We start from the raw sequence: 125,592 nt of genomic DNA, 5'->3' as shown, positions 1-125,592 counted from the left end.
TTCAGTACAGCTCTAGCGGTGAGCGCTAGCAAGCAACCCGCTGGAGCGTGTACAATGGGAGAAACAAAGCAAACAAATCAAATAGGAGCATATATATCGGGAGGGGGGGTTGTTTATTGTGTTATATGTCCACTGTTACGCTGAGCGCTCCGGGTCCCCTGCTGGCCTCGGAGCGCTCACAGCGTATGCCCCCAGGCAGCACTCCAGCGTCTCGGCGTGTGCGTCCTCGCTCTCTAGGGCGCGCGCGTGCGCCGGGACTCTTAGATTCAAAGGACCAGTGCACCGGTGATTGGTGCCTGGTCCAAAGGGGTTATTAAGGGTTAAGGTTGTGAGAGGCAGTGCTGACTTAAAGGGACTCTGTCACCACTTTCTAACCCCCCCTTTTAAAAGTATTGTTCTCTCCATGGCGCCCTTGTGATTACAAAGGTGTTGTTATAACATAAATTCGCCGTCTCGTTTTGATAAAAATACCTTTTATCTAACCTGTCAATCTTGTGGATAAGGTGCCCAGGGCGTTTCTGAAGGTCTGAAGCTGCCGCCCGCCGCCGTTGGTGCCCAGCTCCTCCCCTGATCCTTTCAGCGCCGCCTGAAAGTAAAGAAATCCGCCTCCGGCTCTCGCTCAGTGCCCCCTCCTCCTTTTCAAAGATCTCGCGCGTGCGCACAGGCCTGTGCCTGATGCGCCCGTGCGGACATTTAGAATCAGCCTCATTGAGCGAAGTGCGCATGCGCGCACTTCGCTCAACCTCCTCATAAGACGAGCACTGCAGCCATCCACTCAGAGCCTGCCAAGCGCTGTATGGAGCCGCAGGCTCTGAGTGGCTGGCTGCAGTGCTCGTCTTATGAAGAGGTTGAGCGAAGTGCGCGCATGCGCACTTCGCTCAATGAGGCTGATTCTAAATGTCCGCACGGGCGCATCAGGCACAGGCCTGTGCGCACGCGCGGGATCTTTGAAAAGGAGGATGGGGCACTGAGCGAGAGCCGGAGGCGGATTTCTTTACATTCAGGCGGCGCTGAAAGGATCAGGGGAGGAGCTGGGCACCAACGGCGGCGGGCGGCAGCTTCAGACCTTCAGAAACGCCCTGGGCACCTTATCCACAAGATTGACAGGTTAGATAAAAGGTATTTTTATCAAAACGAGACGGCGAATTAATGTTATAACAACACCTTTGTAATCACAAGGGCGCCATGGAGAGAACAATACTTTTAAAAGGGGGGGTTAGAAAGTGGTGACAGAGTCCCTTTAATTAGGCTGCACCTGTGCACTTCCCATTTATACCTTCTCCTCCCACAGCTTTCTGCCGGATCTTTGTGCCTCGTGCCTCAGAGAAAGCGTTCCTTACTATGTTAGTTTGCCTTACCTGTTGCCGTACCCGTTGCTACCGTCCACTCGCCTTTGAACCTTTTCCGCCTGCCCTGACCGCTGCTACGTCCGACTTCGCTCTTGCCTTCTCCCTGTGTACCACGCCATATCACCAGCCAGAGAGGTCGAGTTGTTACTAGGGGACACGACCTGGTAGTTACCGCCGCAGCAAATCCATCCCGCTTTGCGGCGGGCTCTGGTGAAGACCAGTAACTGCTTAGAATCGGTCCTCTAGTACAACCCGCGCCATCGCCTCTCTGGTCCAGAGGATCCACTACCTGTCCTGCGGGTACGTGACATCCACAAAGGGACCCGCCACAGCCACCTCCCAGCTACCTTTTGAAATTAGACCAAATAAAAATAAAGGTAGACCGGTAAAACGGTACTCCTTCTATATAAGGCGTTTATGAGGAAATAACGGGCACACACAGCTATAGGAGAAATACAATGACAAAATTAAGGATGGCAACAGGAAAGGAAAACAGTGATCCATAGTGGGGCAAAGGGTTAAAACAAAATACAATAAAAGACCCAGGGTGAACATAAAAGAAGTCATGAACGAGAGGGGGAGGAGCAAGAGGGGGCTTTGAAAACTGAACAGAGCCAGGCCAAACTAGGTGGTCTATGTACCAGGTACTCTATACGAAACAACCAAAATTAAGTTGTTCATTGAGCCCTTGAGGGCTAGTGGTATTCAGTTTAAAAATCCACCAGCATTCCCTCTGTAGAATGCGTTTGTCCCAGTCACCCCCCACCCCCACCCCATTGTGGCCTCCTGACCATGTTTAATTCCCTTATATTTAATCACCGAGGCTCATCCGTCATGGATAGTCTGTACATGTCTCGCAACCGGGGAGTCCCTGTAGTTGCGTATGTCACTCAGATGTTCCCCCATACATTTGCGGAATTCCATACGAGTCTTCCCCACATATCGCATGCCGCACTCACAGGTCAACAGATAAATCATGCCCATGGTGCGGCATTTGATAAAATCGCGTCTGTGATGGATGTACCCTGTAGAGTAATCAACAAACGATTTTCCCAGAGCTAAGAAGTCGCAAAACCTGCAGTTGCCACATCTAAAACAACCCCTAATGGGGTTTTCAAGCCACGTCCGTGGTCTCTCAGGTGGAATGAAGTGGCTATGCACTAAGTTATCCCTCAAATTAGCCCCCCTCCTATATGTCACCGAGGGTTGCGGGCTGAGCACCTACGCTAAGTCAGGATCCATTTGTAAGATCTCCCAATGGCGTCCTATAATATCTATCAAAAGTCCCTATCACCCTCGTCATTTTTTGTGTGTCTACACTAGGGAGGCTTACAGAATGAAGTAATGAGGTGCGTGTCTGTCCCTGTGCCTTCTGATAGGAAGTACGTAATATTTTATCGGGATATCCGCGTGTGTGAAATCTTCCCCTGAGATCCCTCGCCTGATGTCTAAATTCACCGTATTCCAAACAGTTATGTCTAAGTCTCAGGTACTGTCCTGTTGGGATCCCACGTTTCAGTGGGGTTGGGTGGCAGCTATCCCATCTGAGCAGGGCGTTGGTCGCAGTGGGTTTGCGGTAAATTGTGGTCTTGAGGCCACCTCTCTCATCTCTGGGAATCAAAATGTCCAGAAATGGGAGATGGTTCTTCATAATGACCGAGGTAAATCTCAGGTTTATTGGATTACTGTTCAGTTCCCTGACGAAATCCCAAAACTCCAACCCTGTCCCGCTCCATATGACAAAGATGTCGTCAATGTAATGGGACCAGAGTTCCGCGTGTACAATACACATCTGGGATATCTCTCCAAAAATCAAAGTCTCTTCCCACCAGCCCACGAGCAAGTTAGCATAGGAGGGCGCACAAGAGCTGCCAATAGCGGTGTCCCTGAGCTGGTGGTAGAATTGTCCATCAAAGAGAAAATAGTTTCTGCAGAGCACAAACCTGAGCAGGTCCAAGACAAAGATGTTATGTGCGAAAAACTGCTGGCCCCTGGCCCTCAAAAAATGGGCAGAAGCGTCTATGCCCTTATCATGTGGAATGGAGGAATATAGTGCCTCCACATCTATCGAGGCCAGGAACCAGCCAGGTTCAACTGTAATGTCCTTCAACTTCGTGAGTAAATCTCCAGTGTCTCTGACGTAGGAAGGCAAGCTCTGTACAAATGATCGCAGGATTCGGTCAATATATATCCCGCTATTCTGAGATAACCTACCAACCCCCGACACAATAGGGTGTCCCCTCACTGGAGAGGTGCCCTTATGGACTTTTCAGAGGCAGTATAATGTGGCAGTCACCGGGTGAGAGGGGTAAAGGAAATCAAATTCCTCATCATTGATCAGCCAGTCACTTTTGGCCTTCATAAGGATTTCACGTAATTCCCTCTGGAAACCACCCATGAGATCTCTGGGTAGGATCTCGTATCCTGAACTATCATTTAGGATTGCCAAACACATCTCTTTATAGACAACATTCCCTCCCTTATCCGATGGTTTAGCAGTGATGGTTTTATTCTGTTCTTAATTGCTTTTCGTTCTTCCCCACCACAGTTAAACCTTGGGGGGATGGAACTAAGAGTTATCAGATCCTGAGTAGTCTGTTTCAGAAATACATCAATACAAGATAGATCTCCTTCGGGGGGCATTTTTTGACTTTTGTTTTTAAGGTCCGTAAAAGGTCCCTCCCCCTCAAGATTCCCTGATGTCTTGTCAAGGATATACAGTAACTGCACGTCACTCAGATCTCCACTGGAATGCCGAGGTCGCGGCTTTCCCTCTTCTCTACGAGTTTAAAATGTTTATGCCATCTCAATTTACGGGCAAACAAGTGGAGATCCTTGGTCCAGCGAAAGAGATCAAACCTGGTCGTAGGTACAAAAGATAGACTGCGTCTCGATAGGTTATTTTCTGCCGGTGTCAGTGTACGGGAAGACAGATTGATGACAAGCTTGTCATCCTCCGTGACTGTGTCGTCGGTGGTTGCGTGTTCCGACTTTGCAACGGGTAGGGTGTTCCCTGTTCTAAAAAAGGAGAGGGTTGGTGTGAGTAGGTTGGTTGATTTTGATTATACCTGCCTCCTAGGTCTATATCCCCCTCACCCTTTGCCCCTTGTCTTAAATTGCTGTTCTTTTTCGCTATCAGATACCTCTGTCTCAGTTGAGGAGAGATCTGTTTTTTGAGTGGTGTCTGGGTTTCTGAGGAATAGGTAAGCCTTATTCTCTTTAAAGTATTGGGAGTCTCTCCTGAACTACTTGTGTTTACGTTCTTTGAGATGGTATTGATACCGCTCTATAGTGTTTTGTAATTGTTTTTCACTATTGTTAAATTCAGGTTCCTGACTAAACGTCTTAGTAATCTCAATCTGTTCTGAAAGTTGTCCTTCTGCTCGTTCAAGAATAGCTCTTTCCTCCTCTAATGGCAAATGCATAAAGCGGGTGAGCTATTAGTCGCATCCCTTTCCCACTTTTTTAGAAGATCAGGGCGGTTAGCTGGGGTAAGGGAGATTCGTAGGCCTCGTGGTACTATACCTTGTTTGATGTAATACTCCAAACCCTGTACCTCCCACCAAGAGCTAATGTGTTCTTTATATACTCTGGTTAATTCAGTTAAGGCACCATTAAATGTGGGGGTATACTTCGTCTGGACAAACGTATGTTCCGAGAAGTCTTGGCCTCAGTGAGCCATGTCTCTTTATCTAAGCCAGTAGTTAAAAAACCTGCCATGTACTCTATAGAAACAATGAGAAAAAGGAAAAGAGGTTGCCTATCCGGGAGAGATGTATCTTGATACTTCTCCCAGAGTACTGCACAAATTGGGACAATCAATTTTTTTTATACCCTTCTCCAAATCTGTTTCCACACACAATCCTCTCCCTGAACTCTACAGGCAGTTCTTTACTCCTAATGGCTTGGTATTTTTTCTCATATGCATTAAGGTCATGGCTACGGATACTAGAACTTGACATGACGGTGACAAAATAGTTGAACTATCCACATCCTGCTGACTTACTGAAAGGCCTAGATTGTGACCATAGCCATGAACGTAGGTAGGCCTATAAGGGGCAAAAGAAGCCATGCAGGGTAGTTTAGGATTTTATTGAATACAGGCGATTTATAAGACTAAATTACAGAAAGCTTTTGAAATTTCATGGTGGGGGTTAGGAATGTACCTGGTAAAGCACGACGATTGCCAGCGACCCATTTTACGGATGATATGACTGGGCACATTGTTTTTGGAAGCCGCAGAGGCGGCCCCGATGCAAAATGAGTGCTCTGATATGGGTTTGGGGTCGAAACCTAAGCCGGTTGCTAAGATGCAGATGTGGGATATGAACTGAGCTGTCGTGAGGGGCTTGGTTTTGAAAGGCAGTAACAGGCTGTCAGGGGAGGAGTTACCCAAGGTTATTATCAACTTATTAAAAACTTGAACAGGGCACCACTTGTTGAAAGTTTGAAAATATTTAACTTGAACGGGAGTCCTGGTTTGTGATGTTTTGGTTGACTGCAGATATAAGATGTAATGGTCGTGATTCCATACTAGTTGGCTCCTAGTTAAACCTTTGGATTTGGGAGAGAAATCGGTGAATTCCCCTGGTCGTAGAAACCCATAGAAAGCTAGATACATGGCAGCCTGAATAACCGTGCTGGGTTGTAGCACAAAAGGATTACCGTCTAGGGAGTTGGAGAGCTTCCTGAACAGTTCCCCTGAAACTGGTTGTCTGCTTGGAGTGGTGTTTCTGCTACTTTTTTTGAATGCCCCTGAGAGTTGCCTTGATTGCGGGGGAAGTGAAGATTGCCCTACTATCTGGATCTTTCAACGTTGAGTAGTATTGCACCCCTGCCAAGTATAATCTAATTGAATTGTGAGCAAGTTTTAGGTGTTTATCACAATAGGCCAGGAAAGCCATTAAATAAGTGGTCTTATCTGTGTCGTTCCTTGGATGGAGAAGGGAAAATTGTTTGAAGATGTTCCAGCCGGTCTTGTAGTTTCTGGCTGTGTTGGCAGATAGCGACCTTTGCACAAAGGATTTGGCTGTTGATATGAAGTGTGCTAATCCATGCGCAGGGTATTGAAGTCTGGAGTGGATAATCCCATTTGTTCCGCTTCTGGTATGATCTGTAAAAAATTATGCAAATTAAAGCGTGATAGTGCATAAGAAGCTAAGTTCTGAATGCCTTGGATATGTCTGCATGACACTTGGAAGTTATAATGTAAGGAAAGCCAAACTAATTTACGAATGAACGGCATGATATAAGATGACTTTGACCTGCCCTTGGTAATGATGTCCACTACTGCCTGGTTACCTGTGATGAATGTCACAGGAGAATTGGCCCATTGCCTACCCCAGACTTGAGCGGCAGCTACAATTGGATAGATCTCTAATAGCGGGGAGGATCTGAGGTACTCATTGAGTGAAGAGATTTCTGGTGGCCAATGACCTGCGAACCACTGGTTTTTATATATTGCTGCGAAACCTCTGGAGGCGGCTGCGTCTGAGAAAACCGTAGGAGAAGAAGGACTCCATTGGGGAATAAATAAGGAGATCCCGTTCCAGTTGGTCAGGAAGGTATTCCACGTGGCCAAGTTGGCCATTGCTTGAGAATCCAGGAATACAGGGGAGTCCTGCTCTGTAGTTGCCGGAAGTAGATCCAATAATCTGGACATGAAGGCCTTGGCTTGGGGCATGATTCTAGTTGCAAGGTTTAGCATGCTTAGCAGGGATTGTAACTCCTGTTTCATGAGAATTCTGGAACCCACAAATTTGGATTTAATCTCGATTTTGATCAGCTTCTCTTCTGGCAGACTTGCTTCCATTTTTTCTGTGTCTAGGACTATATCTAGAGAGATTATTACCGTTGAGGGCCTGTCTTTTTTGGTTGGGGCCAACGGAATGTTAAGACTTGCGAATACTTGGAGGAGACTATTGAGTTTACAGGGTTTAATGCTGGGTTGTTCTATCAACAGAAAATCATCTAAATAATAAATGACCATTGGGCATTCGCAGTGGTTTACCAGGATCCAGTGCAGGGCCTGTGCAAACTGGTCAAATAGCCAAGTACTGCTCTTGGAACCGAATGTTAGGCGGTTTGCGAAGTAGTGTTCTGGTTCTGGCCAAGCTGCCAGTTCGGTTGATGTACTGCTCCAAATTAATTAATGTACGTGCACGGAGAGATCAAATCTGAGACAACTCGCAGCACGGAGTTAAAACAGTATCTCTGGTTTATTTTTTGAAAACAGCATAGGTTTTACGACATGAAGAAGTGGGAGGGGGGGTGAAAGATAGAGTATATCTTTTCTATTGGCTACGAACTCTATACTTTTCTGTAACCTTGACGGCTCAGAGGAAATTCCTCCCCCCTCCCCCCTTGCTCGTGGGTGAAACCGTTACTTCTTCTTTCTTTGTAACTGCTTGCTTGAGCTGAACGGAAACCACAAAGAAACACATGATAAAACACAAAGTAAGATTCTAGTTTATAGGTGTTGGCTGAATGCCTGGCCGCCATCTTAGCTAAACATAGTCCTCAACAAGCAAGTATCCATTTTGTATCAATAGTCCATAACAGTCCCCCCTTGGAAACTTGATTGTAGACTTTCCCTTCGCCTAGCGAATCCCCTGGGCATACCATTCGTATCCTCTTCACCCGCAGTGGCGACAACCTACCCCTTATAGGTAGGCTCCCGGTTTCTCGGACTTGTGGTAATACCCTGGGATTCATCTCACCCTATCTCAGCCAGGCATCATTGTGAGGAGGGGGAGCTGTGTTGAACGATGTTTCCTTCTGTCCTTCCTCATCGTAGAGGAGCATAACACTGTGTAAAGTAATTAACACTGAAGAGGACAGTATACTACTACAGAGGGATCTGGATAGATTGGAGGCTTGGGCAGATAAGTGGCAGATGAGGTTTAACACTGACAAATGTAAAGTTATGCACATGGGAAGGAATAATGCAAGTCACCCGTACATACTAAATGGTAAAACACTCGGTAACACTGACATGGAAAAGGATCTAGGAATTTTAATAAACAGCAAACTAAGCTGCAAAAAACAGTGTCAGGCAGCTGCTACCAAGGCTAATAAGATAATGGGTTGCATCAAAAGGGGCATAGATGCCCGTGATGAGAACATATTCCTACTACTTTACAAATCACTGGTCAGACCACACATGGAGTACTGTGTACAGTTCTGGGCTCCTGTGAACAAGGCAGACATAGCAGAGCTGGAGAGGGTCCAGAGGAGGGCAACTAAAGTAATAACTGGAATGGGGCAACTACAGTACCCGGAAAGATTATCAAAATTAGGGTTATTCACGTTAGAAAAAAAGACGACTGAGGGGAGATCTAATTACTATGTATAAATATATCAGGGGGCAGTACAGAGATCTATCCCATCATCTATTTATCCCCAGGACTGTGACTGTGACGAGGGGACATCCTCTGCGTTTGGAGGAAAGAACTCTCTGCCTGAGGAGGTGGTGATGGTGAGTACAATAAAGGAATTCAAGAGGGGCCTGGATGTATTTCTGGAGTGTAATAATTTTACAGGCTATAGCTGCTAGAGAGGGGTCGTTGATCCAGGAAGTTATTCTGATTGCCTGATTGGAGTCGGGAAGGATTTTTTTATTCCCCTAAAGTGAGGAAAATTGGCTTCTACCTCACAGGGTTTTTTTTGTCTTCCTCTGGATCAACTTGCAGGATGACAGGCCGAACTGGATGGACAAATGTCTTTTTTCGGCCTTATGTACTATGTTACTATGTTACTATAATAGGTCGTTCATCAGTTTTCTTCATTCTTTTTGAAAAGGGGGTCACACAAATAAGAACGAGCTTAATCACTACATATATCACCAATATTATTAGGGCTACCTGCAATATTACTTGGACAATTCCCATGAGCCATCCCCCAATACCTTTGAACCAGTTATTGGGGTTAAGGGAAGAGAAGGTATCAGACCACCATGTATCTTTATCAGCTTTATGTGCATCCAGCCATTTATCTCTTAAATCCGCCATCTTCTCTATATCCACCTTAACTTGCAAATTACCCTGCGGGTCTATGTAATGGCAACAAGAGGGTCCCACAATCTGGCACATACCTCCATCTTTAGCTGTAACATAATCTAGAACTAATGTGTGTTGGTTGATGACGATGATTAACTGGTTTTGCACAATGTTTGAGGTATTCATAAGTCTCATCACCTCCCATATTTGGTCATCCAGGTAGTCTGTTGCTACTACCAGATGATCCCACATCTGCATTATCATGGGATATATGAAGATGGAACTAACAATTTTGTTGGTAATGCTCATCTCTACTACATGTGGCTTGCCATTTGGTCTGGGTGTGTTATCTTTGGCCCTACGATACAAGGTGTGTTTAGGTACTGCATTTATGTCAATTTCAGAGTGTGGTACTATAAAGGTAGCAGGAGTAAGCCTGGCGATGGTGCACAGTCCTGTGACATTCTCGGATAACCATTTGTATGCTTTGTGTCCACAAACTAAGTATATGTCGTCTGGAACTGCTACTGCTGTGCCATTGAATAATTGTGTAATAAGTTTGGCTAATTGTGTCCCTTTCGCCAACTCATATCCTTTTGACTGACTTTCGGTGTCGTTAGCTAATATACCTGTCCGGAGATCCTGTACAGTACGGTTGTTACAGGGCAGATCCTTTCCGTTCTCAGCATCTACACCAATACACTGCACGTGGCTGTCTGTTTTTGAATCATTGCAACCTGAGTGTATGTGTGGACTAAATGTCATACCTTTGGTTTGTACTTGGAGACAATAACAGTGTGTCCAGCTAGGAAAACATGTGACATTAGCCCAGTGTCCCTCTTGCCAGGGGGTAGAGCTATGATCTACCGAGGGTCCTGATCTGTTTATCATGAGCCATGGGGCATCTGCCCACCCTGCAACAGGTAAGGCTACTTCCCTGTCCTTGTTTGTACTGGATTTAACTTGGTGTATACTAGTGAGAAAGATGGTAGAATTAGACAGGTCAATCAGTTCAGAAAGGTCCAGGGGTATTGCAAAATAAGGCATACTGGTTGAACTCACGGGACTGTGGGTACAGATCCAACAATCTCTCAGAGTTTCAGTCTCCTTCAACCCCTGGACTAAAATTTGATGGTGCCGTATCAGTGAATTGTCCCATTCATCACCCAGTGGCGTGAATACTGCAGATATGCCCACTGTCAAAGTCATGATCAGTATGTGAATCCTCATGGCTTATGGTTCCTGGGACGGTGGGACAGCCTTCACTCTTTTACAATGTGAAGCGTGGATCCAGGTGGGTCTCCCTTCGAGTTTCACAGAGGTTGGGGTGGTCAGCAACACCTGGTAGGGTCCCTCGTATCATGGTTCGAGGGTGCTTCTGACGTGTTTCTTGACCACCACCCACTCTCCAGGTTTGAGAGTGTGGCTTCCCTCCAGGGAGTTAGGATCTGGAATGGAAGAGAAAACTTGTGCATGTATATTAGACAATTGCTTGCTCAAGGCTATCACATATTTTGCAACAGATTCATAATGCATTTGTAACTGTTGTGGGAAATACTGTCCCATTCTTGGCCCTGTTCCAAATAAGATCTCATATGGGGTTAGTTTGTGTGGGGGCCTTGGTGTATGCCTAACTGAAAAGAGGGTTATAGGCAAACACTGAACCCAATTAAGCCCTGTCTCCCTGGTCATCTTCAGCATTTTAGATTTTAACACCCCGTTCAATCTTTCGACTTTGCCGCTGCTTTGGGGCCTGTATGGGGTATGATACGCCAGGTGTGACCCTACCATCTTCCAGACCTCTTGGGTTAGACTAGCAGTGAATGCTGGGCCCTGATCACTCTCAATGACCTCAGGTACTCCGAACCTACAGACAAGCTCCTGCATCAGTTTTTTTGCAGTAGTGGTTGCTGTCTGGTTTCGGACGGGGTAGGCTTCTGGCCACCCAGAGAACAAGTCTATCACTACTAGCACATATTGAAACCCTTGGCACATTGGCATCTGGATATGATCGATTTGTATCCTCTGAAAGGGATATAAGGCTTTCGGGAGACATTTTCTGGGAGTGGGCTCGGTTCTGCCGGGGTTACACTCTGCACAGATGAGACACGCTTGGGTATGTCTCACCAGGACAGGGGTTATCCCTGGGGCCACCCGTATTTTGTCAATTAGTTCTTTCATGATGGTTTTGGATTGGTGGGTGGGCCCATGGGCCACTGAGGCTATTAGGGGATAAAGAGCTCTGGGTAGGCAGATTCTCTTTCCTTGTGTCCAGAGTCCAGATTCTTCTTCGAGGGCTGATTCTTTCAGCCAGATTTCCTTTTCCCTGGGAGTGGCCTGTTTCTGCATTTGTTTCAGTAGGTCCCATGTGATTTCTTCTTGTTCCAGGTCTTCCTGTGTTATCATAATCTGGTCTGACTGGACTCTTTCCTCTTTCACTGCTGCTTCCTTGGCCGCTTGGTCAGCTAGGGCGTTTCCTCTGGCCTCAGGGGTGTCAGCTTGAGTATGGGCCTTTACTTTGATCACTGCCACTTGGTTGGGCAGGAGTACTGCTGCCATTAGGGCTGCTACTGCTGCAGCATTCTTAATCGGGGTTCCTGCAGCTGTGATGTAATCCCGGGCCTTCCATATTAGTCCAAAGTCATGAACCACTCCAAAGGCATATCTAGAATCTGTGTAGATATTGGCGGTAGAGTCTTTTGCCATGAGGCAGGCTTCAGTGAGGGCAATGAGTTCAGCTTCTTGTGCTGACTGGTCTGGGCGCAATTGTCTTGCACACAGCACTTCATGTTCACTTGTGACTGCCATGCCTGTATAGAACTTCCCCTTGTCATCGGCGTACCTTGAGCCGTCCACAAAGAGAATCCAATGAGGGTTTGTCAGAGGAGTGTCTTGGACTGATGGTGGTGTCCCTACTTCAGCTTCCATCATTGTGATGCAATCATGTTCTTGTTCCTTGTAAAGAGAGTCGGTTGAGGCCCATAGTTCTTCTTCCTGAAGATCCTCTTCAGCATGTAGATCAATAAAATCTTCAGAATCTCCATTATACTCCCCCCTTGGAAGAGGAAGGAGTGCAGCAGGATTGAGGATGTGGCACCTCTGAATGGTGACATTATCTGGCAGAAGCAAACTACACTGAAGCCAGAGGTGGCGCTGTGCAGTGAGGTGTTTAGGTTGAGTCTGCTGGAGGATGGCAGAAATGTCATGGGGAGCCAGAATAGTGAGGGGATGACCCAGCACAACGTCAGATGTGACGTTTAGAAGAGAGCTGGCAGCATGGATAGCTCTGACACAGGAAGGGGCAGGGGCAGCTCTGGCTACCGGGTCAAGACGCTTAGAATAGTAACCCAAGGGTCGATTGCGGCCACCATGAGTTTGAGTGAGGACTCCAGTGGCGTGACCTTGGCGTTCCATGACATACAGCCGGAAAGGAAGGTTGTAGTTGGGGATGCCAAGAGCAGGGGCAGATGCAATGGCGGCCTTCAATGACTGAAAAGCTTCTCCGGCCTCCATTGTCATCTGGAAAGGAGTAGCAGCATTACGAGGTATACAGTCATATAAGGGCTGCATGAGGACAGAAGCATCAGATATCCAAGGCCTGCAGTAGGAGATGAGTCCCAGAAAGGTTTGCAGCTGATGAGGAGTGTCCGGGAGTTGGATGTCAGAGATAGCCTTCTTCCTCGCCTCAGTTAGGTGCTTGTGACCTTGAGAGATGCAATGACCTAGGAAGACAACTTTGGGGAGACACAGTTGTAGTTTGGCTTGTGAGACTCGACATCCAGCAGAGGCTAAAAACTGGAGAAGTGAGACAGATTTTGTCATGCAGATTTGGGGAGAGACCGCACAGAGGAGAAGGTCATGCACATACTGGAGGAGTTCCACATCCGGGTGATCTGCTTGCCAGGGTTGCAGAACAGAGGACATAGCCTTGCTGAAGCAGGAAGGGCTGTTTTGAGCCCCTTGAGGCATAACAGTCCAGGTGTACTGTTTGCCTGCATGTGTGAAAGCAAAAAGAAACTGACATTTCTCATGTAAGGGAACAGAAAAGAATGCATTGGCCAGATCAATGACAGTGAAAGTAGTGGCAGTGGGTGGAATGCCAGCAAGGAGTGTGTGCGGATTGGGGACAATAGGTGTCTCAAGAACAGTAGCCTCATTGACAGCTCGGAGGTCCTGCACCATGCGGTACGTTGGAGGCTGTCCTTTCTCCCTTTTCTTCCGTACTGGGTAAAGGGGTGAGTTACAGGGAGAAGTAGTGATTGTGACAAACTGCCATTTGCCACTGGGCATTGTAGAGGACTTATGGCTAGCCTCCTGCCCTTCCATACTGAACTTTCAGCTCCAGAGACTAAGTCCCGTTTGAAGATCGTTTTTCTGCATGAAATTGACCGACCGCACAGCCCAAATCTATGGAAGTGTTTTGGGCAGGAAATTGTGCTTGCGGTCGGTCATAAAGGACTTCCACTAAACTTTTGATCTGCTGGAGGGATTTGTGTGATTTTTGGAAGTGTTTATGTTTGATGTATGCAGAGTTTAAATATGTAATTTTTATGGAGATGGAATGTATGGTTTTAAAGTTACAGTGTATGTTTAAAAACTGTATTTTTACTGTCTGTGATAGTTATGTTAATCCATAATTATATCCCAGACAGAAGGGAGGATTTTGTGTATTTGGGTGGGGATTCCTCTCCTATTGTTCCCACATGTGTATTGGTGGTCTCCCTTTGTCCTAGGAGATAATTGAATTGCACTTCAGGTGTCTCTAGGGCAGAGAGGAGGGGACCATGATGCATTGTGGGGACCTGCATAAATACGGGCGGGTAGCCCTCAATAAAGAGTTCATGCTCAGTCTTGTTTTTCTAACCCTTCAAAACGCAGCCTCGTCTCGTTATTGGAGGGAATTGCTGCGTCACGCTGGGGATTGCTATGCTCTGCATATTCCCTGGAGGAGAGATCTTTCCCACACGGTCCTGAATGCTGGAGGTTCGTTCAGGGTGGAAGGAAGACGGCGCGGCTCCAGTTAAGCTACGGCGGTTGTGGAGCTTGCGGTTGTTGTGGTGTCCAGTGCGGTGCTTGTGGTCCTCGGCGCAAGCTAGGAAGTGTCCATTAACGGAAGCGGATCCGTTACAGTGATCTTGATTGCCCCATTCTGCAGGAGGGCCTGCACCTGGAGGGTAATAGCATCCTGTTGTGAGATAGAAAGCGGATATTGCGTTTTGTATGGCAGAACCTTGGGATCCTTCAGGGTCACAGTGACCGGTGGGACATTGAGGCGTCCGATATCATGGGGTCCTTTGGTCCAGAGAGTATCGGGGATGAGGTGCAAAATGGTTTGCAGCGAATCCCCTTGTTCATATGAGTCAGCGTCCTGAAGTGTCGTTAATGCCATAAGGAGGCAAGTATCTTCCGGGTGTAGGGCTGTACCGAGGGTGACTGTTCCATCCTCTTTGAACTGTATGTTAGCCTGGATTTTCTGAAGAAAATCAGAGCCTAACAGATTGAAGGGGCATGTTTGGCTGACAACAAACTGCGACATGACTCCTGCAGGGAGGTGGAGTTGGGGGGTTTTAGTCCGGGAGAATCTAGGAGAAGTGACTGTGAGTGGCTTGCTCATGGAGTTATGTTGCACAACCCCCTCTAGTCCAGAACAAGGTAATTGAATGTCAGTGAGCCAAGAATGAGGTACGGCAGTCTCACATAATACACTGCGGGCTGCACCAGTGTCCACAAGAAATGAAAGTTCCTTCCCTGCAACCTCGAGAGTCACTCGAGGGGTGGGACCGGTAGGAGGGGTAGAGACTGTCATATATGGAATGTCCCCTCCCTGCACTGGTTTGACAGCATCCAATTGCGATGAAGGGGGCTGAGTGCCCCCCTGTCGCCGTTGATTGGTTGGCCACAGATGTTTGCTACGGCAGTGTCGTTTTATGTGTCCGGGCTTGCCGCACCCATAACAGACATAAGGGGGTGGGTGTTCTCCACCATCTTCTCCTGACATTACGGCTATCACAGCAGCACGGGTTTTCTTTGTGTTACTCTCTAGACCCTTTGCAATCTGCTCCAACATATCTAGTGTCAAGGATTTCCACTCGGGGCGACAGGTCACAAGGGCTTTGTTTATCTCTGGTCGTAGACCATCGACAAACGAGCGGGCCAAGAGTCTGAGATGAACAGGCTCATTCTGACTAAAACCCATGTCTTTGTAATTTTGTTTAATCCTCTGAGCAAATTTCTCGACAGTTTCAACTTTTTCCTGTGTCATATCCTGTAATGTCGTGGATTGGTCTGCTAATCTTGCTTTCGCCCATTTCTGCAGTTGTTCTATAAAGAATTCTCCAGACTCATGATCCCGGGGGTCAAAGTTAGCACCTTTAAGTTCAGGGATGTGGATTTGATCCATTATCAGTGTGGAGTATTCACCTGTCTTGTTTTCCACTATACTTTGCAGGTCTGACCATGTGCACCCATAGGTTTGATGCACTTGGGACAGTTTCCTGAAAAAGGGCATGGGATGGGTCTCAGGGTCAGGCAGTAAATTCACTATGGTGAATAACTGTTGTGGGGTGAAAGACACATATTTTGGTGGTCCCTGTGGCCGGTTAAGTGCTAGGGCTTCTTTCAGTGTCTCAAGGTTTCCCTGCTCAATTTTCTGTAAGTTCTTTTGTAACTCTGTAATCTGACCCTGCAGTATTTGATCTTGTGAACGTCGTGATGGGCGCACGACCATGGGCACAGTCCACTGTGGTACCAGGGATAAAGTTGGCGGATCACCGTAGTCTGTCGGGGTACCCCGCGAAGGAGTCTGCATATTACCCGGTGCATTTTGTATGCCCATTGTGGATTCTGCAGCACCGTCTGCATCCCCCTGTTCTGCTTCATCAGGTTGCCCTCCTACCATTATAGGAGTAAGGGTGGCAGGTGAGTGTGGTAGCATGAATGTACCGTCCGGGTTAACCATGGGATACAAGGTAGTAGGAAGGGGCAAGGGTGACATAGGAGTGACGGGGGGGTCCGGACCGAATGATATTAAAGGTCCGTTCATGGGCGTTGCCTGGGGACAAGATGGCGCTGTAGCTAACACGGGAAGTGATGGGACGTGCTGGGGAGTAGTTACCAAGGTGTGGTTTTGTGGGTGGGGAACCCCACAGGGAAGGCACGTATCACGGGAGGAGGGATTCTGTTGACCACATGTTTTGCAGGTCCACCCACCTGCTTTCTTCCCGGCGCCATTATAAGGTGGTGGCAAGTCATGTATCAATGCAACACCAGGCTTACAGAAATATCTCTGTCTTTTCTCATCAAAATTTAGTTCCCCCCCGGTCTGTTCAAATTCTTTACTACAGTCCAACCACACACGGACCATGTCTGTCAATTTATCATCTTCTAACTTCCCCCTCTTCTCGTTTAACAACACTTGCCAGGTGGCACTACAAAGGATGCCTCCTTTACAGACACTATAACTCTTCTCCAACTTAGTTAATCCTTTTATGAAACGTTTGCCTCTCCTGTCCGCCACGTACTGTTCGGGTAAACAGTAGCCCTTCGGGACACTTTCCTCATTTCCCATTATCTCTCATACCTACTGAAGCCGCCTAAAGACCTCTGTATAGAGTAATCACTGGACGTGAAGACCTTTGAGTCCCGGTCAGCACACTCTGGGCTACCGCGAACCGCTCTCCCCCCTTCTGTGATCGTCCCCTTTATGGAGATTCGAGTCAGACACCGGGCTGAACTCCGATACAGGCACACAGGAGAACTCCGTGTCTCAGTCAGTGATACTTGTCAACAGGGTCTTCACAACTTATAGGCACAACACAGTACATCAAGACTTTAAAAAACATATGGGGTTCTTACTTTCATGCCCTCGAGGACGTCCCAGACTGCTTCCGCACCCCTCCCTCAGACGAACACCAAGAGGCTACACCAGGGGACACTTTATGGGCAAGATGACTCAATTTTCTTACCTCATATCACGGGTTGCGATCCCGGTGTCCGTTAGTGCGCCTCTCCTCGTCTGGTCTCTGGGGGTATGGGAACAGAGGGTCCAATCCTCGAGCCCCACGATTGGCGCCAAAATTGTTCTGGTTCTGGCCAAGCTGCCAGTTCGGTTGATGTACGTGCACGGAGAGATCAAATCTGAGACAACTCGCAGCACGGAGTTAAAACAGTATCTCTGGTTTATTTTCTGAAAACAGCATAGGTTTTACGACATGAAGAAGTGGGAGGGGGGGTGAAAGATAGAGTATATCTTTTCTATTGGCTACGAACTCTATACTTTTCTGTAACCTTGACGGCTCAGAGGAAATTCCTCCCCCCTCCCCCCTTGCTCGTGGGTGAAACCGTTACTTCTTCTTTCTTTGTAACTGCTTGCTTGAGCTGAACGGAAACCACAAAGAAACACATGATAAAACACAAAGTAAGATTCTAGTTTATAGGTGTTGGCTGAATGCCTGGCCGCCATCTTAGCTAAACATAGTCCTCAACAAGCAAGTATCCATTTTGTATCAATAGTCCATAACAGTAGTAGAGACACTCCCATTTTATTCCATAAAATTGCCAAAGTTGTGGGTTGATAGGCAGCAGCTTGAAAGCATCTGCAATGTCTGCTTTGGACAGCCATGCCCCTTTACCTGTCAAAAAGATAAGTGATATGGCCTTGTTAAGTGATGTGTATTTCATGGAGAATTCTTCAGAGGGGACTAAAGAGTTGAGGCTAGGAATATCTGAACCATGAGGCGCTGAGAGATCGTAGATCATACGTTTTTTTTTTTGAGAATTTTTTAGTAACAATGCCAATAGGGTTGATTCTGCAATAATCGAAAGGAACCGTGGAGTAAGGACCAATAAGGAAACCCTTCTTCACTTCTGCCTGAATTAGGGAATCTACTGATTTGGCATCGTTGACTGCTGACATGAGGTTGGGACCTTACCAGGAGGACTGAGGGAGGGCAACGAGACCCTTATGAAAACCCTCCGTGAAACCATCTATCAAGAATTGTACCTGGTGAGGGTTATGGTGGTCACGGAGGAGTATCACCAGCAGGTCCATGTTAACTCCGCCTAGTCATTTATTTCTGGACATTCTGTGAGGGCAAACCGAAAGGGGGTGAGCGCTGAAGCAGGCGGAACAGACGTGAAGTGCTCTGCATTGGTTGTAATTACATGTTGCCAGATTATAGTTATTGCATACCTGGCTGTTACCTAAGAAAAATATGGGACGACCCAATTTATCTGTGCCAGTGCTTTGCCTTTGTTGAAACCCAGAGGGGCCTGCCAATGGTCTAGTTTGGGCCACTGAAAGACTAGAATTCGGACACCATTCGGAGAAATGGAGGATCGACTGACATGAAGTGCACGCTGGAGCTTTTAGCCTGGCAAAATGACGGCAGAAGAGTTCCATTTCCAGAAATTACAATTTGGTGACCCGCTGAAACTGTGTCGAGAGCTGCCGCGGCTTTTGCCGAAAATGAGCGGTGGTAGTCATTGAAGGCATGCCCTCCGTACTTATGCCCCAAGTCAGTGACCCTGTACAGGTATAGATCCAGTTCCTCCCGTCTCTCTGGGTGGGCTGAACAGATTATATCCCTGAACAGGTTAAAAGCCAGAACAAACTCTGGGATTGACAATTTTTTGTTCAGTTGGGCATCCCTGGATCTGAGAACTATGAAAACGTTTTCACAAGTGATTGTTCTATTGTCTACTATATCATGGGTGGCTATTAGAATGGCGGCTAGGTTTTCATCTTTCCCTTCTAAGATATCTCTTTTGATGCTATCTGTCACAAAATTGGACGGGGCTACTTCAGGCATGTTAAGGACCCTACCTGGGGGCGTTGACTGGGACATGAAAGCCACTGGGAGAGGAGGTGTGGGTATGCTGGGTGCCAAACCTCTGGATTCCACCACCAGCCTGTTCTGAATATCCAAGATTGACGAAGATAAGTTATTATTTGTGGCATGCAAATGTGTCAAAGACAACTGTATTGTTGACATTGACACTTGCTCCCTTGATGAGGAAGATCATTCGGATATTAAGAGTCTATATAACTCCGCCTTCCGAGCAGAAGCTGGGTAATGGATCCCTCTTTTATTCAGCTCGGCAGTTATTTTGGGAACCGTCCAGCTCCTTAGTGACGTATTGCTAGCATGCTCGGATGCCAGGGTTTCTGGAATGGATGAGGCTTCGTCGATATCTGACAGATGTGACATACCTGGTTTGTATCGTGGAGGCAATACCGTGACCGAAGCTTAAATTTGATAAGTATTGAAGTTTAGTAGGTGGCCTGACTGAATATACAGGGAGTGCAGAATTATTAGGCAAGTTGTATTTTTGAGGATTAATTTTATTATTGAACAACAACCATGTTCTCAATGAACCCAAAAAACTCATTAATATCAAAGCTGAATATTTTTGGAAGTAGTTTTTAGTTTGTTTTTAGTTTTAGCTATTTTAGGGGGAAATCTGTGTGTGCAGGTGACTATTACTGTGCATAATTATTAGGCAACTTAACAAAAAACAAATATATACCCATTTAAATTTTTTATTTTTACCAGTGAAACCAATATAACATCTCAACATTCACAAATATACATTTCTGACATTCAAAAACAAAACAAAAACAAATCAGTGACCAATATAGCCACCTTTCTTTACAAGGACACTCAAAAGCCTGCCATCCATGGATTCTGTCAGTGTTTTGATCTGTTCACCATCAACATTGCGTGCAGCAGCAACCACAGCCTCCCAGACACTGTTCAGAGAGGTGTACTGTTTTCCCTCCTTGTAAATCTCACATTTGATGATGGACCACAGGTTCTCAATGGGGTTCAGATCAGGTGAACAAGGAGGCCATGTCATTAGATTTTCTTCTTTTATACCCTTTCTTGCCAGCCACGCTGTGGAATACTTGGACGCGTGTGATGGAGCATTGTCCTGCATGAAAATCATGTTTTTCTTGAAGGATGCAGACTTCTTCCTGTACCACTGCTTGAAGGTGTCTTCCAGAAACTGGCAGTAGGACTGGGAGTTGAGCTTGACTCCATCCTCAACCCGAAAAGGCCCCACAAGCTCATCTTTGATGATACCAGCCCAAACCAGTACTCCACCTCCACCTTGCTGGCGTCTGAGTCGGACTGGAGCTCTCTGCCCTTTACCAATCCAGCCACGGGCCCATCCATCTGGCCCATCAAGACTCACTCTCATTTCATCAGTCCATAAAAGTCTTGAGATATTTCTTGGCCCAGTCTTGACGTTTCAGCTTGTGTGTCTTGTTCAGTGGTGGTCGTCTTTCAGCCTTTCTTACCTTGGCCATGTCTCTGAGTATTGCACACCTTGTGCTTTTGGGCACTCCAGTGATGTTGCAGCTCTGAAATATGGCCAAACTGGTGGCAAGTTGCATCTTGGCAGCTGCACGCTTGACTTTTCTCAGTACATGGACAGTTATTTTGCTCCTTGGTTTTTCCACACGCTTCTTACGACCCTGTTGACTATTTTGAATGAAACGCTTGATTGTTCGATGATCACGCTTCAGAAGCTTTGCAATTTGAAGAGTGCTGCATCCCTCTGCAAGATATCTCACTATTTTTGACTTTTCTGAGCCTGTCAAGTCCTTCTTTTGACCCATTTTGCCAAAGGAAAGGAAGTTGCCTAATAATTATGCACACCTAATATATTGTGTTGATGTCATTAGACCACACCCCTTCTCATTACAGAGATGCACATCACCTAATATGCTTAATTGGTAGTAGGCTTTCGAGCCTATACAGCTTGGAGTAAGACAACATGCATAAAGAGGATGATGTGGTCAAAATACTCATTTGCCTAATAATTCTGCACGCAGTGTACAGTTGATGGCGGAAGTGACCGATAAGCGAGACATGTGACCGTAGAGACAACTTGGGTGAAAACCATTAAGATGAGGAGACGGCCTGATTAATTAGACAGGCGGTAGACAAGAGAAGAGGAAACAGGGCCTGAATAACGTAAGCAGGCTTGAGACATGGATAGGACAATAAACGTAGCCTGAATAACGAAAACAGGCTGTGACATTGAAAGAAAGCATGACCTGAATAACGTAAATAGGCGGAAAACATAAATAATACGAAAACCAGGCCTGAATAAAGTAGCCAGGCCGTAGACCAGAGATGAGGAAAACATGGACTGAATGACGTGGACAGGCGTGAGAGATAGATATTGCAAGACATGACCTTAGTAACGTAACAGGGTATAGACATTGATAGAAAACGCGGCCTGAAAAACGTAAACAGGAGGTAGACAAAAGACACGGAAAACATGGCCTGAATAACGTAAACAGGCGTGAGACATAGATATGATGAAACCTAGCCTGAATAGCCGTAAACAGGCTATAAACATTGAAAGAAATTGCAGCCTGAATAATGTAAACAGGTGGTAGACATTGGTAAACAGGAAATGAATAGAATAACGTGAACCGGCAGCGTATATTTACGAGAGAAGTGTGGCGTGATTGAAAGCAACAGATAGCGTAGATCGGCTAGATAATATAAAGGGCGCCTTGTATGATGAAAAAGGGGGCCTACACGACGTGAGCAAGCGTGGAAATTTCTGTTGACTTGGCCTAGGTAGGTGTTATGCGTGACCAGTAGTAAACCATTGGTAAAGAGACAATGTCTAAAAACGAATCGAATATATGAAAATTTTTTTTTTTATTTTGGTGTTCCGTCCAGCCATGAAAAATAGGGCCAAAAATGAAGCTGAGAGCGGCGTCTCACCAGCCCCCGGAGTGCTGTTAGCGCCGCAGCAGCCAAACCCCCCCCCCCCCCCCCCCTTGGTTGCAAGCAGTGCGACTTGATGGCACAAGGGGAGATGAATCCCCCAGCGCTGATGGGATGACCGCTCCGGTAGCGGTGTTGAAGTGAGTGTGTGCTCAATACTCCCCTGATGAGTTCTTATACTAAACATGCGTGTAGGGATTAGCTACACTAGGGCACAATAGGGCCAAGTAGCAAAAGGGCAAGGTTCCGGACGGGGTCGTTCTTATTAGAACAGGTGCTCCATGAATAGGATGCTAGGGCCGGGATAGCACCCATATACTAGGGCTGTCTAGGTACCTCTAACCCACTAATACCCCTGCCCAGACTGTATTGGTCTTTTTTCACAGTAAAACTATATCTACTGGACATCTACGAAAACCGGAGTACTCCGGCTAAACGGTAGGACTACCGGTTATTCAAGGTGCCGTCGTGCACTGATTTATTTTCTATCCCTTGTGTTATCATGCACCTATTTTTTGTATCAAATCTGAACATCTAGGGACCTTATTCTATCTAAGTAATTAAAAGTTAAGTTTTAACAAAGAATCACCATCCCAACTCTGTCTATGTAATTTAAAATATTGGTGATTAAAGTCATCAATCAACATATAGCTCCCCCTTAGCTGTAACTAATTTACATGATAATTAAAAGAAACTCTTTGGACACCGTAGGACCCATTTGATTTAGACTAATGAAAATCCAAACAGTAATGATGCTATAGTAGAACCTGAGATGAGCAGCCTATGCGTAAAGTCTCCTAATATGTCTGTTTTGTTGCAATTATTTTACCACTGAGGTCACAATAAATTGTGCTGGAAGTGATTTATCTGTGGCTTCTTGAAATGTAGATACAATAAAATAAACTAAATGGCTCCAAGTTTTCAGTTTTTGCAAGAGTTCTTTGATTCATAGAGCTGAAGATGAGTTGTACCCTACTGTCAGTGCATTATTTTGTAATATGGGGTCTAAGAGTGTTTTCTCATATAGTTACATAGAAAAAAGTCAGATGTCCAAGTTCTGCAAGGGATAGAGGGAAGGGGAGTGGGAATCGAAATTCTGCACATTTACATAAGCATTAATATTATTTTGTTCTGAGAATTAATCTAAAGGCATATTTACACATGTCGACCGACCAGGCAATTATCGTGGTGGGACTGTTCCATCCTGATAACTGCCTACTTGATTACATGCAGCAATATCCTCCACTGTTTGGGGACGAGTGATGGCTACTGCTATCGCTTATCCTTGTACAGATTCGTCGTTTATGGGAAGCAGATCACTGTTTACAGCGTACTATCATTTTTCATGATAAAAAAGTATTTTGTGTGTTCATCAGGTGATCTGCAGCACTTTTACACGGGCCAATTATCGGGCATGAGCATTCGTTCTAACATTCATTGTCATGCCCAAAAAGATCTCTAGGTCCTCCACAGGTAATTATAGACTATGGAAGATGTCCATAAAATACAAGCTGACTTGAACACTTTGAGTGATTGGGCATCAACTTGGCAAATGAGGGTCAATGTGGATAAATGTAAAGTTCTACATCTTGGTAGTATTAATCTCCATGCTTCATGTGTCCTAAGGGAGGTAACACTGGGAAAGTCACTTATAGAGAAGGATTTGGGTGTCCTTGTAGACGGTAGATTAAATAACAGCATACACTTTGTACCGCTCATCTAACAACCTACTAAGAGGTCATAAACACTTATTTAAGCCACATTCTTATCAGTAAGATAAGAACTGACTTATAAAGAGTGTTTATAAGGTCAGAGAACAGAGATAAGGAGCTCATTAGCTCCCTCCCTGATGGAGAAGAGAGAAAATTCAGATTCTGCTAGTAGAGCATCTCAGCTCCCCACAGAGAAAAGGACTCCATATTTTTAATAAAGACTAATTCAAAAAATGATTTTTAGCTCAAAATGAGTACAATGCACTAATACAATTGCCCCCAAAGGTGTACATAGCCTTTAAGAATAAGACCCCTTATTAGAGTGTGATATTGGTGGTGGAGCAGTTTATTTTTCACCTCTGATACTGAACACCTGTAATGACCGACGTCACGCAAAGGGAGGGAAATGGGAAGGCCCTGTCCAAGGGAGAGGTAAAGGTGGTGACCCCTGACTCACCTTGCGGCTGGCACCTGGCTGCCCTGACGTCCTTAGACGGGTTCCTCACCCGTACGCTGATCACGTGCCTAAACCATGGCTTTCCCTAAGATGAGCCCTATGTAGTGAACGGGGCGGTGGGATCACTAGTCCGCACCACTGACACTAAGAGGAAAACACCAAGGAGAGGACAGACAATACAGACAAACATATAATACCAGGTGGGCGACAACAGCAGACCACAAAGGCCCAACAGGGATCCGGAGGGTAATGTTCTGGAACAACAACCAGGGAACACAGCTACACAGCTCCAGTGGGTCAGTATAGATGTCCAGGCAGGAAGCTCTATATCTGGCAACCAGAGAAGTGGGAGAGGGGAATATAAGGAGGTTGGGAGTGCTGGACAAGAAACAGCTGAGGAGAAGGAGCTACGGATCCCTGATTGAGCCAAAAAGGGTTGCAAGGCAAACCCAGAAAGCTACCATAAAGAAACAGCCCTATCTTTCTACATAGAGCGCGCAGCCACCCACTGCGACTTCCTGACCCTGGGTATAACGGAGTCAGGCGTGGCTCTTGACACCCTCGTGACAGTACCCCCCTCTCTACGAGGGGCCTCCGGACACTCAGGACTAGGTCTCTCAGGATGAGAGGCATGAAAAGCCCGAACTAACCTGTCAGCGTTTACCTCAGACGCTGGAACCCACATTCTTTCCTCGGGACCGTAACCCCTCCAATGCACCAGATATTGAAGAGAGCGGCGGACCCGACGAGAATCAACAATTTTGGATATTTGAAACTCTAGATTACCATCCACAACAACAGGAGGGGGTGGCAGCGGTGACGGTTCTAGAGGTGGAACATATTTCTTGAGTAACGACTTATGGAAGACGTTATGGATTTTAAAAGTCTGAGGTAGCTCCAGGCGAAAAGCCACGGGGTTAATGATGGCTACAATTTTGGAAGGGCCAATGAACCTAGGACCCATTTTCCAAGAGGGAACCTTTAATTTAATATTCCTAGTAGACAACCACACATAGTCATTCACTCCTAGGTCCGGACCTGGCGACCGTCTCTTATCAGCCATGCATTTATATTTACCTCCCATATTTTTCAAGTTAGCTTGCACCTTCTGCCATATCGATGAAAGAGATGACAAAAACCATTCCTCTTCGGGAACCCCAGAAGACCCCCCCCTCTTTGAAAGTACAGAATTGGGGATGAAAACCATATGCACCAAGAAATGGTGACTTACCAGTAGATTCCTGACAGCGATTATTTATGGCAAACTCGGCTAACGGTAAATATGATGACCACACCTTTAGGTTTTCAGACACAAAACATCTTAGATATGTCTCAAGGTTTTGGTTGGTACGCTCAGTCTGTCCATTCGACTGAGGATGGAAAGCTGAGGAAAAGGACAAGTATACCCCTAAACGGGAACAAAAAGCTTTCCAAAATTTAGAAATAAACTGGGTTCCCCGATCCGAAACAACATCGGAAGGGACCCCGTGAAGCTTCACGATTTCACTGATGAATACCTGAGCAAGAGTCTTAGCATTAGGTAGTGCGGGTAACGCAATGAAGTGTACCATTTTGCTAAACCTGTCCACTACTACCAAAATAACTGTTTTACCCGCAGACAAAGGTAAGTCAGTGATGAAATCCATTGACAGATGTGTCCATGGCCTATTGGGAATGACAAGTGGCAAAAAGACCCTGCAGGACGTGTATGAGAGACTTTCGCGCGCGCACAAGTAGAACAAGAAGACACAAAATCCATTACATCCTGACGCAACCTTGGCCACCAAAAACGACGAGACAATAGCTCCAAGGTTGCTTTACTACCCGGGTGCCCAGCAAGTGCCGAATTATGATGTTCCTTTAATAATTCGAGACGCAGGTTCAACGGTACAAACAATTTCTCTGAGGGGCAAGAGACCGGGGCGTCCCCTTGGGCCTCTAACACCTTCCCCTCCAGAACAGAGTGTACCGCAGAGACAACCACTCCTCTTTGTAGAATGGGTACCGGATCACTCACATTACCCCCTCCAGGGAAACAACGAGATAATGCATCTGCCTTGGTATTTTTTGCCCCAGGACGATAGGTAATAAAATTAAACCTGGTAAAAAATAGCGACCACCTAGCTTGTCTAGGGGTGAGACGCTTAGCTGATTCGAGGTACAGAAGATTTTTGTGGTCCGTAATCACAGTGACGGGGTGGACTGCCCCCTCTAAAAAGTGACGCCATTCTTCAAACGCTAGTTTAATAGCTAATAGTTCCCTATTGCCAATATCATAGTTCATTTCTGCTGCAGATAGTTTTTTTAGAAAAGAAAGCACAAGGACGCCATTTGCCAGGAGGCGGACCCTGAGACAGCACAGCCCCCACTCCCACCTCTGAAGCATCGACTTCAACAATAAAAGGCTGGAAGACATCAGGTTGGATTAGTACAGGTGCTGAGGTAAACCTCTCTTTTAGAGAGGAAAAAGCAATTTTAGCGGTGTCAGACCATTTAGAAAAATCAGTCCCCTTCCTAGTCATGTCAGTAAGGGGTTTTACAATCACCGAATAATTTTTAATGAATTTTCTATAGAAATTTGCGAAGCCCAAGAACCGTTGCAGTGCTTTGAGGTTCTCAGGAAGATCCCAATCTAAAATTGCCTGGACCTTCCCAGGATCCATACGGAAACCTGAAGCAGATAATAAATAACCTAGGAACTGTATTTCCTGAACGGCGAAGACACACTTTTCAATTTTAGCATATAATTTATTCGTCCGTAGGACCTGCAGTACCTGTCTGACATGCACCTCATGTGTTTTCAGATCAGACGAATAAATTAAAATATCATCTAGGTATATTACCACAAACCTGCCGATTAGATTACTAAAAATGTCATTAACGAAATGTTGGAAGACAGCAGGAGCATTGCTCAGACCGAAAGGCATAACTAGATTTTCATAATGCCCCTCAGGGGTGTTAAAAGCTGTCTTCCACTCATCCCCTTCCTTGATACGAATTAGATTGTAGGCCCCCCTAAGATCAAGTTTGGAGAACCACCTAGCACCCGCAATCTGATTAAATAGGTCAGGAATGAGAGGAAGAGGGTATGGGTCTCGGATGGTTATCTGGTTTAATTCGCGAAAATCTAGGCAAGGACGCAGGCCCCCATCTTTATTTTTAACGAAGAAAAACCCTGCAGCCACGGGTGAAGAAGAGGGTCTGATGTGTCCCTTAGCCAAGCTCTCGGAGATATAATCTTTCATGGCTTGTCTCTCCGGACCCGAAAGATTATATAACCTGGTCTTGGGTAATTTTGCACCGGGAATCAGGTTAACCGGGCAATCATAAGGACGGTGAGGTGGTAACTTCTCACAACCCTTTTCAGAAAAAACGTCCTCAAAGTCTGAAACAAATGTAGGTAGGGTAGCTATGGAGGCGACTAAGCAATTGCTATTTAAGCAATTTTCTCTGCAATGCTCACTCCACTCCAATATCTCCCTGGCCTGCCAATCCACCACTGGATTGTGCGCTACTTACCAGGGAAGACCCAACACCACCGGAGTGGGAAGCCCCTCCAGAACATAACATGAAAGCAACTCGTTATGGTGGTCCCCTACCCAAAGGTGTAAGTTATGGACAATGTGAGTGAGGTTTCTCTGAGACAGAGGAGCAGAATCAATAGCGAATATGGGAATAGGTCTCTGTAGCGTACAGAGAGACAAACCCATAGTGTGGGCAAAATGGGCATCTATCAAATTTACCCCTGCTCCACTGTCTAGAAAAAAAGAAATAGTCTCCGTCTTAAAGCCAAAAACAACAACCGCTGGCAACACAAATTGCGATGTTCGTATGGAGGAAACATATACCCCCCGGCTGACATCCTCCACACAGCCTGGGGTTAGTATTTTTCCGACGGTCTTTTGTTTTTGAGGAAGGAAGGACAGACATTAATAAAATGACCCCTCCCCCCACAGAAAAAACAAACCCCACGCCTACGGCGAGCCTCAGGAGGATGGACCTGACGAGTAGTTCCTCCCAGCTGCATATGCTCGTCTAAGTCCGTACAGACTAACTGCTGCTTGGGAGGGGTTACCAATTGCTCCGGATTTTTCAATCTGTCCCTAAAACATCTATCTATCTATTCGGATAGAAAGGGACATAACCGCATCAAGGGAAAAGGGAGTCTCATATAGCGCAAGCGCATCCTTAATCCTTTCGGATAACCCAGAGCAGAACTGACTCCTGAGAGCCGGGTCGTTCCACTGGGTATCCGTAGCCCACCTACGGAACTCTGAGCAATACTCCTCTACTGGCCGCTCTCCCTGTAGGAGTCTCCGTAATTTTGATTCAGCCAGTGCGACTCGGTCAGGGTCATCATATATGAGACCCAAGGCCCTAAAAAATTCATCCACTGACCGGAGAGCCTGGGAATCAGTGGGTAAAGAGAATGCCCAGGACTGCGGGTCCCCCTGCAGCAGGGAAATAACAACCCCCACCCGCTGTTCTTCATTACCAGAGGAGTAAGGGCGCAGCTTAAAATATAATTTACAGGCCTCACGAAATGTCACAAATTTGTCCCTTCCCCCAGAAAATATGTCAGGAAGAGCAACCTTGGGTTCTGCAACAACCTGGTTACCTGTAGCAACCGCTGGGCTTGCGGTCTGTTGCAATCGCTGCTGTCGCTGGAGGACCGACGCCTTCAATCCTACCACCTCCAAAGACAGGCCTTGAAGTTGCTTTGACAAAGCAGCAATTGGATCCATACTGGATTCTAAGTAGGTAGAAAGAAAAAGTATATATATATTTTTTTTTACCTACACAAAATAAGGGCCAGATATAATGTAATGACCGGCGTCACGCAAAGGGAGGGAAATGGGAAGGCCCTGTCCAAGGGAGAGGGAAAGGTGGTGACCCCTGACTCACCTTGCGGCTGGCACCTGACTGCCCTGACGTCCCTAGACGGGTTCCTCACCCGTACGCCGATCACGTGCCTAAACCCTGGCTTTCACTAAGATGAGCCCTATGTAGTGAACGGGGCGGTGGGATCACTAGTCCGCACCACTGACACTAAAAGGAAAACACCAAGGAGAGGACAGACAATACAGACAAACACATACACCCAGGAGTGCGACCACAGCAGACCACCAAGGCCCAACAGGGATCTGGAGGGTAACGCTCTGGAACAACAACCAGGGAACACAGCTCCAGTGGGTCAGTATAGAAGTCCAGGAAGCTCTATATCTGGCAACCAGAGAAGTGGGAAAGGGGAATATAAGGAGGTTGGGAGTGCTGGACAAGGAACAGCTGAGGAGAAGGAGCTACGGATCCCTGAGTGAGCCAAAAAGGGTTGCAAGGCAAACCCAGAAAGCTACCATAAAGAAACAGCCCTATCTTTCTACATAGAGCACGCAGCCACCCACTGCGACTTCCTGACCCCGGGTATAACGGAGTCAGGCGTGGCTCTTGACACCCTCGTGACAACACCATAGAATTCTTAAGCAGTCTGTGTGAGAGAGGTGGACCCATGGGGTGAGGTCTGTGTGAGAGAGGGGAACCATGGGGTGAGGTCAGTGTAAAAGAGAGGGGGAACCATGGGGAGCAGTCTGTGTAAAAGAGAGGGGGAACCATGGGGAGCGGCCTTCGTGAGAGAGGGGGAACCATGGGAAACGTTCTGTGCGATAGAGAGGGGAACCGTGGGGCTCGGTCTGTGTGAGAGAGGGGGAACAGCGGGTTGCGGTCTGTGTGAGGGGGAACCATGGGGAGCGGTCTGTGTGAGAGAGGGGGAACCATGGGGAGCGGTCTGTGTGAGAGAGGGGGAACCATGGGGAGCAGTCTGTGTAAAAGAGAGGGGGAACCATGGGGAGCGGTCTTCGTGAGAGAGGGGGAACCATGGGAAACGTTCTGTGTGATAGAGAGGGGAACCGTGGAGCTCGGTCTGTGTGAGAGAGGGGGAACAGCGGGTTGCGGTCTGTGTGAGGGAGGGGGAACCATGGGGAGCGATTTGTGTGAGAGGGGGGGAACCATGGGGAGCTGTCTGTGTGAGAGGGGGGAACCATGGGGAACGGTCTGTGTGAGAGAGGGGGAACCATGGGAGCGGACTGTGTGAGAGAGGGGGAACCATGGGGAGCGGTCTGTGTGAGAGAGGGGGAACCATGGGGAGCGGTCTGTGTGAGAGAGGGGGAGCAATGGGGAGCGGTCTGTGTGAGAGAGGGGGAACCATGGGGAGCGGTCTGTGTGAGAGAGGGGGAGCAATGGGGAACGGTCTGTGTGAGAGAGGGGGAACCATGGGGAGCAGTCTATGTGAGAGAGGGGGAAACATGGGGAACGGTCTGTGTGAGAGAGGGGGAACCATGGGGAACGGTCTGTGTGAGAGAGGGGGAGCAATGGGGAACGGTCTGTGTGAGAGAGGGGGAACCATGGGGAGCAGTCTGTGTGAGAGAGGGGGAAACATGGGGAACGGTCTGTGTGAGAGAGAGGGAACCATGGGGAGCGGTCTGTGTGAGAGAGGGGGAACCATGGGGAGCGGTCTGTGTGAGAGAGGGGGAACCATGAGGAGCAGTCTGTGTGAGAGAGGGGGAACCATGGGGAGCGGTCTGTGTGAGAGAGGGGGAACCATGGGGAGCGGTCTGTGTGAGAGAGGGGGAGCAATGGGGAGCGGTCTGTGTGAGAGAGGGGGAACCATGGGGAGCGGTCTGTGTGAGAGAGGGGGAGCAATGGGGAACGGTCTGTGTGAGAGAGGGGGAACCATGGGGAGCAGTCTGTGTGAGAGAGGGGGAAACATGGGGAACGGTCTGTGTGAGAGAGGGGGAACCATGGGGAACGGTCTGTGTGAGAGAGGGGGAGCAATGGGGAACGGTCTGTGTGAGAGAGGGGGAACCATGGGGAGCGGTCTGTGTGAGAGAGGGGGAACCATGAGGAGCGGTCTGTGTGAGAGAGGGGGAAACATGGGGAACGGTCTGTGTGAGAGAGGGGGAACCATGGGGAGCGGTCTGTGTGAGAGAGGGGGAACCATGGGGAACGGTCCGTGAGAGAGGGGGAACCATGGGGAGCGGTCTGTGTGAGAGAGGGCGAACTATGGGGAGCGGTCTTTATGAGAGAAGGGAACCATGGGGAGCGGTCTGTGTGAGGGGGGGGGGAACCATGGGGAGCGGTCTGTGTGAGAGAGGGCGAACTATGGGGAGCGGTCTGTGTGAGGGGGGGGGGGACCACTGGGAACGGTTTTACCCATTTCCCTCTGGTCTCTGCTGTATGATGGAAGAGACTATCCTAACTTATCTCTATCCCCCCCCCCAAAAAAACAAAAAAAACAGAACTAATTTTCACCACCACTAATCTCAGATTCACACGTGACCTAAACCTCTCATGAACCCATACATTCTAGGCATTACCTATCTGCAGACATTATACTCTAATGACTGCAGGACCTTTGATGATGTCATGGTCATGTGATCAGTCACATAAGGGGAGGAGTAAAGCAGTAAAGGCTTTTCACATTTTATCAATTCCTGTCATGTGACCAGTATGACATCATCCAAGGTCCTACAGCCACTAAACATTACCTCCATCTCATGTACCTGATCACATGACTGTGACGTCATCGCAGGTCCTGCAGCCCCAGGAGGTGAGATCTGCAGGTCAGTTATTGGTCTTGGTTCTGGGTTTATTAGAATGGAGCGGTTCTATAGGTGATATATAGTGTTGACCGAGCACAATGGAAGTCAATGGGAGAACCCGAGCATTAAACCAGGCGCCCCCTGCTCTGAAGAGGGGAGGGTGCCTGGTTCACAGGAAAAGGTCAGAAATTGATGGAACACCACTGAAATGGTTCGGGAACAGCATGGGGAGGAGGTCTGGATGCATCTTGTACTCGCAGGTCTCTACTGGGAGCGATGTTGTCCGAGTAGTACACCACTTTTACAGACTGACAATAATACGCACAAAACCGAAGAAAAAAATCGATTTTAGAGGAAAAATTGTTAGGAAACATTCTTTCCTGTATATTTACTTGTATATAAAGTGCAAGTGCTGCCAAAAATTACAAGGAAGAGGCAATCCGACACAACCTGTATATCACATAAAGGAGGGCCTCATTCACATTGTGGTACAATTGTTCAGGTAGTGGGACTCCTACACTCATAAAGCCAATGCACTAAGTGAAAGGGCTGCCAAGAATTACAAGGAACCGGCACTACAATACACCCTTTATTACACATAAAGGAGGGCATCATACACAGCCTTGAAAAATTATTATTGATGGCCTGCTGGTGACCCTTAAAAACATTTGGAGCAAGGGCCTGCTGATCTGACCATCTAAAACATGGGCGAGGGCCTGCTGCCGCTTTGGTGACAATAGATAACCTGGGGAGGATCGGACGTCCCCGTGACGGCGATGATCCATTCGGATGTCTTCCCTAAAAATGCTTTGTTATGTAAAACTGAAATAAACATCCAAAAAAAGTAGTCATATTTGGTATTGTCGCGTCCGTGACAACCTGCTCTATAAAAATACCACATGATCTAACCTGTCAGATGAATGTTGTAAATAATAAAAAATAAAGATGGTGCCAAAACAGCTATTTCTTGTTACCTTGCCTCACAAAAAGTGTAATATAGAGGAACCAAAAATCATATGTACCCTAAACTAGTACCAACAAAACTGCCACCTTATCCCGTAGTTTCCAAAATGGGGTCACTTTTTTCGAGTTTTTACTCTAGAGGTGCATCAGGGGGGCTTCAAATGAGACATGGTGTCAAAAAAAATGTCCAGCAAAATCTGCCTTCCAAAAACCGTATGGCGTTCCTTTCCTTCTGTGCAATGCCGTGTGCCCGTACAGCAGTTAATTCTTATGGAACACCTAAAGGGTTAACAAAGTTTGTAAAATCAGTTTTGAATACCTTGAGGGGTGTAGTTTCTAAAATGGGGTCACTTTTTTGGAGTTTCTACTCTAGGGGTGCATCAGGGGGGCTTCAAATGGGACATGGCAGCTTACAATTATCCCAGTAAAATCTGCTTTCCAAAAATTATATGGCATTCCTTTCCTTCTGCGCCCTGCCGTTTGCCCGTACAGCAGTTTACGACCACATATGGGGTGTTTCTGTAAACTACAGAATCAGGGCCATAAATATTGAGTTTTGTTTGGCCGTTAACCCTTGCTTTGTAACTGGAAAAAATTGATTCAAATGGAAAATCTGCCAAACAAGTGAAATTTTATCTCTATTTTCCATTAATTCTTGTGGAACACCTAAAGGGTTAACAAAGTTTGTAAAATCAGTTTTGAATACCTTGAGGGGTGTAGTTTGTAAAATGGGGTAATTTTTGGGTGGTTTCTATTATGTAAGCCTCACAAAGTGACTTGAGACCTGAACTGGTCCTTAAAAAGTGGGTTTTAGACATTTTCTTCTAAATTTCTAAGCCTTCTAACGTCCCCAAAAAATAAAATGACATTCACAAAATGATCCAAACATGAAGTAGACATATGGGGAATGTAAAGTAATAACAATTTTTGGAGGTATTACTATGTATTATAAAAGTAGAGAAATTGATATTTGCTAACTTTTCAAAATTTTGGGTAAACTTGGCATTTTTTTTATAAATAAAATTATTTATTTATTTTTACTCCATTTTACCAGTGTCATGAAGTACAATATGTGACGAGAAAACAATCTCAGAATGGCCTGGATACGTAAAAGCGTTTTAAAGTTATCACCACATAAAGTGACACTGGTCAGATTTGCAAAAAATGGCCTGGTCCTTAAAGTGAAAAATGGCAGGGTCCTGAAGGGGTTAAACACTGATGATATTTTTTGGCCTTTTTTTTTTTTGCATCCTAGCCCCTGAAGGGACTTATTTTATGCCCCCCCCCCCCCAATATTAAAAGGCCCCAATAGTGTCCCCAAGTATAAATAATGGCGCCTTAGTGACCCCCAGTATTAGTTTCCCACATAGTACCCCTTAATAAATAATGGCCCCTTATATATATTTGTGTCCCATTGTGCCCCCAGTATAAATTGTGCCCCCCCCCCCCATCTCCAGTAGTGTTAATAGATGGATGATGAATGATGGAGTCAGGTCCTAAAGCCTGAGGAGGAGAGTGTCCCTGCGGGTGCAAGTGGATAAGGGGAGTATTTATTTTTATTTTTTATTGTAAGCCCTGAATGGCATTTGGTGTACCTGTTTTTAATGGCTGTCAAACGGATGCACTCCTTTCTATTCATCTGTTAAAAACAGTCCCATTGCTCATCAGTGCGGTCTGTCTGGCCGCAACATGTCCTATCTTTTGATGTCCGCTGTTGACTGGCCACTAAAAAATAGCCCTGTGATTAGCCTCATTGACCTCAATTGGTTCAAAAATAGTGAATGTGGCCTTGAAGACCGTTTACACAGGCAGATAATTACAATAAATGGCCACTTGAGCGATCATTCAGTCCTTACGATCATTCATGCAGCTGTTCATTTCCACCTCTTTACACAGGACGATGCACTGCCGACAAACATTCATATGAAAGATGCAATGTATAGTGTGCTATCAGTAATCCTTAATGGAGTTGTCTTATCATAGGAATGTATTCCCTACACATAGGACAGAAGATAAGTATCTGATTGGTGGGGTCTGACCACTGGGATCCCCACCAATCACAAGTATGAGGTGCCAGAATGTATGAACCGGTGGTCACACCATTCAACTCTATGGGACTGACAAAGAGAAGCTGAATACAGAGCTCGGCGATCTCCGGCAGTCCCATGGAGTTGATTGGAGCAGAAGCATAAATGTGTCACCACCGCTCTATACACTCTTACACCGTATTCTTGTGATTCGTGGAGATCGTGGATTCGTGGCGATCCGAGCGGTTGAACCTCCACCGATCAGATTTACTGATTACTCACTTTACTTCATGTAAGATGTTCTTCTAAACACAATTTTGCTCTCAATCCTCAATGTTTCCCTCAGGTTCTCTAGTTTTCTTTTAAAAGACAATGGTCCTTTCCATTGATGATCCACCAAGGATGGAGAAGGACAGAAACCACATAGCTGCAAGGATATTAGACCTCACCCTGGAGATCATTTCCTTGATAACTGGAGAGGTGAGAGTTTCACATAACATCACTCTTATCTCTAGTAATAAACCAGGGAAATGACTAGAAAGGTGAAGGATTCTTAGAATCTCTGTAGTGATCGGCGTCTCCCCATACACAGGATTACAAGGTAGTGAAGAAGTCGTCTGGTGAGTGTGTGACACCCTGTGTGTCAGGAGGATGGAGCAGGACCCAGAGCCCCATCACCGAGCCTCCACCTCATTCCCTGATACATGAGCAGAAGATCCTAGAACTTACCACCAGGATCACTGAGCTGCTGAGCGGAGAGGTGAGCGCTGCTGGGAATGCTGGGACATTATACAATAACGCCAAGGGAGGGGTCTGGTAATGACTGTGTCCTTGTGTTGTCAGGTTCCTATAAGGTGTCAGGATGTCGCTGTCTATTTCTCCATGGAGGAGTGGGAGTATATAGAAGAACACAAGGATCTGTACAAGGACATCATGATGGAGAACCACCAGCCCCTCACATCACCGGGTAAGAGGAGACCTTACATGATTGTAGAGGAGAGAACAGTTCTGAGGGTCAGATTCCCCCATCATCTGATCATCACATATAGACAATGTATTCAGTCACTGTGTGTATTTCCTATAGATGGATCCAGTCAGAGAAATCCACCAGAGAGATGTCCCAGTCCTCCGTATTCCCAGGACTGTCCAGAGGAGAAACCAAATATCATGAATTCGAATATGACCCCTGCTGCTCATCACTACCAAAGAGAAGTAAGTGCAGCACTTGGCTATCTCCAGTTTTAAAGGGATTATCTTACCTGAGACATTGGTGGCACATCACTCTAGAACGGAGCTCCCAAAGTGAAGGAGAACACTCTGCGCATGCGCAACCGCCCTCAATTAATTTGTATCGGTGCGCTGTAAATAGCCAAGTGCGCGCTCGGCTATCTTAGGGAGTCCCGTAGAAATGAATGTAGAGAGCACTGCTGTCACGGATGGTGTTGCAGAAAACTAGAAGTCACAAATAAAGATCCGACTGACTTGATCCCAAACTATGGAACATATTGGTGAGCCCTATAAAAGCCCTAGAGCTCTCCCTGACTGCTCAGCCCATGCAAAGATCTTCATGATAGAAAATGGCATGCCCCCGTACCTAGACTGAGGGACACCTGAAAACCCTATAATAGTGAGGGGACACGACCACCGGCTCCCTGCACTCAATACGGAGGGAGTCAGGGTCACCTAGAATCAAGCCAACAGGAAAACACAAATAAAGGAATAGACTTATCTGAGGAACCAGCAGTTGCAGCATCTAGCAGTGAGCACAATCCAGGAAGTAGTATAAACTGCAAAGTGAAGCAGTATGGGAGGGAGTATAAAGGGAGGCGATCAATGCTAATCGATGATAGCTGGGAGAGGGAGAAGAGATGACAAAACAAAACCAAAACAAAAGAACATCGTGCAAGAGGTACCGAAGAACGTCTGTCAGAACTTCTCAGAGATCTGGCGGTGACAACTGCGCAAGCGCGGCCACCGCTTCATTCACTTGTATTGAAGTGCCATAAATAGCCAAGCCAGTGGCTATTTTTGGCGCTACCATATAAATTATAAGCAGGCCGGGCGCACATACAGGTCCACTCCTGTTCACTTTTGGAGCTCCGTTCTAGAGATAGACTTGGGTCACACCTCCTAGACCCGCACCTGTCTGACATTGGTGGTATAGCCTAGCGTTATGCCGCCAATATCTCAGATGAGAAAACCCCTTTAAGCACCAAATCGTGAAAAAAAGTCCAAAGATCAACAAAACTGATAAGAGGCCTGAGACCCTCAGTTATGAGGGAATTTTTATTTAGTCTTGGGAGGAGATATCTAAGGAGAGACCTGATAAAACTGTACAAATATATGAAGGTAAGAAGGTTCAGTCTCCAGCGCTGATAAAAGGCTTCTTCACTGTAAAAGCTGTGACATTATTGAATAATGTAAGAACCGGAGGTGATGAGCACAGCGCCCCCTCCAGGATAGGATCAGATCAATTCATGAAGAGAAATGTCAGAAACCTTTCTGCTGATGTTTAAAACACTTGTCTGAATGTTGATCCTGTCTGACCGACACTTGAGGAGATCCTTCTCCTTTAGGGCAGATTGGTTCATGTCTTCTAGGGGTTTCTAACCTTCACCTGGATATAAGAGAAACTCAGGTTTCTTTTTCTGTTTTCTTCATGTCTTTAATGTTGGATCTTTGCAGGAAATTTCTGGTGAAATGACAAGTGGACTCGAAGACCCCGTATTAGTGTCTGTGAAAGGTTAGAGCCCTTTTTTTATATATATAAATCTTGTTGACTGTAAATTCCTTTGTTAATGGCAAAACTAATACAAAGTTCAGAGAAACCTCGTCCTCATCATCATTGTTATGAGTTATGTTTTAATTATGTCAAGTCCATATTTAATCTCCCTGGAGAGATGTGGGTGATAATCTCAATGTCCTCTGCCAAGGAGATCATCACTCGTCTCCTCGGCATTAATCACAGCTCACATGGAGGTGTTATCAGTTTATTTTCTGATTGTATACTTATTTTTTGTACATGGTTATAGAGGCGGCCACATGACAGGGCACAGCGATCCCATGAACCCTGTCAATTAACCCCTCAGGTGTGGCACCTGAGCGGTTAATTAACATGTTTTGGCAAATCGCATTGCCCCGTCGTTGAGGCTGGGTGTCGGCTGTGTGATACGGCCAGCACCCGCCGCCCACATTTTATTCAGGGGTTAATTATATACATTGGTGACGCAGTGGCCACAGCCCCTCCCCTCCTCCTCAGTATTACAATAACTGCCTAGAAACAACTGGACAATGCTAAAAAATATTGGTGCATCACACGATCATAGAGAATGTCCCGAAAGACGTCATTGATGACATTTTGGAATGCTGCAGGAGTGTTACAGAGGCCAAACGGCATGACTAAATACTCATAGTGCTTTTCCGGAGTGTTGAATGCCATCTACCATTAGTCACCCACACGTATTCAAATCAAATTATAGGCCCCACGGAGTTCCAACTTTGGGAAGATTCTGGATCTATGAATCCTATCAAAAAGCCAAGGGACCAGAGGCAGGGGACATTTATTCTTCACATGTGTTCTTCTAATTTTGTTCAATCCCTGATAATCAATGCAGGACCGCAGAGAACCATCCTTTTTCTTCATAAAAAGAAATCCAGCCTCAGCTGGGGAGAAAGATTTCCTAATTAAACCTTTCTCCAAGTGTTTTTTGTTATGTAGTCCAACATAGCCTGAGTCTCCAATAAAAATAATGGATAGTCTTGGCCACTAGGAGGCATGGTGCCAGACCTGAGCCCAATCAGTCATAGGCTCTGTGTGGTGACTACCTTCCGTTTTATCAAAAATATACACGTAGCTGGAATGAAGCATGGCCCAGTAGATTCTGGGGAGCCTCTGGAGCCCAGGGTGGTCGCACAGAAGCCAAGCAGCGGAAACGACAGTCATCCCCAGTGCAAAATCACAGAAGGAGGATACTAGTAGAAACAGGCAGGACATAGGATCTTTTCTGTGAGCAAGACTCTCACTTGGAGATCGATGGGCACGCTGACATTTCATGGATTCCATAAGTGTCATCCCATTGATAGATGTGCTACCAAAGGCCTCTCCAACTACTTGGAAGGGATATGGTATTGGGCTACCAAGGCCTGATGCAGGAGTCCAGGAAGGCCTGCAAGGTAAAGACACAGGGAGTATCAGCTGCAGAGAGAACTTGACTTTGCCCAGGGTTGTCCATCCAATCAACTCTAGGCACTGGAATTTCCCATGAGGAGGGAACAGGTTATTTGCAATAGTCACTGATGCACCTATGCAGATGATCCTCTTTGGACAGTTGACTTTGTCCAATTGCTTGGGTTTCGGAGGAGGAGACGAAGAAGGTAGCATAGGCCTTTGAAAAGAAGATGCCAGCTGAGGAACTCTGCTTTCACATGAAGACACCTTGAGGCGCTCTTTGAAGCAGAGATTGATTCAAGCAGCCAGGATAATTACATTATCTATGGTAGAGAGTGCCTCTTCACCTGCCAATTAATCCATATTATGCCCTGACAAACCTCTCCAGAAAGCAGCAGTTCAGAACCAAGGATGCAGAACTGTATGGCATACTGTTCCAGAGTGAAGCTGCCCTGACAGAGGTGCGGGAGTGAAGAGGCCACAGAGGTGGCACGACAGGCTCCTCGAAGACCTTGTGGAAGGTGGTCAAAAGTCCCAAAGATTATTGATTAGTTGGCCACTTTGCTTACAGAAGGGGATAGGGTAGGCAAGGGCTTCTCCAGAGATGAGGCAAACCAGGAATGTTACATTGGACCAGTCTATAGAAAATTTATGAGCCTGCAACTCAAAGTGAATAGTACACTGGCTCAAGAACGCACAACATAACTTGGGATCACCTTTGAGGTGTGAGGGTAGTGAAAGGTGCAGGCTGGAAGCAAACTGGTGGAGGTGGTTATGCAGACACAATGGCTGAAGGTAGCAGCACAGGAGCTGCAGTAGTCTAAGTGGGCTAAGATAGAATTGAGATACTGCAGAAGCTGCTCTTGGCATCCATATTGACTAGTCAACTCCTTAGATATTTTAGGCAGTCTGATCTTAGATTGGCCAGTAGGATCCATGGCAAACTGTTAAGCAGCAGATGTGGATCTCTGTGGTCTAAAAACAGTTTGGTTTAGGGTTACTACTCAAGTTATCTACAGTAAATGGCCCCTCTGATATTCACTCTTTTACAATATACAGGGTTTGGACTTTGGAGCACGGGAACCACCAGGCCACTATCTCCTGAAGTAGTCCCTGTTCAGTGACTGTTGACCCACAGAGGTCAAGAGACACCAGTGCTGAGCACCGAGGGATCAGGCAAAACCATGGTCGGTAATAGGCCGAGGTCAGGGCAGGCAGAGTATGTGCATTCCAATAAACAGTCCAAAGTCAGGATGGGCAGCTGAGGGTCACTATGGAGATTAGAGAGAGGCCTGGTAGCAAAAGGTCAAATCTGGGAAACAGACAGAAGTCAGTACACGGGCAGACAAACGTATAACAGCATACATAGCAGACTAGACTCTATTACTGAGGCACTTACTGACAGCAGAAGGTGACTAAAGTTACCCACAATGGCCAGCCATTGACTGGTAAAGATTAGGGTATGCATGTACTAGCCCTTTAAAAACTGGAGGTAGCATGCCCGCACTCCACAGTCAGAGTGAGAGAGGCCTGGCCAATAAGCAAGCTATTTCATGCATGGAGGGACAGATCTATTTCAGTGGCATGGCCCACTCGGAAGGAGGTGAAAGCGGGAGGATTGTTAATTTTTGTCTGGTCCTAGGTGCCTTAAAGTGCCTTGGCTGGATCCATTTGCATCTCCTAATTTAAAGGGATTAGAGATTATTCTGGATTAAATTGTTACTACACCTATTTACACATGAATATTGAAAACCCTCAATCTGATGTCAGAGGCAACCATTCATTAACTCCTCCTTGTCAACTGAACACCATGATTTCATTCCTATAGGCTTTTCTTAAGCTGGCCATATACATTATACTTTTGTCAGATGAACCTGTCAAAAACCGTGGGTTCGGCTGGCACACTAATGTCTGTGGGGAGTTCCCGACTCCCCCCCGGAAATGTCCCATTTTCTCCCAATAGATATATTTACCTGGGAGATAAGCCACCTTTAGAACTGTCTGGCAGCAGCTTTCTCCGCCGAACGAAGCTTAGACTTAACCCCTTTAAGACTTTTATCTTGAACTCTTTGTCAGGAATTATCTGTCCATGGATGTTTGATATGACTTTGATTAACCTGGTTAAAACCTAACTCATAACATGTGTCTATATATTTATTTCACATATATGTTCATGCTGCATTTGCCTCCATTCATATCCGTTATATAGATACTATACTTTGAGAAAATAAAAAAATATTTATTTTTCCAGGTGAGGATGAGACGAGAGACTCCCATGAACATCTCCTTTTATCTGAAGAAGTAGAAGATAACAATGTCACACAAGCTAATTCAATAAATGCTAATGTACCCTTAGACCTTCAAAGTGGAGATCTATCCACCAGTACCGTTGGTCACAAGTATCTTTTGTCCAATCAATCACTGAGTCAATCACAGAATCAGTCTAAACAATCTGTGCATGAAATAATTGACAAAGATAAAAGACCACTTTCAGGTTCAGAATGTGAAAAGTATTTTAGTCAGAAATCAAAACTTATGGAGGGTCAAAGAATTCACACACGGGAGAAGCCATTTTCATGTTCAGAATGCGGGAAATGTTTTGGTCTGAATTCAAGCCTTGTGAAACATCGAAGAATTCACACAGGGGAGAAGCCATTTTCATGTTCGGAATGTGGGAAACACTTTAGTCGGAAATGTGGTCTTGTTGAACATCAAATGATATTTCACACAGGGGAGAAGCCATTTTCATGTCCGGAATGTGGGAAATGTTTTGCAAAGAAATCACATGTTGTGGAACATCTAAGAACTCACACAGGAGAGAAGCCATTTCCATGTTTAGAATGTGGGAAATGTTTTAGCAAAAAATCAAATCTTGTGGAACATTTAAGAACTCACACAGGGGAGAAGCCATTTTTATGTTCAGAATGTGGGAAATGTTTTGGCAAAAGATCTGTTCTTGTTATGCATAAGAGAATTCACATAGGAGATAAGCCATATTCATGTCCCGATTGTGGGAAATGTTTTAGTCTGAAATCGTGTCTTGTTACTCATCAGAGAACTCATACAGGGGAGAAACCATTTTCATGTCCTGATTGTAGGAAATGTTTTGGTCAGAAATCAACTCTTGTTACTCATCAAAGAACTCACTCCAAGAAGAAGCCATTTTCATGTTCAGAATGTGGGAAATGTTTCGGCTATTAACCGGATCTTTTTGAACATCAAAGAACTCACAAGGGATAGAAACTATTTTCATGTTCTGAATGTGAGAAATCATTTAGTCTGAAAATAAATCTTGTGAAACATCGAAGAATCCACACAGGGGAGAAGCCATTTTCATGTTTAGAATGTGGGAAATGTTTTGGTCGGAAAACGGTTCTTCTTGAACATCAGAGAACTCACATAGGAGAGAATCTATTTTCATGTGCTACTGTGGGAGATATTTTAATGTTCTGAATTTGCTAAATTTTTTACACACAGAGCAGGTTTTGCTAAACTTAGAAGAACTCGCACAGGTGCAACGTAAGAACTGTTGCAGGTGTGTGTCTTTATTTTAAGACCTGCTGCCTAAGAATGCCTTCTGTTGTTTAAATATACCCTTTGAGGACCTGTGGTATAAGCAGAACTGTATAAGCAGATGTTCCCAGAAAACTAGAGTCACGCTATTACAACACTGATCGTTTAGACACTGCCACTATGCCCGCATGATCAGTACTGTGGCTGCAACACATACAATGCTTTCAGGAAGTCTTCAGATTCTTAATTTTTTTATTTTTTTTTCATTATGCTGTGGCCTTGTGCTAAAATTAAAAAGAAATCAAGTTGTTCCCCGTCATTCTGCACTCCATACCCCATAATGACAAAGTGAAAACAGAATGTTAGAAATCTTAGCTAATTTATTGAAAAGGAAAAGCTAAAATCTTGCATTGATATAAGTATTCAGACCCTTTACTCAGGACGTAGTTGAAGCCCCTTTGGCAGCAATTACAGCCTACAGTCTTCTTTGGTATGATGCCAAAAGGTTTGCACACCAGGATTTGGGGATTTTCTGCCGTTCTTCTCTACAGATTCTTTCAAGCTCTGTGAGATTGGATGGGGATGTCGGTGGACCGCCATTTTCAGGTCTCTCCAGAAATGTTCAATTAGGTTCAGGGTTCTGGCTAGGCCACTCAAAGAAATTTCGAAATTTTCCCCTAAGCTGCTCCTGTGTTGTCTTGGATGTGTGCTTAGGGTAATTATCTTGTTGGAAGGTGAACCATGAATTCAAGGCTGAGATCCAGGTCCTCTTTTCTATTAAAAATATCTCTGGACTTTGCTCAGTTCAGCTTTACCTCAACCATGACTGGTCTACCTGTGTCAGCTGCTGAAAAACACCCCTACAATATGATGCTGCCATCACCATTCTTTAATGTAGGGATGGTATTGGGCAGATCATCAGCAGTGCCTAGTTTCCTCCAGACATGACTATTAGAATTGAGGGCTATTGCTTGTGCACCTTTTTCTACCACACTTTTCCTTCCACTTAATTTCCCATTAATACAGGGAGTGCAGAATTATTAGGCAAATGAGTATTTTGACCACATCATCCTCTTTATGCATGTTGTCTTACTCCAAGCTGTATAGGCTCGAAAGCCTACTACCAATTAAGCATATTAGGTGATGTGCATCTCTGTAATGAGAAGGGGTGTGGTCTAATGACATCAACACCCTATATCAGGTGTGCATAATTATTAGGCAACTTCCTTTCCTTTGGCAAAATGGGTCAAAAGAAGGACTTGACAGGCTCAGAAAAGTCAAAAATAGTGAGATATCTTGCAGAGGGATGCAGCACTCTTAAAATTGCAAAGCTTCTGAAGCGTGATCATCGAACAATCAAGCGTTTCATTCAAAATAGTCAACAGGGTCGCAAGAAGCGTGTGGAAAAACCAAGGCGCAAAATAACTGCCCATGAACTGAGAAAAGTCAAGCGTGCAGCTGCCAAGATGCCACTTGCCACCAGTTTGGCCATATTTCAGAGCTGCAACATCACTGGAGTGCCCAAAAGCACAAGGTGTGCAATACTCAGAGACATGGCCAAGGTAAGAAAGGCTGAAAGACGACCACCACTGAACAAGACACACAAGCTGAAACGTCAAGACTGGGCCAAGAAATATCTCAAGACTGATTTTTCTAAGGTTTTATGGACTGATGAAATGAGAGTGAGTCTTGATGGGCCAGATGGATGGGCCCGTGGCTGGATTGGTAAAGGGCAGAGAGCTCCAGTCCGACTCAGACGCCAGCAAGGTGGAGGTGGAGTACTGGTTTGGGCTGGTATCATCAAAGATGAGCTTGTGGGGCCTTTTCGGGTTGAGGATGGAGTCAAGCTCAACTCCCAGTCCTACTGCCAGTTTCTGGAAGACACCTTCTTCAAGCAGTGGTACAGGAAGAAGTCTGCATCCTTCAAGAAAAACATGATTTTCATGCAGGACAATGCTCCATCACACGCGTCCAAGTACTCCACAGCGTGGCTGGCAAGAAAGGGTATAAAAGAAGAAAATCTAATGACATGGCCTCCTTGTTCACCTGATCTGAACCCCATTGAGAACCTGTGGTCCATCATCAAATGTGAGATTTACAAGGAGGGAAAACAGTACACCTCTCTGAACAGTGTCTGGGAGGCTGTGGTTGCTGCTGCACGCAATGTTGATGGTGAACAGATCAAAACACTGACAGAATCCATGGATGGCAGGCTTTTGAGTGTCCTTGCAAAGAAAGGTGGCTATATTGGTCACTGATTTGTTTTTGTTTTGTTTTTGAATGTCAGAAATGTATATTTGTGAATGTTGAGATGTTATATTGGTTTCACTGGTAAAAATAAATAATTGAAATGGGTATATATTTGTTTTTTGTCAAGTTGCCTAATAATTATGCACAGTAATAGTCACCTGCACACACAGATATCCCCCTAAAATAGCTAAAACTAAAAACAAACTAAAAACTACTTCCAAAAATATTCAGCTTTGATATTAATGAGTTTTTTGGGTTCATTGAGAACATGGTTGTTGTTCAATAATAAAATTAATCCTCAAAAATACAACTTGCCTAATAATTCTGCACTCCCTGTATGCTTGGATACAGCACTCTGTGAGCAGCCTGCTTCTTAAGCAATTGCCTTTTGTGGATTGCCCTTGTGGAGGTTGACAATGACTCCAGAAGTCATCAGTCTTCCCCATGAGTGTGTTTCCTACTAAACCAGACTGAGGTACCAAGCTTGGGAAACCTTTGGAAGTGTTTTGTGTTGATTAGATGATTAGAGTGTGACTCAATGAATCTACAATATTTAACTTTTTCACAATATTCTAATTCTCTGAGACACTGACTTTTGGGTTTTCTTTAGCTGTAAACCATAATCATCAGCATTAAAAGAAATAAACGCTCGAAAAAGATCACTGTGTGTAATAAATCTATAATATGAGTTTTACTTTTTCAATTGAATTACTGAAATAAATGAACTTTTCCAAAATCTTCCCTTTCCATCAGAGCCATCCTTCAGACCTTACTGTCAGCTCCAGTTTATACACTTGTGCATATTGAAATTACCATCCACAGCAACAAAAGTGGTGAATAAAACAGACCAATAGAGCATCTGTTTTTATGGAGATTAGTGTTGGAAGTATGTTGTGCACACAGGAGGAGCTCACGCAGAGTAACCATTGGATTCTTGGTCACCTCTGTTACCAATGCCCTCCTCCTCTATTACTTAGTTGTTTTTTTTAACAAATATCTGTTTTATTGATTTTCACAATGAGAAAATAAGCATCATTTGTAATGTTACAGGTATTACAAAATACATACTTTTTCATAAATTGCAGATATAGAGAAATCAGACATATATTGCAAAAATCCCACCAAAGTGTACCTATTGGGGGCGCACATAACGACAAGGGTAGTATCTATTTTATTCGTTTGACCTTGCAAGGTCTTGGAGCAACGTCGTTAATGCACACAGTTTTATATTTCTTCAAGCTGGCTTTGATAGGATACGGTAATCTAAACATAACCATACAGAACGAATGGAGGCGATGAACATCCTCCTAACGGCACTCATATCACAAGTCACTCCCAGGACAGTTTTCCACAACTGGTGGAATATGGTGTGTGATCAGTGAAGATTTACTACACATTCAGTGTAGGAATATCCAATGTCAAGACTGGCCCACAACAGTGTATGGCCCAAATACACAAACTAAGTACGGCTAGGGTCACTACATTGTTGCTTCCAAAATTGCTACGATATCATGACGCAGCTGAGCGAGAGGCTATCCTCGTTGATTTGGTTTTAATGAGGCGCGTACAAATATATGTGTAAGTATGTAAGAGGATAGAGGTGTGTAAGAGGGTAGAACCTAGAAACATACATCAGGTCTAGGTATTCCTATAATTCTTCCATGGGCTCCATAGTTGCAAGAACTTAGAGTGAGACCGGTTAGCCCAGCTACTAAGTTCCTCCATGAGGTATAGTTGGTCGACTTTCATCTTCCATTGGGCAAGGGAGGGAGGATCTGGGTTAAGCCATCGCAATGGGATAAGAGATCTGGCTGCTTGGACAAGCTATGTGGGGAGATCAAACGGTTTAGAGGACCATCCTTTAGAGGGTAGCCACAATAGTACTGAGATCGAAGTAAGCTGGAGGGAGGAACCACATATTCGGTTTATTTCTGTTTCAATATGAGACCAATAAGTGGAGATTAGCGGGCAAGACCAAAATATGTGTCCAAGTGTACCTTTTCCCTGAGAACAACGCCAGCATACATTTGTATTTGACAAACCCATTTTGTGGAGTTTGCTAGGATCATTATACCATCTGACCATCGTTTTGTATGAATGTTCTTGAATTTTTACGCATCTAGAGAATCCATGAGATCTTAGATGTATTTGGTCGATATCAGCTGTACTGAAGGATACTCCCAGATCCTCCTCCCATTGGACAATGTAGGCCGGTTTGTTCATTTTCAGTGAACCCTGTAGATTTTTATAAATAGTACAGATTGCGTGTTTAAGTAACGTTTGCCCTTGTACCAACCTTTCAAACCAGGTAGCTTCGTTTGCTGTTGCATATTTATCCTGTAGTTTAAAATAAGCGTCTTTGAAGATTCTTAGGTATAAGAAGTTAGCTTGTTTCAGTCGACGGGAGAAGAATGCGTTTAATTCTGTTGTTGTTTTTGTATGTGTTAGTAATTCCTCAATATTTAAATAGGTTCCAGAACTCCGGAGGGTTGGTGACACTAGGATAGATCAGGAATGGACTTAGTGAAGAAGGCATAGATCTTGGGGGATTGGAGAGTAGGTGTGTGTGACTGGATAGGGTGTTGAAGACCGAGTAAATCCCTTTGGTCAGACCCTCTATTGGGGGTTGTGGCTTTCTGACGCCCCATAAGCCCGCTAGTTGACAATTGGTTAGGGTAGTTAATTCTATTTCTGAGCCTAAAATCCTGAATTGGGGAATGCATAATTGCAGCCACCTTTTCAATTGGATCGCTTTGTAATACATCTGGGCGTCAGGGAGGCCCATACCTCCGTGCGAACGGTTTCTGGTCAGTTTGTCGTACGCTATACGTGACTTTTTGCCCTTCCATAGGAAAAATGTAAATAATGAGCGGGTGGAAACAAAGAAGGAATGTGGTAAGTGGATAGGGACCATTTGGATGAGGTATAGGAGTTTGGGCATGATATATGTTTGTAGAAGGTTCTTCCTACCTAGCCATGAGACAAAGGGGAGGGCCAATGAGTTTAACTGGTCTTTGACTTTTTTCAGTAGAGGTAGATAGTTTATGGAATATAGCTTTGACGGTGAGTTTGTTTGGTATATTTCCAGGTATTTGATTTTTTCCTGCTGCCATGTAAAAGGGTAGGAAGTACGCAGATTATGGATTTGAGGTGTCGGGATAGTGATGTTAAGTGCTTCTGATTTGGAGTAATTGATTTTAAAGTTTGATAGTGTTCTAAATTGCTCAAACAAAGCCATTAGTGGTGGGAACGCTTGGATGGGGTTTTTGATCAGGAGCGTATAAAGCCAATTGACTCGGTCAAACGCCTTCTCGGCATCCGTACTAAGAAGGATGAGAGGCTGTTTTTTGTCTTTTGCTAGTTTGACCGCATGAAGGATCCTGCAAGAGTGGAAATTGCCTTCCCTACCTGCCACAAACCCGGCTTGATCAGGGTGGATTATTTTTGGGACAATTTTATTCAGTCTGTTTGCAAGGATCTTTGCCCATATCTTGACATCTAAATTGAGGAGTGAAATTGGCCTGTAGCTGCCGCATTCCATTTAATTTTTGCCTTCTTTTGCTATTACAGTTATAGTGGCTTCTAAAGTTTGCTTTGGGGGATGGACGCCCGACATCAGTGACTGGCACCATGCTGGGAGCAGTACTGGTAGGAATTTTTTGTAGTAACCAGCGGGTAACCCATCTGGTCCTGGGGCTTTCCCATTGGGTAGGGATTTGATGATTTCCGAGATTACTTCTCTATTAATAGGGGCTAGTAAAGATAAGCTATCTTCCTTGGAGAGAGTAGGTAGGTTAAGTTTAGAAAGAAACGCATCAATTGTTTGCTTGTCTGCATCTTTCGTTGGATCCGCGGCGATGTTATATAATTGGCTGTATAAATGGCTGAATTCAGTTGCTATGGCCTTTGTCTCACTGGTTACAGTGCCAGAGTGAGTTTTAATATTTTTGATGAATTGGGCATCTTTCCTTTTCTTAATTAAGTGGGTCATTAGTTTACTACCTCTGTCTCCGTGCGCGTAGTGCTTGAACTGTGCATATTGATATGCTTTGGCGCATCTGATGAGGAGTTCCTTCAATTTGTGGCGAAGGGCAACCAAGTCATCCTGCATGACTCTCGCTTTGGATTGTTTCTGGATAGATTCCAGAGCTACAATTTGTCATAGCAGGGAGTTTAAAAATTTTTGCCTCTCTTTTTTGACTTTGGTGCCCAATGCCACAAATTCACCCCTGATGAAGGCTTTATGTGCCTCCCAGACTATGGTCTGGGAGGTATCTGCAGGTTTATTTTCCTGAAAGTACAGGGTCAATTTTCACATTAGATCTGCCAGGTCTGATTGAGTCGAGTAAAGTTTCATTTAGCCTCCTGGTCCACTCCCTCACTGGCAGGGAGGGAAAGGACATGGACGCCGAAACTGGGGCATGGTCCGAAATCGTTATAGAACCCATTTGGCTCTGGACTTGAGATTAATTGGCAAAAGTCTGCTTTGATGCCTGTGGATGGGCAGGCCTTGTTAGCTGAGCGAGTTGATAGTAGGATTCCCTGGGTGGACAAGTTCAAATATTTAGGGCTGTACATAACGCCTAGATTGCTGGACTTTGAAGAACTAAATCTGCTTTTGCTTGTTACTTTCACACTTAAGGTAAGGACTTGGTGTAGGCTCTTTCTATCTGTAGTGGGTAGAGTGAACCTTTTAAAAATGGTAATGATGCCTCAGCTGCTTTATGTACTTAATAATGCTCCTGTCTGGATCCCTCTAGATAGGTTCAGGAAAATACATTCCATATTCAGGGATCTCATTTGGAAGTATGGCCAAGCAAGGATGAAACTAGAGACGCTGCAATACCCTAAGACAGAAGGTGGTTTGGCAGTCCCGAATGCCTGGATCTACTTCTTGGCTCAGTGTCAGCACTTTAAGGGCTGGATTGATTTTCAGTCACCGGATGTGACAGGCAAGATACTGCAGCACTGGTTGGGCAGTCGAGACCTTATGTGTATAGTGGCGGGGGCGGGAATGCACGTGGGGAGAGAGAAAGTCCTACTTATTGAACTTATGAAGAAGGTATGAGCGAAGGTGAAACTGCTCAGAGGTGTGGGAACAATAATCTATTGCCAGAATTCACGTTTTTGTGAGGACTTAGGAATTGGGAATCTCATGAGGTAATGAGGATAGGTCAATTAACGGAGGGTAATGTATTCAAATCCTTTCAGGGAATACAGCAAGAATTTAATGTCCCCAAGGTGTGGTTTTATCAGTATCTGCAACTGAGGCACGCTTATGATGTTACGGTGAGGAAAGGGTGTAATATAGCTAAAATGGATGTGGTACAGAAACGTATTCTCCTAAAGGGGGGGGGAGAGAGGATTGATATCGCAGGTATATAATCTATTGCTGGACAAGTTTCTAGATGGGTTCCCTCTGTCGAGGATGATGAAGTGGGAGGGTGATTTGGGTGCCGTGTCTAAAGATCAGTGGGAAGATATATTAGAGGCAGTTCCCAGAGTGTCTTTAAGCGAGCAGGCTAAATTGTCACAGCTTTTCATCATCCACAGAGTATATAAAACACCAGTATTTTTACAAAAAATTGGGGTTAGGAATGATGATAAGTGTCCGAAGTGCATGGAGGAGGGAGCGGATCTGGTGCATATGTGTAACGGTCACGTACACACACACACACAGGGGGAGGGATAGTGACCACTGCGCTCCACCCTCACCCCTGGCCCTGCCTACTTGCCTCACGAGTCCTGATGACAGGGGACAACTGGACGACAGTCCCTAACTTAGGATACGTGCAGGGAAGACAGACAAGTAAAAATACGGAACATGAACGGACCGGGTCAGAACCAAGAGAGCTACGCAGTACAAAGGGTTAAGCAAAGAATGGTCAGGAGAAGCCGGGGTCAAATACCAGGAGAGCAGAGAAGTACAAGAGGAGTCTTAAGAGAGTAGTCAGGTGGGAGCCGAGGTCACAATACCAGGACTGATGCGCAGTACAGGAGGAGCGGGCAAAGGATAGTCAGGGAACGGAATCAGGTGAGTCTTCAGTAGTCCAACAAATAGCCAGGAACCTAGAAATTAACAGGCAACCTGTGGCTAGCAGGCTGCCTGTATTTATAGTGGGGAGTGAGGGTCATGTGACGTGGCCAGCGTCACATGACCGACAAACCAACCAGTTGAGCACCGAGTGATCAGCTCGGCGCTCAAGGCAGACTTAGGAGCAGGATGCCACCCAGCAGTAAAGCCGCCCTGGGAATGAGGTCAAACACAAATCCTCATTCCCAAAGCTAAGCAACAGTTCTGCGGGCAATGGGGGACCGAGTGCACCTTCGGAACCCCGTTACAATATGCTCTGGTCGTGTCCAGTGATAGGTAGATATTGGGATGAGGTGCTGACCATAATTAATCACAAATTGGCGCTGAGATTGCAAAAGGATCCTAAGGTTTGTGTGTTGGGATATATGTCGGAGATTGGAGGAAGTGATTTGGTCAAGGTGGCGGTGGGAAGGCTGTTATATGTGGCCAGGAAACTGGTGGCGCAGAGGTGGATCCAGGGGAGTCCGTCAACGATTGATGAGTTTGTGAGGCGGGTGAATGACATGTTGATCATGGAAAAAAGTGTGTTTGTTAAGAGAGGCTGTCCTCAGAAGTTTGAGAAATTGTGGAACGAGTGGTTGTCTCATACTCATATTGTGTTATAAATTATGACAGAGGTTTTCTTACTCCTATTCATTGGGGGGGGGGGATTGGGCTTTAATTTGATATGCTTTGTGCTTTAAAATTTTGCCATATTTAATTTTGATGATGTACATTGTATACCATTTCAGTTACTCATGACGTCCGATGACGTACTTTGTTATTGTACTCTACTTTGTTTCTCACCATGGCGAATTGTCAATGTGATTGCAGAAAATGTTTTTCTTAAATGATCAATAAAAATGATTTGATAAAAAAAAAAAAGAACCCATTTGGGCTTTTCTAAGGGTATTTAGGTGGTTGTCTGAAATAAATATATAGTCTATTCTTTGGAAAGAATGGTGGACTTGTGAAAAATAGGAATAGTCCTTAGTTGAGGCGTTAAGGGTTCGCCAAGTGTCAATTAAGTGGTTTTTGGTAAGTATTTTTTGAATACTTCCTAAAGTTTTTTGCGAAAGGGCCGATAGACCTTTGGAAGTGCCCAAAATTGGGTTAAGGGATATGTTCAGGTCTCCCCCTTTTAGCTTCAGACCCTCTGCAAAATCCCGAAATCTATCTATCTATTTTTGAGCCAAGGATATTGGTTGTTGTTCGGAGCGTAAATACTTGCTAGTGACACTAGAGTGTGACCAATCCTACCTTTCACAAATATGTACCTCCCCTCAGTATCCACTAATGTCAGAGTAGGTTCAAAAGGTATATGTTTGGCTATCGCTATACTGACTCCTCTAGCCGCTTTCTTGTATGTGGAATGAAACCATTTGTTATAGTGAATATGTGGTAAATTAGGAATTTTGTTATTTTTTAGGTGGGTCTCTTGAAGAAAGCAAATATCTGATTTGCTCTTCCTCAAAAGAGAGATTACCTGAGACCTCTTTTGAGGTGAATTGAAGCCTCAAATTGAAGACCCGTGCTTTATAAAGAGGAAGACATGTTATACATACTTTCTGCTATGTACTTTTCAGATTATTGTAGATCTAGTCAGTTAGAAATCGATAATATCCTGATTGGGGGGGAGGAAGGGGAAAATGGAGGGGGGGGAGCAAAAAGGAAGGGTGAAGAGGGGAGTTGAATGGAAAGAGGATAGGGACATCAACTTAATGGTTGGACAGGATCTATCTTTCTACATGACCGCTATGAATAGTAACTGAAAAAGTGCTCAGTGAATAGTCATGTTGGCATTGAAGTATACAGTAAGTTACACATGTCTTGAATATCAGGGTATATAAGTACATAAAGACACCTATACGTTTGATGTTAGTGATACTTACAAAAACTACAGCCAATGGATTCCATTTTGTATCCACAGGGTGTAGCCGTATTTGATCTTATAGCCTGTTGCTAAAGAGAAGTGTCATATTGACGGCAATATAGGAGACATCAGTTATAATCAAAGAAGAACAGAACTATGACAACATCATAGAATCTTGAAAGTAGCATCAAAGATGGCAATACATAAAGAGGGAAGGGATGGAGAGGTGAGAGCGAGATTTGGTCGTTGTGAGGGGGGGGGGGGAGGCAAGAAGCATGAAAAGGGAGAGAGAGAAAAGAGAAAAAAGAGCAGCGAGAGTGAGAGGACGACACATAGGTAGTGTGGCCCAGGACTATCATAAAGGAAGGGGAGATCAGAAGTACAAAGATAAGTGACTTCACGACTAAGAAGTACGATGTGATACTTGATGATGCTCAAGGTCAATTAACCCTCCGGGAGCTATAGCCCGAACTCATCTTCTAATCGCTCTGGAATGTTTGTTCCTTGTAGGTGTCGACCACGGTTCAAATCGTGGTAGCGGAGGTAGCTGCTTGACGGAATTGTCCAAAGGCATCCATGAGTCCTTCGGTATAGGATCTACGCTGAGATGGTTCCAGGCATCTGGTAAGTCTGATGGGGTTCTGATTGTGCAGTGTCTTCCATCCTTGCTGAACGTGAGACCGAACGGGAAAAGCCACCGATACAGAATTCTCTGGTCTCTTAAATAATCTGTTAAGGGTTTCATAATTCTTCTTTTATATAGTGTGGACGGAGCGATGTCTTGATACATAAAGATTTTTGTATCTTCAAATCGTAGCTCCTTTCTCTCCCTCGTCGCCAAGGCCGCAGTACTTCTAAAGCTAAGTAGGCCGCATATAACATCTCGCGGCGGCTCATCTTTCTTCGGAACAGGGCGCAGGGATCTATGGATCCTTTCAATGGTGATATCTTGAGCTTTTTCTTCTCCAAGTATGTCCTTGAAAAGCTGCTCTGCGGCAGCCTGTAATTCAGCTGCCCCTACTGATTCTGGCAGTCCTTTTAGTCTGATGTTCTTTCTTCTGCTCCGATTCTCCTGGTCCTCTATTTGCAATAAAGCGTTGTTGAGAGAATGAGTTTGAACTTCCAGGAGATCGGATACTGCAGATGCCCGGTCGGTTAGTAGGGTCTGGTTTCCCTCCAGGGATTCGACTCTGTGGCCCAGGGATTTTACATCTTCCCTCATGTCTCTCACCTCCTGTAACAGCGGCGCCATCGCTTGAGCTAGGGAGTCTTTCAGGAAGGAACTCGTGAGGATAGAGTCGTTATCATCTGGTTGCATGGAATCAACCTCGTCTCTTCCTCCCACGGCTCCTGCATATTCTTCTCCGTCCTCTTCGTCCGAGTCCGGTATCGAGGGCTGCGGCGCCATTTTGTTCAGGAGCGCTGGTGAGAGCGCCAGCTTTTTTCTCATGAAGCGATCCATCTCTGTTTGCCCCTTTTTATGTTTAGGGGTAGCCTGATGGTCTCTAGGCTTATCTCTCCCGATTTTGTCTGTTTCTGGGTGTCTGTTTGCTGGAAAGCACGGGTCTTGGCGGCAGGAGCTCTGTCTCAGACCTCCATCACGCTCAGCGGTCAGGCTCCGCCCCCTCTATTACTTAGTTTTGTGGGGCGACCAGATCTAGGAAGAGTCCTGGTTGTTCCAAACTTATTCCATTTAAGAATTTTTGAGGCCACTCTGTTCTTAGGAGGATTCGGTGGAGCAATTTTTTTTTTGTAAAAATGAAAAGAGGTCGCCTATCCGGGAGAGATGTACTTCTCCCAGAGTACTGCACAAATTGGGACAATCAAATTAAATGGGAGGGGTGGGGGGGGGGGGGAGTAACGTATATAAAACATAACTTTTAATCAATATAAATTAGAAAACGACCCCTAAAAAAAGACAAACAGACAAAAACACACACCAATGGGACCTAGCACTCTGCTCAAGGCACTAATCAGAAGCCAAATGCAGGGCCAGAGCCTGAATTGCACAGAGGTTCCACTGGCGGGACAAAATGACCATAACCATAATGACAACCATAGGTATCCACCATTAGGTGGATATAAAATGAAGACTGGTAAAAATGGGTAGATCTTACCGGTCCAGTCGGATATCGTCACGGAAATATAGAAACATAGAATGTGTCGGCAGATAAGAACCATTTGGCCCATCTAGTCTGCCCAATATACTGAATACTATGAATAGTCCCTGGCCCTATCTTATATGAAGAATAGCCTTATGCCTATCCCATGCATGCTTAAACTCCTTCACTGTATTTGCAGCTACCACTTCTGCAGGAAGGCTATTCCATGCATCCACTACTCTCTCAGTAAAGTAATACTTCCTGATATTACTTTTAAACCTTTGCCCCTCTAATTTAAAACTATGTCCTCTTGTAGCAGTTTTTCTTCTTTTAAATATTCTCTCCTCTTTTACCGTGTTGATTCCCTTTATGTATTTAAAAGTTTCTATCATATCCCCTCTGTCTCTTCTTTCTTCCAAGCTATACATATTAAGGTCCTTTAATCTTTCCTGGTAAGTTTTATCCTGCAATCCATGTACCAGTTTAGTAGCTCTTCTCTGAACTCTCTCCAAAGTATCAATATCCTTCTGGAGATATGGCCTCCAGGACTGAGCACAATACTCCAGATAAGGTCTCATTAGTGCTCTGTAGAGCGGCATGAGCGCCCCCCTCTGCCTACTGGTAATGCCTCTCCCTATACACCCCAGCATTCTGCTAGCATCTCCTGCTGCTCTATGACATTATCTGCCTACCTTTAAGTCTTCTGAAATAATGACCCCTAAATCCCTTTCCTCAGATACTGAGGTTAGGACTGTATCACTGATTTTATATTCTGCTCTTGGGTTTTTACGCCCCAGGTGTATTATCTTGCACTTATCAACATAACATTTTTGATGGGAAGCCAGTTCAGTAAAGATACAGTAGTTCCAAGGTCTAGAAATCACAAGGCACATCTTAGTGTGAAGCCGGAAAAAAAGGGATCGGGTACTGTCCCTAATGTGCCCTACTTGAACTGGTATTCCCTATTGAGAACTACACCCACTGACATCTCAGCAAACCGTTAAGTTCCATACCTACTGGTATCTCAGCAAAACCGTGAGTAACCACAAAACCTTTCCTCAGTATTTCAGCAACGCGTGAATTTTCAAGGAATATATGTATAGTAATTCAGCAAACCGTGTATAACCGGGGAATATATGTCGAGTCAATTGACCATATTGCATTACTGTTTTTTATGATGGCCCCACCAATATCAGGTCATCATTGAGCTATAATTGTTATTTATCGTATCACAATTGATTCCTCAGCTGACTCCATACATGTTAAGGATTCCTTTTTTGGATGTTGTTACAGGTACTACCAGTATACCCCTTGTCTCATCGATTATAGTATTGTATTGTATGTCTTGCTGACTCTCCTGTTATGTGTAGTCCGGCTGTAGGCCAGATTTTAGTTCATTATTAATAAAAGGTATATTTTAATTGGGAAGATGTTCTAGTGCATGGTATTCCCTAGTGACCTCCTAATAAGGAGTCATCGTCCGGAACCTCACCCTGATCTAAAGGCCCTAGAACGCACTGATTCCCTTAACATAAGGTGGGCTTCAAGGGACCCAGATCGGATGCTCCAAGGTACGCCTTAAATCTCCAAGGATTCACATGGTAAAGAAACTATGTCCCAATGCGTTTCGTCAGTTTGAAGAATCAGCCCCACGAATCATCAGGGGACATGGGGCTGATGCTGTCAAGATAGTGTAAAAATGCGTATGGCAAAAACTCTGGGGGTTCCTGACAATGACATAGAAAATAGAAGGAACCAGTCAGAACCATAATGCAGGAAATCAACAAACAAAAGTGCCAACATAAAAAAGGAGAATAAACTTACTACAGAATTCCAGGGACGAGCGTATGGCTAGACTCCTAAATGCAGGGACACTGCAAGCTGAAAGGACCCCGCGTTGGTAAGCATATCTGGCAGCAAGCGAATGGCTTGCCGTGTGTGTTTAAATGTTAGGGGGCCGGACCAGAGGCGCGCACGTAACACGTAGCGTCACCACATGTTGCCAGCCGTACGCGCTTGCGCACCACCGATCCCCAAGAGATCCAAAGGCAGTCCCAGAGCCAGCGTATGGTGCGGCTAAGGACACGTCATCAAACGATGACGTCAACTAGCGCATGCGCACAGCCGCTCCTAGGGAAATCACAATCCCAGCATTCAGTACAGCTCTAGCGGTGAGCGCTAGCAAGCCACCCGCTGGAGCGTGTACAATGGGAGAAACAAAGCAAACAAATCAAATAGGAGCATATATATCGGGGGGGGGGGGGTTGTTTATTGTGTTATATGTCCACAAAGGGACCCGCCACAGCCACCTCCCAGCTACCTTTTGAAATTAGACCAAATAAAAATAGAGGTAGACCGGTAAAACGGTACTCCTTCTATATAAGGTGTTTATGAGAAAAATAACGGGCACACACAGCTATGGGAGAAATACAATGAAAAAATTAAGGATGGTAACAGGAAAGGAAAAGAAAACAGTGATCCATAGTGGGGCAAAGGGTTAAAACAAAATACAATAAAAGACCCAGGGTGAACATAAAAGAAGTCATGAACGAGAGGGGGAGGAGCAAGAGGGGGCTTTGAAAACTGAACAGAGCCAGGCCAAACTAGGTGGTCTATGTACCAGGTACTCTATACGAAACAACCAAAATGAAGTTGTTCATTAAGCCCTTGAGGGCTAGGGGTATTCAGTTTAAAAATCCACCACCATTCCCTCTGTAGAATGCATTTGTCCCAGTCACCCCCCCCCCCCACCCCATTGTGGCCTCCTTACATGTTCAATTCCCTTATATTTAATCACCGAGGCTCGTCCGTCATGGATAGTCTGTACATGTCTCGCAACCGGGGAGTCCCTGTAGTTGCGTATGTCACTCAGATGTTCCCCCATACATTTGCGGAATTCCCTACGAGTCTTCCCCACATATCGCATGCCGCACTCACAGGTCAACAGATAAATCACGCCCATGGTGCGGCATTTGATAAAATCGCGTCTGTGATGGATGTACCCTGTAGAGTAATCAACAAGTGATTTTCCCAGAGCTAAGAAGTCGCAAAACCTGCAGTTGCCACATCTAAAACAACCCCTAAAGGGGTTTTCAAGCCACGTCCGTGGTCTCTCAGGTGGAATGAAGTGGCTATGCACTAAGTGATCCCTCAAATTAGCCCCCCTCCTATATGTCACCAAGGGTTGCGGGCTGAGCACCTACGCTAAGTCAGGATCCATTTGTAAGATCTCCCAATGGCGTCCTATAATATCTATCAAAAGTCCCTATCACCCTCGTCATTTTTTGTGTGTCTACACTAGGGAGGCTTACAGAATGAAGTAAAGAGGTGCGTGTCTGCCCCTGTGCCTTCTGATAGGAAGTACGTAATATTTTATCGGGATATCCGCGTGTGTGAAATCTTCCCCTGAGATCCCTCGCCTGATGTCTAAATTCACCGTATTCCAAACAGTTATGTCTAAGTCTCAGGTACTGTCCTGTTGGGATCCCACGTTTCAGTGGGGTTGGGTGGCAGCTATCCCATCTGAGCAGGGCGTTGGTCGCAGTGGGTTTGCAGTAAATTGTGGTCTTGAGGCCACCTCTCTCATCACTGGAAATCAAAATGTCCAGAAATTGGAGATGGTTCTTCATAATGACCAAGGTAAATCTCAGGTTTATTGGATTACTGTTCAGTTCCCTGACGAAATCCCAAATCTCCAACCCTGTCCCGCTCCATATGACAAAGATGTCGTCAATGTAATGGGACCAGAGTTCCGCGTGTACAATGCACATCTGGGGTATCTCTCCAAAAATCAAAGTCTCTTCCCACCAGCCCACGAGCAAGTTAGCATAGGAGGGCGCACAAGAGCTGCCAATAGCGGTGTCCCTGAGCTGGTGGTAGAATTGTCTATCAAAGAGAAAATAGTTTCTGCAGAGCACAAACCTGAGCAGGTCCAAGACAAAGATGTTATGTGCAAAAAACTGCTGGCCCCTGGCCCTCAAAAAATGGGCAGAAGCGTCTATGCCCTTATCATGTGGAATGGAGGAATATAGTGCCTCCACATCTATCGAGGCCAGGAACCAGCCAGGTTCAACTGTAATGTCCTTCAACTTCGTGAGTAAATCTCCAGTGTCTCTGACGTAGGAAGGCAAGCTCTGTACAAATGATTGCAGGATTAGGTCAATATACACTGCTCAAAAAAAATAAAGGGAACACAATTAGCAAGACACCCCCAATAAAGGAGTGGTTCTGCAGGTGGTGACCACAGATCACTTCTCAGTTCCTATGCTTCCTGGCTGATGTTTTGGTCACTTTTGAATGCTGGCGGTGCTTTCACTCAAGTGGTAGCATGAGACGGAGTCTACAACCCACACAAGTGGCTCAGGTAGTGCAGCTTATCCAGGATGGCACATCAATGCGAGCTGTGACAAGAAGGTTTGCTGTGTCTGTCAGCGTAGTGTCCAGAGCATGGAGGCGCTACCAGGAGACAGGCCAGTACATCAGGAGACGTGGAGGAGGCCGTAGGAGGGCAACAACCCAGCACCAGGACCGATACCTCCGCCTTTGTGCAAGGAGGAACAGGAGGAGCACTGCCAGTGCCCTGCAGGCCACAAATGTGCATGTCTCTGCTCAAACGGTCAGAAACAGACTCCATGAGGGTGATATGAGGGCCCGACATCCACAGGTGGGGGTTGTGCTTACAGCCCAACACCGTGCAGGACATTTGGCATTTTCCAGAGAACACCAATATTGGCAAATTCGCCACTGGCGCCCTGTGCTCTTCACAGATGAAAGCAGGTTCCCACTGAGCACATGTGACAGACGTGACAGAGTCTTGAGACGCCGTGGAGAACATTCTGCTGCCTGCAACATCCTCCAGCATGACCGGTTTGGCATTGGGTCAGTAATGGTGTGGGGTGGCATTTCTTTGGAGGGCCGCACAGCCCTCCATGTGCTCGCCAGAGGTAGCCTGACTGCCATTAGGTACCGAGATGAGATCCTCAGACCCCTTGTGAGACCATATGCTGGTGCGGTTGGCCCTGGGTTCCTCCTAATGCAAGACAATGCTAGACCTCATGTGGCTGGAGTATGTCAGCAGTTCCTGCAAGACGAAGGCATTGATGCTATGAACTGGCCCGCCCGTTCCCCAGACCTGAATCCAACTGAGCACATCTGGGACATCATGTCTCGCTCTATCCACCAACGTCACGTTGCACCACAGACTGTCCAGGAGTTGGCAGATGCTTTAGTCCAGGTCTGGGAAGAGATCCCTCAGGAGACCATCCGCCACCTCATCAGGAGCATGCACAGGCGTTGTAGGGAGGTCATACAGGCACGTGGAGGCCACACACACTACTGAGCCTCATTTTGACTTGTTTTAAGGACATTACATCAAAGTTGGATCAGCCTGTAGTGTGTTTTTCCACTTAAATTTTGAGGGTGACTCCAAATCCAGACCTCCATGGGTTGAAAAATTTGATTTCCATTTTTTTATTGTTGTGTGATTTTGTTGTCAGCACATTCAACTATGTAAAGAACAAAGTATTTCAGAAGAATATTTAATTAATTCAGATCTAGGATGTGTTATTTTTGTGTTCCCTTTATTTTTTTGAGCAGTGTATATCCCGCTATGCTGAGATAAACTACCAACCCCCGACACAATAGGGTGTCCCCTCACTGGAGAGGTGCCCTTATGGACTTTTCAGAGGCAGTATAATGTGGCAGTCACCGGGTGAGAGGGGTAAAGGAAATGAAATTCCTCATCATTGATCAGCCAGTCACTTTTGGCCTTCATAAGGATTTCACGTAATTCCCTCTGGAAACCACCCGTGAGATCTCTGGGTAGGATCTCGTATCCTGAACTATCATTTAGGATTGCCAAACACATCTCTTTATAGACAACATTCCCTCCCTTATCCGATGGTTTAGCAGTGATGGTTTTATTTTGTTCTTAATTGCTTTTCGTTCTTCCCCACCACAGTTAAACCTTGGGGGGATGGAACTAAGAGTTATCAAATCCTGAGTAGTCTGTTTCAGAAATACATCAATACACGATACATCTCCTTCGGGGGGCATTTTTTGACATTTGTTTTTAAGGTCCGTAAAAGGTCCCTCCCCCTCAAGATACCCTGATGTCTTGTCAAGGATGTACAGTAACTGCACGTCACTCAGGATCTCCACTGGAATGCCGAGGTCGCGGCTTTCCCTCTTCTCTACGAGTTTAAAATGTTTATGCCACCTCAATTCACGGGCAAACAAATGGAGATCCTTGCTTTAGCGAAAGAGATCAAACCTGGTCGTAGGTACAAAAGATAGACTGCGTCTCGATAGGTTATTTTCTGCCGGGGTCAGTGTACAGTAGTGGCCGAAAGTTTTGAGAATTACATAAATATTGGAAATTGGAAAAGGTGCTGCTTAAGTTTTTATAATAGCAATTTGCATATACTCCAGAATGTTATGAAGAGTGATCAGATGAATTGCATAGTCCTTCTTTGCCATGAAAATTAACTTAATCCCCAAAAAAACTTTCCACTGCATTTCATTGCTGTCATTAAAGGACATGCTGAGATCATTTCAGTAATTGTCTTGTTAACTCAGGTGAGAATGTTGACGAGCACAAGGCTGGAGATCATTATGTCAGGCTGATTGGGTTAAAATGGCAGACTTGACATGTTAAAAGGAGGGTGATGCTTGAAATCATTGTTCTTCCATTGTTAACCATGGTGACCTGCAAAGAAACGCGTGCAGCCATCATTGCGTTGCATAAAAATGGCTTCACAGGCAAGGTTATTGTGGCTACTAAGATTGCACTTCAATCAACAATTTATAGGATCATCAAGAACTTCAAGGAAAGAGGTTAAATTCTTGTTAAGAAGGCTTCAGGGTGTCCAAGAAAGTCCAGAAAGAGCCAGGATCGTCTCCTAAAGAAGATTAAGCTGCAGGATCGGAGTGCCACCAGCTTGCTCAGGAATGGCAGCAGGCAGGTGTGAGTGCATCTGCACGCACAGTGAGGCGAAGACTTTTGGAAGATGGCTTGGTGTCAAGAAGGCCAGCAAAGAAGCCACTTCTCTCCAAAAAAAACATCAGGGACAGATTGATCTTCTGCAGAAAGTATGGTGAATGGACTGCTGAGGACTGGGGCAAAGTCATATTCTCTGATGAAGCCTCTTTCCGATTGTTTGGGGCATCTGGAAAAAGGCTTGTCCGGAGAAGAAAAGGTGAGCGCTACCATCAGTCCTGTGTCATGCCAACAGTAAAGCATCCTTATCCCATTCATGTGTGGGGTTGCTTCTCATCCAAGGGAGTGGGCTCACTCACAATTTTGCCCAAAAACACAGCCATGAATAAAGAATGGTACCAAAACACCCTCCAACAGCAACTTCTTCCAACAATCCAACAACAGTTTGGTGAAGAACAATGCATTTTCCAGCACGATGGAGCACCGTACCATAAGGCAAAAGTGATAACTAAGTGGCTCGGGGACCAAAACGTTGAAATTTTGGGTCCATGGCCTGGAAACTCCCCAGATCTTAATCCCATTGAGAACTTGTGGTCAATCCTGAAGAGGCGGGTGGACAAACAAAAACCCACTAATTCTGACAAACTCCAAGAAGTGATTATGAAAGAATGGGTTGCTATCAGTCAGGAATTGGCCCAGAAGTTGATTGAGAGCATGCCCAGTCGAATTGCAGAGGTCCTAAAAAAGAAGGGCCAACACTGCAAATACTGACTCTTTGCATAAATGTCATGTAATTGTCAATAAAAGCCTTTGAAGTGCATGTAATTATATTTCACTACATCACTGAAACAAAGATATAAAAGCAGTTTAGCAGCAAACTTTGTGAAAACTAATATTTGTGTCATTCTCAAAACTTTTGGCCACGACTGTACGGGAAGACAGATTGATGACAAGCTTGTCATCCACCGTGACTATTGTGTCGTCGGTGGTTGCGTGTTCCGACTTTGCAACGGGTAGGGTGTTCCCTGTTCTAAAAAAGGAGAGGGTTGGTGTGAGTAGGTTGGTTGATTTTGATTATACCTGCCTCCTTGCCTCCTAGGTTTATATCCCCCTCATCTTCTGCCCCTTGTCTTGAATTGCTGTTCTTTTTCGCTATCTGATACCTCTGTCTCAGTTGAGGAGAGATCTGTTTTTTGAGTGGTGTCTGGGTTTCTGAGGAATAGGTAAGCCTTATTCTCTTTAAAGTATTGGGAGTCTCTCCTGAACTGCTTGTGTTTACGTTCTTTGAGATGGTATTGATACCGCTCTATAGTGTTTTGTAATTGTTTTTCACTATTGTTAAATTCAGGTTCCTGACTAAACGTCTTAGTAATCTCAATCTGTTCTGAAAGTTGTCCTTCTGCTCGTTCAAGAATAGCTCTTTCCTCCTCTAATGGCAAATGCATAAAGCAGGGTGAGCTATTAGTCGCATCCCTTTCCAACTTTTTTTTAAATTTATTTATTTTTTGTTTTTACATCTTTTATTAGCAATAAGCAGAGGATATAATGGCTTGTGTTCTATGATACTAAATGTTGAAAATTGTGGTTCTTATTTCAGGTTCATAAGGCGATGTGACCATCCATAGAAAACAATCATCGTTCTAATGTCCTAAGAGAAGAACTGGAACCCAATGATCCAGAAGAAGATGATGAAAAAACCCGGAGAGTTTCAGAGATCTGAGGAGGTCTCCTGCATAACGGAAACCGGATGGATCCGTTATGCTGGCCATAGACTTCCATTATGACGGAAGTATAACTGAATGCCTCTAAAGGCATTCCGTTATGGAATTGCATTATGGTCCGTGGTAACGGAATCTATAGCGCAATTCAGCACATCCCTGACCTGAACTTACAAAATTGAAGTTCGATCCTCACTATTTACAATCTACAGAAAGGAATTCCCTCTATGAATGTGCCTGAGATCAGGGCGGTTAGCTGGGGTAAGGGAGATTCGTAGGCCTCGTGGTACTATACCTTGTTTGATGTAATACTCCAAACCCTGTACCTCCCACCAAGAGCTAATGTGTTCTTTATATACTCTGGTTAATTCAGTTAAGGCACCATTAAATGTGGGGGTATACTTCGTCTGGACAAACGTATGTTCCGAGATGTCTTGGCCTCAGAGGTTGCCTATCCGGGAGAGATGTATCTTGATACTTCTCCCAGAGTACTGCACAAATTGGGACAATCAATTTTTTTTTTACCCTTCTCCAAATCTGTTTCCACACACAATCCTCTCCCTGAACTCTACAGGCAGTTCTTTACTCCTAATGGCTTGGTATTTTTTCTCATATGCATTAAGGTCATGGCTACGGATACTAGAACTTGACATGACGGTGACAAAATAGTTGAACTATCCACATCCTGCTGACTTACTGAAAGGCCTAGATTGTGACCATAGCCATGAACGTAGGTAGGCCTATAAGGGGCAAAAGAAGCCATGCAGGGTAGTTTAGGATTTTATTGAATACAGGCAATTTATAAGACTAAATTACAGAAAGCTTCCGAAATTTCATGATGGGGGTTAGGAATGTACCTGGTAAAGCACGACGATTGCCAGCGACCCATTTTACGGATGATATGACTAGGCACATTGTTTTTGGAAGCTGCAGAGGCGGCCCCGATGCAAAATGAGTGCTCTGATATGGCTTTGGGGTCGAAACCTAAGCCGGTTGCTAAGATGCGGATGTGGGATATGAACTGAGCTGTCGTGAGGGGCTTGGTTTTGAAAGGCAGTAACAGGCTGTCAGGGGAGGAGTTACCCAAGGTTATTATCAACTTATTTAAAACTGGAACAGGGCACCACTTGTTGAAAGTTTGAAAATATTTAACTTGAACGGGAGGCCTGGTTTGTGATGTTTTGGTTCACTGCAGATATAAGATGTAATGGTCGTGATTCCATACTAGTTGCCTCCTAGTTAAACCTTTGGATTTGGGAGAGAAATCGGTGAATTCCCCAGGTCGTAGAAACCCATAGAAACCTAGATACATGGCAGCCTGAATAACCGTGCTGGGTTGTAGCCCAAAAGGATTACCATCTAGGGAGTTGGAGAGCTTCCTGAACAGTTCCCCTGAAACTGGTTGTCTGCTTGGAGTGGTGTTTCTGCTACTTTTTTGAATGCCCCTGAGAGTTGTCTTGTTTGCGGGGGAAGTGAAGATTGCCTTACTATCTGGATCTTTCAACATTGAGTAGTATTGCACCCCATCCAAGTATAATCTAATTGAATTGTGAGCGAGTTTTAGGTGTTTATGACAATAAGCCAGGAAAGCCATTAAATAAGTGGTCTTATCTGTGTCGTTCCTTGGATGGAGAAGGGAAAATTGTTTGAAGATGTTCCAGCCGGTCTTGTAGTTTCTGGCTGTGTTGGCAGATAGCGACCTTTGCACAAAGGATTTGGCTGTTGATATGAAGTGTGCTAATCCATGCGCAGGGTATTAAAGTCTGGAGGGGATAATCCCGTTTGTTCCGCTTCTGGCATGATCTAGAAAAAAATATGGAAATTAAAGCGTGATAGTGCGTAAGCAGCTAAGTTCTGAATGCCTTGGATATGTCTGCATGACACTTGGAAGTTATAATGTAAGGAAAGCCAAACTAATTTACGAACGAAGGGCATGATATAAGATGACTTTGACATGCCCTTGGTAATGATGTCCACTACTGCCTGGTTACCTGTGATGAATGTCACAGGAGAATTGGCCCATTGCCTACCCCAGACTTGAGCGGCAGCTACAATTGGATAGATCTCTAATAGCGGGGAGGATCTGAGGTACTCATTGAGTGAAGAGATTTCTGGTGGCCAATGACCTGCGAACCACTGGTTTTTATATATTGCTGCGAAACCTCTGGAGGCGGCTGCGTCTGAGAAAACCGTAGGAGAAGAAGGACTCCATTGGGGAATAAATAAGGAGATCCCGTTCCAGTTGGTCAGGAAGGTATTCCACGTGGCCAAGTTGGCCATTGCTTGAGAATCCAGGAATACAGGGGAGTCCTGCTCTGTAGTTGCCGGAAGTAGATCCAATAATCTGGACATGAAGGCCTTGGCTTGGGGCATGATTCTAGTTGCAAAGTTTAGCATGCTTAGCAGGGATTATAACTCCTGTTTCATGAGAATTCTGGAACCCACAAATTTGGAAATAATCTCGATTTTAATCAGCTTCTCTTCTGGCAGACTTGCTTCCATTTTTTCTGTGTCTAGGACTATACCTAGAGAGATTATTACCGTTGAGGGCCTGTCTATTTTGGTTGGGGCCAACGGAATGTTAAGACTTGCGAATACTTGGAGGAGACTATTGAGTTTACAGGGTTTAATGCCGGGTTGTTCTATCAACAGAAAATCATCTAAATAATAAATGACCATTGGGCATTCGCAGTGGTTTACCAGGATCCAGTGCAGGGCCTGTGCAAACTGGTTAAATAGCCAAGTACTGCTCTTGGAACCGAATGTTAGGCGGTTTGCAAAATAGTAGAGACCCTCCCATTTTATTCCATAAAATTTCCAAAGTTGTGGGTTGATAGGCAGCAGCTTGAAAGCATCTGCAATGTCTGCTTTGGACAGCCATGCCCCTTTACCTGTCAAAAAGATAAGTGATATGGCCTTGTTAAGTGATGTGTATTTCATGGAGAATTCTTCAGAGGGGACTAAAGAGTTGAGGCTAGGAATATCTGAACCATGAGGCGCTGAGAGACCGTAGATCATACCTTTTTTTTTTTGAGAATTTTTTTGTAACAATGCCGATAGGGTTGATTCTGCAATAATCGAAAGGAACCGTGGAGTAAGGACCAATAAGGAAACCCTTCTTCACTTCTGCCTGAATTAGGGAATCTACTGATTTGGCATCATTGACTGCTGACATGAGGTTGGGACCTTCCCAGGAGGACTGAGGGAGGGCAACGAGACCCTTATGAAAACCCTCCGTGAAACCATCTATCAAGAATTGTACCTGGTGAGGGTTATACTGGTCACGAAGGAGTATCACCAGCAGGTCCATGTTAACTCCGCCTAGTCATTTATTTCTGGACATTCTGTGAGGGCAAACCGAAAGGGGGTGAGCGCTGAAGCAGGTGGAACAGATGTGAAGTGCTCTGCATTGGTTGTAATTACATGTTGCCAGATTATAGTTATTGCATACCTGGCTGTTACCTAAGAAAAATATGGGACGACCCAATTTATCTGTGCCAGTGTTTTGCCTTTGTTGAAACCCAGAGGGGCCTGCCAATGGTCTAGTTTGGGCCACTGAAAGACTAGAATTCGGACACCATTCGGAGGAATGGAGGATCGACTTACATGAAGTGCACGCTGGAGCTTTAAGCCTGGCGAAATGACGGCAGAAGAGTTCCATTTCCAGAAATGCCAATTTGGTGACCCGCTGAAACTGTGCGAGAGCTGCCGCGGCTTTTGCCGAAAAGGAGCGGTGGTAGTCATTGAAGGCATGCCCTCCGTACTTATGCCCCAAGTCAGTGACCCTGTACAGGTATAGATCCAGTTCCTCCCGTCTCTCTGGGTGGGCTGAACAGATTATATCCCTGAACAGGTTAAAAGCCAGAACAAACTCTGGGATTGACAATTTTTTGTTCAGTCGGGCATCCCTGGATCTGAGAACTATGAAAACGTTTTCACAAGTGATTGTTCTATTCTCTACTATATCATGGGTGGCTATTAGAATGGCGGCTAGGTTTTCATCTTTCCCTTCTAAGATATCTCTTTTGATGCTATCTGTCACAAAATTGGACGGGGCTACTTCAGGCATGTTAAGGACCCTACCTGGGGGCGTTGACTGGGACATGAAAGCCACTGGGAGAGGAGGTGTGGGTATGCTGGGTGCCAAACCTCTGGATTCCACCACTAGCCTGTTCTGAATATCCAAGATTGACGAAGATAAGTTATTAATTGTGGCATGCAAATGTGTCAAAGACAACTGTATTGTTGACATTGACACTTGCTCCCTTGATGAGGAAGATGATTCGGATATTAAGAGTCTATATAACTCCGCCTTCCGAGCAGAAGCTGGGTAATGGATTTCTCTTTTATTCAGCTCGGCAGTTATTTTGGGAACCGTCCAGCTCCTTAGTGACGTATTGCTAGCATGCTCGGATGCCAGGGTTTCTGGAATGGATGAGGCTTCGTCGATATCTGACAGATGTGACATACCTGGTTTGTATCATGGAGGCAATACCGTGACCGAAGCTTAAATGAGATAAGTATTGAAGTTTAGTAGGTGGCCTGACGGAATATACAGTTGATGGCGGAAGTGACCGATGAGCGAGACATGTGACCGTAGAGACAACTTGGGTGAAAACCATTAAGATGAGGAGACGGCCTGATTAACTTAGACAGGCGGTAGACAAGAGAAGAGGAAACATGGCCTAAACTGCATGAACAGATGGTAGACAGATATGGGACTAACGTGGCGTGAGATAACGAAAACAGGCTAGACATTAAAGAGGACCAAAGTGGCCTGAGAAAGTGGACAGGCAGAAACATGGATGTATGGAAGACACGTAGCCTGAATAACGTAAACAGGCAGTAAACATTGAAAGAAAAGCAGCCTGAATAATGAAAACAGGCGGTAAACAAGGACATGACAAAACGTAGCATGAATAACGTAAACAGGCGGTAGACAAAGAGATGAGGAAACAGGGCCTGAATAACATAAACAGGCGTGAGACATGGATATGACAAAAACATAGCCTGAATAACGAAAACAGGCAGTAGATATTGAAAGAAAAGCGGCCTGAATAACGAAAACAGGCGGTAAACATGGACATGACAAAACGTAGCATAAATAATGTAAACAGGCCGTGGACAAAGAGATGAGGAAACAGGGCCTGAATAACGTAAGCAGGTGTGAGACATGGATAGGACAATAAACGTAGCCTGAATAACGAAAACAGGCTGTGACATTGAAAGAAAGCATGACCTGAATAACGTAAACAGGCGGAAAACATAAATAATACGAAAACCAGGCCTGAATAAAGTAGCCAGGCCGTAGACCAGAGATGAGGAAAACATGGACTGAATGATGTGGACAGGCTTGAGAGATAGATATTGCAAGACATGACCTTAGTAACGTAACAGGGTATAGACATTGATAGAAAACGCGGCCTGAAAAACGTAAACAGGAGGTAGACAAAAGACACGGAAAACATGGCCTGAATAACGTAAACAGGCGTGAGACATAGATATGATGAAACCTAGCCTGAATGACGTAAACAGGCTATAAACATTGAAAAAAATTGCAGCCTGAATAATGTAAACAGGCGGTAGACATTGGTAAACAGGAAATGAATAGAATAACGTGAACCGGCAGCGTATATTTACGAGAGAAGTGTGGCGTGATTGAAAGCAACAGATAGCGTAGATCGGCTAGATAATATAAAGGGCGCCTTGTATGATGAAAAAGGGGGCCTACACGACGTGAGCAAGCGTGGAAATTTCTGTTGACTTGGCCTAGGTAGGTGTTATGCGCGACCAGTAGTAAACCATTGGTAAAGAGACAATGTCTAAAAACGAATCGAATATATGAAAAGTTTTTTTTTTATTTTGGTGTTCCATCCAGCCATGAAAAATAGGGCCAAAAATGAAGCTGAGAGCGGAGTCTCATCAGCCCCCGGAGTGCTGTTAGCACCGCAGCAGCCAACCCCCCCTCCCCCTCTCGTGGTTGCAAGCGGTGCGACTTGATGGCACAAGGGGAGATGAATCCGCCAGCGCTGATGGGATGACCGCTCCGGTAGCGGTGTTGAAGGGTGTTGAAGTGAGGGGAAATCTGAGATTCCCTGAGGGAGAAGGGCGGGCAGTACAACTTACCTAGCTGGACGCTCGATTATGATGAGACTGACGTAACCCCTGACAGGAACAGCCCTCTGCACGGAAAGACGGCAGTGAAGAAGCATGTGTGAGTAGGTATTTATAGAGCCTCCTCCCCTCCCACAATTACAGGCTGAAATCAGCCTTGACAAATTGTCAGCTGTGAGACCTTATATAGGCAGGACTGCGTCTTTCCAAATAATTTACAATCCACTGCATTTACCACAGATGACTCCAATTAAGGTGTAGAAACATCTCAAAGATGATCCAGAGCTAAATGTCAAAGTCATAGCAAAGGGTCTGAATACTTACTGTGCATATCCATACGAAACTATACTTTTTCCTTTTTAATAAATTTGCTAAAATTCAAAAATTTTATTTTCACTTTCTCATTTGGGGGTACTGAGTGCAGAATGATGGGGGGAAACTTGATTTAAAAAAAAAATTTTTTTGCAGAAGTCTGCAACATAAAATGTGAAAAAAAAGTCTGAAGTCTTTCCGAATGCAGTGTAGCTTCCACTCTGCTCTAAAAACTAGTAATCTAAATTGTTTTACTTCTATGCCGCAAACAAAGGGTTAAAAAAAGGAGGTTAATTTACACTTTCGTATAACTATACTGAAGAATAATAGTCTCCTTACTGATCAGTATTATGGCTCATTTTTATTTTATTTTGTGGTTCATTTACCATCAGTATGACTCCACAGTACAAAATACACGGAAGAAAACAGGCTTCCTTGTCAAAAGCTTGGCCTAATTTACATGATATAGACAGAGTTGGGATGGTGATTCTTTGTTAAAACTTAACTTTTTATTACTTAGATAGAATAAGGTCCCTAGATGTTCAGATTTGATACAAAAAATAGGTGCATGATAACACAAGGGATAGAAAATAAATCAGTGCACGACGGCACCTTGAATAACCGGTAGTCCTACCGTTTAGCCGGAGTACTCCGGTTTTCGTAGATGTCCAGTAGATATAGTTTTACTGTGAAAAAAGACCAATACAGTCTGGGCAGGGGTATTAGTGGGTTAGAGGTACCTAGACAGCCTTAGTATATGGGTGCTATCCCGGCCCTAGCATCCTATTCACGGAGCACCCGTTCTAATAAGAACGACCCCGTCCGGAACCTTGCCCTTTTGCTACTTGGCCCTATTGTGCCCTAGTGTAGCTAATCCCTACACGCATGTTTCGTATAAGAACTCATCAGGGGAGTATTGAGCACACACAGAGGGGCAATACAGTATAATAACATACGGTGTTGATATTCTTGGTTAGTGATCAACACACACAGTTACAGTACAAAAAGGATGACACAGTTGATACCTTGTAGGTGGTAGCCTCTCTTCTAGGCTCCACACATGTATCAGGGCGCAGTACTAGTCTAGCAATGAGCAGACAAACTTGAAAGGGCAGCCTAGTGATGATCGGATCCCTCTCAGGGAGCGCAGCTATGTGTCCTGAGGCCATGATGTAGCCTGTATTGCCCCTCCCTGTGTGCTCAATACTCCCCTGATGAGTTATTATACGAAACATGCGTGTAGGGATTAGCTACACTAGGGCACAATAGGGCCAAGTAGCAAAAGGGCAAGGTTCCGGACGGGGTCGTTCTTATTAGAACGGGTGCTCCGTGAATAGGATGCTAGGGCCGGGATAGCACCCATATACTAGGGCTGTCTAGGTACCTCTAACCCACTAATACACCTGCCCAGACTGTATTGGTCTTTTTTCACAGTAAAACTATATCTACTGGACATCTACGAAAACCGGAGTACTCCGGCTAAACGGTAGGACTACCGGTTATTCAAGGTGCCGTCGTGCACTGATTTATTTTCTATCCCTTGTGTTATCATGCACCTATTTTTTGTATCAAATCTAAGTAATTAAAAGTTAAGTTTTAACAAAGAATCACCATCCCAACTCTGTCTATGTAATTTAAAATATTGGTGATTAAAGTCATCAATCAACATATAGAAACTCTTTGGACAATGTAGGACCCATTGATTTGGACTAATGAAAATCCAAACAGTAATGATGCTATAGTAGAACCTGAGATGAGCTGCCTATGCGTAAAGTCTCCTAATATGTCTGTTTTGTTGCAATTATTACCACTGAGGTCACAATAAATTGTGCTGGAAGTGATTTATCTGTGGCTTCTTGAAATGTAGATACAATAAAAGAAACTAAATGGCTCCAAGTTTTCAGTTTTTGCAAGAGTTTTCTTTGATTCATAGAGCTGAAGATGAGTTGAACCCTACTGTCAGTGCATTATTTTGTAATATGGGGTCTAAGAATGTTTTCTCATATAGTTACATAGAAAAAAGTCAGATGTCCAAGTTCTGCAAGGGATAGAGGGAAGGGGAGTGGGAATCGAAATTCTGCACATTTACATAAGCATTAATATTATTTTGTTCTGAGAATTAATCTAAAGGCATATTTACACATGTCGACCGACCAGGCAATTATCGTGGTGGGACTGTTCCATCCTGATAACTGCCTACTTGACTACATGCAGCAATATCCTCCACTGTTTGCGGACGAGTGATGGCTACTACTATTGATCATCCTCGTACAGATTCATAGTTTCTGGGGAGCAGATCACTGTTTACAGCGTACTATCATTTTCCATGATAAAAAAGTATTTTGTGTGTTCATCAGGTGATCTGCAGCGCTTTTACATCGGCCAATTTCCGGGCATGAGCATTTGTTCTAACATTCATTGTCATGCCCAAAAAGATCTCTAGGTCCTCCACAGGTAATTATAGACTATGGAAGATGTCCATAAAATACAAGCTGACTTGAACACTTTGAGTGATTGGGCATCAACTTGGCAAATGAGGGTCAATGTGGATAAATGTAAAGTTCTACATCTTGGTGGTATTAATCTCCGTGCTTCATATGTCCTAAGGGAGGTAACACTGGGAGAGTCACTTATAGAGAAGGATTTGGGTGTCCTTGTAGACGGTAGATTAAATAACAGCATACACTTTGTACCGCTCATCTAACAACCTACTAAGAGGTCATAAACACTTATTTAAGCCACATTCTTATCAGTAAGATAAGAACTGACCTATAAAGAGTGTTAATAAGGTCAGAGAGCAGAGATAAGGAGCTCATCAGCTCCCTCACTGACAGAGAAGAGAGAAAATTCAGATTCTGCTAGTAGAGCATCTCAGCTCTCCACAGAGAAAAGGACTCCATATTTTTAATAAAGACTAATTCAAAAAATGATTTTTAGCTCAAAATGCGTACAATGCACTAATACAATTGCCCCCAAAGGTGTAGATAGCCTTTAAGAATAAGACCCCTTCTTAGAGTGTAATATTGGTGGTGGAGCAGTTTATTTTCCACCTCTGATACTGAACACCATAGAATTCTTAAGCAGTCTGTGTGAGAGAGGTGGACCCATGGGGTGAGGTCTGTGTGAGATAGGTGGAACCATGGGGTGAGGTCTGTGTGAGAGAGGGGGAACCATGGGGAGCAGTCTGTGTAAAAGAGAGGGGGAACCATGGGGAGCGGACTTCGTGAGAGAAGGAACCATCGGAAACGGTCTGTGTGATAGAGGGGAACCGTGGGGCTCGGTCTGTGTGAGAGAGGTGGAACAGTGGGTTGCGGTCTGTGTGAGGGGAAACCATGGGGAGCGATCTGTGTGAGAGGGGGGGAACCATGGGCAGCAGTCTGTGTGAGAGGGGGAACCATGGGGAGCGATCTTTGTGAGAGAGGGGAAACTATAAGGAGCGGTCTGTGTGAGAGAGGGGGGACCATTGGGAGCAGTCTGTGTAATAGAGAGGGGAACCATGGGGAGTGGTCTGTGTGAGAGAGGGAAATCATGGGGAGTGGTCTGTGTGAGAGAGGGGGAACCATGGGGAGCGGTCTGTGTGAGAGAGGGGGAACCATGAGGAGCAGTCCTGTTTGAGAGAGGGGATACCATGGGGAGCGTTATGTGTAATAGAGAGGGGAACCATGGTGAGCAGTCTGTGTGAGAGAGGGGTCACCATGGGGAGCGGTCTGTGTGAGAGATGGGTAACCATAGGGAGCGGAGTGTGTGAGAGAGGGGGAACCATGGGAAGTGGTCTGTGTGAGAGAGGAAGAACAATGGGGAGCGGTTTATGTGAGTGAGGGGGAGCAGTCTGTGTGGGAGAGAGGGAACAATGGGGAGCGGTTTGTGTGAGAGAGGGGGAGCAGTCTGTGTGGGAGAGCGGGAACAATGGGGAGCAGTTTGTGTGAGAGAGGGAGAACGGCAGGGAGCGGTCTGTGTGAGAGGGGGGGACCATGGGGAACGCTCTGTGTGAGAGAGGGGGATCAATGGGGAGCGGTCTGTGTAAAAGAGAGGGAAACCATGGGGAGCGGTCTGTGTGAGAGAGGGGGAACCATGGGGAGCGGTCTGTGTGAGAGAGGGGGAACCATGGGGAGCGGTCTGTGTGAGAGAGGGGGAATTATGGGGAGCGGTCTGTGTGAGAGAGGGGGAGTGGTCTGTGTGGGAGAGGGGGAACCATGGAGAGCGGTCTTTGTGAGAGAGGGGGAACCATGGGAAGCGGTCTGTGTGAAAGAGAAGGAACCATGGGGAGCGGTCTGTGTGAGAGAGGGAGAATGGCAGGGAGCGGTCTGTGTGAGGGGGGGGGACCATGGGGAACGGTCTGTGTGAGAGAGGGGGAGCAATGGGGAGCGGTCTGTGTAAAAGAGAGGGAAACCATGGGGAGCGGTCTGTGTGAGAGAGGGGGAACCATGGGAAGCGGTCTGTGTGAGAGAGGGGGAACCATGGGGAGCGGTCTGTGTGAGAGAGGGGGAACCATGGGAAGCGGTCTGTGTAAAAGAGAGGGAAACCATGGAAAGCGGTCTGTGTAAAAGAGAGGGAAACCATGGAGAGCGGTCTGTGTGGGAGAGGAGGAACGATGGGGAGCAGTCTGTGTGAGACAGGGGGAAGCATGGGGAGCAGTCTGTGCGAGAGAGTGGGGGGACCACTGGGAACATAGAAACATAGAAACATAGAATGTGTCGGCAGATAAGAACCATTTGGCCCATCTAGTCTGCCCAATATATCTGAATCCTATGAATAGTCCCTGGCCCTATCTTATATGAAGGATAGCCTTATGCCTATCCCATGCATGCTTAAACTCCTTCACTGTATTTGCAGCTACCACTTCTGCAGGAAGACTATTCCATGCATCCACTACTCTCTCAGTAAAGTAATACTTCCTTATATTACTTTTAAACCTTTGCCCCTCTAATTTAAAACTGTGTCCTCTTGTGGTAGTTTTTCTTTTTATAAATATGCTCTCCTCCTTTACCGAGTTGATTCCCTTTATGTATTTAAAAGTTTCTATCATATCCCCTCTGTCTCTTCTTTCTTCCAAGCTATACATATTAAGGTCCTTTAACCTTTCCTGGTAAGTTTTATCCTGCAATCCGTTTACTAGTTTAGTAGCTCTTCTCTGAACTCTCTCTAGAGTACCTATATCCTTCTGGAGATATGGCCTCCAGTACTGCGCACAATACTCCAAGTGAGGTCTCACCAGTGTTCTGTACAGCGGCATAAGCACTTCACTCTTTCTACTGCTTATACCTCTCCCTATACATCCAAGCATTCTGCTGGCATTTCATGCTGCTCTATTACATTGTCTTCCCACCTTTAAGTCTTCTGAAATAATTACTCCTAAATCCCTTTCCTCCGATACTGAGGTCAGGACTGTGTCAAATATTCTATATTCTGCCCTTGGGTTTTTACGCCCCAGGTGCATTATCTTGCACTTATCCACATTAAATTTCAGTTGCCAGAGTTCTGACCATTCTTCTAGTTTTCCTAAATCCTTTTCCATTTGGCGTTTCCCTCCAGGAACATCAACCCTGTTACATATCTTTGTGTCATCAGCAAAAAGACAAACCTTACCATCGAGGCCTTTTGCAATATCACTTATGAAGATATTAAACAAAATTGGTCCCAGTACAGATCCCTGTGGAACCCCACTGGTAACCTGACCTTGTTTTGAATGTTCTCCATTGACTACAACCCTCTGCTGTCTGTCACTCAGCCACTGCCTAATCCACTCAACAATATGGGAGTCCATGCTCAATGACTGCAGTTTATTGATAAGTCTTCTATGTGGGACAGTGTCAAAAGCCTTACTAAAATCTAGATATGCGATGTCTACTGCAACTCCACCGTCTATTATTTTAGTCACCCAGTCAAAAAAATCTATAAGATTTGTTTGACATGATCTCCCTGAAATAAACCCATGTTGTTTTTCATCTTGCAATCCATGGGATTTTAGATGTTCCACAATCCTATCCTTTAATAGGGTTTCCATTAATTTGCCTACTATTGATGTCAGACTCACTGGTCTATAGTTGGTCGATTCCTCCCTACTACCTTTCTTGTGAATGGGCACGACATTTGCCAATTTCCAATCTTCCGGGACGACTCCTGTTACTAATGATTGGTTAAATAAATCTGTTAACGGTTTAGCCAGCTCACCACTAAGCTCTTTTAATAATTTTGGGTGTATCTCATCAGGCCCCTGTGACTTATTTGTCTTCACCTTAGACAGCAAACTTAGAACATCTTCCTCTGTAAAGACACATGCATCAAACGATTTATTAGTCATCCTTTCTAGTGGAGGTCCTTCTCCTTCTTTTTCTTTTGTAAAAACTGAACAGAAGTATTCATTAAGGCAGTCGGCTAGCCCTTTATTCTCTTCTACATACCTTCCGTCCTTTGTTTTTAATTTAGTTATTCCTTGTTTTAATTTCCTTTTTTCATTTATATATCTGAAGAATGTCTTATCCCCTTTTTTCATAGACTGAGCTAGTTTTTCTTCTGCCTGCGCTTTAGAAGTTCTTATAACTTGCTTGGCCTCTTTCTGCCTAATCTTGTAGATTTCCTTATCTTCATTGCTCTGGGTTTTTTTATAATTACAAAATGCTAGCTTTTTATTTTTAATGATTTGGGCCACTTCTGCTGAGTACCACAGTGGTCTCTTCCTTTTTTTGCTTTTACTGACAAGTCTAATGCAATTTTCTGTTGCCTTCAATAATGCACCTTTTAAGTAGTCCCATTTCTCCTGGACTCCATGTAATCCGTTCCAGTCTGATAAGGACTCATTTATGACTAATTTCATTTTTGAAAAGTCTGTTTTTCTAAAATCTAAAACTTTTGTTTTTGTGTGGTGGGACTCTTTCACAGTTCTTATATTAAACCACACTGACTGGTGATCACTAGATCCCAAGGTTTCGCCTACAATGACATCATATACTGAATCCCCATTTGTGAATACCAAATCCAAAATGGCCTCCCTCCGGGTTGGCTCCTCAACCACTTGTTGTAGAGATAACCCCAGTAGGGAATTTAGAATATCTGTACTCCTGGTAGAACTTGCTATTTTGGTTTTCCAGTTTATATCTGGAAGATTGAAATCTCCCATAATGATAACTTCTCCTTTCATTGTCATTTTAGCTATTTCTTCAACTAGTAGATCATCTAGTTCTTTAACTTGACCATTTCCCTCTAGTCTCTGCTGTATGATGGAAGAGACTATCCTAACTTATCTCTACCCCCCCCCCCCCAAAAAAAACAAAAAACAGAACTAATTTTCACCACCACTAATCTCAGATTCACACGTGACCTCAACCTCTCATGAACCCATACATTCTAGGCATTACCTATCTGCAGACATTATACTCTAATGACTGCAGGACCTTTGATGATGTCATGGTCATGTGATCAGTCACATAAGGGGAGGAGTAGTAAGGCGCTTTTCACATTTTATCAATTCCTGTCATGTGACCAGTATGACATCATCCAAGGTCCTACAGCCACTAAACATTTCCTCCATCTCATGTACCTGATCACATGACTGTCACATCATCGCAGGTCCTGCAGCCCCAGGAGGTGAGATCTGCAGGTCAGTTATTGGTCAGGGGATGTGGGACTTGGTTCTGGGTTTATTAGAATGGAGCGGTTCTATAGGTGATATATAGTGTTGACCGAGCACAATGGAAGTCAATGGGAGAACCCGAGCATTAAACCAGGCGCCCCCTGCTCTGAAGATGAGAGGAGGGTGCCTGGTTCATAGGAAAAGGTCAGAAATTGATGGAAACACCACTGAAATGGTTTGGGAACAGCATGGGGAGGATGTCTGGATGCATCTTGAACTCGCAGGTCGCTGCTGGGAGCGATGTTGTCCGAGTAGTACGCCACTTTTACATACTGAGAATAATACGCACAAAACCGAAGAAAAAATTGATTTTAGAGGAAAAATTGTTATAAAACGTTCCTTCCTGTATATTTACTTCTATATAAAGTGCAAGAGCTGCCAAAAGTTACAAGGAAGAGGCATTCCGATACAACCTGTAAATCACATAAAGGAGGACCTCATTCACATTGTGGTACAATTGTTCAGGTAGTGGGACTCCTACACTCCTAAAGCCTATGCACTAAGTGAAAGGGCTGGCAGAAATTACAAGGAACAAGCACTCCAAAACACCCTTTATTACACATAAAGGAGGGCATCATACACAGCCTTGAAAAATTATGATTGATGGCCTGCTGGTGACCCTCAGATCTGACCATCTAAAACATGGGCGAGGGCCTGCTGTCGCTTTGGTGACAATAGATAACCTGTGGAGGATCGGACGTCCCCGTGACGGCGATGATCCATTCGGATGTCTTCCCTATCAACTTTCGATATTATTTTCAGCCCAAACCATGTAGACCATGGGTAACGTGGGAATTATGGTTCGAGAAACAGCTATGGCTACCACATCCAAGCAAGGCAGCATGCAAGCAAATTACTTATTAGGTATAATTAGATGGGGGCCTGCAGGTGAGCTGACCCTGTAAAACATTATATGCGAAGGGCATTATACAGTTGCAAGAAAAAGTATGTGAACCCTTTGGAATGATATGGATTCTGCAAAAATTGGTCATAAAATGTGATCTGATCTTCATCTAAGTCACAACAATAGACAATCACAGTCGGCTTAAACTAATAACACACAGAATTAAATGTTACCATGTTTTTATTGAACACACCATGTAAACATTCACAGTGCAGGTGGAAAAAGTATGTGAACCCTTGGATTTAATAACTGGTTGAACCTCCTTTGGCAGCAATAACTTCAACCAAATGTTTCCTGTAGTTGCAGATCAGACGTGCACAACGATCACGAGTAATTCTTGACCATTCCTCTTTACAGAACTGTTTCAGTTCAGGAATATTCTTGGGATGTCTGGTGTGAATCTCTTTCTTGAGGTCATGCCACAGCAACTCAATCGGCTTGAGGTCAGGACTCTGACTGGACCACTTCAGAAGGCGGATTTTCTTCTGTTTAAGCCATTCTGTTGTTGATTTACTTCTATGCTTTGGGTCGTTGTCCTGTTGCAACACCCATCTTCTGTTGAGTTTCAGCTGGTGGACAGATGGCCTTAAGTTCTCCTGCAAAATGTCTTGATAAACTTGGGAATTCATTTTTCCTTCGATGATAGCAATCCGTCCAGGCTCTGACGCAGCAAAGCAGCCCCAAACCATGATGTCCCCACCACCATACTTCACAGTTGGGATGAGGTTTTGATGTTGGTGTGCTGTGCCTCTTTTTCTCCACACATAGTGTTGTGTGTTTCTTCCAAACAACTCAACTTTGGTTTCATCTGTCCACAGAATATTTTGCCAGTACTGCTGTGGAACATCCAGGTGCTCTTGTGCAAACTGTAAACGTGCAGCAATGTTTTTTTTGGACAGCAGTGACTTCCTCTGTGGTATCCTCCCATGAAATCCATTCTTGTTTAGTGTTTTACGTATCATAGATTTGCTAACAGGGATGTTAGCATATGCCAGAGACTTTTGTAAGTCTTTAGCTGACACTCTAGGATTCTTCTTCACCTCATTGAGCAGTCTGCGCTGTGCTCTTGCAATCATCTTTACAGGACGGACACTCCTAGGGAGAGTAGCAGCAGTGCTGAACTTTCTCCATTTATAGACAATTTGTCTTACCGTGGACTGATGAACACCAAGGCTTTTGGAGATACTTTTATAACCCTTTCCAGCTTTATGCAAGTCAACAATTCTTAATCGTAGGTCTTCTGAGAGCTCTTTTGTGCAAGGCATCATTCACATCAGGCAATGCTTCTTGTGAAAAGCAAACCCTGAACTTGTGTGTGTTTTTTATAGGGCAGGGCAGCTGGAACCAACACCTCCAATCTCATCTCATTGATTGGACTCCAGTTGGCTGACACCTCACTCCAATTAGCTCTTGGAGATGTCATTAGTCTAGGGGTTCACATACTTTTTCCACCTGCACTGTGAATGTTTACATGATGTGTTTAATAAAAACATGGTAACATTTAATTCTTTGTGTGTTATTAGTTTAAGCAGACTGTGATTGTCTATTGTTGTGACTTAAATGAAGATCAGATGACATTTTATGACCATTTTGTGCAGAAATCCATATAATTCGAAAAGGGTTCACATACTTTTTCTTGCAACTGTATGTGACGAATAAGCATGTTGATATAATGGAAGAGGAGGAGGAGGATGAGAAAAGGAAGATTCAACCATATACCCTTGTTTGTGGTGGAAGGGGTACATGGGAATACAGTGTATTCAGTACATTTATTTAAAAAAAAGACATTTAAAGTGCCTTTATGTTCAGCCGCTTTCCTCTGGTGGAGTTGAGAAGTCATGGTCAATCCAGGCCTTGTTCATTTTTATAAGCGGCCTTACAACTATTGGGTGTCCAACCTGTCATTTTCAGTTGACAGGCGGATACGCTTATCTGTTATAATGCCACCAGCAGCACTAAATACCCACTCAGACAAAACGCTGGCGGCAGGGCAAGCCAGAACCTCCAAGGCGTAGAGCGCCAGTCCGTGCCACGTGTCCAGCTTGGACACCCAATAGTTGTAAGGCCGCTGACGCTGACACAGTCTGTTATGTACTCCTTCACCATCCTCCCCAACTTTTTCCTCCTTGTGACACTAGGCCGCGCATTAGGGTGAGGGTGCTGGCGGGGTGTCAAGAAATTATCCCAGGCTTTGGAGAGTGTTGCCCTGCCTCTGTTGGAACTGCTGTGTGTTCCCCTTGTCTCCCCTCCTCGGTTGGCCAAGGAACTACGGACTCTGCAGCCAGCGTTGTCAGATGGAAATCTTTGGAGCAGTTTTTCAACAAGGATCTTATAGTATTTCTCGTCCTCTCCAACACAGGAATGAGAGATGAGTTCTCTTTGTAGCGGAGGTTGAGAAGGGTGAACATCCAGTAATCCGTGTTGTCTAAAATGCGTATAAAGCGCGGGTCGCGGGAAAGCAGTCTAACATGAAGACAGCCATGTGTGCCAGAGTACCAACAGGCAAGATTTCGCTGTCGTCATCAGGAGGATCACTCTCAATATCTTCCTCCTCTTCTGCCCACCCACGCTGAACAGATGGAATTAAACTTCCATGGGTACTACCCTCTGTAGCAGAGGCAACCGTCTCCTGCTCCTTCTCTACATCGTCCAATTCGCGATGAGAAGACGAACTGAGGGTGGTCTGGCTATCACCCTGTGTAATGTCTTCCCCCATTTCCACCTCTTCCACATGCAAAGTGTTGTCCTTAATTGTGAGCAGTGAGCTTTTGAGTAGACACAGCAGTGGGATGGTTACACTGATAATAGCGTTATCGCCGCTCGCCATCTGTGTTGATTCCTCAAAGTTTCTTAAAAAACCTCACAGAGGTCAGACATCCATTCCCACTCCTCGCTTGTGAATAGCGGAAGCTGACTGGAAAGGCGACGACCATGTTGCAGCTGGTATTCCACTACTGCCCTCTGCTGCTCACAAAGTCTGACCAACACGTGGAACGTCGAGTTCCAGCGCGTGCTCACGTCGCACAACAGCCGGTGAGCTGGCAATTTCAAGCGCTGCTGCAGCGTTGACAGACCAGCTGAAGCTGTCGGTGACTTACGGAAATATGCACACACGCGGCGCACCTTCACCAGTAGCTCAGGCAAATTGGGGTAGGTTTTGAGAAACCGCTAAACCACAAGGTTGAATACGTGGGCTATCTGTAGAGAATTGAGGAACAGCACTCTGTTCAAGTAGTATCACCGATGCCGATCAAGGGTTTATTAGGCCATATCCAAGTGATAAAATATTGAGGCACTCAGTCTGAAAGTTTTGCAATTCAAATGTATTTTTTTATTTTTTCATTTTTCTGCATCATCCATTTGCCCGTGGTATATTAAGGAATGACAGACTATTTCTGACCAGACGTTTCGGTCACGGTGGACCTTTATCAGTAGTCATGTTATCTGGAACAGTATTAAATACATATTTAAAGTGTTTTTTTAAATATAGATGGCAGAACATGAAGTCACATAAATAATAATATAACATAACAAGACAATAAATAATTTACAAGCAAAATTTGATAAAGTTATAGCAGCAGAGTGGATAGGCGTCCAGGGGTTGGTAGAGACATATACGTATAATTATAAATTCATGGAAAAATTCATATATTCATAGTAGTCGAATGTAGTTTTGTCAAACATGATTATTTGGCTGTAAACCAGAAGAATTACTATGGAGGGCAAATGATGAAAAAAGGGAAGAACATGATTCTATGGGAATTTGATATGAAACATGATTGTACAGATCGTGGTCGTATCGTCTATGTCAATTGCGCTAAAATGCATCTCATCTGTGTCAGATGTGGCAATGTTCGTGGAGATCTGCTTGCTCAATCTGCGTATATTTAGCTCCAAGCCCATGGATGCTTGTGCAATTTGCATAGACGGTTGATCACATGAACACAGTATTTATATCCAATGTGGAAAAGCATGTTGAGAGGACGTCCCAAAAACAACATACTGAGAAAACATACTGAAAAAATAGGCTATAAATCCCATGGGGGATGTCATATAGACATGTGGACATTCACAGGTATAACGTACTGAAAAAACAGGCTATAGATCCCATGGGGAATGTCATACAAACATTTGGATTTTCACAGGTATAGAGGTAAACATGACAACACAGTGGCAGCATAATAGGTCAATGTAGTTTGAAGATGGAACTTCATAGATGCTACCTGTGGAATAAAGGTTAGAAGCAGTTAGCTACCTGTGTATTGGATAGAGGTTTGCCTGGGCGCTGGATGCAGGAGTGTTGGTAGTCTAAAGCGTGCTTTCTGGTGATTATGGTCATCTGACCGGAAGTCATGCGCTGCGTGGAACGCACGTGTGCGTTCCATAGGGCGGAAGTCTCGGCTAATGCTGTGGGGCACGATGATTCCGGTCACATGACTGGATGTAGCATAATGTGGAGCTATTCATGCATTCCATGCGGTGTCATATGGGCGGAGTTAGTATAGTTATGCGTTCCACTGCGGATAGCGCTAGATCTACATCCATATAAACGTTATACCCCACTGTATGTGATTTGATCTATATCATATGTGAGACAGTGACAGGTCTCACTCAGGTTAGAGGCAAGGAAGGGGTGGATAGTTCGGTCCACACCCCTATTCCACCACAGGCGAGACCAGCTGGAAGTAATCCGGCCGGCACAAAGCACCTCCCAGGGTGTCAGCAAGGGGGGAGTGTGTTACCTGTGGACAGAGGCCTGGAGGCTCTGTGTGGTCCAAGCCAGGAGGGCTGAGAGACCACTATTCCCCATGTGTGCTGAGACACTGGACTGGAGGCAGTGGGACATTGGCTCTATACAGCCAGGAGGCTGTGGGACATTGGCTGAGAAAGCCGCTTGTGTTCACAGGGTGTGAACTGTGACTTTAGGGGAGTCAGGTTATTATATGTTTAGTTAGAGCCCAGCCGGGCAGGTGTTTATTTTGTATCATTTATGTTTGGTTTGCTGAGGTGCCAAATAAAGTGATGTTTGGACCTGAAACTTGGTGTCTGGCGACGATACTTCTGTAAATCACCCCCGGAGAAGAGCTAACCCCCCACACATATAGTCTAGTATGGGGTATTTGGTCTTTGGTGAAGTAGTGGAATATAATGGGAGGGGAATGGGATTAGATCTGAAAGGGGAATGCTGGAATAAAGATTGTTGGGGAAAAATAGAGTTTAATCTGAGGGCATTGATATAGAATGAGGATGGATTAATTGGGAGGTCGTTAGGAAAGGTGACACTGGCCTTTTCCAGGGATATTGGATAGGGAGGGGAGGTAGGGTGGTGGGTGGCCTCGTGGGTGTGGGATTAGGTTACATGCATGGCATATTAATGTCAGAGTATTCTGTTGGTGAGAGAGAGCACGACTACCTAGATATGTAATATGATACGGGGATAAATGTAGGCGAAATCGGCCCTGTTGAGATCTATATATAACAGTCGGAGGTGTCCTAATGGGCTATATTATGGCATCCTCTACACGTATGTGTATATATGTGATTATTAGGTCCCAGGGGTATATAGGAGATAACATCTTCGTTAGTCAAAAAGGCATTATATAGTCTAGGTGGGGGGGGGGGAGGTAAAGGACAGGGGGAAAAGGAGGGAGGGGGGGAGGGGAGAAAGGGAACATGGGGAACAGAGGCCAATACATCACCCTCACCCGCTGTGGACAATTCAGTGCGTCTGTAGAAAAAATGAGAGACACATGTTAATATACACTCACCTAAAGAATTATTAGGAACACCTGTTCTATTTCTCTTTAATGCAATTATCTAGTCAACCAATCACATGGCAGTTGCTTCAATGCATTTAGGGGGGTGGTCCTGGTCAAGACAATCTCCTGAACTCCAAACTGAATGTCAGAATGGGAAAGAAAGGTGATTTAAGCAATTTTGAGCGTGGCATGGTTGTTGGTGCCAGACGGGCCGGTCTGAGTATTTCACAATCTGCTCAGTTACTGGGATTTTCACGCACAACCATTTCTAGGGTTTACAAAGAATGGTGTGAAAAGGGAAAAACATCCAGTATGCGGCAGTCCTGTGGGCAAAAATGCCTTGTGGATGCTAGAGGTCAGAGGAGAATGGGCCGACTGATTCAAGCTGATAGAAGAGCAACGTTGGCTGAAATAACCACTCGTTACAACCGAGGTATGCAGCAAAGCATTTGTGAAGCCACAACACGCACAACCTTGAGGCGGATGGGCTACAACAGCAGAAGACCCCACCGGGTACCACTCATCTCCACTACAAATAGGAAAAAGAGGCTACAATTTGCACGAGCTCACCAAAATTGGACTGTTGAAGACTGGAAAAATGTTGCCTGGTCTGATGAGTCTCGATTTCTGTTGAGACATTCAAATGGTAGAGTCTGAATTTGGCGTAAACAGAATGAGAACATGTATCCATCCTCTACTCCAATGGCTACTTCCAGCAGGATAATGCACCATGTCACAAAGTTTCTTGAACATGACAATGAGTTCACTGTACTAAAATGGCCCCCGCAGTCACCAGATCTCAACCCAATAGAGCATCTTTGGGATGTGGTGGAACGGGAGCTTCGTGCCCTGGATGTGCATCCCTCAAATCTCCATCAACTGCAAGATGCTATCCTATCCATATGGGCCAACATTTCTAAAGAATGCTATCAGCACCTTGTGGAATCAATGCCACGTAGAATTAAGACAGTTCTGAAGGCAAAAGGGGGTCCAACACCGTATTAGTATGGTGTTCCTAATAATTCTTTAGGTGAGTGTATATATATATTACATACACCCCCTGCACTATCATCACCGCACAGTATAGAGATATTATATAGCTTCTCATGTATATACAGTGCTGCCCATAATTATTCATACCCCTGGCAAATTTTGACTTAAAGTTACTTTTATTTAACCAGCAAGTCATTTTTTGATGGGAAATTACATAGGTGTCTCCCAAAAGATAATACGACGATGTACAAGAGGCATTATTGTGGTAAAAAAACATTTCTCAGCTTTTATTTACATTTGAGCAAAAAATACAAGATGTTCCGCACTGTGGAAAATCTCAGAGGACGTGATCAGAAGCCAAAAGTGACACCTGTGCTGGCCAGGAGGATAGTTAGAGAGGTGAAAAAGAAAAGAATCCAAGGATCACCACCAAGGCCATCCTGGTGAATCTGGGCTCTGCTGGTGGCAATGTCTCAAGGCAGACAATTCAACGGACACTGCACACTGCTGGGTTCCACTTCTCCAGATAAGGCACACAAAAGCTCGCTTGGCCTTTGCAAAAGCTCATCTGGACAAAGAAGAAGACTTCTGGTCTTCTGTGTTATGGTCAGATAAAACAAAAATTTGAATTGTTTGGTCACAATGATGTTTCCTTCATTTGGCATAAAAAAGGAGAAGCCTTCAACCCAAAGAACACCATCCCCACTGTCAAAAATGGTGGTGGGAACCTAATGCTTTGGGGGTGTTTTTCAGCCAATGGACCAGGGAACCTAATCACAGTAAACGGCACCATGAAAAAAGAGCAATACATGAGGATTCTCAAGGACAACATCAGGCAGTCTGCAGAGAAACTTGGCATTGGACATTTCAGCATGGCAATGACCCAAAACACACAACAAAAGTGGTGAAGAAATGGTTAGCAGACAACAACATTACCGTTTTGGAGTGGCCCAGCCAGAGTCCAGACTTGAATCCATTTGAGAATCTGTGGAGGGAGCTAAAGATCAGGGTGATGGCAAGAAGACCCTCCAACCTGAAAGATTTAGAGCTTATTGCTAAAGATGAATGGGCAAAAATACCTGTAGAGACCTGCAAAAAGCTGGTCTGCAATTATAGGAAGCGTTTGATTGCTGTAATAGCCAATAAAGCTTTTCTATTGATTATTGAGAAGGGTAGGAATAATTTTGGACCGGAAACTTTTTGCTCAAATGTAAAAGCTGAGAAATGTTTTTTTCCACAATAATGGCTCTTGTACATCGTCTTATTATCTTTTGGGAGACACCTATGTCATTTCCCATCAAAAAATTACTTGCTGGTTAAATAAAAGTAACTTTAAGTCAAAATTTGCCAGGGGTATGAATAATTATGGGCAGCACTGTATATATTAAATTGAAAAATCCACAAAACACAGATACCGGCCAAATGTGGAACGCACACGGCCAGCTCTATGATAGAAATGTGGGGCTGCGGAATGAAAATACACGGTGTGCTATCCGCATCCTTGGCGGTCCCGATTTAAATGGATGGGTCCCCATCCCTCCTGCAAAATTGTGGAACGGATGCGGACCCATAAATATAGTTGTGTGAATGGGCTCTTAGACTATATTCACATGAAAAAATGGCCGTTAAAATGGTTCTCTTCAAATGTATGGGGGTTGTCGGTCAGTGAAAACTAAAAAAATACGACATGTCCATGTCCCCGGCTACATTCACACGGACACACTGTCTGGTTTTCATGACCATTTCACTTCAGTTTTTTTATTGCCTTTAAACACTGATGTTGTTTATTGGCCTTTTTTTTTCATTATAGCCGCTGACTTATTTTATGCCCCCACCAATATTAAAAGACCCCAATAGTGTCCCCAAGTATAAATAATGGGGCCTTAGTGCCCCCCAGTATTAGTTTCCCAGATAGTACCCCCTCCATATAAATAATGGCCCCTTATATATATTTGTGTCCAGTTGTGCCCCCAGTATAAATTTTGCCCCCCCCCTCATCTCCAGTAGTGTTAATAGATCTATAAAAAAAAAAACTCACCCAATTGCACGTGAATGATGGCGTCATGTGACGTCACCACACTTAGAGCGTCGGGTCCTAAAGCCTGAGGAGGAGAGTGTCCCTGCGGGTGCAAGTGGATGAGGTGAGTATATATATATTTTTTATTGTAACCCCTAAATGGCATTTGGTGTACCTGTTTTTAATGGCTGTCAAACGGGTGCACTCCTTTCTAATCATCTGTTAAAAACAGTCCCATTGCTCATCAGTGCGGTCTGTCTGGCCGCAACATGTCCTATCTTTTGATGTCCGCTGTTCACTGGTCGTCAAAAAATAGCCCTGTGATTAGCCTCATTGACCTCAATTGGTTCTAAAAATATTGAATGTGGCCTTAAAGACCATTTACACAGGCAGATAATTACAATAAATGGCCACTTGAGCGATCATTCAGTCCTTACGATCATTCATGCAGCTGTTCATTTCCACCTCTTTACACAGGACAATGCACTGCCGACAAACATTCATATGAAAGATGCAATGTATAGTGTTCTATCAGTAATCCTTAATGGAGTTGTCTTATCATAGGAATGTATTCCCTACACATAGGACAGAAGATAAGTATCTGATTGGTGGGGGTCTGACCACTGGGATCCCCACCAATCACAAGTATGAGGTGCCAGAATGTATGAACCGGTGGTCACACCATTCAACTCTATGGGACTGACAAAGAGAAGATGAATACAGAGCTCGGCGATCTCCGGCAGTCCCATGGAGTTGATTGGAGCAGAAGCATAAATGTGTCACCACCGCTCTATACACTCTTACACCTTATTCTTGTGATTCGTGGAGATCCGAGCGGTTGAACCTCCACTGATCAGCTTTACTGATTACTTTCTTTACTTCAGGTAAGATGTTCTTCTAAACACAATTTTGCTCTCAATCCTCAATGTTTCCTCAGGTTCTCTAGTTTTCTTTTAAAAGACATTGATGACCCACCAAGGATGGAGAAGGACAGAGACCTCATGGCTGCGAGGATATTAGACCTCACCCTGGAGATCATCTCCTTGATAACTGGAGAGGTGAGAGTCTCACATGACATCACTCTTATCTCTAGTAATAAACCAGGGAAATATCTGGAAAGGTGAAGGATTCTTAGAATCTCTGTAGTGATCGGCGTCTTCCCATAAACAGGATTACAAGGTAGTGAAGAAGTCGTCTGGTGAGTGTGTGACACCCCGTGTGTCAGGAGGACAGAGCAGGACCCAGAGCCCCATCACCGAGCCTCCACCTCATTCCCTGATACATGAGCAGAAGATCCTAGAACTTACCACCAGGATCACTGAGCTGCTGAGCGGAGAGGTGAGCGCTGCTGAGAATGCTGGGACATTATACAATAACGCCAAGGGAGGGGTCTGGTAATGACTGTGTCCTTGTGTTGTCAGGTTCCTATAAGGTGTCAGGATGTCGCTGTCTATTTCTCCATGGAGGAGTGGGAGTATTTAGAAGAACACAAGGATCTGTACAAGGACGTCATGATGGAGAATCACCAGTCGGTCACATCACCGGGTAAGAGGAGACCTTCCATGACTGTAGAGGAGAGAACAGTTTTGAGGGTCATATTCCTGATCATCTGATCATCACATATAGACAATGTATTCAGTCACTGTGTGTATTTCCTATAGATGGATCCAGTCAGAGAAATCCACCAGAGAGATGTCCCAGTCCTCAGTATTCCCAGGACTGTCCAGAGGAGAAACCAAATATCCCACTGGATCATCAGGTAGATGAAGCTGAGGTTTCTACAAATCCTCTATAGACTGATGTAATGGAGCTTTCTACTGACCTCCCCCAGCAGCAGTGGAGTATACTGTACGCTCCGTCTACTGACCTCCCCCAGCAGCAGTGGAGTATACTGTACGCTCCGTCTACTGACCTCCCCCAGCAGCAGTGGAGTATACTGTACGCTCCATCTACTGACCTCCCCCAGCAGTGGAGTATACTGTACGCTCCGTCTACTGACCTCCCCCAGCAGCAGTGGAGTATACTGTACGCTCCGTCTACTGACCTCCCCCAGCAGCAGTGGAGTATACTGTACGCTCCATCTACTGACCTCCCCCAGCAGCAGTGGAGTATACTGTACGCTCCGTCTACTGACCTCCCCCCAGCAGTGGAGTATACTGTACGCTCCATCTACTGACCTCCCCCAGCAGTGGAGTATACTGTACGCTCCATCTACTGACCTCCCCCAGCAGCAGTGGAGTATACTGTACGCTCCATCTACTGACCTCCCCCAGCAGTGGAGTATACTGTACGCTCCGTCTACTGACCTCCCCCAGCAGCAGTGGAGTATACTGTACGCTCCATCTACTGACCTCCCCCAGCAGCAGTGGAGTATACTGTACGCTCCGTCTACTGACCTCCCCCAGCAGTGGAGTATACTGTACGCTCCGTCTACTGACCTCCCCCAGCAGCAGTGGAGTATACTGTACGCTCCATCTACTGACATCCTCCAGCAGTGGAGTATACTGTACGCTCCATCTACTGACCTCCCCCAGCAGTGGAGTATACTGTACGCTCCGTCTACTGACCTCCCCCAGCAGCAGTGGAGTATACTGTACGCTCCTTCTACTGACCTCCCCCAGCAGCAGTGGAGTATACTGTACGCTCCGTCTCCTGACCTCCCCCAGCAGCAGTGGAGTATACTGTACGCTCCATCTACTGACCTCCTCCAGCAGTGGAGTATACTGTACGCTCCATCTACTGACCTCCCCCAGCAGTGGAGTATACTGTACGCTCTGTCTACTGACCTCCCCCAGCAGCAGTGGAGTATACTGTACGCTCCGTCTACTGACCTCCCCCAGCAGTGGAGTATACTGTACGCTCCGTCTACTGACCTCCCCCAGCAGTGGAGTATACTATACGCTCCGTCTACTGACCTCCCCCAGCAGCAGTGGAGTACACTGTACGCTCCATCTACTGACCTCCCCCAGCAGCGGTGGAGTATACTGTACGCTCCGTCTACTGACCTCCCCCAGCAGTGGAGTATACTGTACGCTCCATCTACTGACCTGCCCCAGCAGTGGAGTATACTGTACGCTCCATCTACTGACCTCCCCCAGCAGCAGTGGAGTATACTGTACGCTCCGTCTACTGACCTCCCCCAGCAGTGGAGTATACTGTACGCTCCATCTACTGACCTCCCCCAGCAGCAGTGGAGTATACTGTACGCTCCATCTACTGACCTCCCCCAGCAGTGGAGTATACTGTACGCTCCATCTACTGACCTCCCCCAGCAGCAGTGGAGTATACTGTACGCTCCATCTACTGACCTCCCCCAGCAGCAGTGGAGTATACTGTACGCTCCATCTACTGACCTCCCCCAGCAGCAGTGGAGTATACTGTACGCTCCATCTACTGACCTCCCCCAGCAGCAGTGGAGTATACTGTACGCTCCATCTACTGACCTCCCCCAGCAGCAGTGGAGTATACTGTACTCTCCATCTACTGACCTCCCCCAGCAGTGGAGTATACTGTACGCTCCATCTACTGACCTCCCCCAGCAGTGGAGTATACTGTACGCTCCGTCTACTGACCTCCCCCAGCAGCAGTGGAGTATACTGTACGCTCCGTCTACTGACCTCCCCCAGCAGCAGTGGAGTATACTGTACGCTCCATCTACTGACCTCCCCCAGCAGCAGTGGAGTATACTGTACGCTCCATCTACTGACCTCCCCCAGCAGCAGTGGAGTATACTGTACGCTCCGTCTACTGACCTCCCCCAGCAGCAGTGGAGTATACTGTACGCTCCGTCTACTGACCTCCCCCAGCAGTGGAGTATACTGTACGCTCCATCTACTGACCTCCCCCAGCAGCAGTGGAGTATACTGTACGCTCCGTCTACTGACCTCCCCCAGCAGTGGAGTATACTGTACGCTCCATCTACTGACCTCCCCCAGCAGTGGAGTATACTGTACGCTCCGTCTACTGACCTCCCCCAGCAGCAGTGGAGTATACTGTACGCTCCGTCTACTGACCTCCCCCAGCAGTGGAGTATACTGTACGCTCCATCTACTGACCTCCCCCAGCAGCAGTGGAGTATACTGTACGCTCCATCTACTGACCTCCCCCAGCAGCAGTGGAGTATACTGTACGCTCCGTCTACTGACCTCCCCCAGCAGTGGAGTATACTGTACGCTCCGTCTACTGACCTCCCCCAGCAGTGGAGTATACTGTACGCTCCGTCTACTGACCTCCCCCAGCAGTGGAGTATACTGTACGCTCCGTCTACTGACCTCCCCCAGCAGCAGTGGAGTATACTGTACGCTCCGTCTACTGACCTCCCCCAGCAGTGGAGTATACTGTACGCTCCATCTACTGACCTCCCCCAGCAGTGGAGTATACTGTACGCTCCATCTACTGACCTCCCCCAGCAGTGGAGTATACTGTACGCTCCGTCTACTGACCTCCCCCAGCAGTGGAGTATACTGTACGCTCCATCTACTGACCTCCCCCAGCAGCAGTGGAGTATACTGTACGCTCCATCTACTGACCTCCCCCAGCAGCAGTGGAGTATACTGTACGCTCAGTCTACTGACCTCCCCCAGCAGCAGTGGAGTATACTGTACGCTCCGTCTACTGACCTCCCCCAGCAGCAGTGGAGTATACTGTACGCTCCGTCTACTGACCTCCCCCAGCAGTGGAGTATACTGTACACTCCATCTACTGACCTCCCCCAGCAGCAGTGCAGTATACTGTACGCTCCATCTACTGACCTCCCCCAGCAGCAGTGGAGTATACTGTACGCTCAGTCTACTGACCTCCCCCAGCAGCAGTGGAGTATACTGTACGCTCCGTCTACTGACCTCCCCCAGCAGCAGTGGAGTATACTGTACGCTCCGTCTACTGACCTCCCCCAGCAGCAGTGGAGTATACTGTACGCTCCATCTACTGACCTCCCCCAGCAGCAGTGGAGTATACTGTACGCTCCGTCTACTGACCTCCCCCAGCAGTGGAGTATACTGTACGCTCCGTCTACTGACCTCCCCCAGCAGCAGTGCAGTATACTGTACGCTCCGTCTACTGACCTCCCCCAGCAGTGGAGTATACTGTACGCTCCGTCTACTGACCTCCCCCAGCAGTGGAGTATACTGTACGCTCCGTCTACTGACCTCCCCCAGCAGCAGTGCAGTATACTGTACGCTCCGTCTACTGACCTCCCCCAGCAGTGGAGTATACTGTACGCTCCATCTACTGACCTCACCCAGCAGCAGTGGAGTATACTGTACGCTCCGTCTACTGACCTCCCCCAGCAGCAGTGGAGTATACTGTACGCTCCATCTACTGACCTCCCCCAGCAGCAGTGGAGTATACTGTACGCTCCATCTACTGACCTCCCCCAGCAGCAGTGGAGTATACTGTACGCTCCGTCTACTGACCTCCCCCAGCATCAGTGGAGTATACTGTACGCTCCGTCTACTGACCTCCCCCAGCAGCAGTGGAGTATACTGTACGCTCCGTCTACTGACCTCCCCCAGCAGCAGTGGAGTATACTGTACGCTCCGTCTACTGACCTCCCCCAGCAGCAGTGGAGTATACTGTACGCTCCGTCTACTGACCTCCTCCAGCAGCAGTGGAGTATACTGTACGCTCCGTCTACTGACCTCCCCCAGCAGTGGAGTATACTGTACGCTCCGTCTACTGACCTCCCCCAGCAGTGGAGTATACTGTACGCTCCATCTACTGACCTCCCCCAGCAGTGGAGTATACTGTACGCTCCGTCTACTGACCTCCCCCAGCAGTGGAGTATACTGTACGCTCCGTCTACTGACCTCCCCCAGCAGCAGTGGAGTATACTGTACGCTCCATCTACTGACCTCCCCCAGCAGCAGTGGAGTATACTGTACGCTCCATCTACTGACCTCCCCCAGCAGCAGTGGAGTATACTGTACGCTCCGTCTACTGACCTCCCCCAGCAGTGGAGTATACTGTACGCTCCGTCTACTGACCTCCCCCAGCAGTGGAGTATACTGTACGCTCCATCTACTGACCTCCCCCAGCAGCAGTGGAGTATACTGTACGCTCCATCTACTGACCTCCCCCAGCAGTGGAGTATACTGTACGCTCCATCTACTGACCTCCCCCAGCAGCAGTGGAGTATACTGTACGCTCCGTCTACTGACCTCCCCCAGCAGCAGTGGAGTATACTGTACGCTCCGTCTACTGACCTCCCCCAGCAGCAGTGGAGTATACTGTACGCTCCATCTACTGACCTCCCCCAGCAGCAGTGGAGTATACTGTACGCTCCATCTACTGACCTCCCCCAGCAGTGGAGTATACTGTACGCTCCATCTACTGACCTCCCCCAGCAGTGGAGTATACTGTACGCTCCGTCTACTGACCTCCCCCAGCAGTGGAGTATACTGTACGCTCTGTCTACTGACCTCCCCCAGCAGCAGTGGAGTATACTGTACGCTCCGTCTACTGACCTCCCCCAGCAGTGGAGTATACTGTACGCTCCATCTACTGACCTCCCCCAGCAGTGGAGTATACTGTACGCTCCATCTACTGACCTCCCCCAGCAGCAGTGGAGTATACTGTACGCTCCATCTACTGACCTCCCCCAGCAGTGGAGTATACTGTACGCTCCATCTACTGACCTCCCCCAGCAGTGGAGTATACTGTACGCTCCATCTACTGACCTCCCCCAGCAGCAGTGGAGTATACTGTACGCTCCGTCTACTGACCTCCCCCAGCAGTGGAGTATACTGTATGCTCCATCTACTGACCTCCCCCAGCAGCAGTGGAGTATACTGTACGCTCCGTCTACTGACCTCCTCCAGCAGTGGAGTATACTGTACGCTCCATCTACTGACCTCCCCCAGCAGCAGTGGAGTATACTGTACGCTCCATCTACTGACCTCCCCCAGCAGCAGTGGAGTATACTGTACGCTCCGTCTACTGACCTCCCCCAGCAGTGGAGTATACTGTACGCTCCATCTACTGACCTCCCCCAGCAGTGGAGTATACTGTACGCTCCATCTACTGACCTCCCCCAGCAGTGGAGTATACTGTACGCTCCGTCTACTGACCTCCCCCAGCAGCAGTGGAGTATACTGTACGCTCCATCTACTGACCTCCCCCAGCAGCAGTGGAGTATACTGTACGCTCCATCTACTGACCCCCCCAGCAGTGGAGTATACTGTACGCTCCGTCTACTGACCTCCCCCAGCAGTGGAGTATACTGTACGCTCCATCTACTGACCTCCCCCAGCAGTGGAGTATACTGTACGCTCCGTCTACTGACCTCCCCCAGCAGCAGTGGAGTATACTGTACACTCCGTCTACTGACCTCCCCCAGCAGCAGTGGAGTATACTGTACGCTCCGTCTACTGACCTCCCCCAGCAGCAGTGGAGTATACTGTACGCTCCGTCTACTGACCTCCCCCAGCAGCAGTGGAGTATACTGTACGCTCCATCTACTGACCTCCCCCAGCAGCAGTGGAGTATACTGTACGCTCCGTCTACTGACCTCCCCCCAGCAGTGGAGTATACTGTACGCTCCGTCTACTGACCTCCCCCAGCAGTGGAGTATACTGTACGCTCCGTCTACTGACCTCCCCCAGCAGCAGTGGAGTATACTGTACGCTCCGTCTACTGACCTCCCCCAGCAGCAGTGGAGTATACTGTACGCTCCGTCTACTGACCTCCCCCAGCAGCAGTGGAGTATACTGTACGCTCCGTCTACTGACCTCCCCCAGCAGTGGAGTATACTGTGCGCTCCGTCTACTGACCTCCCCCAGCAGCAGTGGAGTATACTGTACGCTCCGTCTACTGACCTCCCCCAGCAGCAGTGGAGTATACTGTACGCTCCGTCTACTGACCTCCCCCAGCAGCAGTGGAGTATACTGTACGCTCCATCTACTGACCTCCCCCAGCAGCAGTGGAGTATACTGTACGCTCCGTCTACTGACCTCCCCCCAGCAGTGGAGTATACTGTACGCTCCGTCTACTGACCTCCCCCAGCAGTGGAGTATACTGTACGCTCCGTCTACTGACCTCCCCCAGCAGCAGTGGAGTATACTGTACGCTCCGTCTACTGACCTCCCCCAGCAGCAGTGGAGTATACTGTACGCTCCGTCTACTGACCTCCCCCAGCAGCAGTGGAGTATACTGTACGCTCCATCTACTGACCTCCCCCAGCAGCAGTGGAGTATACTGTACGCTCCGTCTACTGACCTCCCCCCAGCAGTGGAGTATACTGTACGCTCCGTCTACTGACCTCCCCCAGCAGTGGAGTATACTGTGCGCTCCGTCTACTGACCTCCCCCAGCAGCAGTGGAGTATACTGTATGCTCCGTCTACTGACCTCCCCCAGCAGCAGTGGAGTATACTGTACGCTCCGTCTACTGACCTCCCCCAGCAGCAGTGGAGTATACTGTACGCTCCATCTACTGACCTCCCCCAGCAGCAGTGGAGTATACTGTACGCTCCGTCTACTGACCTCCCCCAGCAGTGGAGTATACTGTACGCTCCGTCTACTGACCTCCCCCAGCAGTGGAGTATACTGTACGCTCAGTCTACTGACCTCCCCCAGCAGCAGTGGAGTATACTGTACGCTCCGTCTACTGACCTCCCCCAGCAGCAGTGGAGTATACTGTACAGTTGTGGCCAAAAGTTTTGAGAATGACACAAATATTTGTTTTCACAAAGTTTGCTGCTAATCTGCTTTTAGATCTTTGTTTCAGTTGTTTCTGTGATGTAGTGAAATATAATTACAAGCACTTCATACGTTTCAAAGGCTTTTATCGACAATTACATGACATTTATGCAAAGAGTCAGTATTTGCAGTGTTGGCCCTTCTTTTTCAGGACCTCTGCAATTCGACTGGGCATGCTCTCAATCAACTTCTGGGCCAATTCCTGACTGATAGCAACCCATTCTTTCATCATCACTTCTTGGAGTTTGTCAGAATTAGTGGGTTTTTGTTTGTCCACCCGCCTCTTGAGGATTGACCACAAGTTCTCAATGGGATTTAGATCTGGGGAGTTTCCAGGCCATGGACCCAAAATGTCAATGTTTTGGTCCCTGAGCCACTTAGTTATCACTTTTGCCTTATGGCCCGGTGCTCCATCGTGCTGGAAAATGCATTGTTCTTCACCAAACTGTTGTTGGATTGTTGGAAGAAGTTGCTGTCGGAGGGTGTTTTGGTACCATTCTTTATTCATGGCTGTGTTTTTGGGCAAAATTGTGAGTGAGCCCACTCCCTTGGATGAGAAGCAACCCCACACATGAATGGTCTTAGGATGCTTTACTGTTGGCATGACACAGGACTGATGGTAGCGCTCACCTTTTCTTCTCTGGACAAGCCTTTTTCCACATGCCCCAAACAATCGGAAAGAGGCTTCATCGGAGAATATGACTTTGCCCCAGTCCTCAGCAGTCCATTCACCAAACTTTCTGCAGAAAATCAATCTGTCCCTGATGTTTTTTTTGGAGAGAAGTGGCTTCTTTGCTGCCCTTCTTGACACCAGGCCATCTTCCAAAAGTCTTCGCCTCACTGTGCGTGCAGATGCGCTCACACCTGCCTGCTGCCATTCCTGAGCAAGCTCTGCACTGGTGGCACTCCGATCCCGCAGCTAAATCCTCTTTAGGAGACGATCCTGGCGCTTGCTGGACTTTCTTGGATGCCCTGAAGCCTTCTTAACAAGAATTGAACCTCTTTCCTTGAAGTTCTTGATGATCCTATAAATTGTTGATTGAGGTGCAATCTTAGTAGCCACAATATCCTTGCCTGTGAAGCCATTTTTATGCAACGCAATGATGGCTGCATGTGTTTCTTGGCAGGTCACCATGGTTAACAATGGAAGAACAATGATTTCAAGCATCACCCTCCTTTTAACATGTCAAGTCTGCCATTTTAACCCAATCAGCCTGACATAATGATCTCCAGCCTTGTGCTCGTCAACATTCTCACCTGAGTTAACAAGACGATTACTGAAATGATCTCAGCAGGTCCTTTAATGACAGCAATGAAATGCAGTGGAAAGGTTTTTTTGGGATTAAGTTAATTTTCATGGCAAAGAAGGACTATGCAATTCATCTGATCACTCTTCATAACATTCTGGAGTATATGCAAATTGCTATTATAAAAACTTAAGCAGCAACTTTTCCAATTTCCAATATTTATGTAATTCTCAAAACTTTTGGCCACGACTGTACGCTCCATCTACTGACCTCCCCCAGCAGCAGTGGAGTATACTGTACGCTCCGTCTACTGACCTCCCCCAGCAGTGGAGTATACTGTACGCTCCGTCTACTGACCTCCCCCAGCAGCAGTGGAGTATACTGTACGCTCCGTCTACTGACCTCCCCCAGCAGCAGTGGAGTATACTGTACGCTCCATCTACTGACCTCCCCCAGCAGCAGTGGAGTATACTGTACGCTCCGTCTACTGACCTCCCCCAGCAGCAGTGGAGTATACTGTACGCTCCATCTACTGACCTCCCCCAGCAGCAGTGGAGTATACTGTACGCTCCGTCTACTGACCTCCCCCAGCAGCAGTGGAGTATACTGTACCCTCCATCTACTGACCTCCCCCAGCAGTGGAGTATACTGTTCGCTCCGTCTACTGACCTCCCCCAGCAGCAGTGGAGTATACTGTACGCTCCATCTACTGACCTCCCCCAGCAGCAGTGGAGTATACTGTACGCTCCGTCTACTGACCTCCCCCAGCAGCAGTGGAGTATACTGTACGCTCCATCTACTGACCTCCCCCAGCAGCAGTGGAGTATACTGTACGCTCCATCTACTGACCTCCCCCAGCAGCAGTGGAGTATATGACCTCCCCCAGCAGCAGTGGAGTATACTGTACGCTCCGTCTACTGACCTCCCCCAGCAGCAGTGGAGTATACTGTACGCTCCATCTACTGACCTCCCCCAGCAGCAGTGGAGTATACTGTACGCTCCGTCTACTGACCTCCTCCAGCAGCAGTGGAGTATACTGTACGCTCCATCTACTGACCTCCCCCAGCAGCAGTGGAGTATACTGTACGCTCCATCTACTGACCTCCCCCAGCGGTGGAGTATACTGTACGCTCCGTCTACTGACCTCCCCCAGCAGCAGTGGAGTATACTGTACGCTCCATCTACTGACCTCCCCCAGCAGTGGAGTATTCTGTACGCTCCATCTACTGACCTCCCCCAGCAGCGGTGGAGTATACTGTACACTCCGTCTACTGACCTCCCCCAGCAGCAGTGGAGTATACTGTACGCTCCGTCTACTGACCTCCTCCAGCAGCAGTGGAATATACTGTACGCTCCGTCTACTGACCTCCCCCAGCAGTGGAGTATACTGTACGCTCCGTCTACTGACCTCCTCCAGCAGCGGTGGAGTATACTGTACACTCCATCTACTGACCTCCCCCAGCAGCAGTGGAGTATACTGTACGCTCCATCTACTGACCTCCCCCAGCAGCAGTGGAGTATACTGTACGCTCCATCTACTGACCTCCCCCAGCAGCAGTGGAGTATACTGTACGCTCCATCTACTGACCTCCCCCAGCAGTGGAGTATACTGTACGCTCCATCTACTGACCTCCCCCAGCAGTGGAGTATACTGTACGCTCCATCTACTGACCTCCCCCAGCAGCAGTGGAGTATACTGTACGCTCCATCTACTGACCTCCCCCAGCAGCAGTGGAGTATACTGTACGCTCCATCTACTGACCTCCCCCAGCGGTGGAGTATACTGTACGCTCCGTCTACTGACCTCCCCCAGCAGCAGTGGAGTATACTGTACGCTCCGTCTACTGACCTCCCCCAGCAGCAGTGGAGTATACTGTACGCTCCGTCTACTGACCTCCCCCAGCAGCAGTGGAGTATACTGTACGCTCCGTCTACTGACCTCCCCCAGCAGCAGTGGAGTATACTGTACGCTCCGTCTACTGACCTCCCCCAGTAGTGGAGTATACTGTACGCTCCGTCTACTGACCTCCCCCAGCAGTGGAGTATACTGTACGCTCCATCTACTGACCTCCCCCAGCAGTGGAGTATACTGTACGCTCCATCTACTGACCTCCCCCAGCAGTGGAGTATACTGTACGCTCCATCTACTGACCTCCCCCAGCAGCAGTGGAGTATACTGTACGCTCCATCTACTGACCTCCCCCAGCAGTGCAGTATACTGTACGCTCCGTCTACTGACCCCCCCAGCAGCAGTGGAGTATACTGTACGCTCCATCTACTGACCTCCCCCAGCAGCAGTGGAGTATACTGTACGCTATTGCATCTGGTTATTGGTGGCTGAAAATGGTTTCTGGTTTTATAAAAGATGTAATAAAAGGAATCTGTCACATTGATAGAATATAGCGCTATATATTCATTTTTAAAATATTCGTCATTTTTTCCATCTGAACACATGATTCCTCCCTGCTTATTGCTTGTGTCATTGGCCCACAAGCGACTTAAGCAGTGAGGAATCATGACTTCAGATGGAAAAAAATTACGAATATTCTAAAAAACAAATATATAGCACTATATTCTATAGTGCTATTTATTCGTTTTTGACCCACGCCTGTATTGATTGCGTAATATTCGCATATTACGCGATCATTACCTTGCCGATTTCCGAGTAAAAAAAGAAGACTGTAGAATACAACGAATATTCGAATTCACGAATATTCTACGAATATTCTACAAAATATTTGCGAAATATCACAAATTCAAATATGACCTGATGCTGCTCATCACTACCAAAGAGAAGTAAGTGCAGCACTTGTCTATCTCCAGTTTTAACGGGATTATCTTACCTGAGACATTGGTGGTACATATTAGTTCACAAAAACCCTATTGCGACGGAGCAGCGTTGGGAATTACCATTGTAGCTTAGGCTGTATTGCAACAGCTAGTTTACGCTTTTTCCTCCCCAACATTGATTGTTAAAACTTCACCTTTATTTTTATTTGTACTTAATAAAACCTACTATATCAATGAGAACCTATAGTTAAAACTTTCAGGGTGAGCTCTAATCTCACTGCAATTCAGTAATATCTGGAATAGCGTCTGTGGCTGCACACTCCCACTGACGCCTCTATTCTAATATCCTATTAGGTGTATTCATTCTCATAGCGCTCACTTCCTGGACTAAAACTGTAACTTAGAATCTGCCCCCCGACATGTTTCGCCGAGTACCGGCGTCTTCAGGAGCTGGGCAGTCTATGATTCCAAGTGACGAGGACTTGATCTTTGATAGAAGAGAATAATCTAATAATAAAAGCTTCTGATAAAGGAGGAAACGTAGTCCTCCTTTATCAGAAGGTTTTATTATTAGATTATAAAAGGTCCTAAAGGAAGCTAGGAAGAAACTAAAAAAGGTCCTAAAGGAATCTAAAGATGCCAACCTTATCACTAAAGAGGAATACAAGGTACTGTTTAATCCACGTCCAAATGTTGCCACTTTCTATGCTATCCCCAAAGTCCACAAAAAGATCCAACCAATCCCAGGCAGACCCTTTGTTTAAGGGAATCAAAGCCTATGTGAAAATATCAGTGACTATGTCAATCAGGTTATCTCTCCCTATGTGTCAACCATGCCATCTTATATTAGGGACACTAAAGATGCTGTCGTCAGGCTCCAGGATATCCATGTCAGTTCCCAGACATATATAGCGAGCCTAGATGTGGAGGCTCTTTACACAAGTATCAGACACGACTTAGGGCTTCAAGCAGTTGAATACTATCTAAGCACTAGGGGTACACAATATCAATGTCACAATAAGTTTGTCTTAGCACTGCTTGATTTTTTGTTAAAACACAATTATTTTTATTTTTGATGGTAAATATTATTTACAGATCACCGATACCGCGATGGGGTACGATTTGTGCACCTAATTTTGCAGACCTATTTCTTGGGTGGTGGGAAGACAGAATTGTCTTCACAGAAACACAATACAAATACACAGAGCACATTTTATTTTGGGGTCGTTATATCGATGACATTTTAATTCTTTGGGAAGGCACAGAACAGGAATTTATTGAGTTTACTCACATAATAAATAATAATGAACTGGGCCCGAAATTTACGGCAGAAATTCATAAAGAATTTTTTTTTTTTCTGGACCTGACAATTACCCTGGGGCCTGACGGCAGTCTACAGATAGAAGTCTATAGGAAGCCCACCTCGACCAACAACTTCCTTCATTGGGAAAGCCTCCACCCACCGGCCCTGAAGAGAGGGATTCCGGTGGGACAGTATCTGCGAGCTAAAAGGAACTGCTCAGATGAGGAAGCTTTCGAGAAAGAAAGTGCTTTCCTCTTTCGGAGGTTCCTGGCTAGGGGGTATCTGAAAAAAAAGCCTTTTTTAAGGCATATAACAGAGCAAAGAAGACAGATAGGATTGCTCTGCTTAGTAGCAGAAAGAAGCAGGAAGAAAAATTTACCATACGCTGTATTGGCACTTTTGATGTCCAACACGAACGAGTATATAGAATTTTTGAGCGATACTGGCATATCCTGAAAACAGATGAAGATTTAAGAGAAGTAATACCCCTCCAATCCAGCAATAACGTATAGACGAGGGAAAAACCTGAAAGACATGTTAGTACATAGCCATTTCCAGCAAGAGAAGACACCAGTCACCACTTGGTTGAGTACTAAGGGATTGTATCCCTGTGGAGAATGTATCTACTGCAGGTACATGACACCCCTAAAGGAATTTACCAATCCAGTAGATGGTAAACATTACCAGATAAGAGAGTACAGTATTTTTCGCCCTATAAGACGCACCGGCCCATAAGACGCACCTAGGTTTTTGAGGAGGAAAATAAGAAAAAAAATATTTTGAACCAAAAGGTGTGCTTTTGGTGGGTTTTGAACTAATTGTGGTCTGTGGATGGCACTGTTATGGGGGATCTGTGGATGGCGCACTGTTATGGGGGATCTTTGGGTGACGCACTGTTATGGGGGATCTGTGGGTGACACTTATGGGGGATCTGTGGGTGACACTTATGGGGGATCTGTGGGTGACACTTATGGGGGATCTGTGGGTGACGCACTGTTATGGGGGATCTGTGGGTGACACTTATGGGGGATCTGTGGGTGACACTTATGGGGGATCTGTGGGTGACACTTATGGGGGATCTGTGGGTGACGCACTGTTATGGGGGATCTGTGGGTGACGCACTGTTATGGGGGATCTGTGGGTGACACTTATGGGGGATCTGTGGGTGGCTCTTATTGGGGTCTCTGGATGGCACTGTTATGAGGATCTGTGTATGACAGTTATGGGGGGGATCTGTGGATGACACATATATAGCATCTTATGCTATGTGTCATCCACAGATCCCCTCCATAAGTGTCCCTGTAGTGAATGACCCTCAATACACGGGCTGGGGGCCGGCATCTGCTTTTATAATGACAGCGGGGCCCGTGCAGTGACTGTATTCTACTACACGGGCCCCGCTCACTGTATAATCCTATGTCTAATAGTTAATTGTAATTGTATGTAATCACATAAGGAGCGCTGTGTATTACTGGTACTTACAACTACAAGCGCTCGCCGCTCGGTAGGTAGCAGAGAAGAGGGAGGAGGCAGGACGGGAGGACAGGTGCTGGCAGCGTGAGTCATACGTCATGCGTCCACGCCGCCTGCTTCATTCATAAAGTGGGCGGCGCAGCCGCATGACGTATGACTCATGACGTATGACTCACTCCTTATGCGATTACATACAATTACAATTAACTATTAGACATAGGATTATACAGTGAGCGGGGCCCGTGTAGTAGAATACAGTCACTGCACGGGCCCCGCTGTCATTATAAATGCAGATGCCGGCCCCCAGTCCCGCCTCCCTCACAGCTGATACAACCGCAGCACGGCATCGCGGCGGGCGTATCATTGAAAACCCGGCAAAATCGGCAGCATTCGCCGTATAAGACGCACTGCTATTTTCCCCCCACTTTTGGGGGGGAAAAAGTGCGTCTTATACGGCGAAAAATACGGTATATTAATTGCAAGCCCATGACAGGAGTGGTATACGCAATAAAGTGTGACTGCCCTAAAATTTATGTCGGTAAGACCACCCAAGAGTTGAGAAGGAGACTTTCCGGACATTTTAGTAAAATTAATACAGGGGCAGATACACCACTCTCTAGACATATGATAGAACAACATCAAGGCAATGTGACCAAACTTAAAGTCTGGGGGGATTCAGAAGATCAAAAAAGGACCCAGACAAGGAGACATTGATAGAAGACTCCTACAAGAAAAAACCCGCTGGATCTATCGCCTGCAAAGCCTAGGCCCTAAAGGCCTTAATGAGGGGTTTACCTACTCTTCATTTATTTAAAAGATCCTAAATGCCCAATACTTATATGACAGACAATTGAAACAAATGGAAAGATTTAATCTGGTGGAAATGGAATAAGATTACAGATGTATATATCAAAGGAGAAACTAAAAGAGGATTTGAATCATATATAGGATCCAAATAGGTTGTCCTTATAGTGATTTAAGTCAATAACATCATCTCATAAATGGCGAGCCCCTACTAAGAATGACCTAAACCATTAGGAGTAAATTGTCCCCAGCTATATCTATGGTAATGGTGATGGAATTGGTATATCATGTTCCGAGATAAGATTAAGTGTAAGTACAGTAGGAATAAGTAACCATACTACTGTATCAGACTCAACAGCACATGTATTAGAAGTGGACCCTTTGGGAAGATAATCGAAGTCCCGATACATGCGCAATAAACAAGTGAAGCCCAATTCCTAAGATCTAGCGCAGGCGCTAAGGGAAGAACGCAAATTAAACTAAGTTCTAATACATGCGCATCAGCAGGTGAAGGGATGAGTCTGTAAAAGCTAAGTTCAGGCGCAATCGCAGTAGGAACAGATAATTACCTCATTGCACCAAGTGCAAGAACATGCGCAGCGGCAAGTGATCCTACAAAATAGAGAGATGGAACCTTCACGCATGCGCATTAGACAAAGGGGAGCTGGAAATGTTCCAAGACCCGGCGCATGCGCAGTATTGAAAGAAGACTGCTTTGCAATATGTATAGAATGAAGAGGAGAACTTCAAGTTCTGGCGCATACGCGAGATGGAGCGGGAGAGAACGGGAACTAAGCATCACCAGGACCAACCAATAGGGGGGAAGAATAGATAGGCAGGGGAGAATGATGGAGAGAAAGCGATGATTATTGGCCTATGACGAATGACGTCATAAACAGAGGTATTAAAAGATCAAGTCCTCGTCACTTGGAATCATAGACTGCCCAGCCCCTGAAGACGCCAGTACTCGGCGAAACATGTCGGGGGGCAGATTCTAAGTTACAGTTTTAGTCCAGGAAGTGAGCGCTATGAGAATGAATACACCTAATAGGATATTAGAATAGAGGCGTCAGTGTGAGTGCGAAGCCACAGACGCTATTCCAGATATTACTGAATTGCAGTGAGATTAGAGCTCACCCTGAAAGTTTTAACTATAGGTTCTCATTGATATAGTAGGTTTTATTAAGTACAAATAAAAATAAAGGTGAAGTTTTAACAATCAATGTGGGGGAGGAAAAAGCGTAAACTAGCTGTTGCAATACAGCCTAAGCTACAATTGGTGGCACATCACTCTAGAACGGAGCTCCCAAAGTGAAGAACACTCCGCAGTACATGCGCAACCGTCCTGCATTAATTTGCACGGGTGTGCTGAAAATAGCCAAGTGGCGCACTCGGCTATCTTAGGGAGTCCCATAGAAATGAATGGAGAGAGCACAGCACAAGCGCGGCCACCGCTTCATTCACTTGTATTAAAGTGCCATAAATAGCCAAGCCAGTGTCCAGATATTTTTGGCGCTACCATATCAATTTAAAGCAGACCGGCCGCACATACATGGTCCACTCCTGTTCACTTTTGGAGCTCCGTTCTAGAGATAGATGTACAGTAAAGACCAAAAGTTTGGACACACCTTCTCATTCAAAGAGTTTTCTTTATTTTCATGACTATGAAGGCATCAAAACTATGAATTAACACATGTGGAATTATATACATAACAAACAAGTGTGAAACAACTGAAAATATGTCATATTCTAGGTTCTTCAAAGTAGCCACCTTTTGCTTTGATTACTGCTTTGCACACTCTTGGCATTCTCTTGATGAGCTTCAAGAGGTAGTCCCCTGAAATGGTTTTCACTTCACAAGTGTGCCCTGTCAGGTTTAATAAGTGGGATTTCTTGCCTTATAAATGGGGTTGGGACCATCAGTGGCATTGAGGAGAAGTCAGGTGGATACACAGCTGATAGTCCTACTGAATAGACTGTTAGAATTTGTACTATGGCAATAAAAAAGCAGCTAAGTAAAGAAAAATGAGTGGCCATCATTACTTTAAGAAATGAAGGTCAGTCAGTCAGCCGAAAAATTGGGAAAACTTTGAAAGTAAGGGCTATTTGACCATGAAGGAGAGTGATGGGGTGCTGCGCCAGATGACCTGGTCTCCACAGTCACCGGACCTGAACCCAATCGAGATGGTTTGGGGTGAGCTGGACCGCAGAGTGAAGGCAAAAGGGCCAACAAGTGCTAAGCATCTCTGGGAACTCCTTCAAGACTGTTGGAAGACCATTTCAGGGGACTACCTCTTGAAGCTCATCAAGAGAATGCCAAGAGTGTGCAAAGCAGTAATCAAAGCAAAAGGTGGCTACTTTGAAGAACCTAGAATATGACATATTTTCAGTTGTTTCACACTTGTTTGTTATTTATATAATTCCACATGTGTTAATTCATAGTTTTGATGCCTTCATAGTCATGAAAATAAAGAAAACTCTTTGAATGAGAAGGTGTGTCCAAACTTTTGGTCTGTACTGTAGGTCACACCTCCTAGACCCGCACCTGTCTGACATTTGTGGCATAGCCTAGCGTTATGCCACCAATATCTCAGATGAGAAAACCCCTTTAAGCACCAAATCGTGAAAAAAAGTACAAAGATCAACAAAACTGATAAGAGGCCTGAGACCCTCAGTTAGGAGGGAATTTTTATTTAGTCTTGGGAGGAGATATCTAAGGGGAGACCTGATAAAACTGTACAAATATATGAAGGTAAGAAGGTTCAGTCTCCAGCGCTGATAAAAGGCTTCTTCACTGTAAAAACTGTGACATTACTGAATAATGTAAGAACCGGCGGTGATGAGCACAGCGCCCCCTCCAGGATAGGATCAGATCAATTCATGAAGAGAAATGTCAGAAACCTTTCTGCTGATGTTTAAAACACTTGTCTGAATGTTGATCCTGTCTGACCGACACTTGAGGAGATCCTTCTCCTTTAGGGCAGATTGGTTCATGTCTTCTAGGGGTTTCTAACCTTCACCTGGATATAAGAGAAACTCAGGTTCCTTTTTCTGTTTTCTTCATGTCTTTAATGTTGGATCTTTGCAGGAAATTTCTGGTGAAATGACAAGTGGACTCGAAGACCCCGTGTCAGTGTCTGTGAAAGGTTAGAGCCATTTTTTTAATATATATAAATCTTGTTGACTGTAAATTCCTTTGTTAATGGCAAAACTGATACAAAGTTCAGAGAAACCTCGTCCTCATCATCATTGTTATGAGTTATGTTTTAATTATGTCAAGTTCATATTTAATCTCCCTGGAGAGATGTGGGTGATAATCGCAATGTCCTCTGCCAAGGAGATCATCACTCGTCTCCTCTGCATTAATCACAGCTCACATGGAGGTGTTATCAGTTTATTTTACTGATTGTATACTTATTTTCTGTACATGGTTATAGAGGCGGCCACATGACCGGGCACAGCGATCCCATGAACCCTGTCAATTAACCCCTCAGGTGTGGCAGGTTCAGGAGTGTTGAATGCCATCCACCACTAGTCACCCTATCGTATTCAAATCAAATTATAGGCCCCACGGAGTTCCAACTTTGGGAAGATTCTGGATCAATTAATCCTATCAAAAAGCCAAGGGACCAGAGGCAGGGGACATTTATTCTTCACATGTATTCTTCTAATTTTGTTCAATCCCTGATAATCAATGCAGAACCGCAGAGAACCATCCTTTTTCTTCATAAAAAGAAATCCAGCCTCAGCGGGGGGAGAAAGATTTTCTAATTAAACCTTTCTTTAAGTTTTTTTTTTATGTAGTCCAACATAGCCTGAGTCTCCGATAAAAATAATGGATAGTCTTGGCCACTAGGAGGCATGGTGCCAGACCGGAGCCCAATCAGTCATAGGCTCTGTGTGGTGACTACCTTCCGTTTTATCAAAAATATACATGTAGCTGGAGCATGAAGCATGGCCCAGTAGATTCTGGGGAGCCTGTGGAGCCCAGGGTGGTCGCACAGAAGACAAGCAGCGGAAATGACAATCATCCCCAGTGCAAAATCCCAGAAGGAGGATACTAATAGAAACAGGCAGGACACAGGATCTTTTGTGTGAGCAAGACTCTCACTTGGAGATCGATGGGCACGGTGACATTTCATGGATTCCATAAGTGTCATCCCATTGATAGATGTGAATACCAAAGGCCTTTCCAACTGCTTGGAAGGGATTTGGTATTGGGCTAACAAGGCCTGATGCAGGAGTCCAGGAAGGCCTGCAAGGTAAACCAAATTTCACTGCATGGTAAGGACACAGGGAGTATCAGCTTCAGAGAGAACTTGACTTTGCCCAGGGTTGTCCATCCAATCAACCCTAGGCACTGGAGTTTCCCATGAAGAGGGAACAGGTTATTTGCAATATTAGCACAGTACAGTCACTGCAGCACCTATGCAGATGATCCTCTTTGGGCAGCTTGACTTTATGCAATTGCTTGGGTTTCGGAGGAGACGAAGAAGGTAACATAGGCCTTTGAAAAGAAGATACCAGCTGACACCTGCAGACACCTTGAGGCGCTCTTTGAAGCAGAGATCAATTCAAGCGGCCAGGATAATTACATTATCTATGGTAGAGAGTGCCTCTTCACCTGCCAATTCATCCATATTATGCCCTGACAAACCTCTCCAGAAAGCAGCAGTTCAGAGCCAAGGGTGCAGAACTGTATGGCATACTGTTCCAGAGTGAAGCTACCCTGACAAAGGTGCGGGAGTGAAGAGGCCACAGAGGTGGCATGACAGACTCCTTGAAGACCTTGTGGAAGGTAGCCAAAAGTCCCAAAGATTATAGATCAGTTGGCCACTTTGCTTACAGAGGGGGATAGGGTAGGCAAGGGCTTCTCCAGAGATGAGGAAAACCAGGAATGTTACATTGGACCAGTCTATAGGAAACTGATGAGCCTGCAACTCAAAGTAAATAGTACACTGGTTCAAGAACCCACAATATAACTTAGGATCCCCTTTGAAGTGTGAGGGTAGTTCTGTAGAAAGGTGCAGGCTGAAAGCAAACTGGTGGAGGTGGTTATGCAGACACAATGACTGAAGGTAGCAGCACAGGAGCTGCAGGAGTCTAAGTGGGCTAAGATAGAATTGAGATACTGCAGAAGCTGCTCTTGGCATCCATGTTGACTAGTCAACTCCTTAAATATTTTAGGCAGTCTGATCTTAGATTAGTAGGATCCATGGCAAACTGTTAAGCAGCAGATGTGGATCTTTGTGCTCTGAAAAAAACAGTTTGGTTTAGGGTTACTCCTCAAGTTATCTACAGTAAATGGCCCCTCTTATATTCACTCTTTCAAAATATACAGGGGTTTGGACTTTGGAGCACGGGGACTACCAGGCCACTATCTCCTGAAGTAGTCCCTGTTCAGTGACTGTTGACCCACAGAGGTCAAGAGACACCAGTGCTGAGCACTGAGGGATCAGGTAAAACCATGGTCGGTAATAGGCCGAGGTCAGGGCAGGCAGAGTATATGCAATCCAATAAACAGTCCAAAAACAGTATGTGCAGTTGAGGGTCACTATGGAGATTAGAGAAAGGCCAGGTAGCAAAAGGTCAAATCTGGGAAGCAGACAGAAGTCAGTACACGGGCAGACAAACGTATAACAGCATACCTAGCGGACTAGACTCTATTGCTCAGGCACTTACAGACAGCGGAAGGTGACTAAAGTTCCCCACAATGGCCAGCCATTGACTGGTAAAGAATAGGGTATGCATGCACTAGCCCTTTAAAAGCTGGAGGTAGCATGCACGCACTCCACAGTCAGAGTGAGAGAGGCCTGACCAATAAGCAAGCTATATCGTGCATGGATGGACAGATCTATTCCAGTCGCATGGCCCACCCGGAAGGAGAGGAAAGCGGGAGGATTGTTCAGGGCCATTTTTGCCTGGTCCTAGTTGCCTGAAAGTGACTTGGCTGGATCCATTCCTATCTCCCAATTTAAAGGGATTAGAGATTATTCTGGATTACATTGTTACTACACTAATTGAAAATAAAAGCTCTTCGCACACATTTTTGATCAAACGTGTTTGTCGGGGTTCCCCGATCATAAATACATGGTGTGGTTATTGAAAACCCTCAATCTGATGTCAGAGGCAACCATTCATTAACACCTCCTTGTCAACTGAACTCCATGATTTCATTTCTATAGGCTTTTAAGCTGGAGATATACATTATACTTTTGTCGGATGAACCTGCCAAGAACCGTGGGTTCCGCTGGCACACTAATGTCTGTGGGGAGTTCCTGACTCTCCCCCGGAAATGTCCCATTTTCGCCCAATCCATATATTCACCTGGGAGATAAGCCACCTTTAGAACTGTCTGGCAGCAGCTTTCTCCGCTCTCCTATGGTGTACACAGACATATTTTGCTGAGCCGAATTTGTATGTGTATGGGGGAAGCGGCTGTCTGCCGAACGAAGCTTAGACTTAACCCCTTTAAGACTTTTATCTGGAAACTATTTAACTCTTTGTCAGGAAATATCTGTCCATGGATGTTTGATATGGGTTTGATTAACCTGGTTAAAACCTAACTCATAACATGTGTCTATATATTTATTTCACATACATGTTCATGCTGCATTTGCCTCCATTCATATCTGTTATATAGATACTACTTTAAGAAAATAAGAAAATATTTATTTTTCCAGGTGAGGATGAGACAAGAGACTCCAATGAACATCTTCTTTTATCTGAAAAAGTAGAAGACAACAATGTCACACAAGCTAATTCAATAAATGCTAATGTACCCTTAGACCTTCACAGTGGAGATCTACCCACCAATACCGTTGGTCACAAGAATCTTTTGTCCAATCAATCACTGAGTCAATCACAGAATCAGTCTAAACAATCTGTGCATGAAATAATTGACAGAGATAAAAGACCACTTTCAGGTTCAGAATGTGAAAAGTATTTTAGTCAGAAATCAAAACTTATGGAGCGTCAAAGAATTCACACGGGAGAGAAACCATTTCCATGTCCAGAATGTGGGAAATGTTTTGCAAAGAAATCACATATTGTGGAACATCTAAGAACTCACACAGGGGAGAAGCCATTTCCATGTTTAGAATGTGGGAAATGTTTTAGTCAGAAATCAAATCTTGTGGAACATTTAAGAATTCACACAGGGGAGAAGCCGTTTTTATGTTCAGAATGTGGGAAATGTTATGCCAAAAGATCTGCTCTTGTTATGCATAAGAGAATTCACAAAGGAGAGAAGCCATATTCATGTCCCGATTGTGGGAAATGTTTTAGTCTGAAATCGTGTCTTGTTACTCATCAAAGAACTCATACAGGGGAGAAGCCATTTTCATGTCCTGATTGTGGGAAATGTTTTGGTCAGAAATCAACTCTTGTTACTCATCAAAGAACTCACACCAAGAAGAAGCCATTTTCATGTTCAGAATGTGGGAAATGTTTCAACTATAAACCGGATCTTGTTGAACATCAAAGAACTCACACGGGAGAGAAACCGTTTTCATGTCCTGAATGTGCGAAATGCTTTAGTCAGAAAAGAAATTTTGTGAAACATCGAAGAATCCACACAGGGGAGAAGCCATTTTCATGTTTAGAATGTGGAAAATGTTTTAGACTCAAGTCGCTTCTTCTTTACCATCAAAGAACTCACACAGGGGAGATGCCATTTTCATGTCCTGAATGTGGAAAATGTTTTGGCCAGAAATCAAGCTTATTGGAACATCGAAGAATCCACACAGGAGAGACACCATTTTCATGTCCAGAATGTGGGAAATGTTTTGGCCAGAAATCAAACCTTGTGGAACATCGAAGAATTCACACAGGAGAGAAGCCATTTTCATGTTCAGAATGCGGGAAATGTTTTGGTCGGAAGTCAGTTCTTGTTGAACATCAGAGAATCCACACAGGAGAGACGCCATTTTTATGTCCAGAATGTGGGAAATGTTTTAGCCAGAAAACAAGCCTTGTGGAACATCGAAAAATTCACACAGGGGAGAAGCCATTTTCATGTTCGGAATGCAGCAAATGTTTTGGTCGGAAGTCGGTACTTGTTGAACATCAGAGAATTCACACAGGAGAGAAGCCATTTTCATGTCCTGAATGTGGGAAATGTTTTTGCAAGAAATCAGGCCTTTTGGAACATCGAAGAACTCACACAGGAGAGAAGCCGTTTTCATGTTCAGAATGTGGGAAATGTTTTGGTCGGAAATCAGTTCTTGCTGAACATCAGAGAACTCACACAGTGGAGAAACTATATTCATGTTCTAATGTGGGAGATATTTTAGACAGAAATGAAATGTTAGGAAACATCTAAGAGTTTATACAGGAGAGAGGCCATTTTCATGTTCTGAATTTGCTAAATGTTTTACACACAGAGCAGGTTTTGCTAAACATCAAAGAACTCGCACAGGTGCAACGTAAGAACTGTTGAAGGTGCGTGGCTTTATTTTTAGACCTGCTGCCTAAGGATGCCTTCTGTTGTATAAATATACCCCTTGAGGACCTGTGGTATAGCAGAACTGTATAGGCAGATGTTCCCAGAAAACCAGCGGCACGCTTTTACAACACTGATCGTTTAGACACTGCCACTGTGCCCGCATGATCAGTACTGTGACTGTAACACATACAATGCTTTCAGGAAGTCTTCAGATCCTTTCATTTTTTTGAAATTTTGTTATGCTGTGGCCTTGTGCTAAAATTTAAAAGAAATTAAGTTGTTCCCTGTCATTCTGCACTCCATACCCCATAATAACAAAGTGAAAACAGAATGTTAGAAATCTTTGCTAATGTAAGACTGTGGTGCAAGGGACCTTAAAGGGGTTGTTCGAGTTATGAAAAAAAAAAATATAGCACTGTAAATCTGATGGACAGCAATATATAACTGAGCTAAGCAAGTTTTAGGTAAAAAAAAAAATTTCCTAATTTTCCTAGTTCTCTTCTGGCTATTTGTTTACCTGCAATCACAACAATCTTTGCTCCTCCCCCTGCTCTGCAGAGGGAGTGAATACGGAGTGACATGTCTGCCTGCTGAAGTCCCAGCTGTACAATGACACTGCTGATACACACAGGATCTTCTCCCTACCTGTTCTTGTGCAGAACTCCTCTAGTCTCTCAGCTCTTGTGCCCAGCATTTGTCTCCTCACTACCTGCAGCTACTCAGTAAAGCCTTCAGCCCTGAGTCTGTGCTCCTGAAGGTGTTAATCTTTCCTGAAGTATCCAGTGGGACGGAGACACAGGGCAGACAGCAGCAGCTGGCAGTGCAGGGGGGCGTGGCCAGCACAGTGACGTCTCGTGTACAGACACATATCTGATCTCTCAGGCTTGTGCACAAATCATTATCAGAGCAGGGAGAGAAGCTGACATCACAGGTCATGTGACCCTCAGTGAAATCTTAGAAAGTAGCAACTACAGATGGAGTAAGTGCATGGTAAAGCTGTTACATTTGATTAGTTAGAAACATACAAAGAACTAAAAAACAACTCAGATAACCTCTTTAAATGTATTATTCTGCATGAGTAAATTGTATAATTACTGAAATATCTCATATTGGTCAGTAGATGGCAGCAAAGGATAACAAGAAAACAAGTCTACATTGGAGCTGCTTATCAGAGTAATATTAATAACCTGTTTAGTCTGCAAAGTTGGTAATTAGCTTACTGGTTTATTGTTAGACAGTGTTACATTTACTGTTGGTTTATTCTCTGTGTACCAATCAGTTTTATATGTTCTCAGCTTCTTGTTCAATACATTGTTCAGTAAATTCAACTGCTGGGAATGAACCGTTGTCTGTGTCTGTGTGTCATCGTTTACCCTCTGTACCTGTGGGCCCAGCCATCGGGCTTCTTTCACTAACTTATTGAAAAGGAAAAGATAAAATCTTGCATTAATATATGTATTAAGACCCTTTACTCAGGACGTAGTTGAAGCCCCTTTGGCAGCAAATACAGCCTACAGTCTTCTTGAGGATGACACCAAATGGTTTGCACACCAGGATTTGGGGATTTTCTGCCGTTCTTCTCTGCAGATTCTCTCTAGCTCTGTCAGGTTGGATGGGGATGTCGGTGGACAGCCATTTTCAGGTCTCTCCAGAGATGTTCCATTAGGTTAAGGGTTCTGGCTGGGCCACTCAAAGACATTTAGAAAGTTGTCCCTAAGCTGCTCCTGTGTTATCTTGGACGTGTGCTTAGGGTAATTGTCTTGTTGGAAGGTGAACCATCAATCCCAGGCTGAGATCCAGGTCCACGTTTTTATTAAGAATATCTCTGGACTTTGCTCCATTCAGCTTTACCTCAACATTGACCGGTCTACCTGTCCCAGCTGCTGAAAAACACCTCAACAGCATCATGCTGCCATCACCATTCTTTAATGTTGGGATGGTATTGGGCAGATGATCTGCAGTGCTTGGTTTCCTCCAGGCATGACTAGAGAACTTGGTTTTTCACAGTCTGAGACTCCTTTGGGTTTTTTTGTTTTTGTTTTTGCAAACTCTAAGCGGGTATTTATGTGTCTTTTACTGAGGAGAGGCAGCCATAAAGCCCAGATTGGTGCAGGCTGCAGTGATGGTTGACATTCTGGATGTTACTCCCATCTGCACACAGGATTTTTTTATTAATAGTAGTGATGAGCGGCATAGGCAATATTCGAATTCGTGATATTTTGCAAATATTTGGCTGAATATTCGCCATGAATTCGCAAATTCGAGAATTCGTGATCTCCAGTCATTATTTACTTGATTGCGAAAATCGGCAATGTAATATATTCGCAATAAAAATTCGCGATTAAAATCATCGCGATCTACACTAAGGGGTAGGCAACTTTCCTATTTGTTGCTAGGGATGTTGCTAAGTGCCGATATTCACGATCAACACTAATTAATAGCATATATGGATAAATGTTTCAACTCACTACATATCAGGTTATACATGTGCATCTTAATAAATTAGAATATCATTAAAAAGTAGATTTTTAAGTTATTTATGTCCCTGCACAGCGGAGGCCAGAGCTCTAATGAGCATGGACTGTGGAGGAGAGGCCACGCTGAACCGATGCTGCCCCCGTAAGTCCCATCCTGGTCACTGGACCCCACAGATCACACAGTGATGTCTTCTCCTGGTTATGGAACCCTCAATGTCCTTAAAAAGGGGATGATATCGGTGACTCAGTGATGACGTCCGTGACCGGGGCTTGTCTGCACACGCAGTGTCTGTACATGTGAATACACGCCTGTGTACATACAGAGAGACAGACGCTGCTCCCATCACTGACCTGCAGCAGTAATCAGAGGAGAGAGGCGGTGGACAGGACTTCTCCTCACTCATCAGCAACAGTGATAGAGATGTTATCCTTCAGTGTGTAATATCTCTCTCTGTATGTATATAAATACAGCTCTTGGATGAATTAAGAGACCACCCCGTTTTTTTCATAAATCAGCATCTTCACGTGTACGGCAGCCATTTCCTTGCAGTATTTATTGAATTCCATCACAGGTTCCCCTCATTATGCTTACTGAGGTGCTGATTAGGTGATCACCTTTATAAAAAAAAAAAAATTCAGTTATAATTTTTTTTTAAATAAGATAACTACAGGTGAAAGGACAAGTTCTGAGTAAGCAGAAGAAGAGTTTAGTTCTACTTTTACTGGCAGAAGGATACAGTGGGCATCAAGTGCCTTCCATCTCTAAAATTTCAAAGACCACACTTCATAAAAACAAGGTCAAACAGGAAACATTGTGGACAACAAAGCTAGAGACTGGCAGAGGGTGGAAATGACACTACTGACCATGATGACCACCTCATTTCAATCTCACTGAACAACCTTAGAATGATGTCAAGTAACCTACAAATAGAATGGCAAGCGGGAGCTGGGGTGAAATGTACGGGGAGGGCGGTTCGAAACAGGCTTCTAGAGGAAGTAATGAAGTTGTACAAAGCTCAATCAAAGCCGACCATCAATGAGAAGCAAAGAGCCAGGCCGAAGTTTACAAAAGACCATAAGAATTGGACTGTAGGGAATCGAAGTAAGGTCATCTTCTATGATGTGTCCAATTTTCAGTTTTGCCCAACACCAGATCTTGTAATGGATAGATGGAAACCTGGAGAGGCCTACAACTACATTGTCTTGCATCCACTGTGAAATTTGTTGCAGGATCAGTGATAATGTGGGAGTGTTTCAGCAAGGCTGGAATCTGGCAGGTTTGTCTTTGTGAAGGACATGGGAATCAGCCATGAAGAATGTTGTCCTGGAAGAATATTTGCTTCTTTCTGCTCTTATTATGTTCCTCAACTCTGACGACATTGTTCATGTCACACAGCCAGGTCAATCAAGGTGTGGATGAAGGACCGCCAGTTCAAGACCCTGTCATGGCCAGCCCAATCTCCAGACCTGAACAGCATTCAGAATCTTTAGAATGTGATAAAAAGGAAGATAAAGGGTCATAAGTAGGGATGAGCGGACCGCAGGATGTTTCAAAGGTCGATTTGGTGTCACGGACGTTCCCGTGACAGATGGCAGGAGGTCGGTGAGACTGGCAACATGTGGTTTGATCTGACATGTTTTCCTTGTGGAGCAATAGGCGTCTGTGTTGTTTTTGGTAATGACTACACCCCTTACCTCCAGGTGTTGCTAATGTGGTCATTATAGGGGTTGTCCAGGTTCAGAGCTGAACCTGGACATACCGATATTTTCACCCAGGCAGCCCCCCTGATGTTAGCATCGGAGCATCTCAAACTCCGATGCACTCCCTTGCCCTGCGCTAGATGGCGCAGGGCAAGGGCTTTTTTGTTTACAATAACACACTGCCGAACTGAAGCTTCCACCCGGCAGTGTGTTCGGTGACGTCACCGGCTCTGATGGGCGTGCTTTAGTGCAGCCCTAGCCGTTTTACTGGCTAGGGCAAAGCTAAAGCCCGCCCATAAGTGCCGGTGGCGTCGCTGGGCTTCCTGGCAGCCCCAAGGAGGGACCGGTTTGTCATCGGAACTCCTGAAAATGCCTTTGCCCTGGGCGATTTAGCGCAGGGCAAAGGAGAGCATCAGAGCATGGACTGCTCCGATGCTCAAGTCAGGGGGGCTGCCTGGGTAAAAATGGAGGTATGTCCAGGTTCAGCTCTGAACCCTGGACAACCCCTTTAACTTTCCTTATTTATAGTTGCTTCTCCCACTATGCTGTGCTGTTTATAGCTTCAGTTTCAGTTGTGGATTGCTGGTGGGTGGATCTCGGCAGAGTTCCTGGTGCTTCCATTGCTCCTTTGAAGTTACGTCTTTCCTTTTCCTTTTGTATTTTGTTTGGGTTCTGTGTGTTGCATTTACCCATTTTTTGTATTAGGCCTGAGGGAGACTCCTGTTCGATCTTCCTTTTGGAGGAACAGGTAGTCTCGTCCCTGCCATTAGTACCAGGGTCCTATAGGGCCAGATAGGACTCACCTACCTCTGGGGTCTGTTCATACTGGTAGTCAGTCAGGATTCTGGTTAGGGCTTTACTAGGAGGTGTCCATCTTCCTTCCCTAGTTCTCAGGCCTGATTTCCTGTTCCCCCCCTTCCCTCTTATGCTTGGTGTGGTGTTTACCTCCCACACCAAAGCGTGACATTTGTGTTCCATACTTGATCCAAACTTGACCCCAAACAACGAACCCCATTGACGTCAATGGGTACCCAAACTTTGAGGCACTAAAATGGCTCTTAAAAAGTAAGCAAGGGCTAGAGGGCTGCAAAAGGCTTCAAAGTGTGTGTAAAAGCAGTATAATTGCCTTGCAAACAAAAGTGGACAGTGAAATGACTTAAAATGACATAAAATACCTAAAAATAAAAAAATTACAATTTTGGCAGAAGGCCAAAAAGGCGGAACTCCAAATGGAGTAGGAAGTTGAGGAGGCTGTGGACATGGCGGTGTAGGTGGAAGAGGCGGGGGAGGAAGCCTACAGTCTTTCTGTTTGTTTTTCCATGTCTGTCAATTCTGTGTCAGGTTGCTAAGGGCCACGGCGTGACAGTTTGGTGCTTGTATGTGCTGGGCTTAAACTGGATAAAAATTTGTTTCAGTTATATGTCTCATACGTCCCCTGGGGACTATATATTAAAATTATTTTTCTCCTACTACAGTAAGACAGATAGATGCCAAAGGGATGTTTTAAAATTTAAAAAAATTGCTAGAGTCACAGACACACTCCACAGAGGAATTTCCTCTTCTACAACAGTTAAGACAGATGAAGGGGGTATTCCTTCAAAATGGGTCGTCTTATTAGTATTCTTAGTTTTTTTGTTTTTTTTCAGGGAGAGGGGGGGGGAGAATTGTCGACCACCAAACATTGGGAGATGGCAAAGAGAACGCACAAACTTTGCTGGAGTACAACAATGGCTAGATGCTTCCGGTATACTGCTCTACTCTGCCGATATAAGACATAACAAGCCTGGAGGCGGAGGTTCCAGTGGAGGAGAAGGTCACCAACCTGTTTTTTTTTTGTTTTTTTTTACATTTTTTTTTTCTTTTAATTTATTTTTTTATTTGTTTGTGGAGGCCCCAAAACATTGGGAAATAGCAAAGAGCGCTGGAGTATAATAATGGCTGGGTGCGGCCAGTATACCTCTCTACTCTGGCCAAGGTACGGACAGGTCCTGTGGGATCCATGCCTGGTTCATTTTAATGAACGTGAGCTTGTCCATGTTGCTAAAACGCTGCCTCCTGCCAAGGCAGTCCGTATCAGATGGTGGTGCTGTATATTGTGGTGCGCAGACAAAGCTTTTCCACATTTTGGCCATGCTAACCCTCTCTTCTGAGGTGCTGACAGTGCCCCTGCTCCCTCCTCTGCCTTGTGCTTCCACTGAGCCTCCGCTGTCAGGTGGGAACGCCATTAGTAGCGACTCTACCAGCGTTCACTTGTACTCGCGCATCTTCAGCTCACTCTCCAGTGATGGAAGTAAAGACGGCACGTTGTCCTTGTAGCGGGGATCCAGCAGGGTGGCCACCCAGTAATCAGCACCGGTTAGAATGTGGGCAACTCGGCAGCATGTGTGCCAGGCTGCCCAGATGCAACGACAAGCTGTCTTCTGTGGGAGGTGTATAGTCTGTGTCATCTGTATCCCTCAGCCACGCTCCAATGATGCCCATGAGCTGATTTGGGTGCCACCATGCTGTGAACGGATAACCTCCTTTTCATGCTGCTCAACTTCCAAAACTGTCCCCTGGCTAGACAGTTGGGTACCTGGCCGCTGTAGGTGCAGGAACCCATCCTTGGAGCCACCTGTGGATTACTGGCCTGATAACCGTGGGAATGATCCCTGTTCCTCCTCCTCTACCTCCATATCCTCATCTATCAGTGCCTGAAGCATTTTTTCAAGGAGACATAGAAGTGGGATAGTAAGTCTGATGACTGAGTCATCACCGCTGGCCATGTTGGTGGAGTACTCGAAACAGCGCAACTCTGCACACAAGTCCCCCATGGAGGCCCACTTGTTGGTGGTGAAGTGTTCCTGTTCCGCAGAGCGACTCACTCGTGCGTGCTGCAGCTGAAACTCCACTATCGCCTGCTGCTGCTTGCACAGTCTCTCCAGCATGTGCAAGGTGGAGTTCCACCTTGTGGGCACGTTGCATATGAGGCAGTGAGTGGGAAGGCCGAAGTTATGCTGCAGTGCAGATAGGAGAGCAGCAGCACGGTGACGAAAGTGCGCACAGATGGCCCGCACTTTCAAGCAGCTCTGACATATCGGGGTAATTCTTGAGGAACCTCTACACCACCAAGTTCAGCACAGGCAGCGGGGACAGGGGATGTGCATAAAACCGGCTAGCCCCAGAGCTGCTACGAGATCTCTCCCGTTGTCACACACCACCAGGCCTGCCTTGAGGCTTAGCAGCAGCAATCACTCATATGACTGTTCTTCCATGCCCGCCCAGGTGGGAACACCAATGAATAATAGTATCTGCCCCATTTAACTTCTGGGTCTCCAAATTGGGCACATGGCCGGAGCTTGCCCTTTATGCCCTAGAGGTGCTGGCCTGCTGTGCGGCAAGTGTATTGTCTGAACTAGAGATGTCCCGAAGTATTCGCCGGCGAACAGTTCCCGCCGAACATCGCTTGTTCGCGTTCGCTGCGGCCGGCGAACGTATGCGATATTCGGTCCGCCCCCTATACGTCATCATTGAGCAAACTTTGACCCTGTACCTCACAGTCAGCAGACACATTCCAGCCAATCAGCAGCATACCCTCCCTCCCAGACCCTCCCACCTCCTAGCAAAAAGCAAGGACAGCATCCATCTTAGATTAATTCGGAAGCTGCAGTCTTAGTGAGAGGAGGGACAGTGCAGCTGCTGCTGATTTAATAGGGAAATCGATAGCTAGGCCAGTGTTCAGTGTCCACTCCAGTCCTGAAAGACTCATCTGATCTCTGCTGTAAGGACAGCACCCCAAAAAGCCCTTTTTAGGGCTAGTACATCAGTCTGCTTTTTTTTTTTTTTTCCTCTGTAATCTAATTGCAGTTGCCTGCCAGCGTGTGTGTCAGGCCCACAGCGTATACTGTGCCCACTTGCCCAGTGCCACCATTCATATCTGGTGACTGTAATATAATTGCGGTTAGTTGCCTGCAAGCATGTGTGTCAGGACTGTGCCAACTACTGCCAGTGCACAGTGCCACCAGTGCCACTCATATCTGGTGTCACAGTAGATTACATTTAAAAAACAACAACACTTTTTTGACTGTAATATAATTGCAGTCAGTTGCCTGCAAGCGTGTGTGTCAGGCCTACAGCGTGTACTGTGCCAACTACTGCCAGAGCACAGTGCCACCAGTGCCACTCATATCTGGTGTCACAGTAGATTACATTTAAAAACAAAAAAACACTTTTTTGACTGTAATATAATTGCAGTTAGTTGCCTGCAAGCGTGTGTGTTAGGCCTACAGTGTGTACTGTGGCAACTACTGCCAGTGCACAGTGTCACCAGTGCCACTCATATCTGGTGTCACAGTAGCTTGCACGCATAGTATAACTAATCTAAAAAAAATGACAGGCAGAGGCAGGCCACCCCGCAGGGGCCGTCGTGGTCGTGGTGCTGTGATTCCCTTTGGCCCTAGAATAATGCCCAGTGTTCAGAGGCCACGTACCCTGAACTCGAAAAGTTCTGAGGACATAGTTGACTGGCTAACACAGGACACCCAATCTTCTACAGCTTCCGCTCGGAACCTTGACGCACCATCCTCCGCCAGCTCATCTTCGGGCACCTCTCAAGTTACCACTCGCCCGCCTGCCGCCACCACCAACACTAGCACCACAGCTGCTTCACTTGATCTGTCAGAGGAGTTATTTACACATCAGTTGGAAGAAATGAGTGATGCGCAACCATTATTGCCAGAGGATGTAGATAACAGGGATATGTCTCAGTCAGGCAGCATTACACACATGGACGTACGGTGTGATGATTATGATGTTGTACCCGCTGCTGCTTCCTTTGCTGAGTTGTCAGATACAAGTGAAGCGGTTGATGATGACGATGTGTCTGTGGATGTCACGTGGGTGCCCGCTCGAAGAGAAAATAACAGGGGGAAAGTTCAGATGGGGAGACAGAGAGGAGGAGGAGACAAGTTGGAAGCAGGGGGAGGTCATCGCAAGGAGCTAGTGGCACAGTCAGACAGCATGTATCGGCACCCGGGGTCAGCCAGACAGCACGCCAATCAATGCATGCTGTTGCCACCACCAGAATGCCGTCATTGCAAAGCTCAGCAGTGTGGCATTTTTTTTGTGCGTCTGCCTCTGATAACAGCGATGCCATTTGCAACCTGTGCCAAAAGAAACTGAGTCATGGGAAGTCCAACACCCACCTAGGTACAACTGCTTTGCGAAGGCACATGATCTCAAATCACAAACACCTATGGGATCAACACATGAGTACAAGCAGGACACAAACTCAAAGCCACCATCCTCCTCCTGGTCCAACATCTTCAGCCACGTCAACCACTGCTGTCCTCCTTGCCCCCTCTCAACCATCCGCCACGCCGCCTCCCGCCTTCAGCAGTTCCTGCACATCTGCCCACAGTCAGGTGTCTGTCAAGGAAATGTTTGAGCGTAAGAAGCCAATGTCACAGAGTCACCCCCTTGCCCGGCGTCTGACAGCTGGCTTGTCGGAACTCTTAGCTCGCCAGCTTTTACCATACAAGCTGGTGGAGTCTGAGGCCTTCAAAAAATTTGTAGCTATTGGTACACCGCAGTGGAAGGTACCCAGCCAAAATTTCTGTTCACAAAAGGCAATCCCCAACCTGTACTCTATTGTGGAAAAGGAAGTAATGGCATGTCTTCACACAGTGTTGGGGCAAGGGTCCATCTGACCACTGATACCTGGTCTGCAAAGCACGGTCAGGGCAGGTATATCACCTACACTGCGCATTGGGTAAACCTGCTGACGGCTGCCAAGCATGGAATGCGTGGCTCTGCAGAGAAGTTGGTGACACCGCCACGACTTGCAGGCAGGCCTGCTGCCACCTCCTCTACTCCTCCTACTCCATCCTCTTCACTAACCTCCTCGGCTGAGTCCTCTTCTGCTGCTGCGTCTTGCTCCACATCAACTGCACCCCCCCCCCCAGCTCCCCAGGGGCTATTCTACATCCCGATTACGACAGTGTCACGCCGTCTTGGGGTTGACTTGCCTGAAAGCAGAGAGTCACACCGGACCAGCACTCCTGTCCGCCCTGAACGCACAGGTGGATCAGTGGCTGACTCCGCACCAACTGGAGATCGGCAAAGTGGTGTGTGACAACGGAAGCAATTTGTTGGCGGCATTGAATTTGGGAAAGTTGACACATGTGCCGTGCATGGCACATTTGTTCAATCTGATCGTACAACGCTTTGTGCATAAGTACCCAGGCTTACAGGACGTCCTCAAGCAGGCCAGGAAGGTGTGTGGCCATTTCAGGCGTTCCTACAAGGTGTTGTGCATTTTCATACATATACAATATTATCTAATGACATTATAATCAAAATGAATGCTCATCTCATTGCCTTTAAGAATAAGATCAGCCTAAACCAAAGTTTTTTTATGTGGCTGAAAAAGCCAAGATGAGTTCATGGCAAGTTCAGTTTATATTAAAAGGAAAAATTATTGTGAACATAAACGGACATTGTATTTAAAAGTTATTACTAAAGATATGGGACCATCTGTAAGGAGTATGCCAACTCCCTAAGACATGTCTGTCTTGAGGGAACAAGGTTACTTGATAAGGACTCATGTCCTTGAGGCACACCTGCTGTATGAGGTTCAATTTATATATTCATAATTATATTATATATATATCTCTGCATGGTATATTTAGATTACAACATATGTTAATCAATAATTCATATAATGTGTTATCTATGTGTAACAATGTATCGATTTATATATATGTCATACCATGTATTTACCATTTAGAAGGTATTGTAGAAGGTACAGAAACAAGTACGTTTATGTTAATTGGTTTACTGGGAAAAGTAAATGCCATTTCAAAACAATAGTTATTCATGGGTGTAGATAAGTGAAATGTACAAGTTCCGATGCCAAGCATCAAAGCCGCTATATAAAATTTTCATCAAGTCAACCTATATTTCAAAAAGATAGGAGAAGACAGTCAACTCCAACAAGTCCAGGATATAGGTAATTAAAAGTGTCAGGAAAAGACCTTCCTCAATGATTTATTAAGAAAGGTCAACGAGTTCATGTAAACATATTATTAGATATTTAATTTTAATGTTTAAAAGTTGTTATGTTCATCTACAATACCGCAGTGCCATCTGGAGGCAGATGGACAATATTATATTATTTCATTATTTGTTCTATACCATATTAGGAGTTTGATATGACATCATGATGTTATTAGCATGCGAATACACCCACCTTACCTGATTGGGAATCCCTAATCTAAAGGGGATGATTCTTAGATAAGGGGGGGGGAATAATTACTCGTGTGCGGAGTAGCATAGGTAGCTAGCTAGTAGAGGAAAAAAGCGAGAGCTGGAGATTAAAAAAGGAAAAGAGAGAAGTGGAGCTCTCTAGGGGGGTTTATCAAGATGAAAGCCATAATGAGATGCGCTATGATGGACCACCCAGCTTTCCTAGGAGCAGAAGTGAGATTCCTACTAGGACTTGGTAAGAGACACAGAAAATTATATTTCATTTTATTAAGACTAATTTGATAGTGTGGGTGAAATTATACCATCTAGATTGGCGAATAAATAAATGATTAAATAAATTGATCATCTCCATATTGAGATGTAGTCTTAGGATATTGTGAGGCTTAATTCTACCTGCAGAAGAATCTAGACTCATAATCTAACAAAGCATTAAATAATTGCTTATATATATATATTGATAGAACATTCTTCGCCAAGCTAAGTGATGGATTCCCACAGGAAAGACTTGTTTCAAATCCTTTCCATTTAAGATCCTAGATCCCTGTTATTTGTCTTAATAGTCTTACCAAAGTTAAATATGTGAAAATAGTCCAGGATGGGGCGGAAGGATACAGTTGTTTCTTCTAAGTTATATCCTTGGATGGATTTGCCCATCTTGAAGTCATGTGATGTGTAGTTTGTTAGGTGGGCAGAATGTATTTAGCATTCTATAATGATGTCTAGGATTAGACATGCCCATCTTGATATCATGAGGTTTTCTCTGAACAGAAGTAATGTATATAACTTATGTTCATATTTTGATATCCTAACCTAATAAAAGCTTGGTTATAATGTGACAAGTTATTTCCACTCACATGTATTGTTAAGCTTGTAATGATTTATATTAACGCTATATATATTCATTTGCATGTATCATTGTGTTTATTTACTTATATATGTTTATAACCTTGTAACCAATAAATCTGCATATTTTTATAATACCTGTGTATTATTGTATAATGTAGAACTACATTTTATCATTAACGTCTCACGTCTCACGTCAAAAAGAACTTATTTATCTGAGGAAATAGTCGGACTCAAATGTGAATTGTATCAATTAGGTTGTCTACAATTCACCAGGTCATGATTTTAATAATTTATGCCAAATTTTATAAAAAAAAATTTTTTTATGGTTATTTATTTTTTGACCATAATTAATAATTCTTAATTGAATTATTACCCCCGACAAAGGCCATGGTGCACTTTTCAGATATTCAGCGGCGAAACAACATGCCAGTGAGGTGCTTGATTTGAGACAGCCCGACACATTGGAATTCAACACTCCTAATATTCGACCGCCTGCTCCAACAAGAAAAAGCCATCAACGAGTATTTGTATGACTGGGGTGCTAGGACAGCCTCTGCGGAGCTGGGTATTTTTTTGCCACGTTACTGGACGCTCATGCGCAATGCCTGTAGGCTCATGCGTCCTTTTGAGGAGTTGACAAACCTAGTCAGTCGCACCGAAGGCACCATCAGCGACATCATCCCATTTGTTTTCTTCCTGGAGCATGCCCTGCGAAGAGTGCTGGATCAGGCTGTAGATGAGCGTGAAGAGGAAGAGTTGTGGTCACCATCACCACCAGAAACAGCCTTATCAGCATTGCTTGCTGGACCTGCGGCAATGCTGGAAGAGGAGTCTGAGGAAGAGGAGTCAGAGGAGGAATGTGGCTTTGAGGAGGAGGAAGACCAACCACAGCAGGCATCCCAGGGTGCTCGTTGTCACCTATCTGGTACCCGTGGTGTTGTACGTGGCTGGGGGGAAGAACAGACCTTCAATGACATCAGTGAGGACGAGGAACGGGACATGAGTAGCTCGGCATCCAACCTTGTGCAAATGGGGGCTGTCGTGCCTGTTGAGAGACACTCATATAAAAAGGCTGAAGGAGAACGACCTGTACTGGGTGGCCACACTACTAGACCCCCGGTATAAGCAGAAAGTGCCTGAAATGTTACCGAATTACCGGAAGTCGGAAAGGATGCAGCAGTTCCAAAACAAGTTAAAAAGTATGCTTTACACAGCGTATAAGGGTGATGTCACAGCACAATGGGAATCTAACAGGGGAAGAGGTGAAAGTAATCCTCCTCCTACCACGACCACGCCGGCAAGGACAGGACGCTTTACAGACGTGTTGTTGATGGAGGACATGCAGAACTT

At 45.5% G+C, this 125,592-nt stretch overlaps 1 protein-coding gene across 1 annotated transcript; it reads left to right on the top strand.

Moving 5' to 3' along the window:
* Positions 1–35,576: 35,576 nt before the first annotated feature.
* Positions 35,577–112,581, top strand: LOC120999671 (gastrula zinc finger protein XlCGF26.1-like). Its single transcript, XM_040430685.1, has 5 exons — positions 35,577–35,612; positions 35,696–35,819; positions 88,877–88,974; positions 106,616–106,673; positions 110,211–112,581. Exons 2-5 carry the CDS (start codon positions 35,735–35,737, stop codon positions 111,848–111,850), a joined length of 1,881 nt encoding a protein of 626 aa, XP_040286619.1. The 5' UTR covers positions 35,577–35,612; positions 35,696–35,734; the 3' UTR covers positions 111,851–112,581.
* The last annotated feature ends 13,011 nt before the right edge of the window (positions 112,582–125,592 follow it).

The sequence above is a fragment of the Bufo bufo genome, chromosome 4, assembly GCF_905171765.1.
Source record: "Bufo bufo chromosome 4, aBufBuf1.1, whole genome shotgun sequence".
NCBI lineage: Eukaryota > Metazoa > Chordata > Amphibia > Anura > Bufonidae > Bufo > Bufo bufo.
Note: the sequence above shows the minus strand (reverse complement) of the source record. Positions and strands in the feature narration are given on the sequence as shown.

What these genes read in the sequence shown, in the direction of transcription:
- LOC120999671 (XM_040430685.1), top strand. Translation starts at nt 35,735, where the DNA reads ATGGAGGAGTGGGAGTATATAGAAGAACACAAGGATCTGTACAAGGAC. An exon ending in CCAGCCCCTCACATCACCGG is followed by an intron (nt 35,820 to 88,876) that starts GTAAGAGGAGAC and finishes TATTTCCTATAG; the next exon opens with ATGGATCCAGTCAGAGAAAT. An exon ending in ATATCCCACTGGATCATCAG is followed by an intron (nt 88,975 to 106,615) that starts GTAGATGAAGCT and finishes GGATCTTTGCAG; the next exon opens with GAAATTTCTGGTGAAATGAC.